Source organism: Dasypus novemcinctus, chromosome 2 (genome assembly GCF_030445035.2).
Source record: "Dasypus novemcinctus isolate mDasNov1 chromosome 2, mDasNov1.1.hap2, whole genome shotgun sequence".
Taxonomy (NCBI): Eukaryota; Metazoa; Chordata; class Mammalia; order Cingulata; family Dasypodidae; genus Dasypus; species Dasypus novemcinctus.
This window is the reverse complement of record NC_080674.1, coordinates 56,938,219-57,082,397: the sequence shown is the minus strand read 5'-3', so window position 1 is coordinate 57,082,397 and position 144,179 is coordinate 56,938,219. Positions and strand designations below refer to the sequence as shown.

The window sequence follows — 144,179 nt, the reverse complement described above, 5'->3', positions numbered from 1 at the left end:
GATCCTCCAAGGACTTTGACTTCCTTACAAGGAATCATTGCACAGACCTGAAGATTAGGTTAGTGAACTGATGCACAGCCCAGCATAAGGACTGGCTAGAGCAAGAAGGCTATCGGAGGATAAAGCCTAGGTTTTTGAAGGAATCCAGAACAGGGACAGTTTGGTGCCAAATAATTGCCCACCACACCCAGATTAGAGAAGGATCTAAGTCATTGAGGCCATGGGTGCTTCTGCTATTGGCAGGAAGTCATGTTTGTGACTGGAAACTCTTGATTCTTGCCTTGGGGGATCTCAGGTTCATCAGCTGTGGTAAGCTCTGGTAAACATGTGGTGAATGGTACTGAACATCTATGATTTGCAAAGAACTGTACTAGGTACAGAAGGTACAAAGAAATGCAAGGCATAGGTCTGCCAGCCAGAAGTTTATGATGTGGTTAGGGAGATATGCCATATTCTTGTGAAAAGATGACAAGCCAGGAGCAACAGGACACAGAGAGGGAATGCTCTAGAAGTGCCTGGGAAGGCATCAGGGCAGGGGGTCAGGGGTGGCTGGAAGGGAAAGACAGGCTTAGAGCTGGGCCGAAGGGTGGGGAGACTTCTGTTACTGGAAACGTGAAAGGGAGATGACTCCAGGTGGGAAGACGCCTATGCAGAGCCCTGGGGATGAGATGGCCCTGAGCTTGGGAGGAGAGAACAGAACGTCCTGGGAGGTAAGGCTGAAGGATAGCCTTCAGACGATGGAGAGTCCTGACGGTCCCGTAGATTTTGAGCACACCTTGCTGGGTGCTTCTGATCTGGGTAGGGAGAGGAGGAAAGCAGTATGTCAAGAAAATAAAGTCAGATGGGAGCGGCGGTCTAGTGTCAAAGTGACGGAGGCTTAGGGCGGCAGAGGTTACGAGACCGTGAGGCTGTGTCTTCCACGCTGCTCTGCCCATACGGAGCCCACCTTCATCCACTTCTTCCTGCCTCCCTCCCAGCTACTCTTGACCTGTGCTAGGGCAACACAAGCTCTGCTTACGGAGTTTCCCACAAACACGGAGCCAGAGAGAAACAAAGACATGTCCCTCCCGCCCCTCCCCCTTTTATTTTAACGTTCACGCCTGGATTCTTATTTGCTGTCACCCTGGTTTGTTTGAAGCCTTGCTGGGCGTTCGCACTATTGCTTATTTTCTTTTTTTCTTTTGTATTGTTTTTTTTTTAAAGATTTATTTATTTATTTTTCTCCCCTTTCCCCCCCAGTCTGGTTGTCTGTTCTGTGTCTATTTGCTGCGTCGTCTTCTTTGTCCGGTTCTGTGGTTGTCAGCAGCACAGGAATGTATGTTTCTTTTTGCTGCGTCTTCTTGTCGTGTCAGCTCTCCGTGTGTGCGGCGCCATTCCTGGGCAGGCTGCGCTTTCTTTCACGCTGGGCGGCTCTCCTTATGGGGCACACTCCTTGCACATGGGGCTCCCTACACAGGGTCACCCCTGCGTGGCAGGGCACTCCTTGCGCACATCAGCACTGCGCATGGGCCAGCTCCACACGGGTCAAGGAGGCCCGGGGTTTGAACCGCGGACCTCCCATGTGGTAGACGGACGCCCTAACCACTGGGCCAAGTCCGCTGCCTATTGCTTATTTTCATAGCTAACTCAGGTCATCTTTCAGCTCTTCAAGCATCTGTTCAGCTCAACAGATTTTAAAGGCAAAGACACAGATCGGGGGTGTGGGGTGTCCCAGTCAGGGTGGGCTTACCTTCTGGGTGTCAGAGGAGGAAGTGAGTGTGGAACCCGCTTTTCCATCCTCTAATACCTCAAAGAGTGGCCCCCAGAAAAATAGCTGGCATACCACCTGGGAGCTAGTTAAAAATGCAGAAACTTCGGCTTTACCCCAGAGCTACCAAATCAGAATCTGCAGTTTTATCTATAGATTCGTTTTTAAGAGTTTGAGTAGCACTGATCTCAAACAGTAGAGTCAGCTGTGGGCTTTTAAAACATACCCAGGCATATTGCCTCCCCCAGGCCAATGAAGTCAGAATCTCCAGAGGTGGTGCTCTGGCACTGTGCTTTTTTAAAGCTCTTCAGATGATTCTATGTGCCACCTGTGTTAAAGACCACTGGCCTGTGGTCTGGGTTAGCCACTCTGCTTTCAAGACACTGAAGTATCCTCCTCATGTTGTAAAACAAAGCACCACTATTCCACAGACCCAGGGGCAATGAAAATAATGCTAATTAAGCATTTACCCAGAAGCTGGTGATGAAGTGCTTCACCTAGAACAAGCATTTATGTGTAAATGCATATACTGAAAATGTAACAGCGGTGTTTGTGAGGTCAGCCCCAAGCCCAAAAATAAACGGGCTTGATCTCACTGAGGGGAAATGACTTCCTTGTGAGATTCTGGGGCTACCAGTCTTGGCGGCTCCTTCAGGAATACTAGAACTCTTACTAGTCTTTGGGAGCAGGTTGATGAGGAAGATCAGAGGGTTTTAGACCTTGTTGCTATCTGTAAAAGAACTTATAATTTGCACCCTGCTGTGCCCAACTTGCTCCCAGGCTCCCTCACTCAGTTGCTTGAAGTTGGTAGGCCTTCTGTCCAGGCAAGTAGCTTCTTAAGCTATTAATTATGTAATTAAAAGTCTAAACCTTCTTATTTAAAATGGTAGTAAAATGTTTAAAGGTATGTTGCTTGTAAACCTATTTTTTTCTGTCTTTTCATTTATTGCCATTCACTGCCTTTTATCTTGGGCTGATGTGTGGCCAAGCCACGCTAATTACTGCCCTATTGTTTTTGGAAGACTAGCTGACACCCACGCTCTTAACCATTGGCTAGGTTGGGATGATAGCAAAACCAGACTGCTTTCCTCTTGACACTTCCCTTCTTAGACATGTTGTTCTCTTTTGGCCAAATCTGAGAGGATGGGCACAGGGAAGTCAGCTGCTGATGTAGCTGAGAGCACGGGTTGATAAAGAAAATAGCAATTAGTGGGTGGACTCCAGGGACCAGGAGAGGGAGTGGGTCAGGGCAGGGGGTGGGGTGGGTGGTGTACAACAATGGGGAAAAAGAAAGAGGGAGAATTCCAAACCGAGAATTTCCCCTGTATTTGTTAGAAAAGTGCCCACCTTCTGCTCAAGGTCCATGGCTGACCTTATCCATGGCTTACTTCAACGTCAAGTTGTGTCATGTGAATAACTCACCTGAACTGGAATGAAACCCAGCAATTACATGGTGTCTCTGGAAAAGGTTAATGTTAGAGAGTCAGAGTAGGTGGCCGTGCATCTCCTTTTTCTATGTTATCATCAAATCTAAACTTGATATTACTCATTCTTTAAATGGAATAAAATCTAGCACAACCCTTTCTCCTGGACTCTTGGCTGTCTTTAAACTTTATAAAATAATGACTTGCAGTCTTTTTTAGAAGAATAATATAATTCCTATCACATAAGGTCACCCAATAAATTATAGAATGAATGAATTGTTGCTTACTTGAGAAAAGCTATGTTTTCCCTCAAAGTTTGATGGCATATATGTTTATTTTAATTTTAAATATATTTATTTTAAAAATAAAATATATTTTCTCACCACAAAAGAAATATAATAAACACAGAAGAGTAAAAAGAAAAAAAAAATCATCCCTGGTCTCAAAGATTGCTTCTGTTAATATATTTGTGTACTTTCTTGCAGACTTTTCTGCAAGAGGATTTTTTTTTTTTTTTTGGTGCGGGGGAAGGCTTGGGGAAGGATGGGAATGTGGGATAAAATATATATAGTTATTTTAAAGTTTGAGCTCAATTAAGATTAATTTGATATGGAGGTCTCTGCCACTTTTCAAGTCAATGAGGATCCTTGTATCTGCTCTAAGAACTTAGACTACTAGAGTTTAGAGCTAGAAAAGAATTTCTGGCTGACTTTGTTGAAGAAGCAGCTGAGGCTTAGAGTTTAAGCGACTTTCTCCAAGTCACCTGTGAGTTGCCATCAGCCCCTGGTCTTGATCTCCTAGCCTCTGGCCCCTGGGGTCCCTCCAATAAGGAGCCTCTTAGCATAGTCATAGCAGGCGAGGTAACCAGAGAAAATTAAACGGCCTGAAAATTTTGCAAAATATCTTGATGTGGAATAAGGCTTATCATATGTATCTTTTCTTAGAAAGAGAAAATGAATAGCCTAAGTGACCTCAAGTAACAGGCACATGATTAACAGTGTGTGCTGGGTCCAGATACCCTGTCTACCAATCCTGAGTTCTGTGGCCTTGGGCAGGTTTCTTTAATCATTTCTTTTATTTGGCAAATATCTATTGATGACCAGTTATGTACCAGGTACTCTCCTTGCTGGGAGTATAGCCGTGAACAAGGCAAAGTTCCTTCCCCTATGAAGCTTGCATGCTAAAAGGGTGAGATAGACAATTGAGAAGAAAATATATGTTGTATCAGATGGAAATAAGCGGCAGGGTGTAAAAATAAAGCTACTTGTATTTGCCAAGAAGTAATGGTTTGCAAATGAATATTCTAATCTGCAAATGTTTGTGCTGATGCTACTCCAACAACCTCGGATTACCACAAATAGGGGATTAATATACTATTTACCCTATGTTTATTTCTCACCTCTTGTAAGTTGGATATGGGTAAGGAAAGCTAGAAGCGCAAAAGTGTGAAAAGACTAGGACATCTAAATGAGAAGAGCAATGTTCAGATTTATACAATTCACCATCCTGAAAGGCAACGCAATCTTCAAGTTTAATTTACTGTAGGTATACCTGTCTGCAAATAAATAATAAAAGCACAAAATAATAATAGTAATAATAATAATAAAGCTACCTGAGAGTGAGTGGGAGTGCCAGGAAGGGGTGTTATTTTATAAAGGGAAGATCTCCCAGAAAAGGTGACATTTGAGCAGAGATCTGAAGGAAATTCTAACCTTTCCCAGCCTCCGTTTCATTTCTAAGCTTGGGATGATAGTACCACTTTTACAAAGTAGAATTAAAAATTCAATGAGAGAATACATTAAAGCAAAATGATCCATTGTTGTATCTATAGTTATTATCATTTCTTCTTCTGTCAAATGAAAAAGTTAAGTAGATTTGTAAGGATCTTTGCAGAAACAACACTCCTGGGATTCTTCATCTTTGACTTGTATGAGCTTTCTTAATGGGATCCTGGACCTAACTCTCTCTCCCTGTTTATACTTGGCCATACCTGCCCAAACGGCCAACCCATTTGCCATCAGGTGGGGATCTTAAGGCATGGCTCAGAACAACTAAACCTTACTGAAGAGATGAGAACTCACTGTTTTAATTCCTGTGCAAAGCAACTCTTCATTGCAGCCTTTAAACCAAGATTCTCTCTGGCCAGGGAAAGTAAATGAGATACTTCTGTGTGGTTTCCTAAGGGTGTTTGTGTGGCTATAAGACGCTCCCTTGCTTGAAGGGATAATATTAAAACTCATTACACTTTGACTAGACAGAGTGTACAATGGTACTTATTATGAAGAAACTACAGTGAAGGGTTCCGCCCAGTTGGCATTCTAAAGCATCTTATTTCAAAAACAGAGCTCCTACATTTCTATGGCTACTCAAGGTTCTGGAGTTTTGTGTTTTTCACCCCATGCCCAAGAAATGACTTTTGCTGCAATTGAATAAAAATATAGTGCTTAAATCTGTATGCAAATATTTTTGTATCAGGAAATGTGTTTTTTAGAAGGTGATGAGAAATTGTATTTTAAAGCAAGCTTTGGAGAATTCCTCTCATTGACTTAGGAACATTTTTTTCTTTCTTCTGAATAAGAACCATCTTAATCCTGTGTGTTGGGTTTATTTCAGCAATTGACCAGGCATTAATATACATGAGGGTTTTGACTTCCCCATTGACATTTGATAGATTTGCTTCATTTTGTTTTTTAAATGATTTGATTCAAAATGATCAGTGGTTCTCCATGGTGCCTGCTCAGACAGGCTAGACTTTTGCATGACCCTGTGGGCTCTTGATGCTCTGAAGAGGATGCCAGTTTGGGAAGTGTTGCTGAGGGCCAGGTTGAACTGTGACTGCATCGTCTCAGCATTGAAGAATGCTTTCTGGCAAATCTCAGAGTTGATGTGTAGATTTATATTTATGGAAGATTTTTGACTTTCCCTTTTTCAAGACCAGGTACCTGTTGGCTGGTGTTCCTTGTTCATTCCTGGCAGAGGTGCATTTATGGTGGTCTGAAAGAACTTACTGGATTGAAGGAGGAGGGGTTATCAGCAGTGTGTTTCGTCTTCTGCGTGATCTCACAGCCAATGTCTGCTTCATTTAGGCTGCCCATTTTCCCATCATCCTTTCTGAACCTGTTCACCACGAGCCCTCCTGGAACATTACAGGGCTTTAGGAGATAAAATTGACTTGAATCTAAAGGTCCTTCAGTGAGCATTCACAGAGATGCCTACCAGAAGGAGACATAGGTCTCAGTATGTTTGGGTTATCTTTTTTTGGTAAACAAAAGCTCAGAGAGTCTAAGGAGAAAACAAGGTAAGTGTAGTGTTTTAAGTGGTAATAGAAACCCCCTGCTTGTCACTCTGCAAGACTGTCCCACACGAAGTAGCAAGAAATAATATGTGGCAAAGACACCGGAAAGATTTATGGTGGCTTTCTGCATTTGACCCATTTTATAGTTTAATGTGCAACTAAAGGCAGCAGTCATAGTGAAAGCCTCTGATAACATTGTCTTTCTTACTTTTGTGGCAGCAGCAGGTCCATAAGATGCTTTCCTGTACAATGCATACCTCAATGTGATCTTCTAGCTTTGATCATGGACTTTATACATCCCAGATGGACAGATAAGAATAATGCTAGATTGCTTTTCTAGCCTCATCAGCATAGCCATTAATTACATAAAGAGGCATGTAGCTAAGGTAGAGGTCACCAGTCATGCGATTATGAGGCTTATGTGCCTTAACAATTTTTGTGAATTGACGTGTGTTAGTATCTTGATGAAGTTACATAGTGTAAAAGAAAAAAACCGATCAGGAATTCAGTTACATGGTCTCTCTTAAATATGCCTAAATATAACTGTTTCTTAATTTTTAACTATACAATGAATACATGTCTATATTCTTATTGTATAAATGAGATACAACCCAGAAAGCTCTAGCCTTCTTCTTTCCTTCTTGCCACTTGACCTTTCCTCGTCCAGGCACTCCCAGGTCTCTCCTCAGAGAGAACCACTATTAGTAGGATAGCAGCTGTCCTTCTCTCCTCTCCTATACCCATATATTCACCTGTAAAAAGGTTTGGTACTGATTTTATGAACAGTATGTGCATTTTTAACACAAACTATAACTCAACATTAAGTCTTGGAAGTCATTTCATGTCCATTCATAGATTCACATTTATTCTTTTTAACCCCTTTGTTACATGCCTAGCGTATTTAGCCACTCCCTACTGATGATTATCTATGTTTTTTCCCCATGTTATTGCTATTACAAAAAGCAATGCAAAATGCTTTTTTTTTGTATAACTGATCTTCCTTATGATGATGTGGGCAGTAGTTCTCTGGGATAATTACCAAGAAGTGGTCTGCTAGGAGTTTTGTTTTTGAATGAATTTATATTTTACTGATTATAAAATCGAGATAGATTTTGACACTTTACAATGTAAAGCATTATATACTCAGCCTGAAGACAATGCCCAGTGCCAAAAGGACTTAAGGACGCCCTGGTGTCCTGGAGCCCCAGTTTAGGAATCCCTAGCAGAGTGGGAAGAACACAGGACTGGACGTCATTGGCCTTGCTTCACCACTCACTAACTCTGTGATGACAGACAAGTCACTCAATATGTCTAAGCCGCTGTTTCCTCATCTGTAAAATTGGGGAGGGGGATTCAGTTTATCTCACAGTTCTGATGAACTCATGAAAAAAATTATATAAAAGTTCTTTGGATTTTGAATCCCTGCAACATGGCAAACTAAGCCACTGTGGAAGCTTCCCGCCTCCAAAAAAAAAAAAAAGACCACATAAAAATAATGAATTTTCTACTAAAAATACAGAAAATATTAAAAATATAATGTTGCACTCAAAAGGATTAAAGGGACACCTCCACATACCAGAAGTAAACAACTGGAACTCAGGACCAAAGTGATTAGCTAATGATCAGATGCCATAGTTGTCCAGGAGAGAATTAGACGTTTATATATGCCCCAAATGCCTGAGTAGAGGTGGAGGCTTTAAAGCCCCAAGACAAGTCCTTTAGTTCCTTGGGGCTGCTGAGATCCCAGTATAAAATCAAGGCCATGGATGCCTGCCTTTTTAGTAAAAGGAAGCTTCTGTTCAGGTAGAAAAAAATAACTCCCAAGAAAAATCCAAACTTACCCTATCTGCATGTTGGGGAATATCAAGGTGAGAAATTAGGAAGCTGGTTGTGGACTGATGAAAGCCCTGGGCTTCCAGTATAGGAAAACTTAAAATCACTCTCTGAATACATTACTTCAATTAACAACATACAAAATTCACACACACACACACACACACATATCCACAACGCCATGCACCAAAATGATAGGAGAACAAAAAATAAAATACTGCAAGAACTTGATAAAGCAATATGAAATATAGGGTATTATATAATATATATGTTTAAAATAAACTATTCATCCCTCCCTCTCCCCTTGGAACCCACGATAGCCACCATAATTACCTCACTGAAGGACCAGATTCAAAATTACTTGCAACAATGTTGAGGGCTTAACATATTGGCTGAGGGGAGAGGGAGGGAGGAAGAGAACAGATGGAACATGGGACATTTTTGTGGCAATAGAATCGATCTACATGATTCTGCAAGGATGGATACAGACTCCATCAAATTTCATCAAAATCTATGAAGGTGTACGGTCCAAAACATAAACCACAATGTAAATCATTGACCATGGTTAGTAGCAATGTTTCAATAGTTGTACACATTAATTGTAACAAATGTACCATCAACATGTAAAATCTTATTAATAGGGGAAAGGGGAAAAGGGAAAGAACATTGGGTATAAGGGAATCACCTATATTCTGTATACAACCGTTCTATAAACTAAAGCTTCTTTGAAGACAAAATGAAAAAAAATAAGACACTGTGTGAATAAATGGAAGCAAATGTCACTGTATGTACAAGACAACAGATCTAACAGTGATGAAAGACATAATAGGGAAATTTTTTTTATTTTATATTTTTTATTACTTCAAATTTTTAAAAAAATTTGTATTTTATTCATTATTTTTAAAACATCATCTTATCATTTTCCTATTAATTTTATTCAGTTATTTTGTTGGCTTCTTTTTTGAAAAAGTTTTGGATCACAGAAGGGTTACAACTGTGGCAGGAGAGGATCATTGGTGCAGGGTGTCAGAGATGGGGGATGGATGGGAAGTGGTTTACCTGGGCACACCTATCAGGTATATGAATGTATTCAAGTGTTCATGGGGCATTGTCACAGTGGGTGGAGAGACACACAATTACCAAAAGAATGTCAAATTCCCATCTTGGGGAGCTCTGCCACATTCTCTAATGGGACAACAAGAACCCCTTGAGTAGAGGGGCAGTGACTGGTGAAAGAGGATGGACCATTGATGGGCCCTTGATTGTGATGATTGTACTTATGAATCTTTACTTTTGAAATTGAAACTTAGCGTCGTATTATAGGGTGCTAAAGTGCTATCTTCTGAGAGCCCCCTTGTTGCTCAAAAGTGGCCTCCCTCTAAGCCAAAACTCAGCAAATAAATGCATTACCTTGCCCCCAGAGTGGGACATGACTCCCAGGGATGATTCTCCCTGGCACTGAGGGATTATTACCAAGCACTATCTAACAAAGTAACTGGAAAAAGACCTTGACCAAAAGGGGAAAGGAAAAAGACAAATGAGTTTATATGGCTAAGAGGCTTCAAAGTGAGTTGGGAGGTCATTTCAGAGGTTACGCTTATGCACATCTCAGCAGGAACTCATGACTGGCAAAGTAACTATTATTACAAATAACAGGGCTCTTGAGGGCTCTGGAGACATCTAGACACTATAGGTAGGGCAGACAGCTCAGGAGTTTGGCACCCTGCCAGTGGTCCCTACCTTGGAATTTATACTCCCCAGTGTGGTAGAGTTGGACTCAGTTGTGTTTCCCTACACATGGTTCTGCTGCCCCTCTATTTGAACCTATAGTTAGTACTAGAGTTGATAGTTGTATGTCCAAGAGACTTAAATCTTTGGGCTGTCCACATGCTAGTTGGGCCTTGAATCTCAACAGAGTTGCGACACCTATTCTCCAGTTCATTTTACTCACCCAGGAAAACTAACAAGGAGATAATGATGGACAACAACCATCTCAAGGAAAGGGAGAGTCTGCAATTGCCAGGAAGAAAGTCCCATCCAACTGCCCCATGGGATCTAAGCCCCCTCTCAATTAGAGGTAGAGTGGGCATCACCATCCCAGAATCCTCAGGATTGGGGAATGGACAATGAACTAGAGTAGACTTACAGGGAAAATGGACTTGGCCCAGTGGTTAGGGCGTCCGTCTACCACATGGGAGGTCCGCGGTTCAAACCCCGGGCCTCCTTGACCCGTGTGGGGCTGGCCGACGTGCAGTACTGATGCACGCAAAGGTGTGCCGTGCCACGCAGGGGTGTCCCCCGCATAGGGGAGCCCCACGCGCAAGGAGTGCGCCCCGTAAGGAGAGCCGCTCAGCGCGAGAGAAAGTGCAGCCTGCCCAGGAATGGCGCCACCCACACTTCCCACGCCGCTGACAACAACAGAAGTAGACAAAGAAACAAGACGCAGCAAATAGACACAGAGAACAGACACCGGGGGAGGGGGGGAATTAAATAAATAAATAAATCTTTAAAAAAAAAATAGAGTAGGCTTACAGTTGTTCTACTGTAGACTTGTGATCCTAGCAATGGAAGAACTTTCATCACTGATGTGGAGTCAGTGGCCACTGGAAATTCTGAGAGGAGGGAGAGGGAACAATAGGTGTAACTTGAGGGTATTTTTAGGACTTGGAATTGTCTTGAGTGACATTGCAATGACAGATACAGGCCATTGTCTATCTTGTAATAACATGCAAAAATGTGCAGGAGAGAGTGTAAACTACAATGTAAGGTATAATCATCACTTAGTGACAATACTCCAAGATGTGTTCATCAATTATGGCAAATTTACTACACTGATGAAGGATGTTGTTGATGTGGAAAAATGTGGGAGGGCTTGGGAGTGGGGCATATGGGAATCTCCTGTATTTTTTATTAACATTTATGTAATCTAAGTTTCTTTAAAAAATAAAAAACAGGTATTCTTTAAAATAATTAAAGAAATAAAATAATAAGGGAAAATTATAATAATGGGACAGAATACTGAAAAAAGAGAGCATGGCTTCTTTGAAAAAGATCACATAAATGTTTAGAAAGGAGAACTACTGTCCTTGAAATGAACTGTGCTTGCTGAATAAACACATGATGATATAGGGATTTACTATCTTAAGATGTAATTATTAGTGATTAAATAGTGAAAATAAAGCAATGGTGCATATTAGGCCCTACCAGTATATTATAAAAACATTGAATTACTGTTAAATTTCCCATTCATCTAATTTTAAGAACAAGTTCTGGGAAGCAGATGTGGCTCATGTGATAGAACTTCTGACTACCATATGGGAGGACCTGGGTTCAATCCCTGGGGCCTCCTGGCAAAAAGAAGAAGATAAAGTGTGCCCACATGGCAAGCCAGTGCCCATGTGAGTGCACACGTGGTGAGCCAGTGCCCACATGAGTACCTGCATGGTGAGCATGAGTGCCCATGTGGTGAGTGCAAATGCCCACACGGTAATCTAGTGCCCACATGAGTGAGTCACGCAGCAAGATGATGACGCAACAAAAGAGAGACAAGGGGAGGGTCAAGGTGAAGCGCAGCAGAAACCAGGAACTGAGGTGGTGCAATTGACAGGGGTCCTCTCTCCACATCAGAGGTCTCCAGGATTGAATCCTGGTGAATCCTAGAGGAGAGAAAATGAGAAGACAACATAGACAGCAAAAACAGCAGGGCAGGAGGAGGGGAAGGGGGAAAATAAATAAATAAACCTTTAAAAATTTTCTCTTCAGGAAGCAGACTTGCCCAGTGGTTAGGGAGTCTGTCTACCACATGGGAGGTCTGTGGTTCAAACCCCAGGCCTCCTTGACCCGTGTGGAGCTGGTCCATGCACAGTGCTGATGCGCACAAGGAGTGCCCTGCCACGCAGGGGTGTCCCCCGTGTAGGGGAGCCCCACACGCAAGGAGTGCACCCTGTAAGGAGAGCCGCCCAGCGCTAAAGAAAGTTCAGCCTGCCAAGGAATAGCACTGCACACACAGAGAGCTGACACAACAAGATAATGCAACAAAAAGAAACACAGATTCCTGTGCCACTGACAACAGAAGTGGACAAAGAAGAACACACAGCAAAATAGACACGGAGAACAGACAACTGGGGTGGAGGGGGAAGGGGAGAGAAATAAAATAAATAAATAAATCTTAAAAAAAATTTCTCTTCATCTACAACAGCCTAATAAATAGTAAACCCACATAAATAATAACCACAAAGCACAGAATATATGTCAAATCCAAGGTCTTAAGAAGTCTCTGGTCTGAAATCTTTGAGCCTTTTAGTCTTTTTTCCCATTTTGACTTCTTTGTTGGGGAATAAATTCACCTGTGGAAATTAAAAGACCATACAATCTAAGTATAAAATAATTCTGATGACCAAAGGGAAGCACTGTAAAAGCTGAAATTCTAAACCTCAAAAAACATTTTGCATCCCATCAGAGCGATGAAGAAAATTTTGTTTTGCCTCTGGGATTTGTTTGGCATGACTACAGCTTGCAGAGCTGGAGCCTGCTTTCCTTTAGCAATAAAGTTGTCCAATAAGTTTAGATTGCAAAGAACCTCTAAATGATGGTGGTGCTAATGAAAGAGTTGCTTATATTCCTGGCTGAGTGGACAGCTGGGCACAAGAGGAAGCCCAAAGAATTTTTGGTTCCTAAGTAGATAGAGTCCAAAAGATTCTTTTGAGATGACCCTTTTTTGTTGGTTTTGCTGCTGCTAAGAACTGTACTTGCCTCCATTCACAGCCTGAAGAGTCTGTACCTGCTCTGTACAATAGTCTAGTGTTCTCCAGCTTTTAATAAAATTAACTCTCCCATATCATGTTGAGTGAAATATACATGACACAAAAGGACAGATATTGCATGATCTCACTTATATGAAATAATTAGAATGCAAGTCCATAATGAGAAATTAGAATACAGGCTACCTGTAGCAGGGGTGGAGGTGGAAATGGGGAATTAATGCTTAATTGGTTCAGAGTTTCTGTTTGGGGTGATGGAAAATATTTGGTAACGGATGGTGGTCATGGTAGCACAACATTGTGAATGTATTTAACATTACTGAATCCTATACTTGAAAGTGGCTAAAATGATTAATTTAGGTTGTACATATGTTACCAGAATAGAACTGTACAGCACAAAGAGTGAACCCTACTGTAAAAATGGTCTGTAGTTAATAATATAATTGTAATATTGTTTCATCAATTGAAGCAAAAATACCACACTAATGCAAAATGTTTGTAATAGGGAAAATTGTGTGTGAGGGAGGGTTTGTGGGAACTCTACTTTATGCATGGTTTTTCTCTAAACCTATAACTGTTCTAATAAAAAAAAAGTTAATTGTTCCAGGAATATTCATGTTTATTTTCTACAACATTTGTAATGCCAAGTTGTAAAATGAGCAATAAAATAAAATTTGTTAAATATGAGAGAATATTTTAAGATACCAATTCTTGCCTGAATGTTAAAATCCATTGCCTTTACTTAGGAGTATTTTTTTGTAAACATCATCCATCAGTGAGAATATTTTTTTAATTTTTAATTTTATAAATTAAAATAAAACTGTAAAGCTCTGAATTAATTACCACAGAAAAAATAACTATTCTCGAGGTCATAGGAAGACAGTTTACAACCTGGATTTATTGGAAGACTTTAGAATGATTAAGCTTAAGACATTTTAAAGCTGATATAATCAGTTAAAGGAAAAAGAAAGAAGATATTAAACTAAGAATTAGGTGATCCTGACAAAAGAAAAAAAATCCTAACATTCATGTAAAAACAGTTGAAAGTAAGATACCACACAATCTGATTTTTTGAAAAAAAACAAAACTTATGGTTAAATCATGACTTCCAGCATTAAAGACTCTAGACTTGAATAGAATCCTTCTTTCTGCCTGGCTAGAACACCTCAACTTTAATAATTTCTTCATAGCCCCTTTCGTTGTGGTAGGTAGTGAACAGCCAATGGTGGGGTACACATGGTGCCGAAGTATCTGAATAAAAATGAGAACACAGGCCCTGATTACCATGACATATGAAGGGATGGTGTTTGGAATGACAGTCCCAGTCCAGGAGCAGAGGTTCTGTACTCCCCTCCCAGTTGACTTTGGGTTATCCTTTTGTCCTCCAATTTGCTATTGCTGGCTTTGGTTCCGCTAAGAACGGTACCTTCCTTCTGCTTCACTTTTGTCCGTTTCTCACTTAACCATCCTGAGTTTCAGTTTCTTTTCCACAAAATCCCAGTGCCTGGTTCATAGCGAAAACTTAGTAAATGCTAATTCCCTTCTTAATGTAGTACTCTAACTCCCATTCAGATAGGTGATAATAGCAAAAGGGAGGAAAAGAGGCAAGGAAACGGATTCTCCTATAGCTTTTTTCTCTTTGCCACATATAAGTTCTCCTATGGAGGAATCCCTAGCCTCTGTCTGCCTCTCACTCTCCCTTCTAGCTCTCCAGGGGCCTCCATGTTCCGGGGAGACGTTGGAACTGAACGTTCCTCTGAAATGGAGGTGAAGTGTTTTCTTTAGACCTTTGCTACCATGGGACCCGCCTCAATTGCCTCTGCCCACTTGTCTTCCATTATCAAATCTGAAATGATGGGTCGACTCAGGAGGGTGCTTTTACATTTCTTTCTCATTATTTCTAGCAATATAAAGTCTTAGAAAAACCTCAAAAGAGATTTTGGACTTGTTTTAGGAAAAGGAAGTTGCAGGAAGGCCTGAAGTGGGCCAGGGTATGAGGCCAAGCTTGTGATGCATCAAAGGTGACCGCAGTAGGAAGACCCACCCTGTGTCACTCCGAGCAGAGTGTCTGGAAGCTGACTCAGACTGAGGGAGCCCTGGGAGGACTGGAATTTCCCTGGAGTATCTGAATCTACTTCTCATGACTCTGAATTGAATTTCCCAAGATTGGTCTTCTATAATCCTTGCTCCCACTGCTGGGTAGCTAGGGCGAATGGCAAGAGAGAGTCATGCGTCTCACCAAAGTAGGGAAACTTTGAATTCATTTTCTCCCAGTAACTCGTTCTGTGGTCACTTGGTACTCCCAGTATGGCTTATTATGCTTCAGGGGCTTTGTTAGCTGGCTACCACATGGTTTGTTTCTTTGGGAGAATGTTTTCTGGGAGCTCCAAACAAGCAGTCTAGAAACAGACATTGGAGATCGTACCTGTTCAAAAGTTAAGTTCTATTGATAATGTCGTCAGTTATGCAGATTTTCCTAAATGACCAGATGGTTTGATGTCAACAAATACCATCTATTGGAATAAAAGGTTTCTGATGTTTTTTAGTGAATGTCCGAAGCTGAGGACACAATGACCTCACAGTTTACAACACAACTGAGCGGGCGAACCCTAACACCTAACGTGATATGACACAAGAGCGCACTCATAGGAGGCTGACTTGATTTGATTGTAGTCATACCTGATTGTTTTGAGAAATACAGCTGGCTTAGATTTCTTTAGTAGATTATATCCATCGATAAATCTTTCCCAATGTTCTTAGTCTTAGTGTTTTGTATTTAACTGCACTTAAAGTATCTGAGCTTTAAAAAAAACCCACAACAAAGTGCATTAAAATGACTGCAGTCAAACCCTAATGGCTCAAAGTTACATTAAAAGGGTAAGATATCCATATATTATTCTATTTAAATGTACTACACTCATGTCAAAGCCTGAAAAAGAATAGCAATTATGTAATCATTAAAAAATGTGTTTTCAAAGAATATTCAATGGCTTGAGAATACGCTCCCATTATAATAAGTGGGAAAAAAGCAGATCACAAAACTATACTTTTGAAATGATGCCAATTCTGTAAAACAAATGAATGTATGTAGATAGGTAGACAGATAGGATGGATATAGGTGCATGTACACACATATACACATGAACAAAGACAAATTAAAGGACTTGAAATTAATAAAGAAAAAAAGAACTGATAATCTGAGTGGTGGGATTAGGTGTGATTTAAATGTTCTTCTTTTGTATTTTTTTTGTATTTTTTAATAAAGGGCAAATAATTTATTTTGATAAAATTTTTTAAAAAGAGAAAAACATTATAGAAGCAAAGCAGAGTAAAGTGAATGTAATCTAACACTTAGATCAAAATCCTATTGCAAAGGACAAAAAAATATTTCAAGCAAAGAAAAGAGGTAGGCTCCTAAACAGGCAGGGAAAAAAGAGAAAGGCACATTGTAACTGGGTCAAGTACATGTACAACTTTCTCTCCCAAGCTTGAGCATTTTTCTTCCTGCGGCTGAAGTCCATTCTCTCCAGATCTGATTTCTTTTCTTTTCTGGAAGGCAAGTATCTGAATTAATTGCGAGAAAGCCCATGTTTGCTCCTGGTGAAGCTGCCCAACTGGCATTCTATCTGTGAGAAGTATTTGTTTCAGGACTGCTGACTGTACAAGCTGCTTTCTGGGCTGCTTTTTGGGCAGCTGTCCTGATCTGGTTTTGTGCGGGGTTGCCACTGGCTCTCCCGGTTTCCTGGTACACGGAAGGGAAAGCCCAAGCATGATTTTGTGGCGACAAAAAGTTGTCACACCGAGGCTCCTGCTGCCTCCAAACAGAATTGTCCTCCACAGTTGCCCTGATCATCGTGCCGCATGAACCTGCCGTCAGGTTCCCCCTTCTTCCTTCTCAGATATTCTGATTCAGAACCTCAGCCTCTGTCCTGACATCTGGGAACACTGGCCACAGGGTGGTTCTGCTCTGAGGTCGCCTCAAATGCTGATGCCCAAAAAGAAATGTGTCGTTTCCTGCCTGGGCCTGCCAGCCACACCCAGCGAGGTCGGCCTTTCATGTGAAGGCTGCGTTTGCAAACAAGAGCAAGGACAACTTCAAGGATGGGTTTAGAAGACTGTATTATGCTTTCTGGGCTTGTTTCTGAGCCAAGATAAAAAAAAAAAAAAAGTAAGCAGGGTTTACAAAGTAGCTGGTGAGGTGGCTATAATTATTTTGTTGAAATAATTTCTCTGAAAATAATAATCCCTCCCATGGATTTTGTGCTTTAGGCATGAAAGTAACAAATCTTTGTTCCAGTTATGATTTCCAAAAGAGATAATGCCAGTAAGTGCTCAGCCCAGATAGTAAGTCCTCAGCAAGTGTTAACTCTTTGTGGCTGTCCGAAGTAGTTGGGCTGTTAAGGTGGCAGCAGTAGCCCGTGTTTTCTCAGGATTAAAGGACAATTTTAATGACAGTTTTAGGTTTAGATTAGAAACCTATCTCAACTCCAAAGTTTTTATTTTGAAACCCTAACAAAGAACATTTTTCTCTTGGAGCAGGGGTTCTTAACAAGGGGCCCGTGAGCTTGAATTGAAATTCAAAAAAACCATTATTCTTGTGGGGATGTGTTGGTGCGGGTGTGATATATTTACTAAGTAATACACAGTGTAGTGTGGACTTAGTAAGGAGTCTGTGGTTTTCACCTGACTGGCAAAAGGGTTAGTGGAACAAAAAAGGTTAAGAACCCTTGTCTTGGAGGAATAGGGGTGGGGAAGTGTAGCATTTCAGTTTTTATAAGACATAATTTCTGGTATTGCTGCCTATTGTGTGTGTGTGTGAGACTCCATGGAATAATTCAATATACTATTACCTGGAGAAAATTTATCTTAAATGAAATGAGCTATACTTAGCTCCTCTTGGATGATCAGAGAGGTATGGCCAAAGATTTGGTGAGAGGGGTATTTTGTTTCAACAACAAACTTCTCACCTACTCTGTAGGTTCTTTAGTCAGCTCCCTCCCTCCCTCCCTCCCTCCCTCCCTCCCTCCCTCCCTCCCTCCCTCCCTTCCTTCCTTCCTTCCTTCCTTCCTTCCTTCCTTCCTTCCTTCCTTCCTTCCTTCCTTCCTTCCTTCCTTCTCTTCTCTCTCTCTCTTCTTTTTAAATCAGGAAACTTGGAGTCGATCCACTGCAGACAGAATCTGAGCATTGGATAGATTGGAGGATCCCTATCTCTCTTGGAAAGAAGATACTCATTCCATTCTGTATGGGGAGTGGGGGATTCATGCGATTAAGTTTGATAAATTTCTTTATTGATGTGGCTGTTATCTGGCAGTTAAAAGGCAAAATTCAAAGAACAACATACCCTTGGCAAAGCTGCTTTTTCTAGCCTCTCCTTCAAGGCTGCTCTCCAACCCATTAGAAGTAGAGAAATGAACAGATTCTTCCTCTCTTAACACTCTCCTAATATATCATATTCTTTCTTGAAATCCAACCTTTCCCTCAGTTATTTCTCTTTCACAATAACATCCTCAAATTAACAGGATTAGGGACTTCCTTCCTGTCTATCTCCATTCCTTCTTAGTTCCTTCCCTGTATACATTTTTTGTTCTTTCTGTCTGTTTTTTTGAAAGAAACATTTTGCCACTCATTCATTCATTCATTCTTTCACTCACTTTTTAAAAGCATTTACTCTGTAATAACACCTTTTTTCTAATCATACAGCTCAAAAAAATTCTACCTCCTTTAAATCTCTTTATATGCTTTATATGCAAATCTCAGATATGCTCACCCATCACTGGAGAAGGCGTGTACAGGAGACCACAGAGCATTCCACAGTGCGGGGTTTCCTCCAGGAAGATCTTCCCCTGAGACTTTTTCTCAATTCTCTACGACTACCTATGTTCTCCCTCATCAGAACAAGGATACTCTCCAGGGCAAGAATCCACCATACCTAAATGGCACCATTGTTGATTTAGGTATTTTCAAAATATTTTTGTTTTCACCTAAGGCTTACTTTTGCCAAACTAATAACTCGGTATTTTTATGGTCACTTAAAAATCCTTAAAAACACACAATTTTTTTTTCAGTAACAACAATGGAATGGCATTTCCATTTTCCAGTAAAATAAGTTTTTAAAAAATTACTTGTTTAGGGGAAGGCACCCCACCCTTGAGCAGATGTAACTGAGTTACATGGTTGTTATTGGACAACCTTTGAGGTATCTCCCCTCTTTCTAGGAAAGGCAAAGGTGCAACATTTGATAAAGTAGCAGGAGAATGAGGAAGGAAGTTGAGAGGTGAGGGAATGTTGTTTTCTAAGTATAAAATATATGTTAACCATTGTGGACGTTCAGTTTACAGAGAGAAGGCAAAGTGAAACCAGAAGGTTATATAATCACAAACTGTGATAGAACCAGGAGTCAGAGCATAGGTTAGAGTTTTCAGAAATCAAGGTGCTTCTCTTGGGTTCTGAGTTCAAAGTAATCTTGTAAACGAATGGGGCTTCAACCCACTTAATTGCTTCAACAGATTCCTCATGGTCTCATCGTATTTGACTTTCTATCTTAATTTGTGGACCCCGAGCAGTGGTTCTCACCCTTGAGTGTGCATCGGAATCACAGGCTGAGCTTGTTAAAAATGCAGCTTCCCAGGTTCCTCATCTGGAGAGTGTAATTCAACAGGATTGCCGACGAGCTCAGAAGCTGTATTTGTAAGCTCTCGAGGTGGTGCAGATTCAGGGCTCTGTGGAATGATCTATGAGAAACAATGACTTAGGGCTGCTTGGGATTTGTGTAGTTTTAATGGGGGAAGAAATATCAGGATAATACTGGGGATGGGTGTCCATAATCCCATAGAAGAATTACTTCACTTTCTAATCCAGTCATCTGACTAGACCAAGATTGTACACATCTTGTAAGTATAGTCACAAATGCTGGATGAGTGTACTGAGGTTCTTATCCCAAATATTATTAAAACACAGTTTTTAGTATTTGTGACAGATTACTTCCTAGGAGTTTCTAGAATTGGGATGATTTTGAAAACTTTTACAGCAATAGTGTTCTCAGTTGACTGAGACTTTCAAATGAATAAATTTGTAGATTCCATCTTGATTTAACAAACATTTACTATGTTTCAACTGTAAATCAAATACTGAGCCAGTACTGGCATTAATTTCTAATGAGAGCAGACAGAAAGAAAATACCTCTGCTCATTACAGACCAATGTGATGAAATCAGTGTCCTAATAGAAGCACCCATAAAGAGCATGTAATGTGAGGTAAAGAAGCAAGTGTGTTTTTGTTTTTTGTTTTTGTTTTTTACCTAAAAGGAGTCTTAGTCTATCAAAAACTTGTTTCAGAAGGAGAAAGTTGGGGCTCAGAATTAGGAAGACTTTGATATCTTCATTTGAGTGAAAAGCCTTAAAAAATCGACATCATGCCTTTTATCTCACACACATGAACTTTGTAAATAATACCGATCTTTGTTTCTTGTCTTTTTAGTTTGTTCACCTTGAGCATCCAAATGAAAGAAAACTGTAAACATTACCATATCATTTTCTTTAATTGTTTATTTTAACCAGTCATTGGTCCAGTTGAATATCTTGGTCACTGGGTTATCATCCCTCTTGTTTTACCTTGATGAGTTGTTTATACAGTTTGTGTTGATCAGTATACATATGCATCCCTAAAACATGATTTCCCAGTCAAGGGATCCAGGCCTGCAGCGCTATGGAGTTAGTACAACAGTTCAATATCTGTCTGGTTCTACTTTCTGAAACCTCACTCCTTGCATAAAAATGAATGCATCTGGGGAAAGGATTTTATAATATTTTGACCCAATGGCATGTTTAAAGTCTAGGTACTTAGCCAAAAATTAAATGAGCAATAAAAAGGAGAAAAACGATGCCTTTCTGTACCTGCTTTTATACCCCACTTCTTCTCAGCCTCCTGCAGTGCTGCACACAGGTAAGGGAAGATCCTCACACGACTTCCTTTGAAGTGCATATTCCCACAGATAGTGCCCCAGTTGATTTCTGAGTGGGAGGCTATAAGAGCAAGGCTGCACCAGAAAGATAAACAGGGATGGAAGGTTTCCTTTGGGGGTGAATTCAAAGCAGGTACCAATTTTTAAAGCTCTTTTCTTCCAAGCTCTGATATGGGGCTGACAGTGAATAAAATGTTTTAATGATTTATAGCAGAGCCCTTGGCAGTATTATTTCTAAAACACAGGCCAGCTAACAAAATGTAGCTGTTAACACAAATTGGCATAATCGATGTGTTAACATTTCATTTGTGACTTCAGGCAGAGTAGAAATATGATAAATGTTGATTATCTAGTTCCCCAGCAAGCCCCCCTTTTTAAAAGTTTGATAGTGATCAGCTAGCCTAGCTTCCCCAATCTCAAAAGGAAGAAGTAGAGTTGCTGATTTGCTAATATTATCTGATACATTTCCAACTTTGTTTTGGAGAGCAGGGCCAATCATCAACTATTTGGAGAATGCCTCACAGAACAAGTGGGATGGAATAAAATTTCAGAGTATTTGATCACTGATTAGGTATTGCGGAATGGGTCCAGGAATTAGAAGGCCAGAGTTCAAATCCCTGCAGTATAAAAGTGGGGCTACAGCACAGAGATTTTGGAATTAGACAGAACTAGATTAAATTAATACCTGTCACTTTCTAACTGGGTGAACCAGAAGTTACTTAGCATCTTTTAAAAGATGGCAGGCATGGGTACTTGGAATCTATTTGTTTTAAGTGAATACTTCCTTCACTGGGTGTTTAAGAGAATTAAATAAATTACTTCACATATAGCACTTAGGGCAGGGCTTGACTCATACGTAACAAATGCTCAATAAGGGGTCATTATTTTTCCTATTTTTACTTGGTGGTTTTGGACACTTCATTTGTTTTAATCTCCCTTTCCTTTATCTGAATCTTATAACTTATAAGATTTTTTTTTTGTGAGAATTAATGGAAAGTATTTTGTGAAAGTGCCTGGTTCACAGTAGTTGCTCAAGAGAGAAAAAAAAGTGACTTTTGGGATCTTCCCCTAGGTATATGTGGTGCACAGAGATTCTAAACATCGAGTTTCGGGTCACTAACTCTGTGCAATTCTTCAGTTATCACTACCTGAAGGTGGAGAAGCAGTGTAGAACAGGAAACACTTGTATTAGTCAGCCAAAGGGGTGCTGATGCAAAGTACCAGAAATCTGTTGCCTTTTATAAAGGTTATTTGTTTGGGGTAGAAGCTTAACAGTTTACAAGGCCCTAAAGAGTCTCAGCCTAAAGTCAGTTGCCATGGGTTGAAGCAAGATGATGGGCTATGCCCGTGAGGGTTCAGTTTTCCTCTTCCTCTTAAGACTTTGTGGGCCCAGCTTCTTCTGATCTCAGCTGTAGGCTGGAGGGCTTCTTTTCAGGCTCAGCTTCTGTTCTCTTCACAAGGTCAACTGTAAACCATCAGGTGAATGGCTCGTCTCTCTTTCTGGGCTGCAAGATCAAAGTGCTCTCCTCTTCTGTGTCTGCATAGCTTTCTCTTCACATATGTTATCTTATTCTGTGTTCTCCTTGCATGAATGTCCATTTATATAGCCCACCAAGGGGGTGAGGTCTCAACACTCCATGCCCTAGTGACGTGGATGAATCAAAGACCTAGTCTTAACATAATCAAGTAAACATAAAACCTTTGAATCTAATACAATCAAAGGGTATCATGCCCAGAGGAAGAGACCAGTTTACAAACATAAGAGCTCTTTCTGGAATTCATAAATAATATCAAACTGCCACCCATTTCAAGATGCAAGGCAAGGGTGTGACCAAGAAAAGGAAGCTCAAGCATATTTGGAAGATAAGACCCACTCATACAGGGTGAGTGGGTCAGGAAGGAAGACCTGAAGACTGTGGTTTAGTTACTTGGCAGCATGGGTTGGCAGAAGCAGACTTCAGTGTAAAGATGCCAAGTAAACAGAAGTCAAAGGCAAGGAAAATGTCATTTGTTCTTTTGGTGGTTTCTATAGTTTCATTAGGAATACAAGCTGAGCGCATAGTAGGCACCAACTGCTTGTTGATGGCACACACTATTGGTTGCATACTCAGTGCTATTCTGTTTTCTTAGTAATAGAAAAAACAACAAAAGGCCCAGTCACAGAAAAATGACTCATATTAGGTCTAAGCCAATCACGTCAATCCTATCTTCTTTCCTAGTGATTGGGCTGAAAGTGGCCATGTAACCTATTACTGGCCAATAAGCCATCAGAGGACATTAGATGGGCATTTCTGGGAAATATTTTCCCTCTGAGAAGATAAATATTCATCAGGAAAAAGCTTTTCCTTCCCTTTCAGTTTTATTCTCTCCCCTTACCTTACAGCTTGGAGTCTTGTTATCTGAACTTGGTATTAGGCAACCATCTTGTGACTGGGAGGAAACTTTGCCAACACATTGAGGATAGCAAGGCAGAAGGGTGGGGGGAGCATGGGTCCTTCATGATATCTTTGAGTGATGAACCAACCCTGCTTATTAAATAATGTATGTCCTTATGGTTTAAGCCACCATTAGTCAAGTTGTCTGTTAATTATAGGTTAACCCTGGTGTTTGAGTTTCCTAGCTGCTAAAACAAATACCATACAATGGGTTGCCCTAAACAACAGGAATTTTTTGTCTTATATTTTTTTGTCTAGCAGAAATCTAAATCTGAGGCATCAGCAAGTCTATGCTTTCTCTCCAAGGACTATGGCATTCTGGGGGTGGCTGCTGGCAATCCTTGGTCCTTGGCTTTTCTGTCACATGGCAATGCACATGGCAGCATCTTCTCCTTTCTCTTCTGAGTCCCTTTGACTTCCAGCTTCTGGATGCTTCCCTTGGCTTCTCCTTCGTATACAATTTCCTTTGTCTATAAGGACATCAGCGATATTGGATTAAGACCCCCTCATTCAGTTCGGACACACCTTAACTAAGAACATCTATAAGGTCCTGTTTGCAAATGGGTTCAAACCCATAGGACCAGGGGTTGAGACCTGAACGTATCTTTTGTGGGAGACATGATTCAATTTCAAATACCTGATTAATAATAATAATAATAATAATAATAATAGGTAGCGTTTAGAATTCTTACTATGTGCCAAAAACTTTCCAAGTGTTTTACATATACTGGTCATTCAATCCTCCCAACAATCCTAAAAGGTAAGTACTATTATTATTATCATCATCTCTATTTTACATTGGAAGAAACTGAAGCACAAAGGAGGTAATTTGCCCAACATTACAGTGATAATAAGTTATATCTGTTTCCACCATTGCTGCTTTTTATCACTATATTGAATTTCCTCAATAAAACTGAATTATTCATAATAGCATATAATAAATTGTTAGATTTGGTTGCCTTAATTTTGTCCAGAGAGCAACAATAAAACACCTGAAGACTAATTTAGTTATATGCTATCAAAAATATGATGGACAAGGGCCTATATTATGGCTATTTTACATAATAGCTACTAAAGGAATTAAACATAATATTTGTTTTTCAAAACGATATGTAGAAATATAACCAAATTACCAAGAAACATGCGATGAAAATGAAATATTATTTTATGATTGAGTCATGAACAATGACTTGAAATGTCTTAAAAAAGAAAATCATAACAATAAGCGTTATAATAGAACCGAAGACTGAGTTTCATTTGACAACTGTACAATCAGGGGTGCTGGAATGAGAAACTGAAGGACCTACCACTGCTTCTGCAAGTGATACTCCTGGGTGAAACAATACAGGCCTGGAAAAAGCTACTTTATCTTTCGGTAAGGCTTGTATTGACTGAGAAAACTTAATTTCATTAAATGCATTTATTTACAAGTTTGATTTTTTCTTCAGTAAAACAATAATAAAATGTGTTAATAATGCTTTGAATAGATGAGAATAAAGCCTTTTTTTCCCCTGTCTATTCTTTTTTAATCCTAATAAAGGATAAGAAAAAAAATTCTTACAGGAACTAAAAAGGAAAGAATTACAATAGTACTTAATGGTATTTATATACTCTTTTGATATCTTTGTGCTCATGTTTAAAGGGAATTCTGAAGAGAAAGAACACGTTAATTGAGATATTGGTTCAGATGTTTTCAGGAACAAATAATAGAAAACCCAATCCCAAATGTTTTAAATCGTGAAGAAAATGAATTATCTTACTTGCAAGAAGACGCAATGTAGAGTGGCTCCAGAGTTAGTAAATTTTGAGCCTCATTTATGTCCATGTTTTCCTACTTTCATCCTGAATGTGTTAGCTTGGACCTCAGGTTATTCCTGCATTGGTTGTGAGATGGCTGTTGCAGTTCTAAGTGTCACATGTAGGCTTGATGATAATCAGAAGGAGAAGAGGCTATCTCTTCCTCTTGGTCTATTATAAAGAACAAGAAAACCCTTCTCCGGAGGCCCCCAGCAGACTTTCCCGACATTATAGGCTCATAATGAGGACTCTGGAGAGAACTGTTCTGGGTTCAAGTCCTGCCTGCACCACTTACCAGCTATGTGACCTTGCTCAAGTTACTTAACCTCTCTGATCCTTACTTCCCTTATATAAAATTGGAACAAAGATAGCTGCTACCTTATTGAGTTGTGATAAAAGATTAGGTCACACAGCTTTTAAAAATTATTATTCTTTTAAGGAGATACCAGAGCTTGAACCCAGGACCTTGTACATGCAAAGCAGGTACTCAACCACTGAGCTATACCTGCTCTACTATGATGAAGATTAAAAGAATGAGTTTCATCTAGTCAATGAGATATTGATTCTTAACATTTATTGAATGTCAACTGCATTCAGAACAGTGCACACAGTTGACATTCAATAAATGTAAAGAACCAATATCTCATTGGCTAGATTTATGTCACATGTCCAAGCCCAAACCAACCATTGGTAAAGGAAATGGCATTGTCATGATTGCCTAAAAGTACTCTGGGTTTTCTTTTGGTCTGGGGAGGTAGAGATATGGTTATCCTCCCTGGGAGTTGGCTAATAAAGTTTTTTATCAAGAAGGAAGAAGTGGGAGAATGGCTGATAAATGGAAACAAATAATGCCAATGCAATTATGCTTAATGCTATCAACGGGGAGGAGATAAATCCAGGACCTCTGGGTGAGGGTATAATTCACTGAACTGCACAAGAGGGGTCTTTCAACATTTTTATAATGAAAACATAGTAAATATTCAATATTTATATTTTGCTAAATTGATAAGATCTTAAATATTAATATAATTATTTTTTGTATTTTCATATTTATTAAAATTCACTGTAACCAATTCAACAATACTTTGTGTGTTTGAAAGCTATTTTGAACATAGAAATAGTACTGGGAAATGCAGTTGTTATTAAAATAGGATTCAAATTGAAATGCTTACTGTACCATGTTCCGAATTCTCTACTCCTATAGTGGCATGGGATTAAGAAACAGATGGATGGAATTATGAGAGATTTAAAGCAGAGAAAACTGTTGTGTGTTTAATTTTAAGTGGAACATTTGAAGCTAGATAGGGTATCTCAAGAAGGGGTGATTACAAACCACATTTGTAATGGTCATGGTAGAGGGAATTGGAAATGCTTTGCTTGTGTTCAAATATTTGGGTATGGAGGAAGGAGAAGATGGCTGTTTTTCTTTCCAGTGGGAAAACCTAGATAAGGAAGCAGAAAGGGTAGTGGATAAGACTATGGACCCTAGAGCTAGATGTCATCTTAGGCACTTCACTGAATCTTTTTGTGCCTTTGTCTTCATTAGATCCCTCCAGAAGTAGATCCAGAGACCAGGATACAAGTGCAAATATTGAGAGATGATTCCAGGAAACACAGGTAGGGTATTGGGAAATGAAATGGTGATGGGGAAAGCAACCAATGAAGAGTGAATCATCAAGCAAGTTACCACTATAGGCTACTGGAACCTTGCCACACTGGGAAACTCTGAGAGCCAGTGTAGAAAACACACTGTAGAGTCAACTCACTTCAGGGGCGAACCTCAGTCATTGACTAAAGGATGCTTCTAGGGAGTGTTAATTTTTTGGCACTTCTGATCAACCTTACTGGAGGAAAGTGGGTTCTGGTGCCAGAATAAGGTCACTGGCCAACTGCAGACATTGTGGAGTCCTGCCAGCACACATAAAATGGTGAGATCTACTGGGACATGGTCAGGGCACTGGCGGACCTGCTACCCTCCTTATCTAGAAAAACAGAGATGATAATGATTTGCCTCAAGGTTACTTATGAAGATTAAATGGTACATGTGGAGCTCTTAGTAGGGTACTGGGCACATAATCAACAATCAATAATGTTATTATTATTATCATCATCATATTTGCAAAGAAAATCAGATCAATTTAGTTTAGGCAGAAATGCCAAACATTGAGTTGTCTGGTGATATCATTTGTCCATGTCAAAGGAGGTAGAGCAGCAGAAGCTGCCCATCTGTCAGTGATCCCTGTACTGGGTGGGAGACTGAGCCAAAGGGCTGCTGAAGGTCTTCCTTCTCTGAGTTTTCCATGGTTGTTCAAGTCCATGTGACTGTAGCAGACATGTTTTGTGCCTAGAGCAACATGCCCTTGGCCCACCTGATTTCCACTGCAGCTGTGGTGGACAGTTCCCATGATTGCTGCCAGGGCCCTACCCAAGCACCTGCTGCAACATCTCCTGGCTTCCTTCCTAAGGGGTTTTCCATAGAAGGGCAGCCTGGATGCACAAGGGTGTTAAGTGTTCCCAGGGGCGAATGGGAGAATAAGGAAGACCCAGTATCTACTTCTTAGAGCTCGTGGAGACTGGATAGCAGTGGTAGGAAAAAGAATTAAAATATACATGGTAAATTAGAGACGTGCTGGTGGTGTTATGCTCTGAAGAGCTGGGAAACGTTCCAGAGACAAGGAGAGGTTTAAGTTGAATCCTGATGATGAGAAGTCAAACATCTGAGAAAAGAGAAAGGTTTTTCATTCTGAGAGGCCAGCAGGTTCACAGGTGTGGAAGAGGGAGAGCAGGCAGAGTAATCTAGTGGATGAGGAGCACAGAGGGCATGGGGCAGTGAAGAGTTAGAGAAAGGAGAGAAAGGTCAGCTGGGTGGGACCTTACATGACATGTTAATGCCCATGGACTTTATCATGGGGGAGCCTCAGAGACGTTCAGTCAGGAGGGGGGCACGACCAGGTCTGGACTTTGCAAAGCTTGTTCTAGTGACAGTAGAAAGGGAGGGTGGACTGGAGTGGAGACTCCAGAGGTAAGCAGATGAATTAGGGCTATTCCAGCAATGGTGGAGAGAGATAATGACTAGGGCAAGTGGTACTATAGTGATTTGCTTTATTAATACTTTTCGAGGACATGAAGGAGGAGATGGAAGAAAAGGGAGGGAAACAGCAGCTTTTCTCTTGTTAGAGGCCACAACAAAATACTTGAAGAGGCCTTGCCGGTCAGTTGCCTCTTCATCAAATGGCAGAAAAAGTCTTTTCCTTCCCCCTTAAAATGGGCCTTCAGGAAGACAGTTCACTATCTCCTTTCCACAACAATTTCCAACTCATATCCAGATTCATTTCTAGAAGCCTTTGTTTCAAGTGAGCCACCATTAGCCTTCACAAGTCTTAGGACAGAATATTAGATTCCTGAGCTGCTTTTTGTTTCTTGATGTGTGGCGCTCTTCCCTAAATAATACATGAAAAGATGCCTGGGAACATGGTGCTTTGGAATGTGAGGGAAATAATGTGAACTCGTGCTAGCCATTTTGCAAGAGTGATGAATGATTTGAGGAAAGACATTGGCTGAGTTTAGCCTTCTATTTGGAGGTTGGGTAAAATATCAGGAGCAGTATAAATAAATTCCTGTAGGGAAAATCAGAGAACAGTGTCTCATCATGGTAGATGAGCCTCAAACTGATAAAAACCCCCTGCATTCATGCCAAGAATGAAAGGCAAGGCAAGGGAGACTTATTTTCATCATGTAATCTACGGTTCCCTAGAGTCTATCTGTAACAGCTTATGAGTAGAAGATCTGCGGAGACACCAACCCAATATGTACACGATACTTTCCAGAATAGTAACCATTATACTTTACTCTTAATGAAATAATGGATTATTATGCAATAAACGAAAACTTGTCTGAGTAAACCACTGATCTGTGCTCAATGACAGTAACTTGTATATTCGTTGTATATTCATCACCCCCAATTTTCTTGGACTGCGCTATTTTATCTCCAGATGTGTACAATGTCTTGCAAATTACACTAAAGTAAATTAAATGAAGGGTGACACTTGAATACCATTTTATAATGCATACTTGCTTCTATTTTTGATATAAGGGTGTTTTAATCAGTTTCTTAACAATTGTACTAGACATACACATATATATTATTGTCTGTAACACCGCTGAGTCCACCATTCCCTGGTAGCTCTTGTTCTGCTGGTCTGCTAGTGAAATTCTGCAAGGCCCCTGGCTCCATTTTCAAAACTGGACTATTCGGTGCATTTTGAGGGATGGCAAGCAAAGTTGGTGGGTAAACAGAGTGTATCTTCCACAATTATTTTTAAAAATTTGATTGAAATTGAACAAATGCAGATATATTATGGAATAGATACAAAATGTGCATGCATTTCAAAGATAAAATATGAAATCATGAAAAAATATCTTATCTAGATCTGGTTGCCCTGAAACATTTCCTAGCTCTCTACACCTCTGTAACCCCTTAATTCCTCCCTGCAGGCTTGCAGTAGAGGCTTTTGCTCTATGTTTGTTATGTGCTTAGGAGGGAATTAATGAAGCACAGGTCTTGGAAAGATTGGAGTGAGGATAGTCTTGTCTCTACTATGTATGAACTGTGTTATCACCAGCAAGGATGTTAATCATTCTGAGTCTTATCTATGTATGGAATGGGGCTATTTTTACCTATCTTACAAGACTGCTAAGAAAGAAATGTAATCAGGGTGCCAATATTAAAGTGCACTTCTGTTTCCTAGCTAGTAAAAGGAAAAGAAAAATTTAAAATACATGTCTTTTAAAAAGATTATTTATAAAGCAGATTCTTGAAGACAGAACCTCAATTTTTCTGGGCACTATGTCATAGTTTTTACCTGGGTTTATTTCAAAATGGTGTCTGAAATTACATTCTTGTGACACAAATGCCTTTTGCATATTAAATTCTTTGGAATATTTTTCTCTTCCTCAAAGAAATATATATTCTTAATGCTTACTCCTCCAGTTCATTTAGATTTCTGATCAAATGTCATCTCATGAGAAATGCCTTCCCTGGCCAGAATGTCAGCCCCCTCTATCCCATCTCGACCAACACTTACTCCTGCTTTTTTATTCATGGTACATACCACACCCTGATGGTATAGTGTAGACTTATTTGTTTATTGTCCGTCTCACAAATAGAAAGTAGCCCCACAGGGGTAAGAAATTGTCTTTTTTTTTTTTTTTTTACTACTGCTGCAGCCCCAGTGCATAAAATAGTACCTGGCTTATAGTAGGGCCTCAATAAATATTTATAGAAAGAAGAATTATTTTTTTCTTAAAAGACACATAGACTCAGGTCTTTCATTTTCTCATATTTGATCGTGACATGGGAAGAAAATATTTCTTTACTATCAAGTCCCAACATTGTAGGTGTCATGACAAAAGGCAACTGATGGATGACCTTAGAGTGGAGGTAGCTGTTGGGAGCGATGGGGACTCTGGGTGCATGGCCCATATACCTGAGCAGGTGGGATGAAAGTTGGAAACTTATCCAACCTCTTGTTACATTTCAGCAATGTGGGCCCAGTGTTACTCTATCTTCTGATTTCTTTTAAAGACATTTGGAAATATGTATTAGAACAAAATCTTTTCATATTTATATGTTGCTTTCCCCACCCTGATGTGTTTTTTTTTCCCTCGAATAATTTGTAGACCACTCAGTTGCATTGACCTCTGGGATACATACTTTTCAGTCCCTGAGAAGCCTCGAAGATAGTGTGGGATTTATACACATATTTAAAATGAGCTGGTAGCCTTGCACTTGGGCTGCAGATTGATGAATGGCCCAACTGGGTCCAGCAGGAATTTAAAGCTTATGACAGGGATGTGGGCTAACAACCCTAAACTTCAGATTTAAAATTAGCCTTGTCCAAAAACACCTTGCATAGATTAATCCCGTTTTACCACCTCCCTTCTGCAACTCCTCAACACTTTTCAATTTGTGCTGGTTTGGTTTTGCTCTTGCAAGGTTATTAGCCTCAACCACTGTACATATTCACTCTACATTGAGCCCTGACAATTTCCTGCTTAAGGTCCCACCATGGCACTGATGTCTCCCTCAGTAGAGTTCAGAAGACCTGAAGATTATGAGTGTGAATTATTTCTCTTCATACCCCAGCAGTGTTTAGTGCGGGGACCTGACCATATGTCCTGCATAAGCAGAAATATTTGTTGGACGTGAACTCTACAAGGGCAGACATCTGGACTGTTTAGCATGTAGTATTTGCATCACAGTATTTGGTACACAGGTGGCACATAGTAAATATTTGTTGAATGAATACTTGACTGCTTTCCTGACTACACATTCTCTATGACTGCTATTGACTGAGCAGCCTTTACTGGCACTGAATTTCCACCATCCATTTATCTCCTGCAAACAGTTCCAATCCCTCCAAGCGGATATGGAGAGAGCCAATTGACATTGGTATGTGGGACCCATGCCCTTGAAATCCTTCCACTAGCAGAAGCTCAGCTTGAAGGACAATTTTCTATTGAGATGTTATTTTTAATATTGGTGTTTATTGGATAGAGTATCATTGTATACAAGGCATTATGTTTCATGAGCTAAGTTAAAAGAAATTCTTCAGACCTAAAAACAGTTCCCAATTTAATAGCTTCCTTTCTCATCGTAGCAAAGCACAGGTGATGGTGACCTGTAGTTTCCAAACGTGGTTAAGACAGAGACTTGATCAGGCAGTAAACCACGGAGTTACTGTCTACTTGAACAAGTCACATGCAGCACCCAAAGGAATCACAGAACACTTTTGCCCCTGAGGCAAATGTACTGAAGCTGCTGGTGCCTGTCCTGCTCCTTATAAGATTTCCTCCTTCACTGTCCCTGCCCCCATGACTTTCCACACAAATCCACTTAGCAGTGACTTTCAATATCAATTGAATGGGGGGATATCGTCACTGAAAAAAAAAAAACAAAAATCAGCTTTGCACAGGTGCAATGACCTGCTTGAAGAAGAAAGGCTACCTGTATACTACAACAGAACCCAGTTTCGCACAATGACGTCCTGCAGCAACTGAGGCTCCAGGTAACATGATCTGTTTTCACACTGCCTTGTGTTAGGGTGCTGCCGCCACTAACTGTAAAGGTTACTATCTTTCCTTTATTGTAGTTACAAAAGCTACCTGCAAAACCCGAAACCTTTCTGGGAAATCTCCTACCTACACAAAGAATACTGAGACCCTATCGTTTCAGAGTTCAGTTCTTTCCGAGCTTCCTTATAAAGGACTTTTTGTCTGCCTTCCAGGACTCGAACCACAGAGAAGCTTCAGATCCAGGTTAGCTGATGGGTTGGGGTATTTCAGTGGAGAAGCATTCTTTGGAAGTATGCATATAAGTGCTTTAAAATTTAGCTTTTCAAAGGTTAGTTAAAACTGTAGCTGTGATATAGTGTAGATGGGACCGGGGAGGGGAGGGTGAGGAGAGAGAGAGAGATTCCTACTGAATGATGTCTCATGCTTTTTTCCCATCTGAGAACTCTCCAGCACAGCCCAGTCCCACCAGTTTTGCTTGAAGGAGGTGTTACAATTTGTTAGTTCTCCCACTGTTTGCTTTCAGCACCCTCATGCTCAAGGTTTGAATATTATAATCACAATGCAGAGGTGTTAGGAGGTATTTATTTTTATCCCAACTGCCAGCACTGTCACTGTGTGTGTTGTGTGTGATCCAAATTTACATTCTGCACATATGCACAGCATGTGACCCTGCTGCGCACCAGCTGCTTTCCCCAAGAAAATGAATCTGCTTAAGTTTGGTGTTTTGCCTCATCAAAAATGTGTTTGCAAAAATGTGTGGGTGAAACCTACAACAGTTCATTCAACAAATACTGAAACATGTTCTAAATGTGTGATGTGTCCTTCAGTGGGAGCCAAGAACAAAGATTGTGTGCATGTATGTCTGATTGTGTGTGTACTAGCAGTTGCAGACACCTCTTAAATCAAAACCTGTCTCCCCCTATCCTGACTAGTATGGGAGCAGCAATATGCTCCGCTCAACACAGACTGAGCCAGAGTACTACTCTGCAGGACTTCCAGGAAAGCTTCTTACCAGGGCTGGAGGACATTTTTGCCCTTAGTGTAGAAAAGGGTTAAGTTTAATTTTCACAAAGGAGAAGCCAAAGCCACCTCTGCCATTTGAGGAGGAAGGGAAAGGGGTTCTAAAGGCTTTGGTGCACCAGGAATTTGAAGAGTGGCATCAAAACGAGGGGGGCCATGGTGAGAAGCGGGGATGGGGCCAATAGTGAAAGTAGTGCCAAATTTGAAAAGCGTGCCAAGAGTGACAGCGATGCTGAGCCTGCCTGCCTGCCAGAGTGTAGAGAGGCAGGAGCAGCAACTGAGGGCAGGAACCAAAACTTAGTTAGACCTCTCAGATAGGCTGTAACTCCTGAAATGTGCAATCAGTGGGGAACAGAGGAAGGACCTGCGTGTTAGGTTTAGGTTATAAATATCATTGTCTCTTGCTGTTTGGCTGCAGGCCATTTTATCCAGGTCGGGGGCCCATTCTTGCAAGATCCTTAATAAAATTCTATTATCCTCCACAATTGGGTAAGCTTTTGTTCTCTTACAGGTACAGCTTTCTTTTTAATATTCTTGGGGGCTCATCCAGGTCCCAAAGCTTTGGAGGGGGACCCCCGGCAGACAAGGGGAAGGTGCGCCTCACTGATTGAGCAGTCTCAGTTTCCGCCATTGGGGGCCCTCCTCTGACAGCTGGAAGGACCTGAGACCAGAAACTTGGGTCTGCTGATTGTGGATGAGAAAAGAGAAAGGGAAAACCTGCCTCTCGCTGACCAGGTAACCTTGCACACAGGCCAAGGTAAGAAAATTGACTATTAAGTATTGCCTTGGTGGTGGGGAAATTCTGTTGAGTCTGGGCTTGAAAGAAACCCAGACAAGACTCAGAATGGGTTGTAGAGGCAGTTGGTTGACCTGGGAGGAGGCATCTGTAAGATCCCCTGGGGACATTTCTCCAGATAGTCCATTAGGGAGGATGTTGGAACATTGGACCGATAATGATCGAACCAAGGGAAAGGAAATGACTGCCTGATGTATTCTGGCCAAAATATGGGGCAGATGAGGACTGGCCCTGTGCCAACCTTGCTTTTATAATTCTTTTTGTGTTTTTTTGTTTGTTCAGGGTATCTTTTAATACCTCTGGATGGTAGTATTAAATTGACAATGAAAATTCTTAAAAGACCTCTATTCAAATGACTAAAAATAAAAAAAAAAGAACTTACATTAATAAACAAAGTATGGAAATCTTTGAAATGCCTAAATTGAGATGAATAGTTTATTCTTTTTTCACAGAACAGAATGAGGGATATGAGACTTAAGTGGATATAGAAAGGTATAAAAGGTTTGTGGGAGTGCTGACTAAAATTCGATGTTTGTTTAAAAGAATGTGCTTTTTTCCTAATATAAGATGGCTGATTTTCATAAAATCAGGATGGAAGTATGGTGGACAAAATTTGAATGCATATGGCAAGTTGTAGAAAGTATTGTAGAAGGTAGCATTAAGGAAGGGAATGTGTTTTGTGAAGGCAGAATTTGTCTTGAGATGAAACAACTACTGTTGTTTATTTGGTTATGGATAGTTATAAGAAGTTTGGAGAAGCAATGTTTAAACCAAAATATTTGAATGGCTAATTTCAGTAAGTTATTAAACAGAAACTGAATTGATTTTAATAACAAAAAGTAGCTTCATAACAGGAAAAACTGTCAGAGGCCACCTCAATCTGCATATTAAAGTGATGGTAAAGGAAGATAATCTTGATTCCATTGGGCATCTGTATTGTTGAAGTAAAATACTTGTTAATTAATGTCATCATGGTAAAAATTTCCTTGATGCTAAAGGATGCTATGCACCAGGCTGGTGGAATACTGGAGCCTATCATCCTAGCTTCTCTCTAGGGTTAACGGTGCTGCAGCATGCTGGCTGTGTGAAGGACATATTAAGTGGAATGATTACCAGAGTGCTGTGAGTAGAACTTAAGCATAATTGGCATTATGGCCTGATCCCATGTAGAGACAACTTGTATGGTGTTGCAAATGTGGACCTTAGGTCTATTAGTTACAACTCAAAAAGAAACTTATGCATTCATTAGTGCATTAATTGGTATTAAGTTCTGTACCTCTATCTCCTATTCTAGATATATGCTTGATGATTACGGTGATATCTTTTTTAGATCATAGGCAGAGGGATATTGAACATTTTAAAAGGTCCTGGTAAATTTCATTTTCTAAGTAGTTAATGAACATATTTAATCCAAGTCTCCCTCCTAGCCCTTATTCTAAAACCTGCCCCACTCATCCTGGGGAGAACTGGCAAACCCACAGGCCATCTTGCCAAGGCTAAGCATTTTCCCACAGGAAGGAAACAGTAAATGAGGTGGCTGGGATTAACTTCAGCTTAACCCCTTCAGGATAGTCTATGGGTAACCTTTCCTCACCTAGGACCTGGAAACCAATCTCTGATGAAAACCTGCAAAATAAAGCCCATCAACTTTGAGAAGTCGCAGCCTTTAGGCACCTGGCCTTTTCTATTTTTGTGGCCCAGTATCCTTTCAATGATACCCTATATCCTCAAAATTCTAATTAAAAATATTTCTTTCATCTTGTTAGCCATGCAGGAATTTCAGCCAGTTTCACCCAGAGTGCCATAGTCGTCTTCCTTCAACCATGATAGAATAGCAGGAGAGTTTTACACCTTGTCAGGTAAGGCCTACTGCCCCTAACCAGCAGGAAGCAGTTACAAAAGGGTGACCATCATCCTTCAGCACTCCTTTAAGAATGAAGGTGTCAGCTCTCAGGGGGAGATAGAGGCTTTAGAGGAGCTCAAACAGGCACTGGTGCAGGCCCCTGTTCTAGCCTTCCCTTCCCTTGAGAAACATTTCCACCTGTTTGTTCAGTAGATGAAGGAACAGCCTTGGGGGTTCTGACCCAAATCTGGGGAGGTCAAAGGAGACCTGTAGCCTTCCTTTCCAAGATTTTGGATCCTGTCTCCAGGGGATGGCCTGGATGCATTTGAGCTGTGGCAGTGACCACTCTCCTGGTAGAAGAGAGCAGGAAGCTAACTTTCAGAGGAGCCTTAGTCATTAGCACCCCTCATCAGGTCAGATGTTCAGTCTCAGAAAGCAGGAAGGTGGTTGACTGATTCCCAAATTCTGAAGTATGGGGCTATCCTAATGGAAAAAATGACTTGGATTGAAGTCATTTGACCCCAATGGGTCAAAGACCATAGCCTAAACCTGGCCTCCTTCCTTTGGAAGGGATCTGATCAAATGGAGGCTCCTGGCATGATTGTTTAGATCTGATTGAGTATCAGACCCAAGTGCGGTCTAATCTAAGGGACCTACCCCTGCACATGGGGGAAAATTATTCATAGACAGGTCCTCCAGGGTCCTGGAAGGAAGGGGGCACAATGCCTATGCAATTGTGGATGGATTAACATGTGAGGTGAAAGAAGCTGGTCAATTGCCTAATGACTGGTCAGCTCAAACTTGTGAATTGTGTGCATTAAATCAAGCCCTCAAATTATTGGAGGAAGAAGATGGTACCATCTACACCGACTCTATGCATGCCTTTGGGGTAGTCCACACCTTTGGAAAATTTGGGAAAAGAGGGGACTGATTAACAGCAAAGAAAAAGGGCTAGTCCATAGGGAGTTAATAAAACAAGTATTGGCCAATCTACTTTTACCCAGGGAAATATCAGTGGTGCATGTAAATGGACACCAGAGAGGTCATAAGTTTCAGGCAAAGGGCAATAGGTTAGCAGATGAAGAGGCTAGGAAACCTCCCTTAGTTCCCCTTTGAAGTTGATAATTCTGATTACTCTCCCATTCCTGAAGAGTTTGGGGTCCCCACATTCTCTGGAAAGGAGGTGAAAGAGCTGGAGCAGTTAGGAGCAGCCCTAAATGATCAAGGGAGGTGGCTTCTCCTGGATGACAGGCAAATGTTGAATAAACAAGTGATGAGAGAGGTATTAGCAGTCTTACACCAAAGAATTATTGGGGAGTACAGGTCATGTGTGATCTTGTTCTTAAGTATTTTGGATACATGGGTCTTTATACTGTAGCTGAACAAAGAAGTTAACGATGTATAATTTGCCAAAAGGTTAATAGGAAACTCTTAAGGAGGCAAGAACAAGAGGGATGGGAGCAAGTCCTCGGGCTATTACAGAGCATTCAGGCTGATTACACTGAAAGCCCCCAATGGGTCAGCTAAAGTATGTTTTGGTTATTGCAGATCATTTGACAGGATGAGTGGAGGCATATTCCCTGGCCTTAGCTACAGCATCAGGAACTTCTAAAATTATTCTCAAACAAATCATTCCTCATGGGTTAGTGGAAAAGATAGACCCAGACAATAGTAGCCATTTTACCTCCCATGTACTCCAGAATATTACGCAAAGCCTGGGTGTCACATGGAACTTCCATACACCTTGGCACCTGCTGTCTTCAGGAAGAGTAAAGAGAATGAACTAACCTTTAAAGAAGCATCTTTCTAAATTGGTTTTAGAAACAAAGTTAACCTGGACTAAGTGCTTACCCAGAGCTCTACTGAGGATTAGAACTGCCCCTAGGAAAGAACTGAGAATTTTTACGAAATGCCTTTTGGCTTGCCTTTTCCTAGGAAAACTGGAGACTTGTCTCCCTTAGAGTCGAAGGATCTCTTCCTTAAGAATTATATACTGACTTTGTCCTCTACTTTGTCATCCCTCAGGCATCGTGGTTTTCTGGCCCAGACCCTGCCTCTTGAATTCACTGTCCATCAACACCAATCTGGCAGTTGGGTCCTAATCAAGTCATGGAAAGAGTCCAAACCTTAGCCTACTTGGGAAGGACCCTATCAAGTTTTGTTGACAACTGAAACTGCAGTCTGGACAGCAGAAAAAGACTGGACCCACTACTCTCGAGTGAAAGGACCAGTACCCAAACCAGGTGATAAGTACCCAAAAACACCATCCGAGTCCTGGGAAATAACTCCAAGTTCAGATCCCTTAAGGATCACTCTGAGAAGGCAATAGTTGGGAGGGCATATCAGGAAAGGGGGAGGGACAGGGTGGACTCTGTATCAGTGAGCTTTGTGGGAAGATATCCCTCCACTTAGAGGGAAGGCTATTATCTGTATCCACCTTGTCTAGTGCCTTAAGATACCTAGCAGATGAAGGATTTAAAGTTTCTGAAAATGGAGTAATTATACTGATTATGATGTTTCAGATTCAGGTCATGACAAGCCCCATTAAATTGATAGTAAACAGAACTGAAGGTCTGGAGTTCCAGACTGTGAAGTTTGATGCCTGCCAAGTAATAGACTGTGGGAATTTGGAGCACCAGCGATGGCTGAATGGGGAAAATAAACACCTGTGCCCAGACCCAGTGGGGAACAGTTACAGTCAAGCCCCGCCCCCCCCTTTCCCCTCTTGGGCAATGTATGGTGGAATACCCAGTATAAAAGATGGATCATGAATATGGGATGGGTCTCACCAAGTTCAAGGCCATTAAAGGGTAAAAATAGCCTTTTATAAAGGTAATAACCTACCAGACTACAAAAGTCTTCAGTGCAATTTAGTAGTAATAACTATTAAGAAGGCAGACAAATTAGAAACTGGAAGCAGCACCAGGGACTAAGTAGTCAATAGAGTATATGGAATGGGGGTGGACATTACAGGTAAAGATCTTCTGGGGAGGTTCTGTATTCAAGTCTTCCCTCCCCCTGTGGATATGATATCAACAACATCCCCTCCAATTAACCCTTCAGAGATACCAAGGGAAAACCCACCAAAGGACAGTTCCCTGATGCAGAATGATCCCAAAGTAGTCAGGATACTTAAGGCAGAGGATTTAAAGCAAATCATAGAAATAGGGACAGGATATCAGGACACAAATGCCTGGGTAGAATGGGTCAAATATACAGTCCAGACTCTGAACAAAAGCAACTGTTAGGCTTGTGCAACAGGCACACCTACAGCTCATATTTTACCCTTTCCACAAGGAATGGAAAAGCATAAAAGGGAATTTAAATGCATTATATTCCTCTTCCAGATGGCTAATCCTGGTGAAAATTGTAGTACGTTGTCCTCTCTCTTCTGTCAAAAACAGAAACACCAAAGCCATACCGGCTTTCCACCTTGGTCCAGGAAGTCTCTCTGTCCGTCTCTCTAGATGGGGAAAAGGGCTCCAGGATCTTGGGACCATGGCCTTGTGTACATGAGTATGGAATGTGAGTAGGGACAGTACTGGCAATTTCTCCTGTTTGGCCATATCCTGAGCAGAGCTTTCGTGGTACTGCAGAAAGGCCATTCTTCATCCAGTGTTACCTAAGAAGTGGGGAGGAACCTGTGCTCTGGTTCAATTGGCTATCCCATTTACCCTGGCATTTGAAAAAGAGGAAGAAATACAAAACCAGGGAAAGAGACCAAAAAGAAGTTTACTTGGTTACTTTGATGACTGAATTTATCTAGATAGTATAGGAGTTCCCCAGGGAGTCCCTAACGAATTTAAAGCTAGAAATCAGATAGCTGCAGGATTTGAGTTGTTCTTGTTCTGGTGGGTCACTGTTAACAAAAATGTGGATTGGATTAACTATATATATTATAATCAACAAAGATTTATCAATTACACTAGGGATGCAGTTAAAGGAATAGGAGAACAATTGGATGTTACTAGCCAAATGGCATGGGAAAATAGGATAGCCCTAGACACGATGCTAGCAGAAAAAGGAGGCGTCTGTATTATGGTTGGAGGTAGTTGCTGTACCTTCATCCCCAATAATATGGCCCCAGACAGGACTATTACTAAGGCCTTGCAGGACTTAAGAGTCTTATCTAAAGAGTTAGCAGAAAACTCTTGCATTGACAACCCCCTCATGGGATGGTCAGAGAGTTGGTTTGGAAAATGGAAAGGGTGGCACTGTCTGTTCTGACTTCCCTTATCATTGCAGCTGGGGTACTCACAGCAGCTGGATGTTGCATCATCTCATGCTCAAAAACTCATTGAAGTGGCCCTAACCAAACAGATGCCCATACAGTACAAGCAAACAACTCATACCCTCTTAAAGAGGAAGATCTCTATGATGAAGAATGCAAGGAGGCTCTTAGCAGATTTGAGAAACTAAATTGTGAAAACTAAAAGAGTCTAAAAGAAAGGGGGGGAGGGATTTGTAAGAAAGGGTTACGTTTAATTTTCACAAAGAGGAAACCAGAACTGGCTCTGCCTTTTGAGGAGGAAGGGAACGGGGTTCTAACGGCTGTGGTGCTGCAGGAATTTGAAAAGTGGCGCCAAAATGAGAGGGGCCCAATGGTGAGAAGTGGGGACGGGGCCAATAGTGAAAGAGGCGGCAATTTTGAAAAGCAGCCAGGAGTGAAAGCGGAGCTGAACTTGCCCTGCCTGCCAGGGTGTATAGAGAGTGCAGGAGCGGACGACTGAGAGTGGAAACTCCGAAACTTAGCTAGACCTCTGGGATAGGCTGTAACCCCTGAAGCACCCAATCAATGGGGAACAGGGGAGGGACCTCTGTGATAGGTTTAGGCTATAAATATCATCGTTTCTTGCTGTTTGGCACAGGGACCATTTTATCCAGCTCGGGCGCCTGTTTTTGTAAGATTGTTAATACAATTCTTTTCTCCTCCACAATCGGGTCAATCGGGTGGGCTTTTGTTCTCTTACAAGTACAACTTTCTTTCTAACATTAGTGTTTCCCTTTTCCCTGCTGGCTGGAAAGCTGGTATATGGCTAGTGCCCTCATTAGCCATCCTGGACTCTGAGGTGCCGCTGGCAATAGAAGTGCATTTTGAGATGGTGGAGCAGAAAGACAGAAGGCTGCCTGGCTCTTGAAGACTTTGTTGAGTCACCACACCAGCCCTGACCTGTCTACCTCCAGAAAAATTTTTTAATATGAAATAAAATGTACCTGTATATTTGGCTACTCTGTCATGATTAGCCAAATGAAATTTCTACCTGATGCATCAGCTTGAGGTTGACCATTAACTGAAGTCTAATCGATGGGCTGACAGATGCAGAATGCAGAGAACCATGACAGGCACGGAATGAGTTTGTGTAAAGGCTAAATGTTCACACCCCTTTGAGGAATTATTAAAATGACCAATTATCTCTGCATTTACACTTATTTTAGAAATATTCATTTTAATTTGACTTTCTGCTGTAATGAGAAAGTCTCTATAAAAGTGTGGACTCAACTTGTTTTTCTTATATGGCATCTTAGACCTATGAAATTGGAATGTGTGTGGGTGTTTTTCATTTATTTACTCAGGAAATATTTGTTCAGGACCTGCTAGGCTTAAGGCATAGCATTAGATGTTGGTGGAAGTCCTTGGGGATGGTCACACACAGAAAAAGAGAGGAAGACTGACTTTAAACTTACAGACAAATAGAGGAGTTAATTATTTAATAAAAATGATGGTGAATGTTTTCTGAGCACTGACTATATCAGATACAGTACCTTACATATATTATCTCCTTTAATATTTAATATTTAATATTGGTAACAACCCTTGGTAAGACACAGGTTCCATTGTTTGCTTCATCATATAAGCAAGGCTGTAGAGGTATAATAAGATTAAGTAACTTGTACAAGGCCATACAAAGAGTAGGCAAAAGGTATTTGTACATTTTTAATTTGCAAAAGATATTTGTGTAGTTTTAATCTCTATGTAATAACTATAATAATTCAACAATTTACTGAGCCTATTTTAAATTCAAGGCATTTATTGCATCATGTTGCAAGGCACTGGTTCTCAAAGTGTGGTCCTGGGACCTGCAGCTATAGCATCACCTGGGAAATAATTAGAAATGCAAAGTGTTGGTTTCACCCAGCTCTACTGCATTAGAATCTCTGGGAGGGGCCCAGCAACCTGTGTTTTCACAAGCTCTGGAGGTGATGCTGATATAGCCTGATGTTTGAGGATCATCTTTTTAGGGGTTGAAATACATAAGTGATACTTATTTAACTTAGTAAGAAAGAAAATCAGTTATAAAAACAAGTATAACTCAAGGCAGATAAGAAGCTTGGAATTATGCCGAGTTTGGTGCCATTTTTTCGACTTTTCAAGAGATGCTGGAGAATAAACAAACAAACAAACAAACAAACATGCTGGGAATCCAGTTTTTAATGGGAAACTTCCCAACTTTAAATGTGGAGATGAAATCAAAGTTTTAAAAAACGCTCAACAGGGAAAATAAAACCTGCCTGCTAGGTCAATGCTGTCTGTGAGCCCTCTGCTGAGGGCAATGGAGAGGCAGAGGAGGTTTTTAGTGTCATGCCCACAACCAGACATAAGTTAATTTACTAAAAGTCATGTAGACTTGATTAGAGGAGCAAGAGACTAGTTCACTTTTGCTTAATGGTTAAGGTCTTTGTTTTCATTGTTAAGTGGCGGTTAATTCATTTTTCATTGTTCCATTCCTTGCGAATAGTTTGAGGATATGATACATGCTACTGAAATGTGACAGACAATGTGTAGATATCTGAGGTCTTTAAAATTGAAGGAAGCAGATTTGGCTCAACTGATAGAGCATCTGCCTACCACATGGTAGGTCCAAGTTTCAAACCCTGGGCCTACTGACCTGTGTGGTGAGCTGACCCATGTGCAGTGCTGATGTGCGCAAGGAGTGCCGTGCCACGCAGGGGTGTCCCCCATGTAGGGGAGCCCCACGTACAAGGAGTGCGCCCTATAAGGAGAGCCACCCTGCGTGAAAAAAAGCACAGCCTGCCCAGGAGTGGTGCCGCACACACGGAACGCTGACACAGCAAGATGATGCAACAAAAAGAGACACAGATTCCCAGTGCTGCTGACAAGAATACAAGCAGACACAGAAGAACACACAGTGAATGGACAGACATTGGGGGGAGGAAGGGAAAGGGAGATAAATAAATAAATAAATCTTAAAAAAAATAAAATAAAATGAATTGAAATGCCAATAAACTAAGAAACAGAGCCAATGGGAAAGCAAATGTCAAGGTACCCTTGTCCTATGCTAAGGAGAACACACAAAACAGAGCTCTTTTCAAAGATACTTGAGAGACTTGTTATTTTTGAGAACTTGGGTTCAACAGAAATCCAAATATCCTGCTTAGTTTTAGATAGAGCCAAGAGCCCAAAAGCTTTTGAGAGACCCTAGAAACATCTTCAGCATTTAATAAAAATCTGTCTAGCCATTGGAATAGGACACATCTGTACATGCAGGTAAGATTCTATTGCTTTCTGTATGTAACAGTACCAAAAACCAATAGGAAAATTAGTCACAAAAGTTAAAAGATAGGCTCATATATTCTGTGGAAGTTCCTACTCTTAGAAGCTTAGAGAAAAATTAAGATGTTTCTAATTTTACCTCACTTTTTTTTCATATAATAAACTTTATCTTTAAAGAGGCTTTAAATTACAGAAAAGTTACATTGAAAGTGTAAGGGATTCCAGTATACTGTGCCTGCTCCCCCTCTCCCCAATTCCCCTATTAATAACATCCTACAATAGTGTGGTATGTTTGTTAAAATTGATGAATAAATATTGAAGCATTACTATTAACTTACCTCACTGATAAGACAATCTTCCTTGCATGCTTCTAGATTTTTGCACGTGTTTTTTCCTATCTTTTCTATCTTGTATGTTTGTTTTGTATAATTGTATTAGAGCTTAAAGCCAATGTCTGAACTGACATGAAAGTTTCACAGCATCTGGCTTCCCTGAGGCTTTCTATCTCTCTTTTAAATCTAGAGACAGAAACTTTGTTTAACACTATCCACACTTCCATTTTTTGTGTTTTAATTCAAAACAAAACTAAAATACAATAAGGGTTTTTGTGTTTTAATATAAAACAAAACATAAAATACAATAAGGGTTTTTGTGTTTTAATACAAAACAAAACAAAATACAACAAGGGTGAGTTTCAAGTCTCACCCCACTCCCTTTTAAAATTTTCTTTTCCTTTTTTTTAAAGAATTATTTTTATTTATTTATCCCCCTCCCCCATTGTCATTGTTTGTGCTCACTGTCTGCTCTTCTTCTTTTTTTCAGGAGGTACCAGGAACCAAACCTGGGACATCCCATGTGGGAGGGAGACACCCAATGGCTTGAACCACTTCCACTCCCATTTGTCGTGTCTCTCATTGTGTTTCCTCATTGTGTCTCTTCATTGTGCCATCTTGTGGCACCATCTTGTCGTGCCATCTTTTTGCTTCAACTCACCATGCCAGCCCATCATGTCAGCTTGCTGTCTTGCTCTTCTTCTTTTAGGAGGCACTGGGAACTGAACCTGGGACCTCCCATGTGGTAGGTGGGCACCCAGCTGCTTGAGCCACATCTGCTTCCCTTGATTTTCAAAGGAAGCCAAACATGGAAAAATTGTGTCAGAGGAGTTGCTCTGGTTGAACCAAGAAGGGAAGAAGGGGTGAAGTGGTACTTTCTGTACCTCCTCCCACCCCTTGGAGTACCTCGGAATATCATTTGAAAACCACTCCAATAAAATATTCAAATAATTGCAGAAAGAAATGCTGAAGTTCTAATAAAATGGTCATGCATCCAATTGTTGGCTGGAAGATAGCAGCATAGCACAATAGCTCGAAGTGTTCACTTCTCAACTCATTCATTCAATGAATATTTATTGAATGCCTTAGGAACTATGGCTAGTGAAAGCCAATAATGGTATATGAAATCTAAATTGGAGGTCAATGTATGGCAGATATTATTAGCTGCCTTCTATGGTAGCCAGTTTCCAAGATGGCATCCAATGATCTCTTCCTCTTGGGATTCACACCCTTATGTAATTCCCAGCTATAGTGTACCAGGGTGGTCTGTGTAACCAGATTAAATACATCAGAAATGATGGTACATCACTTCCAAGATTAGGTTGTAGAAGTCTGCAGCTTGAGCTCCTCCTCCTCCTCCTCCTCCTCCTCGCCCTCTCCTCATCTCTCTTTCAGGTCATTTGCTCTGGGGGAAAACAGCCGTGTGTGTGCAACAGCTTTAAGGAGAGACCGATATGGCAAAGAAATGAAGTCTCCAGCATACAGCCAATGAAGAACTGAGACCTCTAAACAGCCTTGTAAGTGTTCTTGTGAGGTCATAAAACTTATTGATAGTGGTCTCAGGTAGGGGTGGGGGAGAAATAGGAGGAACGTTCTTCTCTTGTACTGTCTATTTTTCTCAAAACAAGCAAACTAATAAAAAAAAGAAGAAACACTGATACAGAAGCATAAAACCTTTCTTCAATCATTGCTGTTGGTACCCCATCCATTTTCACATAGTTTACTAATACCTTATTTTCTTTATAGTCTGCTGACTTTTTGGTGGTTTTGATATTCTTACATCTGTTGGATAAAGGATATAAATTTTAGCCTAAACTTTTTCAATTCAGCAAATACTTGAGTCCTTACATAATAATGATAATAATCACAATCATATTCATCTTTTATGCTATACTTTACTGACCTTATACATTTTACCTTAATAACCCTCACAATGACTCTATGAAATGGATTGACATGATTGTCCTTATTTGCAGATCGTTAGGGAGAGGACTAGAGCAACTAAGGGACTTCCCCAAACCAGTAAGAGGGAGAGCAGGACCTGAACTCTAAGCAGTCTATTTCTAAGCCTGTGCCTTTAGGGACTTGAGGGTGATAACTATATCAGCTCCTTTCCCCTTCATTTTTGAACCAATTAGAAATAGACCAGAAGTCAGACAAGGACCAAACTATCTGATTTTTTTGTCTCTTTCTCCAGTGGAATGAAACTTCTTGCCTATTTGTAGACAGATATGCCAGATGACAGCAACTCCTTGCTGTTCCCATCCCTACTAGTCAGGGCCTGCACAGGTGAACTTTAGTGCACAGAGGAGGCAGGGGACAGGTGGGGACGTTAGTTGTAGTTGTTTGTGAGCAGACACCTCTGAGAAAGAGACCCCCAAAGAAGCCCAAGCACTAGCCCTTGTCCTCAGTTTCCCTAGTCAGTTTAGGCCTCTCTTCCTATGAGGAAGAGTGAATGAGGGGAAGACATGGTAGTACTGGTTGGGGTTGGGACTGGAATGGGAACTCAGAGAGAGGGAGAGGTGGTTGGCTCCCATTAATTCTTAAGTTACCCTGCTCCTTATAACACTGGACAATGAGGCAAGAAACTTGGGTTTAACTCTCATTCTCCCATAAATAGCTGAATGTCTTCTAGAAAGTCGCCCATGCTCTCTGGGTCTCCAGTTTCCCATCTGAAAATGAATTTGGTCTAGCTGAACTCTGAGCTTCTGTTTTACTTATTCAAGTCTATGGCGCTATGGAAAATGAGGATGAGAATGAAGCTTTTCCTTGATGGTTTTCCATTTGCTGTATTGAAATGTGTAGGGACTCGTTCAGTGTCACTGAATTCAGAGCTAGAAAGACCTGCCTAGTTTAGTTAGACCCAGAGAAGTTTGGGGATCAAGGTCCTGGTCTGAGGCACAGCCAACTGCTGGCCACCCTAGGTTTACTACTGATATTTCTCACTTTTGGGGTTGTAAAGACTTATGTTCTCATGGATGGTAAATGAGAGAGTAGAGTGAGAGAGAGGATGAGAAAATCAATAGGCAATTAACTAGAAGTGAGTGTTTATAGAAGTGTGTCATATTATAAAGTCCTGTCCTCTCCATGGCCATCTGATATTTTCCCAGTTCAGGAAAACCCTCATTGTTTATGTGTCTGTCTCTCCATACCTCTACTTTGTTCCTGCTCTACCTCTAAACTGTGTGCTTTTGGGAGGCAGGGGTCATATTTTGTTTTATTTTATAAATTTTAAAACCTCCAGTTCTTTCAGCTTAGGTTTTCTCAAACAGATACATGTTTTAAATTTAATTTTAATGGTTTATGTTTCCTTTATTTAATTTAGTTATAAAAAGAGACATTGGCTTCTACCTAGAGTACTGACAAATTTTCCTTTAAAAAGATATATATATATTTTATTTTTAGAAAGAGAAGCAACTTAAATGAAAATATTGAGTAGCTTGTAGCACAGATAATTGGTAGAATCACAGATGTTGTGAAGATGGTACTAGAGAAGCCAAACATTGACATAGGTGCTCAATAAATGCCTTTAGGATTGAATTGTGGGATAAAACACAAGTCTGGGTTTTTTTGTGGGGGGAAGTAGGAGGAAGAAGGAGGGTGAAGATCAGCGCAGAAAGGTGAGAGCAATAAAAATAGAGAGAAGAGAATCTGGGTAAAGCAGATTTGGCTCAACTGATAGAGCATCCACCCACCATATAGGAGGTCCAGGGTTCAAATCTAGGACCTCCTGACTCATGTGATGAGCTGGCCCATGCACAGTGCTGATGTGGGCAAGGAGTGCCATGCCATGCAGGGGTGTCCCCCATGTAGGGGAGCCCCATGTGCAAGGAGTACGCCCTGCAAGGAGAGCCATCCCTTGCAAAAAAAGCGCAGCCTGCCCAGGATTGGCACCACACACATGGAGAGCTGATGTGGCAAGATGATGCAACAAAAAGAGACACAGATTCCAGGTGCCACTGACAAGAATGCAAGCAGACACAGAAGAACACACAGCAAATGGACACAGAGAGCAGACGATGGGGTGGAGAAGAGGGGAGAAATAAAAAAAGAAGGGTTGACCCGAGTTTTCAGAACTGGGAGGTTGATAAATCAGAGTCATGTGAAAAGCAAGGGAACAGACTAACTTTTATTGTGTATCCACAGGATGTGAAACACTATGCTAGGCATTTTATACACATTATTCACTATTGACTTGATTGAGGGTGATGTGAGTACAGGTCCTACAGGGAGTGTTAGAAGAAATGGACCCTAAAACAGGAGATTGAGGAGGGAAGACAAACTTGGGCAGATAGCCTGTATTTGTCTAGAGAGGATCTTACCCTGGGCAAGGGCAGAGGTGTATAGCAGGTATCCAAATTTGTTGTGCAGCTGTAGGCAGGCACTTTGCCCCATGGTTAATGAAGAACTTTGTGTTTTGTTGACCCACAATGCATGATTCATAAAGGAGTTTCTTTCTAGAGGATTTGTAAGCAGAGGTAAGACTATTAACAATTGAGGCACCAAGTTCCAATCGTGTGACTGCACCGTTGGGTGCGAAGGGAAAGATCTCTCAGTCTTTTTTATATACTTTAGATTTCATCTCTGATAATTTTTCACCTGCGGCCTGGGGACTGGTGGGTGGGTGATGGGGGTGGCAGTGTGACTCATCCAGGAATCAACCTGAAGATCTCCAAATGGTTCTTTTATTTGTAGTCTGATAAAGTCAAATAAAGTTCATATATATGAAAGAGTATCATGAAGAGAGCCCCAAAATATTAATGAACCTCCAAATGTTTGTGCAGTACAGAAGTCATGGTCTGGCCTTTGTAATTTTTTAAATGTCTTGATTCCAGATGGGAATGAACACATTTCTTTAAAATCACTGTGGGAAAGGCACTTGACAACAATAAGTTACTCACGAAGAAAGGTGGGCTCTTTCTGTAGAGAGCCAGAACATCCTGGACCTTAGCTATTAAAAAACAAAACAAAATTTCCTTTTCTGTTATGTTTTAGGCCCACTCTTTTTTAAAAAAAATGTTTTTAACTCTTTCTCTAAGGAGTTTGAGTTATGGGGAAATCATTAGAAACTATTTCAACAGTTTGACCACCCCACACTCCCACCCCATGACCAGACTGCAGGGCTTGACCAAGAGTAAATGGAACTTGAGTCTGAAACTTCACTGGATAGGAAGTTTTTGAAACTCAATTTCCATTGTTCTTTTTGTCTGAGAAGACAGGAAATGTGGAAAACTGCACTGAACATCTACCAATGATTGGGTGAAGAATACTCTTGTCGTTTTGGGCAAGAAACTATTCACAGCCACGATGGTAAGAATCATCCTTTTTATTCTTCTTAGTAACTGGGGCTGAACAGTCTCTGAAGTTCTCTTATCTGCCTAGGCATTCTTTGATCCACCCACCTTAACCAGAACAGGAAAAAGATTTTGTTTGGCTTTGTTTTTAAACATTGCCACACCCTAAATGGAAACCTTTTAGGTTGTTTATTAGACTGGCGAATTGAAAACATCTAAAAATAACACTGCAAAATGTGTTGTTTACAATTTAATGTGGAAATCAATAAAAAGTGAATTTCAGTCTTGGGCTAAGAAAAAAGTTTGTTTAGCAAAGGATTTCTTGCTTAGGAAACTCCTTTATGGAAATTTGATGTTCTTGGCTTCTCCACTCTACCCCAATCCCCCTTTCTCTGTTGCTTGAATTCATAACGCTCTATTTTATCAATTAAGTCTATTAAATATTTTAAAATTTATTAAAAATCCATTTAAATCACCTTCTAGTAACTATCTAGTACTGGTAAAATTCTTGGGAACCTGGTATAGCTCAGTGATTGAGCACCTGCTTCCCATTTACTAGGTTTTGGGTTCAATCCCCAGTAGGGTTAACCAGTGGTTCTGGGTTCTGGGCTTCCAGGTTCTTGACTTATGTTACATAAAAGAATTTAAGGACATGCCATAGGGTAGGCAAGGGAGTAAAGAGTTTATTAAGAAACCAGAAAATGAGAAAAGTACACAGTCGATGCCAAGGCATGGACTGCCATGTACTGTAGGGTGAGCTGTGCATGTGGGACCCAGGTCAGAGCTTTTTAAAGTCTGTTTGCTGTTCTGATTGGTTGCCCTACCTGTCATTTCTCAGGAGGCCTTTTGAGGATATCCAGGGCTTTCCCTGACCCCAAACAGGATTCTTATTTCAAATGGGGTCCTCAGGGGTAGGATCTTGTGGGGTCCTTCCAGGAGCCTTCTTATTAGGAGGTTTCCAGGCAGGGTCTCATGGCCATGTGCTCTGTCTGCCATGCTGTCCGCCGGGCCAACAGCCTTCCCCCTTTTCACTATACTAACCTGCCTCAGTACCTTCTTTTTTTTTTTTTTTTTTAAAGTTCTTTTGTTATGTTAGGACATTGTAATAGCTATCAGTTCAATTATTTTGTTATTACAGTGTTTGGGGAATAAGGAGATGATCTGTAGAAAAAAAAAAGAAAAATTACACAGGAGATGGTAAAAATTATTTCCAGTTGTGTTGTAATCACAAGAGAAAGCAAGAGGTACCTCTTAAGGGAGCTATTATCATATGTCCAATCAATTTCTTGAGAATGGAATAAATTAGCAAACGGATCTGAACTTTTAGTTAATTCTTTGACTGTTCCCAACATGTGGGTACTTTACTATTATTAATGGAATTTTTAGGGCTAAATTATACTGAAACTATGATCAAACTTTAATATGTACATAAGAATGAAAGAATTGAAGTTGAATCTACTTACTAGGATTTCTGAAACCTAATCTGAATTGAAAATAAAAAATTGCAAATTAAAAGACTTCCCACCTCAATCACTCTTTGACCCAAAACTCAAATCCAAGTAGCTATATTATTTGGAGGTCACTTCTTCTGTCTGAAAGGAAAACTTAGTGGAAAAATTTTCAGGTTGTTATGTTAGATGCATTGATGTCAAATGCCAATATTGTTTTTTATTTTTTTATTTTTTTATTTTATTTATATATTTTTTTAAAGATTTATTTATTTATTTAATTTCCCCCCCTCCCCTGGTTGTCTGTTCTTGGTGTCTATTTGCTGCGTCTTGTTTCTTTGTCCGCTTCTGTTGTCGTCAGCGGCACGGGAAGTGTGGGCGGCGCCATTCCTGGGCAGGCTGCTCTTTCTTTTCACGCTGGGCGGCTCTCCTCACGGGCGCACTCCTTGCGCGTGGGGCTCCCCCACGCGGGGGACACCCCTGCGTGGCACGGCACTCCTTGCGCGCATCAGCACTGCCCATGGCCAGCTCCACAGGGGTCAAGGAGGCCCGGGGTTTGAACCGCAGACCTCCCATATGGTAGACGGACGCCCTAACCACTGGGCCAAAGTCCGTTTCCCCAATTGTTTTTTAAATGTAGCTATAAGAAAAGATTTTACTTCTGCACTGTAAGTTATGCTACTGTTCTCAATGAAAAGAAAGCCATGACATGAATATGTAGATGGGTTTTGGTGCCAGCCCTGAATCAGAATCTTGGCTTTATTACATTTTAGTTTTGTGATTATTGCCAAGTTACCTTCTCTGAGATATAATTTCTCATCTCTCATCTGGGTGTAATAATTACCCATATCATGGAGTTTTTGTGAAGATTACATGAAAAATGAGTAAATCATCTGTCTGCTTAACAGAGGTCATCTCTCCTATTCTCTTTTTCTAGTTTTCATAGTATTTTCAATTTCTAACATTGAGAATTCTCATACTTTGCCATTCAAAGTACTTTTTCAAGGTTTCTCTGTGGTTCTTCTTCTCTCCTGAGTTCTAGTATCCTTCTTTCATGTGTCCCTTTTCAGCCCATCCATTCATCCTTAACCTGGTATTCAATCCCAATACTTACATAAGCCTCCCTTCTTGGTTTCCTCTATTCCATCTTATTTTCTTCTTTCCTGCAATCAAATAATATCTTCTTTGATCCTTAGTGCTTTCTCATGCTTTAATTTCATGTCAGAGAACAATTCAGGTATTCATTTTACTAGTAAAAATATTGTGACATTACAAATATTTTTCAAGGAAAAAAAAATCAACTCATATGTTCATTTTCAGTCTCTGATCATATGTTTACATTTAAAAACTTTATTTTGTAAATAGCCAAGATGAAAATGTTCATGGAGTAGTGTGGCGAAATGGAAAGAATTCAGAGAGAAGCCTGTTCCTGTCCTGGCTCTGGTGACCTCTGATGGGTCTGTGGACTTCTCTAGATTTCAGTTTCTCCATCTGTAAAATGATTCAGTTGAGAAGATTATTCCTAAGGTCTGTAAGTTGGTAGCTCTATAAAATGAGGATATTCTTCCAACATTGACTAGCTCAGGAATGCATTGGACTACAACTTCATTGTTCCATTTTTTAACTGCAGTTCTTCTGCATATGTGCAGAGAGTAAGCAGAAAATAGCATTCTGGAGACAGGGATAGGAATAATTCCTGCCTGATAGGATAATTACCGTTTTGGCCTCCTTCAATCACTTGGCATGTTGGTCTTTCAGCTGCACTGATGCTCTTGAATTGAATGGCTTCTTCATCCCACTCTTGCATGATCCCCTTGTGAAAGATCTCTCTCTGAGTTTGTGAAATGGTTGGACAGGGTTAAAGGTGCAAGGAGGCCCTAGAGAGAGAACAGACCCATTGGTCTATACTGGGAACAGTCCCCAGATCTCTTTTTGTTGCAGTGAGAGGCAGCAGCAGAATTTCACCGGGAGTGAAACTCCCATCCAAGGGGTATATCAGCCCCAAGAGTGCAGAGGGAGAAAAGATCAGAAACAAACACATTTTAACAAATGTCCCCATTTATTCACTTCCTGATTTGCTTTTCAGAGTATGATGAAAATGCTTCCCTTCCCTTTAAGTGACAGTGCACTCAGGATCCAGCAGGACAGAGGTTTCTCTGTTAAAATAATGTGAGTTTCACTGTATTTTAAGTGCTTAAGGAAAAACTAATAGTTTTATAGTAGAATATCAGTAAGTCCACTCTAGCCCATATTTTATTCCTCCATTCTGTGGACCCTGGGATGGTGATGTCCTCTCTACCTCTAGATCAAGAGGGGGCTTAGATCCCACATGGATGATGGATGCAATTCCTCTGCTTGAAGTTGTAGGTACTCTTGATTCCCTGGTGTGGTGGTTGATCATCTTCACTTCCCTGTTAGCTGATCTGGGTAAAACCAATGAACCAGAGTGTAGGACTCACCACTCTGCTGAGGCTCAGGGCCCAGCTGGGACATGGTCAGTTCAGAGATTCAAGTCTCCTGAGTATGTATCATCCCTAGTGCCAACAACAGGTTCAGTAAAAGTGACAGAAGAGGCATGTGTAGAAAAGTCACATCTGAGTCCAGCTCCATCACACTCAGGAGCACAAATTCCAAAGTAGGGCCCTCTGACATGGCATAGAGCTCCAAATCCATCTGCCATGACTATATACCCTGTGGATCTCGGTAGTCTTCAGAAGAACCAGTACCTAGGATTGTATCTACTTTGGCTTTTTCTAGGGTCCTGCTGAGGTGTGCGTTAAGTGCAACCTGATGAATAATAGAAGAAATTTTAGCATTGAGGTGGAGAAAGTGGCCACAGTAGTTGCTGAGGGCAGGGAGAGGGTAGAAGAGATGTGATGTGGGGGCATTTTTGGGATTCTGAGTTGTCCTTAATGATATTGCAGGGTCAGATGCTGGACTTTATATATCCTCCTATAACCCACTCAATGTACTGGGGGAGAGTGAGAACTACAGGGTAAACTATTATCTGTGCATGTAGCAGTGCCCCAAAATGTGTTCACTGAGTGCAATGAGTGTGCCACAATGATGAGGAAGCTTGTTGGTGTGGGAGGAATGGTGGGGACATGGAGGGTATACGGGAACTTCTTGTATTTTTTAATGTAACTTTTTTTTGTGATGTATATATCTTCAAAAAAATACAATTTACAAAACTGATGTGGTGGGGGGTGGGGAGTATATATGGGAACCTCTTAGGTTTTTTGTTTTTTTTATGTTTTTTAAAGTAATACTCCTTGTGATCTATTAATTTTAATTTTTAAAAAAGTGTACAGTAAATGGTATTTGGTATTAAAAAAAAAAAAAAAGAAAAACTAATGAGAACTTTCCAGGGAAGATGGTGGGTGTTATTAACGTGCAAATATGTATGAGAATTACTAAATGAAGTTTTACAGGGTGGAGCTGGAGGACCCAGGTTGGCGGGGGGTGTCAGGATGTGGGATTGGGGGAGGGTGGGAGCGAGCCGGTGGGGAACTGGGGAACCAAGCCTTCTTTCCGCCTCTGTGGGCTGGGGAACCACCTGATAGAAGGGCCTGAGCAGGACCGAGGAGGGAGTGGGGAATGATTGGAAGCAGGGTAAATGCCAGAGAAACTCAAACGACTGAGGGCTTGAGGACAGGAGGGAGACACTGCCCAGGACAAGATTAAGAGCCTGGAACTAGAGGTGGAAAATATTAGGAGTTAGTAAAAAGGAAGAAAAAAATAGTAACCCTGAAGGGAAGGGCCAAACTGGGATGCGCCTGTGGATTGAAAGGGAAATGGACTCAGGGAGTCCCCGGGGTGATCTCAGGCTCCAAACCTGGCCAAACCAATCAAACTAATGGGCTGCTGTAGGCCTCTGACCTTTCAGCTATGCTCACAGCTGCCCAGTCTGCCCAGGACTCTGGAGCCAGCCCTGATTTTACAAAGAAGCTGGAACAAAGAGTCCTGATCGACTGCCATCATGGCGGCTTGGCATTGCCAGCTCTACTGCAGGTCCTGCTCAGTCTCAGAGATAGACTTTTGCCTTATTTCCTTTTGACTGAACCTCCATCTTGTGCCCTAGGAACTACCTCTTTGTCTTATAATAATATTGCTAATGTTTGATTGAGTAACAGATATTGTGCTGGTACTCCCATTCACTATTTCATTTAATCCTCTAATAACCCTCTGAGTAGAGCGATATTATATCCATTTGACAGATGAGACATTGGAGGCTTAATTTTTTTTTTTTTGCTTGTCCCAAATCACGGAGGAGAGCCCTGGATCTCTGTCAGCTTCTCTGATTCTACAGGAATGGGCCCCCTGTGTGTTCTTTCTGTCCAGCTGCTGAATACCCCCAGCATTGTCTGCCTCCTTGATCATCTGTTGAAGATGCTCCAGCTCAGAGGTCTTCCAGTCTCTGGGTCTTGGCCATCTCTGGTTCACTGGTTCTGCTGCTGCTGGAGAACTCTGCTTGCTGGTGATCACTGGTGCCTACAACTTTGTTTACTCTGCAGTAAAGTTGAGCTGTGCAGGTGCTGTCACTGCCATGAGCTGGAAGCCGCATTCAGTCAGATCATACCAGCGCTCAGGGAGTGATACTGTTTGGAGTGTTGGAGTTAGGTAAGAACCCCAGGTAGACAGGAGTCCTGCAGGTTTGATTCTAGGTGAGTTGAGGGGTGCCTTCCTTTAGTAGTGAATTAGGATCACTTCTCACAGGAATTCTCAATGTGACTTGGATTTGCTGCTCTTCCTCTTGAAATGTGGCCTGCACAAGGAGCCTACAGCCAGTGCTGCACTTTGATTTCCTGTTTTGATTAGGGCAGAGGGACTCAATCCTTGTTGCCCATCATGATCACCAGGAGAAGGCCTGGAAAATTCAGAACCCTGTATTCCAACTGCATAGATTCTGTCTCAGATGGTCTGGGGTGATGTTCAAGCATCCATAGTTTTGATAAAAGTGCTTCAGGTGATTCTAATGTATAGCCAGGGTGGCAAAGCCTCAACATGCTGGATGGTTCTTAGGCTGAGGGTGCAGTGAACAAGACTAAATCAGGGTGGTCTGAGAAAGAAAGAAATCTTCAGTGTTGCTTTGCATTGTGAACTCTGACTATTGTGGACTGTAAATTTGATCATAGAAAGAGAGTCACAAAGGTTCCCTGAATTGTCCAAGAACTTTAGAGGAAGCATACCATGTACTTCAAAGGTATTATGGTCTAGGGGCTTAGAGAAACCAGAACTAGTCAGCTCCTCTATGGGGCTGGTAGTTGCTCAGCAGCAGCAGGACTGAGGACAAAGTGCTTGGTTGGCAGGCTGAAGGCTCTGAATTTTAGCCTAATTTGGACCTTTAGTTGCCTTGTAGCTAGTGTCCAGTGAACTGCCCCAGCTTGTTAAATTCTGAGTAAATCAGTATTACAAAGGCAGAATTACTAAGGTGAGAGAAGCCTGGTACAGCCTAGGGAAAGACCAAGTAGAAACAAGGATCCTTATTAAACATGCGGTGGTCTTTAGCTGGTAGATGTGATGATTCACATTTGATACAAAAATAAAGGAAAACTAACTTTTTAAAAGAATTTGACCCACTTACAAGGTCAAGGATTTTCTTAGCCAACAGGTGTATGTTTACTTGGATTTGCTCAAATTCTTTTAAAAAACTTTTACTCTAGTAATATATAACATATATAAGCACTTCACAAATTTGTGTATCATCCTTGCACAGGGGCCTTGCTAATCTTCTCTGTATTGTTCCAATTTTAGTGTATGTTCTGCTGATGTGAACACCAGTTTCGTTTTGTTTTTTTAAACATTTTCAGTTCCTGTTTCTTAGCTTTTCTTTCTAAGCCTGTGAGCTCTGAGGTCAAATTTAGGTTAAGTGAAGAGTTTCTATCAACACTTTGAGATAAACCAGACTTTCGTAGTTAAAAAGACAGCAAAGCCCTGATCACAATGATTTTCTTGTGAGCTAAGGAGTTCCTGCCCATGCCTAGCTCAGTGACTAGGAAGGCAGGAGTGTGTGGTCCTTCATCTTATTGGGTGTCATAGTATATTCCAAGGGTTGGAACTGGTCACCCCCGAAAAAGCAAACGATAGTTGAGCACAATGCTACTGAATTCTTCATGTGAATGATTTCATTTATTCCTCACCATGACCCTAGGATGTAGTTACTATTACTATCACTCCCTATATTTTAGAGATTAGGAATTGAGGTTTACAGAGGTTAAGTAACTTTCTCAAGGTCACGCAGCTGCTAGGTGGTAGAGCTGGGATTGTGATCCCAGACTCCACACTGTAATCATTGAGCTTTTATTACCTCGCGAAAGAACTTTGTCACCACACATAAGATTAGTTTTGCAAGGCCGGCCCTTGATGAGTCTGTTTGTTTCTAAGCAGATTGCCTTTTCATCTCTGCTAGGAGACATGTGGGTATACCTAGCCATGACTGTTTGGTCAACAGTCTAAGCTTATTCCTAGTATGGGTAACTGAATAAGAGGGACTGAGGTGGGTTTTTCTTGAGAACAGGAATGCAAGACTCTGAGTAGAAAGGAACACTATAGAATGTAACCAATTTATTTTAATTAAAAGCAAATTGCCAGTTCTTAAAGAGTTTCTCCAAATTCAGGACACCTAACAGTGAATGACCACGGACCAGACCGTTTTCAGACCCAAAATTCCATGCATTTATGATTATTTATTATGCAACTATTGTGTCCACTACTGACCGCCTGGCATATTTTTGAGGAACTCTGACTTTTTCAGGATTATTCACATAGGTTAGGTGGGAGCCTTTCCGATATTTGCAATAAGTGTTATACCGTATTGATTTTAGAGCAACTGAAGAAAGAGGCTATGAGGAATGCATTAAGCTGGGTTTTGTTGGCAATTAGCTTTCTATGGAGGAGGCAGTACAGTGTGGGGGAGAAGAAAGCCCTGGGCTGAGACCTGGACCCCCTTTCCAGTTTTTATTGGCTGGGGGAGCCTGGCACATGATATGCCAACTTGCTGAACAACCCACTTTTCTCACCTGTGGAAAGACAGGCTTGGGCTAGATAGACCTTAAGGTCAGCGACTACATGTCCCCTCTCTTCCTGCCCCTACACTTCTCTTTAGATACACCCCATGGGTTCCTGAATGCCATTCGGGTTATGCCAGCAGGAAAGGGGCCGACCCTAGAAAATTTTACCTGGGCGAAGAGAACCTGCCATTTGTGCTTTAAGAGCCTTTTAGGTTAGATACAACACATATTTGAATGATAATAGAATCAGAATTGTCTTCTCAGATAATTAAATACAGGATTATACTAAGCTTTCTGCACAGACTGGTGGATTGAATGAGCCTCCTTAGATAACAGCCACCTCTTACAGATCTAGGCAGAAATGTAGATCTAGCTGCTCATGCTTCATAGCACAGTAAACTGTCCCACATTTTTGTCTCCACATACCTACATGGCAGTAGTCCCTTCTGGAATGTAACTTTTGATGGACTCCATTCAGGGCTAACTGGAAGATCTTTGGAATTCTGTGTGTGATTTAAAAGCCTTAAAGGAGCCTTAAGACGCTCTCCAGTTTATCAGGCTGCATAGGCATGAATTTTGGTTTCCCCAAAAGCAAGCCTGAGAGAACAGAGAAAATCTAAAGATCTAAGTTTCAAATAAGGGTATATTTTTGTTTGTTTGTTTGTTTGTTGTTTTTTAGATGATCTTAAGATACCTCTGAGGGAGTGGGGAGAGTATAGCAGGAAAGGAGAAAAAACCCATGTGAGGATAGGCCATCAAGACTGTTTTGTGGACAATGGAATTCAATTTGAAGTATCTCCAGAATTGTCCACTGGTTCTCATGCCCCTCCGGCTGTGAACTTCCAAGCTAGTTTGAATGCAAACTGAGGGGGCAACTGCACCTACAGAAAGGGTCTAGAGACAGAAAAGCAGAAAATTACCCTGCGCTTACATGGACCTATCCGCCAAAGCTGTGGCTGAGATCAGAAGTGGGCTGAGGGGATGTGAGATGGGCACCAGAAGCATCCTTTACATAATGTTGGCTGAGTAATCACCAGTCGTTCTTTCTACCTCTTGTCCTCATGCCTTTATGGGAGAGTCAGAGTGCTGGTAGTGGTTAAGCCCAGTTATCAGAGTACCTGGGCTTGAATCCTGATTCCACTAAGTTTCCCAGGCCACACACTCTTGAGCAAGATAGTCAACTTCCCTAAGCCTCAGTTTCCTCATCTGTAAAATGGGCCTACTCCTCACAATGTTGTTGTAGGGATAAACTGTATCATCCATGTAAAACACTTGAGTCATGGTCATGATGATAGTAATAAGCAAGTTTGACTTTCCCAAAGCCTCGGTATAACTTAGAATGAGTCAATCAGAAAACTTGTGTGAACTTTCTAGTCAAAATCCCTGATAAGCTCACAACTGGTGACATGGAAGTAAGTCTTTTTCACCCACTCAGTTAGGATGCATTTGGTGGGTTCTGTAGAAGATGAAAAAGATTCCTTGATTTTTTTACTGGATTTTTGTTCTTACCATCCTCAGGATCATTATTGTTGACATTCATTTAAGAATCTATATCCAAATGAGCCACATGACCAGGCAGAGCTTTCCTGAAGGTATGGAGGAAGAGATTCTCCCCTCTGGTTTCATTCCTACAGTGGAGGCATGGTTGTACCTTGAGGAGTCATATCAGGTCTTTCCTACTGGGTTTTTTGGTTTTGTTAATTGTCATTTTCCTGCATTGGGGGGAATTGAAACTGCAGGCCAAGGGTGGAGTGGAGAAGGCTAATGTTTCCATAGTCACATACCTCTCATTATCACTTAAAATGCAGGTATGGCCCAGGAAGTTAGTGATTGATGTGAAAAGTCCAAATTTAATTTTGAGCCTAGAGTTCAGCCATTTCTCCAACAGTGGGATTTTCATAATGGAAGTTAGATTGAGGTGTTCTGTTAATTAAGGAGCATTTTGCATTAGGCAACTGCTTTTGCTTGTGGTGGGTGAGCAGAGGACAAGGACCCCAAGGAGGAAGAGAAATGCTCTGGGCCTGCCAAACTGAGGAAGATGCTTCTGGTTTGTCTGCTTGGTGAGCTGCTCTGCCCTTATATTCCTTTGCTGTTTGGTTTGAGATTGGGGGTTCAACAAACAAAGTCACAAAATAAAAGCAAAAGGTGATGGAGGAGACTGCAAGATTGCTGGGTGTGTGGACTGGAGCATTTGGGTTTGTTTTGCAAACTTTGATTCGCAGATAAATACATTTTAGCATGAAGCAACATGGCTTAACTGATAGAGTGTCTGCCTATCATATGGGAGGGCCAGGGTTCGATACCCATGTGGTGAGCTGGCCCACATGCAGAACTGCTGTACTCAAGGAGTGCCATGCCATACAGGGGCACCCTTGAGTGGGGGTGCCCCACGTGCAAGGAATGTGCCCTGCAAGGAGAGCTGCCCCACGTGAAAAAAGTGCAGCCCGCCCAGGAGTGGCACCGCACACACGAAGAGCTGATGCAGCAAGATGATGCAATGAAAAAGAGACACAGTTTCCCAGTGCCACCAAGGGTGCAAGTGGACACAGAGAACAGACAACAGGGAGCGGAGGGAAGGGGAGAGAAACAAATAAAATAGATCTTTAAAAAAAAAACCATTCTAGCAAACAACAAAAACAAAAAACAAAAAACACTAAAAGGGGAACAGATGTAGCTCAGTGGTTGAGTGCCAGCTTCTCATGTATGAGGTCCTAAATTCAATCCATAGTACCTATTAAAAAAAGGCAACATACATACATTTTAGGTTATGATAATGTTTACATATAACTATAAAACTCCTCTAATATTGGTTATTATGCCTGAAAACTCTTTAATTTTAACCCCAATCACCTTCTCCCTTCACTAAAATGACTGACCATCACAAATTTTTATTATACAGGTTAGTTTTAGGAATCTAAACATCTCATTGTAGCAGAACACACGATACTGTTGGAAGATTTGAGAGCCTAGTTCCAAATTGCTGTGAAAGCTTCAATCTGTTATGAATATTGTTATTCATAGCAGTCTTGCCCTTGTCTATCACCCAGGATGACATGAAGTTTGTTACCATCATGATGGGTTAAAGTTTAGTGGTCACTTGACCTGCATTCTAGCACTGAGAGCCACGTTTCCATAAAATGCATACTCACTGACCTGGAGGTGACTTTAATTTCTCCACTCTTTGCCTAAAGCAAAACAGAGAATGAGAAGCTCCTGAAGCAACAGAGAGAGGGGAAGCTGTGGCTGTGTGATGAATGGTGCCTTAACAACGTGAAGGAATTTTTGTCTGGGTGATGATCCTGAGCTATGGAGGGGAAGATAACTTGGAGTGAATGAATCCCTGGCAAGGTTTGTGCACATACAGCACTCTGGTAGAGGATGGATAACAAAGTCCAGGAAAGTTACTCACTGTCTTCCAAGACCTTAGAATCTGGTTGGGGAAACAAGTCAGGGAAACAAGTTGGGGAAACAAGTCTGGTTGGGGAGCCGTGAAACCGCACTCCAGTGCTCTGTGGAATTGGGTCACAGCTAGTGATGCACGCAGCAAATAGGAGACACTCAGTGTGGGCTGCTGTGGTTGGAGAGCTGGGCTCCCATGGCACCACGAGGCATGGAGAGGATACAGCGAAGAAACAGAGTAGAGGACGAGAGAGCCCATTCCTTGGGAATGCTATCTAAAGAAGTGATACGTTCTGGAATTTCAACAAAATGAATTCATACTGTGGAAGGTGCAGAGCAGGAGGCAAATCAAATCCTGCTGCATGGGGTCATTTTGAAGAGAAAAGTAATTAAGTGCCCCTTTTGTTTTGCTCTATCTGGTACTGGCATAGGGCCAACATGGCACATAGAGGGTTTGACTTGAGATGTTTTCGGTTACACTGGCCTTCTACAGATAAGGTGGGAGATTGAAAATATTGCTGTTCTTTTGACAAATGCTCCCTGTCCCCCACCACCATGGCCAGTCCTTCATGAAATGACTCCTCCTTCTTGTTTATCCAGTTCTGGAAAACTCCTACCTATCTATGGGCTTCTTTGAGAGTGATAGCAAGTTCATTTGGAGAGAAGTTGTTCAGGGAGTGAAGGATTCTGTCCCTTTATCTGGATTTTCATAAATAAAATTTTTTCTTAAGCTGCCCACATTTTTACTTGTACTTTTTCTCTGCTTAGTGTTGTGAGCCACCCTGGGGTTTTGGCCCTTCTGTAATTACATTTTTAGGAGAATTATCTTAGAATTCCTCACTGCACCAGAACATAGTTTCACTTTTCTACCCTTGCTTTGTCAAGTTTGAAATTTCTGGTCCTGGTATGAAGATACCTTAATGGGTATTTGTAACTAAGCCGTCGTGTTTCAGGGAAGTGATGTGAATGCTGAACAGGCAGTTTAAATTCCCTCACGCTGAACAGTCAGGAGCTATCCAGGCTCTTTTATTGTCCTGCAAAGTTGTTGTAATGGATATTGCTCTGACAGGTAGAACGGATGCTGGGTTTGGCAATCTTTGTAGTAGCTGAGATTCCTGTTGTAAGGTCAGGGTCTGTCTTTCAGTTTTCTTATTTGTGCAACTGCCAAGAACAACCAAACTAAAAATGATAAGCACTTTTTTATTTTTTCTTTTACCCTTTCATTCACTTCTCTGGATTCTGTCTTCTGGATTCTGGATTTCTTTTTCTTCAATTTCTTTTCAATTTTTAAAATCCAAGAATGACACTGACTTGGAGAAATCTAGTAAAAATACAGACTCCTGTAAACCCTTGAAAATCATGTCTTTACATACATCTGTATGTGATGCCTTCCACAGATGTCTCGTGTGGAAGTCCCTAACACATAACTTTACTTTCTAAACAGTTTAGCTAGATGTTTTCCCAGCAACTGTTTGTTTTAACAAATCAATTTTTTGGTTACATATTAATAAAGAATAAATCCATCCAAAGAGTATAATCAATGGTATTTGGTGCAATCACATATTTGTGTATTCATCACCCCAATCAAACCCAGAGCACTTTCATTATTCCAATAATAATAATAAACAAAAAATAAACATACAAAACTCATCACCTCTCAATCTCTCTATGCCTTACCTGCCATACATAACTACTATACTTTTTCCTTCTGTCTAATATATTTGGATTTATATTTTGTTAAGTAGTCATATATGCAATATATCCCATATTCATGTTTTACATGAGGTTTTACTATCTTGTACAGTCCCATGTTACAGTTTTCAGCTGTCCTTCAAGTAATACACATGACCTTAGACTTTCCCTTTTAACCACTGTCATTCCCATACAATAGCAATGCTAGTTACAAACATCAGGACATACTTTCACCATTTCTATTCATTTCCAAAGATTTACAAATAACCTTTTTACCAGTTCTGCACAGATTAACCCTCACTTTTCCATTCTCTACCCTCAGTCTATTTTCTGGTGACCTGTATTCTAATTATTTATTCCCAGAGTTTATACAATATATTTAGTTCATAGTAGCGCAATCATACATTATTTGTCTTTTTGTATCTGGCTTGCTTCACTCAATACAGTGTCCTCCAGGGCCATCCATGTCGTCATATGCATCATGACTTTATTTCTTCTTACTGCTGCATAATATCCTATTGTGTAAATACACCACAATTTGTTTATCCATTCATCAGTTGATAGACCCCTGTGTTGTTTCCAACTTTTGACAATCGTGAATAATGCCTCTATGAACATTGGTGCAGCAACTTAAAGGAAGGGGATAAAAACATTTTTAAAAACCTCTGTGGTGGACTGAATTGTCCTCCCAAAAAGATACGTTGAGGTCCTAACTGGGTGCCTATGACTGTGAGCTTATTTGGAAATAGGGTCTTTGCAGATGTAATCAAGTTAAGATGAGGTCAGACTGGATCAGGCTGGGCCTTAATCCACAACAGGTGTCCTTTTTAAAACATTTAAACAGGACAATGGTATATTTATTTACAATTGGACCAAAAAAAGGCATTTTTAATGAAAAATAATAATGATGATTTAAAAAGTCAGAAAAAATCAATGATGCTTGAACCCTTTGTGAGGAGTCCAGTTCTCTACTCCCTTCCAAAAGAGAATCTTTTAGGGAAAAAACAAATCCAAGATTTGAGTGAACAAAAGACTGCAATATCATCCTCTTCTGCTCAGGTTCCTCTTCCTCCAACCTGATTCTTGGTGGACACCGTTTGGCGCTGCAAGATTGAGAAGTTCACTGGTTTGATTTGTGGAGCTGGCGGGGACTGCTGGGAGAATCCAGGATGTGTATGTGGGGATGGAGGGATGCCCCTAGATTAGCCATCCTCCTGAGCTTTGTCCTAGGGTGGGAGTCCCAAAGGGTCTGGAGCCAGGGTGAGTGGCTGTTGCTTAAACCCTAATCCCAGGTGCATTTGGTCTCTTGTAATGTAAAAGCAAATATTTGTGACAAGCATTGGGGCAGGCAGGGGGTCTGGAAGAATGGGGGATTGTGGAGAAGCCAGATCAGCCACATTAGCTCCTTCTTTCTAACCTGGGAAGGTTGGGCTCCTTGCCTACTCCTGGGAATTGAGGAAGGAATGCCGGAACTTACTTTCCGTCTCCCTCCACACAAGCAGTTTTCTGGGGGTCTCAAAAAGGAGGAGGCAAGAAGTCAGACGGGAGGTAGAGGGGATGGGTCTATCCAAAAAAGCCAGGTGTGGACCCCGAGGCTGGGGATGTCAGGGAGAGAAGGGCTCCTCCCAGCCCCTTAACGGGAGGGATCTGAGTTCTCGAGGTCCCCTTGTTCTGCCCCAGAAGTGGGGAAGGAGAGAGTCTGTCACTAGCACACTGGCAAGTACAGCCACCCCTGGCAGAAGGGTTGGGGAGCAGTCCTAGAGGTATGTGTGTGTGTGTGGGGGGGCCCTAGTGGCCTTAGCTACCCTTCCCAGACACAGACACGTGGGTGCTTGGCCCTGAAATACTTGGCTCCAGGTCCAGGGTTTCTTGGCACAAAAACAATGCCATGGCCAGTTCATTCCAAGTCTCTTTTCTTCACCCCTGCTGGTCTAGCAACCCCCTGCTGCTCTGCACAGGGGTGGTTTTTCAGTCCTAGGGAACACGGTGCTCAGTATATCCAAGGGATTCCCTTGTAGACTTGCACTTGCTCTTCTTGTGAAGATGACCCGGAGGTCTGGCTGGAGCCCCTGCCTTGGTCGACTCTGGGAGGAGGCTGGGGAGGAGAGAAGAAGCAGTGAAAGGGGCTGGCAGAGGCTGGCTGGCCCTGAGGATGCAAGTCTGGGCGAGCACTGTGCTTTGTCCTGGTGCCAATGGTGAAGACAGGTAGTGAGAGCCTCAGAAACCTCACTGCAGCCCCAGAAGGCCCAGTGTTTCCTCTTGCAGGTTGTCACGGGATGGCCAACAGCACTGAGGTACTGAGGAAGACAGTGACCAAAACCCGGTATCTCGGTGGATTTATCCAGCCTGGATCCATTTGTCAAGAAAATTAAAGAAAGTAACTCCAAACCAAAAATAAACCTGAACAAATAGGTCAGAGAGTTCCTGCTGGAGGGAACTTTCTTAGCACTTAAAAGAAAACAAAACAAACAAAAAAAGACCCACACAAAAAACTCATCCCTCTCAAAACTGGAATGAGATGATGAAGAAAATTGTGAGATTTATCTATAGGCCCTCCCAATCCCACCATGCAGCCTGGGATCCAGGAACACTGTGCCAGGAGTTACTTTCCAAACAAGTGGGAGTTTTTTAATTTTTTGTGCCTGTAGCTCTGCACGCAGGTGGCTTTCCTGTCCAAGGGTGGAACGGGCCCTGGCCATGGTCCATCCCAATTAGTCTGTCTTCACAGCAGCATAGCTCTTGCAGACATATATGTAGGCTGCATAAAAGTGCACTGTCGGCTGAGCTGCCATGAAAAGCCAGAAGGACAAAATCATCAAGGCTGTGTAGCCAAAGTAGAGAAGAGAGGGGATGAATTCAGCGATGCCCATCTTGTTAACAAAAGAAAAGATGGCAAAGACTAGGACATAGAATGCAGATCCCCTGGAGACTAGGGAATTCCACCACCAGTGGTAATCCTTCGCACACAGCTGGAAGTACACCATGATGATGCTGATTTGAGGACAGGACACCACCAGGATGATGAGGACAAGGAGCAGGAAGCCAAAGAGGTAATAGAACTGAAGATGAAGAAAAGTTCAATGAACATGGTGCTGAAGGATAGGATCCCAGCCATGAGAATGGTCACAAATCAGTTCACGCACCACTGCTGGTGCATGAACTGCCAGGGAATCTGCTTGGTGTGCACGGGGTTGCACGGGGTTGCACGGGGTGGCTGCTTGCAGAAGGTAATGTAGTAGCCCAAGTAGACAAGGGGCAGGAGACTCCAAATCCCATGCACAGCAGAGCCACCACAGTGGGGAAAGGGACTGCTCCCGATGAGTGCCTTCCTCAGATGAAGCAATTCAACAGGGAGCAGATCCAAAAAACCACACCAGATAGAGTGTTGTCATGCAGAATACTCCTTTCTTCCATCAATGGCCTTTTAGAGTGTGGTACAGACAGCCAGCAGAGAATCCACCAAATACCCCCATGAACATGGAAAGGAAGCAGGCCGTGGTCATGAGAGTACCCTGGCTGGAGGGTGAGAGCATCCCAAGCATGGCCACAAAGATGACAATGAGGATAATACAGAAGAGCTGAATGCCTGAGCCCAGCAGGGAGCTGAGGATCATGGAGTACTGGGGTGGCCTGAAGATATCACCAGTTTCCACCCAGCCTCTTCCTTGGTGTCTTCAATGTCATCCTTCTTGTTTCAGTTGGCTATGTCCTTCTGGAGGGTCCAAATGATAATAATGCTCAGGATGCCCAGCAGGAAAAAGACCACCAAGACAGAAAACCAATGGATCCATACATCACTTGTGGTCAGGTTAGTATCCCAGGAGAGGCCCATTTGATGTCACTTTCCTCCCAGTGTACAAATAAGTAAAGTACAGCTGATTCTCCTTGTCGGGGTCAGTTTCTCAGGCCATGGAATTAGTATCCTCAGGAAGGATATAGGAACTTTTCTCTTCTGCTTTGTGGTCCATCAGCCTGATGCTCTGGGAATCACCTTGAAGCAGACATGATATGTGTGCTCTTGATCCTCGTCCATGTCCTCCTGGTGGTAGTAAAGAATGAATGAGAGGTGACTGTGTAGGTAGATCTTGCTGACATGCATGAAGCAAGCTAATAGCCAAGGTCAAACAGTACATTTTTTTTCCTTCTTGTTGTCACTGTGTGGTTGGAGTACAGCTCTAGCAGGATGGCCACAGGCAGGTTGTCAGTGATGAAGTGGGCATGTAATCCTCTGTGATCTGCTCAGCTACGAGGTAGTTCTGTTCCACTGTCAGGGTCACAGTTCTTTTTGCTGTTCATCAGAACCTGGAGAGGGGTGTTGACAATCTGGTCCCCTCTCAGCGCCTCTCCCAGATTTTCTGCTTTCTAGATTTATCTTGTTGGGCTTGCAGAAGGGCAGTATTTGTAAGGGAGCTGGATTCGAGAGCTGATGAGCTTTACCACCTTAATTTCTACAGGATCATTCTGGTGGAAATTGATTGGTGTAACCCCAGGGAAGTAGAAGGTGCTTGTTTCATGTGTAGAGAGAAGCAGTAAGGACCATGGCAACCAATTCTCATGGCAGGGTGGTAGAGTGGTGGTGGTGGTGAGGATTAAATCAAGTACTTAAAGCACGTGGCACGTAGTAACTGTTTGATAAAATAGGGTGGCCTTGTTCTGGATTGCACTGGAAGGCAGAACCAATGAGAACCCATTACTACCACCATCTTGGATCCACCTAGGAATCCTTTTTTTTCAAAGATTTATTTATTTACTTATTCCCCCTCCCCTTCCCCTCCTCCAGCCCTGCCTTTTTTGCTGTCTGTCCTCTCTTCTCATTTTCTCTCCTCTAGGATTCACTGGGATTTGATCCTGGAGACCCCTGATGTGGAGAGAGGTTCCCTGTCAATTGCACCATCTCAGTTCCTGGTTTCTGCTGCACTTCACCTTGACTCTCCCCTTGTCTCTTTTTTATTGCATCATCATCTTGCTACATGGCTTACTTGCTCAGGGCACTGGATCACCGCACAGGACTTGCGCTCACCACGTAGCTACTAACGTGGGTGCTGGCTCATCATGTAGGCATTTGTGTAGGCACTGGTGCGGGCACTGGCTTGCCATGTGGGCATACTTTCTCTTCTTCCTTTTCACCAGGAGGTCCTGATTGAACCCAGGTCCTCCCATATGGTAGGCGGAAGCTCTATTACTTGATCCACATCTGCTTGTCCTTTTAAGAGGGGAAAATTTGGACACAGAGATGCGTAAGAGAAGTTCATGTGAAGAGGTAGAAGGTAGAGTGATGCATCTACAACCCAAGGAATCCCAAGGATTACCAGCAACTGCCAGTAGCTAGGAGAAAGACATGGAATAGATTCTTCCCTAAAACTTTAGAGGGAGCATGATCCTGCTGACACCTTTTTGGACTTCTAGCCTCACCCTTGGAATTGTGGGCAAATAAATTTCTGTTGTTTGAAGCCACTCAATTTAGAATAATTTGTTTCAGAAACCACAGGACATTAATACAATCACTACATACTGGGCAGCTTGAAGCAGTAGGTATTCAGGAAGATACCCCTCCAGTGACCAAACTACAAGCCTATAATCTCATCCTGCCACTTCCATTATTTATGGAAGGAGGGTGGAAAAGTGTTTACAGAAGCAGAGGATTTAACAGTTGTAGTTAATAAATTTTATTTTCATTTTAACCATCCATAATATGTAAAGTATAGTAAGTTTAGGCTATAGATTAGATATTAGATATAGTCTGTGTAGAGTTGGCAAGTCAGATAGATATGTGTGGTGTTTTGAAACCATATGTACCCCAGAAAAACATGTTCTTATTTAATCCAATCCTGTGGGTATGAACTCATTGTAAGTAGGACCTTTTGATTATGCTACTTCAGTTAAGCTGTGACCTACCTCATTCAGTATGGGTCATGATGGTATTATTCAAGTCCTTTATAAATGGAATGAATACAGAGAGAGGGAGAGAAAGCCATGGAAACAAGAAACTGAAAGCAATAAAACCCAAAAGAGAAGGGAGAGACCAGCATACGCTGCCTGTGCCTTGCCATATGGCTGATGAGCCAATGATCACTAGCAGCTGGTCTTTGGGAAAAAAGCATATTGCCTTGATGATGCCTTGACTTGGACATTTTCTTGGCCTCAAAACTGTAAGCTAATAAATTCCCATTGTTCAAGCGGAACCATATTATGGTATTTGCTTTAAGGAGTCTAGGAAACGAAAACAACATGTAATTAAGAGAGGCTTACAGGGAAGCGGACTTGGCCCAATGGATAGGGCGTCTGCCTACCACACGGGAGGTCTGTGGTTCAAACCCTGGGCCTCCTTGACCTGTGTGGAGCTGGCCCATGTGCAGTGCTGATGCACGTAAAGAGTGCATGCCACGCAGGGGTGTCCCCCGTGAAGGGGAGCCCCACGCACAAGGAGTGCACCCTGTAAAGAGAGCCATCCAGTGCGAAAGAAAGTGCAGCCTGCCCAGGAATGGTGCTGCACACATGGAGAGCTGACACAACAAGATGATGCAACAAAAAGAAACACAGATTCCTGGTGCTGCTGATAAACATAGAAGTGGTCCCAGAAGAACACACAGTGAAAGGACACAGAGACCAGACAACTGGGGGCGGGGGAGACAGAGAATAAATACAAAATAAATCTTTAAAAAAAAAGAGAGGCTTACAAGTAGGCATATGTGTCTACATATGGATGCATGTATAGTACATATATCTTTCCTATGGACCTCAGAGTGAGGACCTCACCTGTGATCCTCAGTGAGTTCAGAGATGCTGAGGGCTGGCCATGAGGGAGTTGGGGGCTGGGAAGGGGAGAGGAATGGGTCAGGTGCAAGCCAGTCTGAAGACCCTCAAGGGACACTGACAGGCCTTCTAAACCTCCAGATCATTGCCCCTCTAAACCACTGAAGAAGAGAGGCTACCTCTTATCTTCCCCTCCCCAGGTAGAAAATTCCTTTCCTTGAAGGGAGAGAGGACAAGTGTAGAAGCTTGGGCTGAGCATGGTGTTTGGGGAACTAGGAGAGTGAAGTATTGGAGCCCAAGACCCAGGAGCCACGTATTAAGCAAAAGGAAAATGGGCAATTTACTTAATCTTCTTGACCTCCAGTTTCCCTATCTTTACAGTTAAGAAGTTGAATTGAAGCAACAACTTTTCAAAATTTTAAGTTTTAGGAATAATGCTTTTTCAAAAAACTGTGAACCCAAATTGTGAACTATTCATGTATTAGTCAATGTTCTCCAGGGAAACAGAACCAACAGGGTATATGGATATATATATATATATATATATATATATATATATATATATATATATGTATAAATAATATGAGATATACTGACTTGATATAGCAATTTGCCCATGCAGGCATTGGCAAGTTCAAATTCCATAGGACAAGCCACAAATTGGGAGCTCCAATGAGGTTTTCATGAATTCTCCAGGAGAAGCTGGCTGGCTGAAGTAGAGATGAAAATTCTCCCTTTTGATGACTAAAATCATCAGTTTTCTCTTTAAGACCTTCAACTGATTGGATGAGAATCCAATGGATGAAAAAGCAATCTCCTCTGTTTATTGTGGATGTAATCAGTCATAGATGCAATCAACTTACTGATGATTTAAATCCATGAAATACCCTTACTGTAACAATCAGGACAGTGCTTGCTTGACCAAACAACTGGAACACCATAACCTAGGCTAGTTGACACAATGAATTAACCATCAGAATTATAAGAGGAAAAAAGATTAAAGATTAAACAAAACATTTCCAGCACCCTAGAAGTATCCCCTGCTTCCAGTCCGGAGATCTGATTATAGCCTTCTCTTCTTCTCCCGAAGAAAACATTCTTAAGACTTTTTGTAGTAATCATTTCCGTGCTTTTCTTGGTAGTTTTATTGCCTGTCTATGCATCTTTAAACAATATAGATTAGTATTGCCTGTTTTTTAACTCTATAGAAATGGAATAATTCTATATTTTCTTTTATGTCTTGCTTTTTTCTTTTGATATTGTGTTTGCAAGATTTTCCATATTGTAGAAAGACTTTTGGTTTATTAATTCTTGCTGGTTTATTAATTCCCTTGTATGAATTCACCACGATGTGTTGATCCATTGTACTAATTATGGGCATTTGGTTACTTCTAGTTTGGAGCCCTTAGGGACAGTGGAGCTGTGACCATTCATATTCATGCATCTTGAGGGACATATGTACTCCAGGACCTACCTAGGAGTGGAATTGCTGGTCATAGAGTGTACTCACTTCAAACTGCTTTCTAGAGTGGTTGTAGTGGCTCTTTTTCTCCCTAAATAAATAAAGCCTGATGTGTAAGACCAGGACATAAAATAGGTTACAGCAGAGCTGCTCTGTCTGAAGCAGGGATTGCATTTACAGGCCTTAGCTTTCTCTATTGTGCAGTGTTGGTGCCTTTCTTGTGAAGCTAACATACCTTGTTCTCAAACATTCAGTGTTGCTTTGGAGGACAATGGATATAAGATATTTCCCATTCCCAGGAGATATTTCCCATTTCCCAGAGATCCCAACCTCTGACCCCCAAATAGCATCTCTACTTAGGATTATTTTAATTTGGAAACCCAAGATTTGCTTTATAATTGGTATTTCCTTAGACCTTCATTAAGGAAGCTTCTATTCCATAGAGAACCAAAAGATTTTAAAAAATGGACAATATGCTTTCTCTTGGGCCAATTTATCCAATTTATGATCCTGAATTAGTCTGACTTGGGTCTTGGTTGGAAGCAGAAAAGTTATATCTAAGTTATGTAAAAGAATAGCTGTGGTGGTTTCTATTTAAACTCAGAGAAAATAAATAAAACTACTGATTACTGCTTGAGGTGTAAAGAGAATATTTTACAGCATTTGTGGTCAATGAAGTATGGTGGTGGTATAAAGTTTAGAGGGAACTTACTCTTTCAGAAGTTATTATCCCACCAAAATGGCAAAGCATCAAAATGGAGACTTTTCGCGTTGCTGTCCTTTGCCAAAAGCATAATACTAAAGCAGGATTGATGCTGGAACAGTCTGGGCACTAGACAGGCCAATGCATGTAATGCATATCATTAAAAATGGTTAGCACAAAGAAATGGTTGTTATTGTGCTTCATCCAAGTTGGACTTAGTAGCTAATTAAGTATAAGCTCCTTCTTTTTTTTTTTCCATGACCATATGCAGTTTTTGAATTTTTACAACACAAACTGTTTTAAAGAAGAAGTTAAATACAGAATGCATTGAGTTTGGTAGAGAAAGTTTAAAGGTCTGCATTTTCCCACCAAAGCTATTTAATATCAGCTGCAGAGTGGGTGTGTATGTGTGTGGGGAAGGGTTGTGACCTCCCTTATTTTTACAACCATTGCCATGATTTCATAATGCTGGCAGCGTGAAGAAGTAGACTTTATTACAGTAATTATATGCCAGAATGTGGGTATTAAAACAGAAAAACTTTTCTACTGATAATAAATGTCAAGGGAAAAATGACTTTACTCAACAAATGTCCCTTCATCAGTGTTTTTAATATATTAGTGACCTAGATGAAAATGGAGATGTGTCCATAGGGTAGATGTTCAGATTCCATCTAGCCTCTGAGCTTTATTTGCAGGATAGTAAGGAGGGCAACTGAAGGACAGAGGCTTGTCTTAGCAAGCTAGGCTTATTTTTCTCCATGGTATATAGTCAAATACATTTTCTCTTGAGGAGATATGGCTATTGTTTCTGCAGATGGATTAATTACGTAAGTTCCAGGATGTGTAACATTTTGATGATAGCCATATTCTAAACTATAGGCTTGTGGCTATTGAGTTATATTCATGAAACATTAATTGTGGGGTGGGCCAATACATCACAGAAATAATAAATATAGTTTTACCGCAGAAAGTCTATACCAAGAAAATATTTTTTTCACTCTGCAATTGAGGTTAGTGAAAGTTTGACTAATCCCAAGAAATGCTAAAATTATGGTACTTTTTATCTTTGATTGCAATGTATTTTGAAGTGAGTAGCTGTATGCTTCTCCACGTGCCCTGTTAACTTGGATAGAAAAACAGAATATACTCAGAAAGTTAGTAGCAAAAATCAGAGATCAGAGCAGGAGTTGGTTTCCCCATCTCCATCATATAAGAGTGTAGAGATCACACTTTTCTTTGACTTTTGGCCAGTTGTTCTTGCCATCCAGTATATTTGCAGTGGCCTCAGATTTTTCTTTGAATACCAAGATGATATTTTTAATCCTGCATACAGTTGGTGCTTGACACATGCTTGAAGATGCTCGAAGGTACTTCACAAATAAGGAAGGCAAGTTTTAGTTTGGGACCTGCTCTATCCTCGTGTGTGGTTACATGGAGGGAACTGGATTCAGAATCTCTTGCGGTGAGTAGTTTGTTGATCGTGAACTGGGCAGCATCTTAGCGGAAGCCCTGGTCTGGGAGGCAAGGATCACTGACTCACAACAGCCTTAGGTGATTGCCACTCCCACTCAGTCTCATTGCTCAGAATCCAGACAAATCTTCAGATCATGACACTGATTCCTCTTCTGTATTTTCTCTGTTCTCTGCATTGGGTTCCTCTTTAACAATGAGCCATTCATGGGCACCCAGGGAACTACCCAGGACCAGGGAGACCGCTGCAAGCCCTGCAGGCATCTGGCCACGCTCCAATCGAGATATTCTTGGGAATGTGGAATTATTTGAATCAAAGGGAAATAAATCTTTTGCAAATGTTAATACAAGTGACTGCGGGAAGGGCTTGGTGCTAAAGGAGAAGCTAAGAATTCCTGGTGCCTACTGAGTTATTTCTTGGCAGGGAATAATACAAGGTTGCTATGGGAATGATGAAGGCAAAATAATTGCCATATTTTTAATGGTTGCTCTTACTGTGTCTTACTGTGTCACCTTCCACTGCCCAAGGTTGAAAAAACTTGCTCTTGAAAGAATTTTGACTATTCTTTTCTCAAGTTTTATTTCTTTTTCTCTTGATTTTAAGCCTGCAAACATACCTCTTGACATCAGTTCACAAATCCAGCTGTACCTTATTTTCTTTAAGCATAAAGGAATCAACCCATTTGAAGTGTATACTGCTATTTATATGCTTTCAAAGTCATATGTTTAATTTAGAGGACTCATATCCCGGGGAACTGGAATTCTGTGCACTCTTTGGGTTGGAAGGAAAAAGGAGAGAGAAGCTGTGCAGTGTGCACAAAGGTCGGCTGACCAAACCCAAGTTTCCCCTTTGCCACATCTAGCTGTGCCATTTTGGGGAGGTTAGTGGACCTCCCTGAGGTAGGTGTTTGCATCTGTAAGATGGGGCTAATTATACCACCACTGTGGTGTTGTAAGCCCAAGGTAATGTATTGTGATGCCACTTTCTTATTCTATGTCCATAGCAAATATCATAACTCACAGTTTTAAGTTAAGAGGCAGCCTGGAATCCTTCTCAACACAATGCTCCATGTAGCCACTGCCAATCCGTCAGAGTTGGCAGGTGAACTTTGTCATACCTGGCACAATCTTTGGGACATGATAGATACTCTATAGATCCTAGTTCTTAATATTACTATTTGGAGGCTGTAGATATGATCATAGGAGGTACAGGCAGCTATCATTTGGCTTTCCCATTATTATTCAGCTTGCATCCAGAATCAGCAGCATTGAACACAGCTGGTCACTCACTTAACCCTGGCATCCTGATCTCTGATCTTGTGCATCTCTCTAGACCCTTCCTCCACCTTCTATACTGGTTTCTCCAGGTCTCACCAAACCCCAATGTTAGAGTGCCCCAGGTCATTCTTTTCTTTGCTCTCACTAGGTGATCACATCTGTTCTCCTGGCTTTCACTCTCTTTCATATGCTGATGATACCAACATTTCTATCTCCAGGCTGTATGTCTTCCCTAAACCCCATTGTAGTTAGATGTAGCAGTTAGATAATGCTCTCTTGACTCACATCTCTAATAGGATGTGTTTTTTAATTGTTTCACTTAACCCTATTAACTGGATATCTAATAGAGTCTATAGAGTCTAGGGTTGAACTCCTGATTCATAACCCCCTCCCCTGCAACTGAAACCTACTCCTCCCAGTGTCTTCAATTTTTGTCTAGCGCATAAATGAATGAAAAAAAAATGGTTCTAGGGCTTGAGTTTTTCTGATTATTAATGGCATAGTTCTCTATAGGAACACAGAACTTGGACTACTCCTTTGTCTGATTAATCCTGCTCAATCTTATCTCGCTCTATTTACCATTGAGAGCAAGGGAATAGACATAGCTGCTCATAACCAGGAGTAAAAATATCTTTGTTTATTGTAGTTTTGCCACGCACTGATTTGTTTATTTTGGTAAACACAGATTTCAACAAGGGAAAATGCTGAATTCTCCCAGTTGATGTCTTTGATGCTGACCTGCTTTGGGTGCCTTATAAAACAAGAACAGGCATTAAGAGTGGGCTGGATGCGGCCTGGCAGTGTTTACAGCTGGTTGGGTGCAGCTGGTGGCTTCAGAATTTCTAAAGAGTGTCGATCTGGTAGGAAAGGAAATGGTGACCTTATTTATATAATAACATTGAAAACATCACTTACCCATATCAGAGAATAAGAGGGTGGAGAAGGGTGCTGATGGAAAGGTTAGGGGAGGAGGATACCAAAGTCTCTCAGAAGCATAAACAGAGATGGAATTTAGTCTTACTAAGTAATGGTGTGGTTTCAAAGTAGTCATTTAATTTCTTTGGGCCTCAGTTTCCTTATCAATGAAGTGAGAGGCAGATTGCATTATTTATAAGGTCACTTCCGGCTCTATGCTTGGGTGGTGCTATGAAAGGTTGCACATTCAGAATCACAAATGCAACTTCCATTTACAGTTGGAAATGTCTCTGAGATCCAGTTTCTTTTTCTGCAGAATGAAAAGGTTCTCTAAGGTGTTTTCCAAGTCTAACATTCTTTGCTGCCATTGTACTTTTGGGTTTCTTTTCTTGCACAGGTGGATCTGGTGAAATTAAAACTTTTTGTTTCTTTTTTTGGTTGCAGGCTTTCTTTGAAGCTGGGGCCAGTCACACACAAACTGTGATGATCTGGCACATACACTTGTAGATGGAGTGTGTGCTATTTCACAGTTGGTGAACACTAGCTTTACCTTAAGACAGTGTGGGACACACAGAAATATGACCTTGAGGTTTATTTTTGTGTTCTAAACTTTACAGAAAGAGGACAGGAGATGGTCTGTTGAGAAACTGGTGACAAAAAAATGCTGAACTCCCTCTATCACCTCATGTCTGATTAATTCATATTGGAAAGGGTAGTGTCTAAACTGTGCATTTGCCCTCTTCTGAATTCCCATTCCTTTGGTGAATGACTCTGGCTCTCTAGCAGTTCAGTTAGCTGAACTAGTCAAGGAGTATGGTCACTTGTGTCTTACAGGGGACAAAACAGAAAACACTACCTCCTTTTAGCACTGTTTGATATTTCCTGATAAAAAGCCTTCACAAAGGGACTGAATGTTAATTTTTCACAAGTGTGTATGTGGAGTTGGTAGGGGGACTCTTGAAAGATGTTTATCAAATCTGCAATCCTTTCTAGTAGACTTTTACACTTGGAAACTTTTTTGGAGAAGAATTATTGGAATGGAAAGACAATAGCCTAGCTGGTTAATCATAGATTCTCATCTGATTTTTGAACAATTTAACATGATTCTCATCTCACAAAACAAGTTAACAAAATCTCTGGAGCATCTGCTATGGATGTACATCCTCCCCTAAGGCCTGTCACACCCACTGTTTATTTCATTCTCATGTCAACCTTTTGAGGTAGCTATTTATATTTTCAAACTTATATTTGAAGAAATAGAAGCTCAGAAATGTCTTGAACTGGTCCAAAAGCACACAGACAAAAGGTGGGATTTAAACCCAGATAAATATTCTGCCTCCAGGTCCTTCATTCATCCCACAATATTATAGCTGTACAGTATAATGAGTATGTGGAGGAAGGGAAGTGAATAAAACAAGTCCAACAACTATAGTTATTTGGATATATATTGAGTCTACCTATGCAGATCCAGTATGACTTTTTATACAGAGTATAAGTTATCTGCTGGCTCACCTAAAACTGTGACAAATCAAAATAGTGGCATCTTTCTGTTTGTTTAGAATGGTTTTATAACTTTTCCTTTTCGTGGAGTGGCTTGTGGAAATCTAGAATCCTCCAGTTTGATGGTGCGATCTTACTGATAGTCTTCTAGTTCACTTTGAAGTATTAGGCTATAATGATGTTTTTTTTTTTTTTAAAGATTTATTTATTTATTTAATTTCCCCCCCTCCCCTGGTTGTCTGTTCTTGGTGTCTTTTTGCTGCGTCTTGTTTCTTTGTCCGCTTCTGTTGTCGTCAGCGGCACGGGAAGTGTGGGCGGCGCCATTCCTCGGCAGGCTGCACTTTCTTTTCACGCTGGGCGGCTCTCCTCACGGGCGCACTCCTTGCGCGTGGGGCTCCCCCACGCGGGGGACACCCTTGCGTGGCACGGCACTCCTTGCGCACATCAGCGCTGCACATGGCCAGCTCCACACGGGTCAAGGAGGCCCGGAGTTTGAACCGCGGACCTCCCATATGATAGACGGACGCCCTAACCACTGGGCCAAAGTCCGTTTCCCAATGATGTTTATTTTTGAAGAAGCAGATTTTATTTCAGAATTTCCTCCCAAAGTGGGTGGGTGTGGGGAGAATTTTGCTATCAGTTCCTTTGAGGAACTAAAAGTCAGAAAGACCTTTTGCATATGGAATGACGCTTCTCTGGTGTAGTCCTTTAGTCACCCTATTTTACCTGCCTGGGATGGTCTCTCCCTTCTTGCATTCCTCCTGTTCTACCTAATTTTCTGGGCCTAGCTCAAATTCTACCTGTGAGGCCTCTGTCCCTTACTCCAGTCAGAGGTGATATGTCCTTTCTTAAGTTCCTAGAGTACCCACCACTCAGTGAATCATTCCTGGTTTAGAGAGCTTGGACGCCTCTTCCACTGATGTATCCAACAATTTTCCAAATATTTTATTGTTCAAACTCCTATAGACAGATATTTGATCTCCCTCACTAGATTAGATTATATGCTGGTGTGGGGCAAAGAAACATCCACTATTCCTTGAATGACCACAGGCCTTGACCATGGCCAGTGCTCCGTAAATGTGTATGCTTGTATTAGATTTGATTGACTGGTCTAGGAGGAAAATGGAGAAGAGTCATGAATTCTAGCCCTAACAAATAGACTTACTCTGTCTTCTTATAAGTGCTTCTTTTAATTCTTTGCTCCCAAAAGGAGTTATCTGTGAATTAGTTCACAGCTGGTCCCAATGCAGATCATAGTAGCGTATGTTCCTTTAGATGTGTGATTTTCATGGTGAAGACATCAAGTTGGGGAGCATTTTAGTTTATCAAAGGGCTGCTGATGCAAAGTACTAGAGATAGGTTGACTTTTATAAAGGAGATTTATTTGGGGTTAAAGCTTACAGTTCTATTTGGATTTGAAAAGTCCAAATCAAGGCACCATAAGTGATGCTTTCTCACCAAAGCCAGCTACTGTTGATCCTATTGTCTGGCCAGTTGGCAAAGCAAGATGGCTCCCGATCTCTGCCGAGGTCTCAGCCTTCCCCTCTGGGTTCACTGCCTCTTGGAGCCCAGCTCCTGGAGCTCAGCTGTGAGCAAGCAGATATAGGTCTTGTCTCTTTCCAGGCCTCTTCTCTCTCAATCTTGGCTGCTCCATTTTCTTCTTGAGTTCAGTTGTAAGCTATCAGTCATATAGCAAGGCTCTTCTCCCCTTGAACTTTTCTGTGGGCCCAGCCTCTTGGGGGCTTCATGCTTAAGTGATCCTCTAGTCCTCTAACACTGCAGGATAAAAAATGGCACCTCCTTTCTCCTGTGTGTGTCTCTCTCTGGTCTCTGTTTATATCAGCTTCAGTAGGAGAGTGGTGACAACCTGAGGCACGCTTCACTGACACGGTCCAATCAAATGGTTCTCACACCCATAGGAATGGACTAGTTGAGAAATAAAACCTTTCTATTTTGGAGATTTATGAAAGAACTTTAAACGGTCACAGGGAAGAATAAAGAAGGGTGTGCTTAGGGGTCTTTAAGGGAAGTGTCCAATAAGACAACATTTCAGGGAGATGTATTTATGATATTTCTATTTATGACTGGGTAAAAGTAGTGAGTCTGGGAAAAGACACCACGGTAATCTGTTCCTTGGTAATTGATTTATTAACCCCCAGAGTAATTTTAAAAATATATATCCCATTACATTTGGGATTGGATTAAAATGGTTTAATTGGAATGCATTAACTGCAAGTATGCTAAGGATGCTGGTAATCCAAAAGCAGAAGAGTGCCCTGTGGTTTGAAGACTGGTCCCTGCTGGGGGCAGGCGGTCAGCCTCACAGGGAACCCTGTTTCAGACAACTGTGCCAAGGAGGGTAAGGCCAAGGGGTGGGTTCTGGATTCACGGAACTTGTCCTCTTCTCTTGAAGGCCATGGACGGTGATAAAAACATTTAGTCATCAAAGAGCACCAGGGAGTTATCTTCTCAAATCAATGAATATTCCCATTTCCACTGACTCATTCAGTGGGGGGGAAAGGTCACATGTCAAGAAGGAGGGAGCGCTGGAGGAAAGGAGGGAATGAGTAGGAGAAGCACTTTGTAAGTTATTAGTGTGTGGTAGAATCCTGTAATATTTCTGAATATTTTATAATGAAGATTATCAAACATACAGAAGAGCTAAAGGGATTGCACTGTGATCACCTGTATATCCACCACTTAGATTCTACAATTAATATTTTGCTTTACTTGCTTCTCTTTCAAAGTTACAGATATAGTACATTCACCCCATAAATACTCCAATGTGCATACCACTGAGTTCAACATTTGCTTATGGCTCTTTGGGTGAGAGAGAGAAAATATATGTAACATGAAATGCACACATCTTAAGAGTAGCAGTTGATGAGTTTTGACAAATGCTTTCATCTGGGTCACCCTACCCAGATACAAAACATAGCCGTCACCTCAGAAAGTTGGGCCCCTTCCTGGGTAATTCCTTCCCTACTCCACCATTGTCCTAACCTTTTCCCTGTAAATTAGTTTTGCCAGTTGTAGAACTTTGTACTAATGAAATTATACAGCATGCTTTAAAGTTCATCCACATTTTTGCATGTAGCCATTTATTTTTTAAAACCAAAATAGTCTCTATTAGTCTCCAGAGCTTCTCAGATTAGCAGCTTCTTTAGAAAGCAGCAGGAAAAATAAGGGTTTGGGAAAAAGGAGAGTTGAAAGGGACTCTAGTGCCAATTGCTTTGGCTTGTTTATTTTTCAGATGAAGAGACTGAGGACCAGTGATGGCTGAGGGTCAAGGAGACTGAGCTGAAACTGAACCCAGACCTCCTGACTCCCTGCTCAAAACAGTTAGGAAGGTGGCTGAGCGGGTGGTTGTTTTGAGCTGGAGCCATGGGAGACGTGAGAGTTTCGACAGAGCTTTCTTTAGAGGATGTGAAACTACACGAACCTCATGTGACAAGAAATCCTCGGAGGCCTTGGTGTGGAGCCAGCAGAGGAAGTTTGACACGGCTTCTGGTTACAAGCTCCACCCCTGAACCTATTGGCCCAGGGTGACTTGTGGTGAGCTTTCTGATTTGAAATGAAACAAGTGGTGAATGGGAAAGGCTATCTTATACCAGCGTGCACATGGCGAGGCAATGCTAAAGAAAACACACACACACACACACACACAAAAGGCACCTTCAGGCCCGTGGCCCTCTCTTAGGAAGGGGCCTGGAGCTGAAAATAAAACACAGAGGTGGGGCGGGATGCTGTGATTACAGACAGAGTCTTTGTCTCCCGCAAGCGTTCCAGTTCAGCCCAGGATGACAATGGCCTGCAGGTTCCTGCCTGCCAGCTGTTGGCCGGCCTTTGTGAAAGTCCCCGATCTCTGGACCCAATGCTTAGCGGCAGGTATCCATGTCATGAAGCCAACTTGGCACTGCTGGCACCTTTGTTGATGAAATGAGCACAGCGGCAGGGAACTGAGGCCGCTGGTCTGCTCTTGCTACCAGCTGGCAGGTGCAAACCTGGTGGGCAGGTACCCTGGAGAGAAAGCTTAGGTTGCCATGGTAACTGATCTAAAGGGAGAAAAGGCATTTTCTTCTTCAAGGTCAGTTTGACCTCTTTTCTAGCAGGGTATATTGTGGGAAAGAAATGAATTTGTGGCAGCTCTGATTTTTGTGTGACTGAGGGCCTCATCTGTCTTGAATGCTTTCCTTCTCTGAGTTGCTACATCGAGTAGCATCTTATTGGTGTCACTCATTGGGCAAATCTGGGGTTGGTAGATCTTTTGGGTGATGTCGTGGACAGAGATCAGCTCATCAGAGAAGCCCCAGAAGAGATGTTCCTGTGTAAACCAATCAAGGCTGCACAAAGAATTCCAAGTCGTTTCTGAAAAGGCTGACAGTCAGGTTCGACAGGTTCCTTGGGCTATTCCGGGAGAAGAGATTAGTGCTGACTGCTTGAGGCATGTCCTTAGATGTCCTTTGGCCAAACTGTTCTGGGCACAGGGGTGGAGAGACACTTGTCAGTTTGCTGGGTGCCTCACAAATTTGCCACGGTGAATGCTCTGTAAAGAAGTGTGTTTTCCTTATCAGGTTGTCCTTCTGTCTGTAAAGCTTTCACTCATGCATCTACCTTGAGAAAATACATTTTCTGTCTTTAATTTAGAAGTCTAACTTCTCTTAGATATTAGTATTTCTGTCTCCCACTCTGTAACAGTTGTTCTTGCTCAGGTCATTGGGATGGGTGTCAGTATTTTTCCAAATAAGCATCTCTTGTATGTTCATATCGTGCACCTCCTTTTCCATGCCCTAAGATTTCTGTTGGGAGAAATATACCATTGTATTAATGTGAGACTTACTGAACCCCATGGAGAATTTTTCTGTTCTGCTAACTCTCTGTAATGCTACAAAAATTATTTATATGGAATAGTACTCTGTCAGTGAGAAATATTAAATATTCTAGATAAATCCTAAGCAGCTTCCTTGTAAGTGTAACCATGGACATATATCAGCTTTGGTTTCCTAATCTATAAAATGAAAAGATTGGAATCCATGATCTGTTCAGGTCCCTGCTAGCTAAAGTTTTCTAAGACTTTAGATTTTAACATGAAAAATAAAAGCTCTAAATAGATTTGACAATTCACGGCCTGGACCTACTTAGTCACAGAGCTTTCCACTAGATTACTGAATTCAGTAAACATTTATAATTCACCAACTAAGCCTGGACACCAGGGATACAGAGACAGATTGGCATCATTTGCTATCCTGAAAGATCTCATAGTCCAGCCAAGGAGGGACAACTAAAATAAAATAAAATAAAACAAAATAAAATAAAGTACAGTACAGTAAAATAAAATAAATAAAATAAGATTCTCAAAATTGGCAGGAGTTTGAAGGCAATTTTCTACTTGGAAAGAGAACTTATCTTTTAGTATGGAAAAGCACTTCAATGGGTATATTTAGTGTAGAGAGATAAGCCTTTTTCCTCTCCCCACCAGAGCCAGCCCTGGAGTGATGTGAGTGAGCCATTTGCTTTGGGTACAAAAACAAGGGGATGCCAAAAACTTAGTAATAAATATATTTTAACACCATAGTAAAAAATCAAAATTAATGAAAAAAATCCATGATGAACAAAGTGAAAATTTTCAATAAAGAGAGGATCTAATCCTGTACTTGCCTGATTGTCCTCACTTGCCTCACTCTAATCCTGGCCCTGGCTATTTTATCTTATTTTTTAACTATTTGTCTATTTTATTTTTTAAACGATTGCACTTGAATATTAACATATCTAAAGGTTTAGACAAAGAAGAGTGTAACAGAATTTAGAGTTTCGAAGGGTGGTCAGTAAAGAGAAAAGGGAAGGCTCTTGAAGGGGGAGGGGGTCCCTAGAAGATGGTAGTGGATACAATTTAGAAATTCTTTGTGGTGTAGAATGGTCGATGAATATTTAGGTAAGAGATAACTAATAAAAGCTTCGAAGTTGTTCCTTACCTTGTGTTGCAGTCACCTCCCTAGATGTTTGATATATACAATAACATTGACTTCATGCTTATTTGAGAAAACAGAAGGAAGAAGGGTGGTGTCCAGCATAAGAGGAAGTGAGTGAGAGAGAAGGACAGTTGTAGGAACTAGATAGGATGTAGCAAGAACCAACTCAGGAGAAGCCTGACCCCTGAAACCCTTCAGAAGGAAGGGGAAAGGGGAACATGCCTGGACTTTGTGCAGTGTGTGGGAAGCAGCCTTGAGCTCTATGGGCTTTGTAATATTAAAGGAAAGACAGATCCTCAGGAAACAGACACCTGGGCCATGCCTGCAAATCAATAATTACAGTTTATTATTGTGTTAGATCCTTAGTTTGCCCCTCTGGGTCCATTCACTACCTTTCTCTAAGCTTTCTTCCCTTTGAATGGACAACATCAAATGGCTCCCTCATCCCTGGTATGCAGCCGTATTTGGCCAATGAGGAGCACCAACAGGGAATTGGAAAGAGCGAGGAGAATGAAGTTTGGGGCTCTTTTCCTGAGGGTTTACAATAATAGGCTGACTGCATCCCTCTACAGAAAGCCACAGCTCCTGTCCAGCAGCCCTCTCCACATAATTCATTCTTTTTCCAGGTTCTAGGACCCACTTCGTTCTATTCTAGCAGCTTGGATACTATGAAATGGGTCAGCTTTTAACAATGGGGATATATTAACTTACAAGCTCACACTTTTGTGCCTGAGAAAAATATTCAAATCAAGACATCATTAGGCACTGCTTTCTCCATGACGGCTGGCAATCCTGCCCTCCTCTGTCACATGGTAAGGCACAAGGTGGCATCTGCTGCTTTCTCCCTTCTCTTCTGGGTTTTGGTGCTTTTAGATTCTTGCTTCTGTAGCTTTCTTTCCCTTTGAATTTTATTCTCTTATAAAGGACTCCAGTTTGAGGATTAAGACCTACCCTAGGTTATGCCCTAATTGAAGTAACCTAATCAAACGATCCTGTGCCCTATAGGTTGAAACCCATAGGAATGGGTTAGCTTAAGAACACACATTTCTGGGTCCGTACAGCTTGAAACCATTGCACACTTTCTCCTTCTACCTTTTCAGGACTCGGAGTGGTAACACAGCCCCCTACTATTTGTTCTGTGGCATGCACTAACTTCTGTGGTTTTACTACATCCTGCTTCTTTATAAAGTCTCTTTATTAAACTCTCTTCCATATGACAGTGCTGTCTGTGTCTTAAACCACTCACTGATACAGAGGTGAGAAGTACTATAAAAGGTTGTACAGAGTATTATAGGTTGGAGGGGGAGGAAGCAACCAACTGTCCAGTGGAGAAGGAAGATGAGTGGGCAGAGAAGGCTTCATGGGTTATGTTTGAGCTGAATCTTAGGGAGTGAGTGTTTCCCTGCAATTAGGGAAAGCCCTAGCCTGAAAACTGTCTTATATCTGACAGTCAGGTGCCTGCCCAAATAAATCTCACTGGTCTGCCTGGTTGTAGAAGACAGTTATTTTAGTCATTTTTTTTTCCCTTGAAAAAGCATAGAACAGCTTAAATAATAAAACAGCAGTTACCCATACTCCTGTAATCCCTGTAGATAATTCAGCATGCTTTCCTCCAGACATTTTACAGAATTGAAATCATACTCAAATACAGGTTTGGATTCTGATTTTCTTTAATGTTGCATAATAAGCAATTTTCCCACAACTGGAAAAAGGTGTAAATTTCCACTTGGAGCTACTCTTTTTAGAGGTGTCAGAATAACTTTTAAGAACTGAATGTTATTACATCATATAGATAGAACATGATTTTTTAAAAAGTCCAGTAATTTTGCTCATTTATGTCATTAAAAATTTTTTTTTTGCTTGTTAAAATTGCTACTTATGAAACCTGACTAAAGAATATAGGCATTTCAGTATTGCCAAGTTATGGTAGTGTTTTAGTGTGCAAACCTATTCAAAGTAGATACCATGAAATGTATTGACTTTAACAATGGGAATTTATTAGCTTACAACCTTAGAGTTTTGAGGCTGAGAAAAATCCAAATCGAGGCATCATCAGGTGATGCTTTCTCCCTGAAGGCAAGCTGCTGGTAATCCTGGACTCCTCTGTCAAATAGCAAGATACATGGCACTGTCTGCTGCACTCTCCCTTCTCTTTTGGGTTTCATTACTTTCAGTTTTTCGCTTCCAAGATTTTCTCTCTCTCTATTCATCCCATTTATAAAGGACTCCAGTAAGAAGATTAAGACCCATCCTGTGCCATTCCTTTACAGAAGTAACTTAATCAAAATGTCCTATTTACAATAGGTTTATATCCACAGAAATGGACTAGTTTTAAGAACATGATTTTCTGAGGTACATAGTTTCAAGCCATCACACGTAGATTTTTGGTTGTTTATTTGCTTTCTCTTTTTTAATGTTATGGAAAGTTGAGTTTTCCATTTGTGATTGAGGAAGAGTGGAAATGGTGCCAGGAACTCAAGTCTAGGGTAGACCCAGTCACTTGGCCAGGATGGGGAACTCTTTATGGGTGGTCTTTAGCAAGTGTTGCTGGAGTTAAATGTTACATTGTTTGCATCTCTGCTATAATTCCTTTCCAAAATATCCATGCTTTCAGTATAAATCTTGTACAACAACTGTGTTGGTGGTGCAAAACAGTGTATATACAAAGGACAAAGAGGTGTATGGAGCGGAAGAGTTGAGCAGAGGAAACTTGGAACTGAAGTTTAGAGGGAGAGATAACTGGCAGCTGAAAGAAGCCATTCCTCTGAAATATTGAGATGGGAACAAGACTTCCGGAGGTACAAATAATTATATTTGGATATCACAGGAAAGTGTGGCCCCTGACATTGAAAGACTTAGACTATATGTCATTCTGCCTAGAAGTAATAACAGAAGAAAAAGGAGGGGATGGATAGGAGAGCTATTATGAGAGAAGGATTTGGTAACTTACTGTATAGGGAGGGGATGGGTATTAGAACTAGCTGAGGGCAGTGATAGTTTATCAGAGCAGTTCCTGCAAAATGAGATGAACACATGAGAATTTGAACAGGGTTTTTGGCAAAAGAGCTAGTCTTTCTTGAGGGCCTCTTTTGTAAGGCTGAAATGTGGCTGTATGAATTATCATTCAACTTATTATTTGTAAGAACCTTCTAGGAAAGGGAAAAATGTTTTGATGGACTTGAGCTCCACAAGGAATGGAATTATTTGGGTTTCCCTTCTGTTTGTCTATTCCATGATTAAGTGAGTTTAAAACCTGAATTTTAGTGAATTTTTTCAAAAGAAACCCCAAATTAATGACTTATTTATTTTTGTGTTATTATCCAATTCATTTTTCAGCTCACACTCAACCTCTATTAGACAAGAAGCTGGTGAATGGTTTAGAAAAAACATCTGATTGAGACTTGCTTGCATTTTTCACATGACTTTGCCAAAAGAAGTTTTTGTATTCATACTGTGAAGCTTCAACCGGAGAGCTGCCAGAGCTCAAAATTCAAATCTGCTCTGTAAGAACTTGGACATCGAACTTGAACTAGTTTCTGCAAATATTTTGTAGTGTGGTTTTATTTTCCCTGGGAAAGGAAAGCACAGAACATCTTCTGGCAGGGTTTAGAGAACTCCAGGAAATTTCAATCAATCAAATGGACATGACTGGCTTATCAGAAGTCCATGTGAAAAGTTTTATGAGTTTTATTGCCAGGGAAGTTCAGTAGGAGTCCACAGTGTCACATGATGAACATCCAGTCTTGGACCATCTTCATGGAAGTAGCATCCTTCTAGTAAGGATGCTAACGTTCTGTCTGTATGTTAACCCTGGTCAAACCTCAGCTGATTTCCATGTCTTTAAAAGGTCCAAGACAAATCACTTCAACCATGGTAGTAAAATTCAAGCAACCGTGTTATGTGTGGGACTGTTGCAGGAATGTCATTTAGTTCAAAGAGGAAAGGCTCAGGAGGAGGCATGCCATGTTGAAATATTTATCTGTAGAACTGAAGATTTCCAAGGAGTTAGCTTATATAGCAATGGGACAAGACCAGGATCAACATCTGGCCATTTTAGGGAAATAGTTTGGAGGTTGATGTAAGGAAGAATTCTCTGATGAATAATATTTGTTCAAATGTAGAATGGGCTGGTATGGGAGGGGAGCCCTGGTCCTGAAGAATGAGGCTGGATACCCATATTCTGGCAAGGAGGTTGTGGAGGGAATGAAGTGTGAAGTTGGAGCTCATTCTCAGATTCTTTTTGTTGCTGTTTTAGTTTGCCACAGGCTGCCAATGCAATATACCAGAAATGGGTTGGCTTTTATGATGAGGATTTATTAGAGCAAAATCTTACAGTTCTGAGGCAGTGGAAATGTCCAAATCAATGCATCATCAGAGATCTTGTCTTACTAAAGGGCTGCTGCTGGCAATTCTGGATTCCTGCCATGTGCCAAGGCAAAATGGTGGCCAATCTCTGCCTTCTCCTCCTGGTTATGTTGCTTCAATTTTGACTGCCGTGCTCATTCCAGCCTCTGGCCTCTCTTTCTCTCAGCATCTCTGGTTGCAAGCGATCCTGGAGTCCTTTCTTACATGGCAGGGTGAAATGGAAGCTTTTCCTCTCCCCTCTCCTCCATTTATATAGGACTCCAGTAAAGGATTAAGACCTACCTGGGTTCCTGCAATCTAATCAAAAGCCCTTAGCTGGAGTGATCTAATCAAAAGCTCCCTTAACTGATTCTAATCTAAGGTCTCATCCATAATGGGTTTATAGGCACAGAAATAGGTTTGCTTGAAGAAATAGATTTGCTTGAAGAACAGAATTTGTTGGGGTCTGCAAAAAAAACTCAAATCAGGAGAGTTGGGAAGCAGGAAAGTTTGTCTCTGAAGCTACCCTTTCTCCCTTTTATCCCAGCTGTCACTCTGAGAAAGATAGTGTCTTAGTTTGCCAGGCTGCTGTAACAGAACACCACAGATGCATTGGCTTAACAGGAATTTACTGTCTCATGGTTTTGGAGACTAGAAGTCCGAAATCGAGGATTTGGCAAGATTCTGCTTTCTCTGAAATTCATAGAGTTCTGGTTGTGGCTTGCTAGTAATGCATAGCTCAGTTCTGCCTCTGTCCCCTAGTCATTTCTCTCCACATCTGTTTCCCACTACACCGTCCAAATTCCCTTTGCTTAAAACAACTTCAGTCATATTGGATTAATGTCCACCCTGCTTCAGTTTGGCCTCACCTTAACTAATAGCATCTTCAAAGATCTTATTTATAAATGGTTTTACATCCATGGGATTGGGAGTGATGATCTGAGCATATCTTTGTGGGGGACACAATTCAATTGTTTGTATCTCGCTACACTGTTAATTACTTATAAGGCTTGATGTCTAGAGTCTGGAGGTATTTATATGTCAACAAATTTTCTCCAAGTAGGCATATTTCTATATGTGTATATAGATCTCAGAGACAGCCAAAGTAGATACAAGCCCAGGTGGGGGTGCTCCTGAGAGCTATGGAGACACCCAGGCCCTATAGTCATGTATATGGCTCTGGAGTTCAGTGCCTTGTCAGTGGGCCCTACTTTGGAATTTGTGCTCCTGAGTGTGATGGAGCTGGGCTCAGATGTGACCTCCTCTCTACACATGCTTCTTCTGTCACTTTTACTGAAACTATGCTCAGGTTGGTGTATGCTCAGGTTGGTGTATGCTCAGGAGACTTGAATCTCTGGACTGTCCAAGTGCCAGCTGGGCCCCGAGCCTCAGCAGACTTGCAACACGTACACTCTGGGTCATTGGACTTACTCAGGTCAGCTGTCGGGGAGATGAGAATGGTCAACCACCACACCAGGAAACTGAGAGAGTCTACATCTGCAAGCAGGAGAACTCCATTCATCAGCCATGTGGGATCTAAGCCCCTTCTTGATTTAGAGGTGGAGTGGACATTGACATCCCAGGGTCCTCAGGATGGAGGAATAAAATAAGTAGAGTGGACTTCCTGGTATTCTACTATAGAATTATTGTGACTCTAGCAATGGAAGAAATTGTATCACTGATGTGGAAACAGTGGCCACGGGAGTTGCTGAAGGCCAGGAGAAGGAAAAAGAAGTGTGATATTGGGGCATTTTTGAGACTTGGAGCTGTCTTCAATGATATTGCAGGGATAGATGTAGGATATTATATATCCTGCCATAACCCACTGAATGTACTGCAAGAGAGTGTAAACTACAACATAAACTATAATCCATGCTGTGTAGTAATGTTCCAAAATGTACTCATCAAATACATGAATGTGCCACACTGGTGGGAAAGGTTGTTGATGTGGGAGCGGTATGGGGTGTGGGGACTGGGGTATATGGGAACCTCTTATATTTTTTTGTATAAGACCCACCTATGTATCTTTTAAAAAAAGAATGTAATTCACACAGATTACATTTTCTCCAGTCTCCTTACAAAGGGAATACAATGAGAATAGAAGATTTTAATGTGTGGTAACAGCATCTGGAAGGAGAGATTTCGAGTAGGTAGTCAACTTGCATCTCTTAAAAATTAAAACATATAAGCAAGACTCTATATCCTATGGAAGGAGAAAGTCAGAAGATTTGTCCTCACCTCTTTGTTCTGGATAGTATGCCGGTCATTTCCCCAGGACAGTAGCAGTTGTTACTTAATGGGCGCAGGAGAATTTAAGTATTACTGTACACTGTTCCTTTGCATTGTTGTGGGATTTAAAGATCAATGATAAGTATAGCAGTTATGATCTTGGGAGAATTTTTCAGCTGCCATCTCCCACTCTAGATCACTTTATCTCAGCAGAGGAAGTAAGCAATAAAGATAGAGTATTTGAATATGGCTGGAATCACAAACTCTCAGCTTTACAGGAAAAAAAATTATTCTTCCTTTCTCTTCTCTCCCAGCCAGCAAGGAGGGTGGAATAGGGAAGGCAACCGAGCACAAGGAAGGCAGGATACCAAATATTTTGGGGTGAAGAGCTACCAGGAGATGGGAGAAAGGCACGGAGGGAGGCAAGAACTGAGGACTGTTTGTCTTTCCCATCTAAGAGGCTCTTGGGGGACCCCTTTCTGACTCCAGCATCTCTCCTGTTGGTCTCTTTGCAAGGGTGTGCAGGAAGGGGCCATGTGGCACTCCTGAGGACTCTTGCAGCTGTTGCGGCCTCGTAGGAGATGAGCGGCGGGTCTCCCAGCCCTTGTAAGTACCACAAATAGGCCATTGAGGGTAGTAGGAGAAGGGAGAGGCATCGAGGGCTGCCCCTGGGGCCCCTCAATGGGGACACTGTTCAGGCTTGGGTGGGAGCCAGCCCTGACACCATGCTGGTTGTTAAAGCTTCATTCTTCCCAAGGAAGCGGCTGGAAAGGCAGCGAAGCAGCTGAGGCTCCAGAAAAGGTAGTTCTCTTGTTCCTCACAAGGCCCCACTGACAAATGAGAGGAAGCCACTTCCTTTTAAATCCTTTTCTGTTGTTCACTACATTTACATCCCAAGCGTTTTTCCTCTTCCCTCTCACTCCCATTTTACTACTCAAGACCTGAAACTGATGGCTTTTACCTTTCTCTTCCACATCTCCACTGAAATTTAGAAATGATGTTGAATTTTTCTGTTTTGTACCAGTCGCCTTGGGCAGCCCATGAAAGAAACACCCTGAGAATGGCTGCAGTTTTGCTGTTGCTCTGGAGTAGTTCAAAGTTTTTTCAAAGTGAAGATTGGGGTTTCAGAGATAGAAAGTACTAGATGCTCACTGTACTAAACATCTGTGAGTTGTCCTATACACCAAAGGTGCCCTGTCTTTCTGGTAATAGCACCTCCATTTTCCTTTGAGGGGCACCCCTCCCATGGTCAACTCCTTGGTTTTTGGTGGGTTAATCTGACCCATGCGGGCCCCTGATTTTGGAGGAGGCAGGGTGGCTGGGAATCAGGTAGGCCAAGTCAGAGTCAGTCCTGAAACATTTTGTTGGAAGTGTTGGGAAAGAGTATTTCCTCTAAGATTGCTGAATGGGTGGAGTATGAGCTGGGAACTGTAGTAATCACCTTTGCCATCATACAGAGAGAACTAGTGTGATTAAAGGCCACAGAGGAAAACTGAGCCAGTGTGACAGACCCCAGATGACATTGGGTGTGGACTAGATCCAGCTATGCCTGAAGCCAGCACTCTGACCTTTCAGTCAAGCTGGTTAGTAATTTCTTTTTCCCCTCCCCCTTCATCTAATCTGAACTGTTTCTGTAGTTGAAAATGAAAGATCCCTGATGGAGATACTCAATTTTTTTCCAGCTTCTTACTTCCTGCTTAGGCTACTCTTGCTCACTTGTTTGCTTCATCATCTTTCAATTGCCCAAAATGGTGCCAGAACTCAGATGCAGTGACACTGCCCAAGAGCTCACCCTTGATGAAAACAGGAAGACTCACTCAGTTATTGTCTGTCTGGACTAGTTATAACAGGCTCTACTGGAATCCTCATCAGTATTGCAGGTCTGTAGTAAGTGCCCCAGCCTTATCTGTTCTTTCAGCAATCATTATTCTGTGACTACCACATGCCATGCATGGCCTCAAGCAGCTGACAGTCAAGCGGAGAAAGACTTGTATAAATGCAAGGAAGTATGGTGGGTACCATGGTGAGACTACCTCTGCTTCCATGAGGAGTCCAAAGATGGAATGGCCAGTTCCTATCTTAGCAGGATAAAGAAAGCCCTCATGGACAAGGTGATGCTTGAGCTGTTTCTTCAAAGATGAATAGAGAGTTTTCAGCAAAAAATGGGGGACATAATATAGCAATGGCAGTATCTTCCTTACTTCTGAGCCAGTTAGAATTGCATGCCCTAGAAATAATTTGTCCAGTGCTAGTCTCTTAGCTTCTGCCTTATCCCTTCCAATAATTTTGTAAGCACTCCATTCCCTATACTAAATTCCTTTCTGTTTGAAATACCTAGAGTAGTTTCTGTTGTCTGAACCGAATCCTACTGAGAGATTTGTAAGAGCCTGGACCATGCTTATCTTGCTTCCCACTGTAGCACTTGTCCCAAGTGTAGGGTTCAATAGCAGTAGGTTCTCAGAAAACAGTTTTTGAATAAGTGTATGAAAAGTATAAGTAGTAAAGACTAGATATGTATGTATGTATATAGTAGTAGAGAGAAGATATGTACATGGTATATAGATATGTATATTGTAGAGATAAGATGTGTGTATATGAATGATATGACTTAAAAATCAAAAGATGACACAGTGCTGCACATGGTCATAACCCACCTTACTAGAAATAAGTGTTATGCTGTCAAAGGCTAGTGGTTATTGTGGACTAGAGTATTTATGGAAGACTTGATGGAGAAGACTTGGTAGAAATGAATTGTTTCTGATAGTAGGTAGAAACTGGATAGGAAAAGAGGGCAGGACAGTTTAGGTATCAGTATCCAGTTCTAATATCACTGCACATTGATGACTAATGACTACTTGTTCCTGAAATAAGGACTACGTTCCTTTTGAAATGCATGTGGGCTTAAAAGTGAAGGGAACAAGTCTTGGCATGATGTTCTTGGGTTCTGCCCAGAGTCCTCCTCAAACCCCTGGGCCACAGGGATTCTCCTGTCTCCACCCCATACCCACAACAAGCATGTTTCAAAATCTTCTGGGAAGCCACACAGACAGCGGTCAGATCTCTGATCCTACTTCAGAAGAAGTAACGCAAGATCTGAGTTCAGTCAGCAGACATTTCCATAGGTAGCATTAGTCCAGAAAGCTGACTGTCAGCTTCTGGTCCTCTTGAACTCCAAGTGTGGGTGATAAAGCTTACTTCATTAGGTTTGGTGGACAAAGCTTTCTTCATTATACAGTTGTTACAAGGAAGGTGATTTGATTAGGATTTCTCTACCTGTCAGTAGAGCTTATGAACTTTTCTTTTAGTGGGAAACAACCCACCCAGTACCAGTTTCTCATTTCATGGTTTAGCTACAAAAAGAAGTCACGGTTGCCTTTTTTTTGCTCCCCCCTCCCCCTGCCCTACTGTTTTTGCTGTCTGTGTCCATTTGCTGTGTGATCTTCTGTACCTATTTCTCTTTTAGTCTTCTCTTCTAGTCTTTCTCCTCTAGGATTCACCAGGATTCGATCCTGGGGACCTCTGATGTGGAGAGAGGTTCCCTGTCAATTGTGCCACCTCAGTTCCTGGTCTCTGCTGCGCTTTACCTTGACTCTCCCCATCGCCTTTCCTTTGTTGTGTATTGCTGCGTGATTCACTTGGGTAGGCACTGGCTCACCACATGGGCACACACATGGGCACTCGGCTCACCATGTGGGCAAGCGACTTGCCCACATTAATCATGTAGACACTCAGCTTACTGCGTGGGCACTGGCTCGCCATGCAGGCACTAGCTCACCATGCAGGCACTTGTGTGGGCACTCGGTTCACTGTGTGGGTGCTTGGCAGATGCACAGGCACTTGGTCTGCCACGTGGGCACTGGCTTAACACGCAGGCACACTTTCTCTTCCTTTTCAACAGGAGGCCCCAGGGATCAAACCGGGTCCTCCCATATGGTATGCGGAGGCCCTATCACTTAAGCCACATCTGCTTCCCATTATTGCCTTTTTAAAATAGAATCTAAGGAAATCTTGGGTAATATAAAGGATGAAGTAATATAAAGGATGAAGATTTTAATACATTTTGCAGCCCTGACAGCAGATTGACTGGAAATCACCAAATATAATATAAAGGATGTAGATTATATAATATATATAATATAAAGGATGAATATTTTATAATATAAATATAAATATAAAGGATGAAGATTTTAATACATTTTGCAGCCCTGACAGCAGATTGACTGGAAATCACCAAATGAATCAATTAGAAGTGTAGCCTTGTTACGTAAAGTAAGAGAACCAGCAAATGTCTATGCATACTTTGCAAGGCTATGAAGTCTGTTCTCCCTTCCCATTCAGGGTTTTAAAAAAACTGTGTGTGATGGGGAGGAGGAAGAAAAGCAAAAGCACAAAGGCTCCAACACATCTTCAGCGTGTCTTAGACCTAAGAGGATGCCTGAGAAGACTGAGCTCTGAGAGCTGGGCTGTTACTTTGTACCCTCAGGCTTCACTTGCTTGACGCAAGTCCTTTCTCTTATGTTTAAATGAAATCAAGTTTTGTCCCTGGGAATTTAAAATTAAAAATTCCTAATTTTAGGAGAGAAATATGGTGATCCACAGCTGTCATATTTGATATGCTCTGAGACATTGCTTTGTTGTCTAGCTTAATTCTCCATTCTGTTGAGCTATGATTAAATTCCTTAATCTCTCTAAACATCATTTTATCATTTGTGAAGTCCTTAAGGACTCGTAAAGGTTAAATGAGAGAAGTATGTCTATTGCTTAGCCCAGAGCCTGGCACAGAATAGACTCTCTGTGTTAGCCACATTTAGAGTTATTACCAATATCTAGAAGGCCATTACTTCAAAGAGTTGTGGACACATGAATTGCTGAGTTGCGCTGGCCTAGAGATCATAAATCTTTAGATGTTTCCTGGTCTCTGCTCTTGGCTTGTTGTGTAACTTCAGTCCTTGCATAATTCTGGGGGTGGGGAGAGATGGGACTTGGCATGATAGCAAGTTATATGATAAGCTTTGGAAAGGGTGTGGTTGACCAGAAGCTCCATAGGACCTAGATAAGTGGCTCCTTTGGGTGAAAAAAACACTCAGGGTGAGGCTGCCTAAGTCTACAGAACCCCTAATAAGGAAGGTGATGGTTAGACTCATACTTGAAATCTAGGCATTTTGAATAGTGGCACACCGGAGGATGTTACAGGATAATGAATGACCACATCTTCTGAGGACCACAACTCTTGAGTATTCGGAGGGTTGTTCCCAGTGTAAAACTTAAGATGCATGGATAGGCTTTCTGGGGAGACACTTTCAGTTCTATTGTGGGAGTTAGGATGGAGGTAGGAGAACTCTCTAACAATTAGCAAGGGAACAGGCTGCCTTGAAATGCAGTCTCTTCAACTGCAGGAGCAGGGCTGGCTGCTTCACAGGAGGTTTAGAAGGAAGGACTCGGTACAGACTTGAAAGTGGTGCAAGTGGTGGGCAAGGGAGATTTTTCCTAAGGAAAAAGTCACCAAGGCGTAGACATTAGGCAGACAGGTCGGTTGTCAGTGGGGAGAAGAGGAACAGGGAAGGAGAGAGAGCATGAAGAATGCTAGGTATGGCAAGTAGTTTGATATGGGGCATAGGTGTGATGGGGAGCAAATAGAGAAAGAGCAGAGATCTTTAAGGGCTTCTTATATTATCTTGAGATCATATTTTTCCCTGAGGGTTATGGAGAGTCACAAAAGAGTTTTAAACAAAGGAGTGACATGGCCAGAGGGTATTGTAGAAAGATCTCTCCAGCTGCATCAAGGGTTTAAACAGAGGAAGAGCCCACACTCACTACCAGGGGTGATCATCTCCATTCCATAGATGAGGAAATTAAGGACCAAAGAGGTTAAGTGACTTTCTCAACATTGTCCAGTAATTGGTTCAGCAAAGGCCTAAAACCAAATGGGCCTGATTTCAAAGCCTGTACTTTGTTTCACCTGAGAGAAAACAAAACAAATGCACTTTTTAAAAGTATACTCGTATCTCAGATCATCAGAGGAATAACACTTCTTCATTTGGCAAGATTAAGATGAACCCAAGGGTGTGTAGTTACTAGCCATTACCCTTCATATGACCTGCTACTCTAAGACCCGCTCCATTCGGCTGGACATACTTAAACAAAGGTAGACATTTGACCCAACCTAGACAGATCTGATATTCCCTCCTAGAAACCTGGGATTAGTGTTCTGAGGCAACTAGCCAGTCATTCCATGGACATTCTGGTGTGAAGGGGCAGTCACATCCTTCTGTGTGGAGGAAGAAGCAGAGAGAGGGGACTGCAGAGAGAGGGACTGCAGCAACCATAGAAGCAGGGAAGAGACACAGTTTTGCTCAGGACTTTCCGGTTCTTTTTATGTCTGGCAATATTTCCTGAGATCCCTATATCCTAATAGCATGTCTTCCCTTTTGGTTTAAGTTAGCCAGATTTAATTTCTGACACTTGTGGAACAAGATGGAAGGTAATAGATTCATGAGTGTCCCTGAGGGGATAGGAGTGTTAGAAAGAAAGCTGCACCTGTAACAAAACAAAAGCTCACCTGATTGTGGAGGAGAAAAGAATTTTATTAACGATTTTGCAAGAACTGGCACTGGACATGGATAAGATGGCCGGTGCACCAATCAACAAGAAACAGTGATATTTATAACCTAAATCTAACACACAGGTCCCTCCCCTATTCCCCACTGATTGGGTACTTCAGGGGTTACAGCCTATCAGAAAGATCTAAGTAATTTACACTGTTTCCGCTCTGATTCTCCCCTCCCGGTTCCCTACACTCCCACCGGCTGTGCGGGCTCTGCACTGCTTTCACCCCTGGTGCGCTTTTCAGATTTGGTGCCACTCTCACTACTGGCCCCGCCCCCACTCCTCACCATTGGCCCTCTTGCTTTGGCCCCGCCCCCAGCACTCACCACTGGCTCTCCCTTGTTTTGGCACCACTTTTCAAATTCTTGGCACGCCAAAGCCACTAGAACCCTTACCCTACCTGCTCAAACAGCAGAGCCCGCTCCAGCTGGCCCTTTGTGAAAATTAAACTGAACCCTTTCCCACAGGAGGCAGCAGGCAGTGGGAGAATGGGGAGGCTCCTCCCCAAGGGGCTGGCAATGGTGGGAGGGCCCACGTGTTAGGAAGCAGGTGCTGGGGGGTCAGGTCCTGTTATACCTTCTCATAAGTCCCCCTGGAGTTACTAAACTCATGAAATATGGAAAAAGATTGGGTTTCTTGTAGAAACAGAGAAGGGCACCAAGTCTGGGGACATACATGGGGCTTCTCTGAGGCATGGCAATGGAAGGCAGCAAGCCAGAGGCAGAGAGGAAGGTGTGGAAAACCATCAGGAGGGGGCTGACCCATCTCAGGCCTTGATGTGGGGGCCAGGCCAAGTGTAACAAATGCAGGGGAGGGGAAATTTGAGCAGACATCTGTTTTTTAATTGAAACCAGAGGCTTAACTAATATAATATTGCAAAGTTCCAGTGTTTAAAACTTATTTTTTTAATAGAAATAATGCTTGAATGTATTCTTGTAAAATCCAAATTATAGATATAGGTGGAATTAAAGTGAAAGCAGTGAAAGCCCCAAATGTTGAAGAGTGAAATTTTGGGTGGAACCTGGCCCGGTCCTGAAGAATCCAGTTCAGGGTGAAAAGTGTCTTGGACTGTAGGTAGCAGGTGAGAGGTGAAACCACAGGAATGTCCTTCCTCTTGGTGCACAAGGTCCCGATGCCTGGGGCAGGGTTTCGAAGCTTCCTTGACCCTTGCCCACAGTTGGTCAGTTTGTGTCAAAGCAGCAGGTACCTTTTGAATCCCAGTTCACTCCCTGGTCAGTGCCTCTAGGGAGGAGCATGAATCAGTGGCCACTTACTCCCAATTCCCCACTTACTTCCCGAAAAACAGCCTGTTTCAACCTTTCATGACTAAGACCGCAAGAAAGGCAGCTTCAAGAGCTGAAATTCGGCCTTTGGTCAACTATTCTGGTGTACAACTTTTCCATTTATCGACAGTTCTGCTCAGTTTGAAGGATTGGTTAAAAAGACCAGTTAGGTGAATCTCATGTTTGTCTTGGGGAAAGACTACATTCTTGGACACCAGAAATGACTTGGCAATCAATTTACTGATTGACATAAAAATCAAATTAAAAAAAAAAAACACCTGGTAAAAAAATTCATACAAACAGAAAAATGTTAAATAAAAAATAAAAGCCTCTTTCTTTTTTCATCTCCAATTCTACCTTGATCAATTTCTTTAGTTTCCTCCCAGAATTTAAAAATCAGTATAAGTCTGTAGATATATATTCCTTTTTAAAAATTTCAAGTCAAGATTCATTGATCATCTTCGTATCTGTATTTTGCTGCAATTTATAGACAGAATACGTTTCTAGCAGTGGAATTTTGGGGTCAAAAGGTATATGCATTTTTTTTTAACTTTGCTGGGTGCTGGCAAATTTCCTTCCACAAAACCACACCTATTGAGACCTCCATCAATAATGTGCCATGGCTTCACATCCTCAACAACACTGGGGATTACCAAACCTTAAGTATTTTCTAACCTGATAGAAAAAGCAGTCGACTTGTTCTAATTTTCACCTTTTAAATGTTGAGTGAGGTTGTACACCATAATAGTTTGAAACTATTGAACAGAAAATCCTGTTCTTAAAGCTAATCCATTCCTGTGCAGGTAAACCTATAGTATTGGACCTTTTGATTAGATCCAGTTAAGGGGAACTTCCTTTTCATTAGATCACTTCCACAGGGCTTGGTACAGGGTGGGTCTTATTCCTCTTAATGGAGTTCTTTATAAAGGGAGGAATAAAAAGCCACAGAAAGAAGGCAGCAGAGACAGAGAGAAGCCTCTAGCAATAGACTAACCTGGGAGAGAGAAAAGCCACAGACAGGGCAGCATAAAGCTAGAGTCCTGGAGGAAAGGAGAGGGATGAGCAGGCCTGCACTGTGCCCTGCTGGGTGCCTGATCGCCCACAGCTGCTCCTTAGGGAGAAAGCATTTCTGATGATGCCTTGATTTGGACACTTTTATGGCCTCAGAACTTTAAGCTTTTAACCTAGTAAATTCCCTTTGGAAAGCCAACTCATTTCTGGTATATTTACCTTGGCAGCATTTAGCAAACTAAAACATGCACTTATTGTATCTATTTTTTTATGAAGAGATAGTTAATTTCCTTTGCTCTTTTTTCTTATTGTTTTATAAAGACTCTTTGCTTATTAAGAAAGCAGATCTTTGTCAATCATATATATGGTGCAAAGACTTTTCTCCAATTTTTAACTTGTCTTTTGACTTTGTTTATGATGCACACCACAGGTGCCATGCAGAAATTATTCTATTTTTGTAGACATATTTGTCAGTCTCTTCTTTTTTGATGGTCAGAATATCATGCCCCATGCTGGAGGAAAGAACACACAGAAGTCCTTCAAAGAGAGGACTTCTCCATAATCATAAGAAAGAGTATTGCACAGAAATATTTTGTTTTCTACGTTGGGGTATAGCAGGGAGGGAGGCAAAAGAGGGAGATGTTTAAAAAAGGGAGAGCAAAGAGTTGAGAGGAACAAACATCCCCAAATGCAGTCCACCAAGGGGTAGGGTATTAGAAAGGCTAAGTAGGAGATGAAGGAGGCAGTCTCCTCTCATATTCCCACCTTGTATTTGGGGTGTTTTGGTGAGTTTGGGTGGGCATAATAAGCAGGTTACTGCATATCTGGGGTGACTGTCTCCTTGGATTCCACTGCCTGCCTACGTTGGCCTGCCCACTCATTTCCCTCCATCTCTACCCCCTTTTCTCTGTACCTCAGCCATTCCCTATGCAATGAAAGAAAATTACATCCCATGAAGAGTGCTCTGCCCTTGACCCAGGGTGAGTCCAACATTGAGGACCTATATCCTTAAAGATTGTCCTCGGGGATGAGGATGATACTGCCTGTGACCCTCCCATGCCGCAGTCTTGCTGAATGATCTGTCTCACTAAAATGCACCAGAAAAGTAAGGGGAAAGTTGCAAGATACAGGTGCTATCGGAATGCACCATTTAGAGTCCTGGTGAAATTCTGCATTTGTCCTTTACTCTTCAGAGATTGACTTCACACTTTGGATATCACTCAGGCCCTTTGCTTCTCTTTCCCAGATATCTGAGTCTTGGATATTTTGCAGCTCAGACTCACTTATACTAGAGGGAAAGGAGAGGGTATATCACAAACTAAGCCAGTTTGCCAGTAGGTAACCATTTTGGCTAAAGATTTTGTATGACAACAAATTAATGCTTATGTCATAATTCAGGGTTTGGGATTAGGTGTAAATTTGGGTCAAAATAACAAGTGAGCTGTTCTCATAGGTGGGAGGGGAGGTGTCTTAATATCCCTACCTCCAAATACGAGACAATGGGCTGGTTTAACAACAGGAATCCGTTGGCTCACGGTTTCAGAGGCTGCTAGGTGGGCTAGGTATCTTCTGGCTGGCCAGCTATCTTTTTGGGTTCTTTAGCTTTTCCTTGCTCTTCTGTTAACTTCTGGCTTCTTGCTGCTCCCTGTGGCTTCTCCTTCTGTGTCCCATTTCCTTTGCTTATAAGGACTTCTGCCATATTGGGTTAAGGCCCACCCACCTTTGCTTGGCTGCACCTGAACTAATAGCCTCTTCAAAGGTCCTAGGTACGAACAGGTTCACACCCACAGGACTAGGGGTTGGGACTAGAGCATGGTGCCATGATTCACTCCTCAACTGGAGGGAAAGGGTAGAGAGGGGAAATGGTGGGCAGTGGCGGAAGGGAAAGTGAAGAGAGGAAGCTGGGAGGTGGCAGCCTGCCCTTTCCCAAGCTGCCCAAATCACATCTACAGTAGAAACAGTGAGTGTCCTCGGGGAGGGAAGAGGAGCATTTGTTCCTAAGGATCTAGCATGCAGACCTTGTGGGGCAGCTGGTTATCCATTTGGAAATAGGAGTTTAAAAGTATGGGAGAACAGAACGGGAGAAAATCCTGCCCTGCTGAAGGGGGCGGGAGGGTTCAGTGAATCCCAGGGATTTGTTGTGAGTGCTGAGTTTCTCCAAGCTGATTAAGTGGAATTAACTTCACGGGCTGGCATTTTACAAGCTCCTGTTGCTCTCATCTCTCCAAACTCTGGTTTTACCTCTTCATAGCCTCCTGGAACTCTGAGGAATTTATTAATGAGGTCCAATTACTGAAAATTTCAGGTTTTTAGCCCTGCATTCCCTGCATGCAGGGCTGAAGGGTTCAGAGGAATCCCTCCCCAGCCCTCCACATAAGCAAGGTTTAAGGTTAACTGCATACTTTATTTCCCTGCTGTTTCCCCACTTCCAGCCCTCTAGCCCTTTCACATCATCTATATCATCTCCAACCTCCCTTCCCCATTATCTTCCCACCCTCGGCTTCATGGAAAGTAACTGTACTTAAATTGCCCCTTTATTTTAAAAAGTGCAGGACAAGGAAGAGGATGTGGCTTAAGTGGCTGAGTACTTGCTTCCCACACGGGAGGTCCCAGGTTCTATCCCTGGTGCCTTCACAAAACAAAACAGCAAGCAAACAAACGAATAAAACCAACTCAGGGGAGCCGATGTGACTCAGTGGTTGTGTGCTGGCTTCCCACATAAGGAGGTCCTGGGTTCAATCCCAGGCCCTGGTACTTCAAAAAAAAAGAAAAGAAAAAAAAGTGCAGGATAAACCGATAGCTGCAGACTGGTAGATTTGGCTGGCTTCTGACCAGACCTTCCCCACCCTAATTTGTGGCTTTCATCTAGGTGACCTGGGAAGGCTTTTCCTAGCATACATTTCCACCCTTGCCTGCTGCTAGCAAACAATATTTGTTTCCTCCTCAAAGATATTTTTGAAGACAGATTAGAGGCTTGAAAAAACACTTGGAATAACTCCTTAAGCAGGTTTTCCAAACACTGGTGGAAGGAAACCGAGGAGGTGGGTGGGAGAATCAGACCTGAATAATGCTCTGTTTATCACCCTGCCTTGCCTCAGGCTCCATGCAGTTTGGGTACTCCCTGGTCTCTGGAAACTTTGCAAACTTCCTGGGCTTGGTTCCTGTGGGGGCTGCTGTTCAGCCTGGGAGAGACGTGCCCCTCCAACGAGTGCGTGGCATTCCCGCAGCCACTTCCTCTCCTGGGAAAAGCCTGGGCTCCACCCTGTGCAATTTCACAAAATGCTGCGGGGGCTCCTGGGAACTGGCAGGAGCGGGTGTGAGCTCCTAACATCCTCTTGAGGTCCTGTGGGGCCTGCAGGCTCTGCTCAGCTGATTAAACATTCTTCATCTGGGGAAGACATTTAAAGAGACCACTGCATGGCATGAGCAGGTTTTCCATAGCTGAAAATTCCATATAAGGTGGAAGGCACAGTTTAAAAAACAAATAAACAACGGAACTAGTTGAGCTGGAAGATTGGCCTTCAGGGCCAGGGGAGAGGATTTCAACAATGTCGTCCTGTCCACTCTAGCTGTCAGGGACTCCTTTAATAGCCAAGATTCTTTTGGTTGCAAGTGACTGATAGGCACCCTGATCTAAAGAGTGTTTGTTGGCTCCTAAGGTCAGAGTGGGAATGTAGCTGGGTCTCAGGAATGAATGGATCCCATGGTGTGCTAGATCTGGCTCCTACTGGTTGAGAGCTGACGGCTAAATTTTCAGGAATTTTGTGAACCAGTCTTAAATAGAGCCATTATTAAAAATTAAATTATATAAATGCATGAGTAAATAAATTATATTAAATACAAAAGTAATAAATTCTAAAAACTCATCCTTTCCTAATTAGTTTACCACATTTTACTGTTGTCTGTGCTCTTGAGTTTATTTCTATCATATCTGAATGGTGGAAACACTATTATGATGTACAAATACACATTTCTTCATAGAGTCTGTGTTCAGTGATATTTTGTTGGATGCTTAAAATTGGTCAGAGCAGGAGTATTTATACCACAGAAATTTGCAAATGGTACAAGTTGGGGCGCGATCTATTATATTGTTGTTGATGGAGAAAATGTTGATAATACAAATTTAACTTAAAAGTGTGTCATATCTGCAGTTGTTATATTGTGACCAGCATAAAAAAATGAGAAAATATCTCCATTTTTCAAAACTGCTGATTTAGCAAAGTCACTCAAGTCATTGACAAATCCTAAAGTATGTCTTTGTTGGTTCACTTTATCTTAGTTATTCACCTAAAGGAAATTATCAACCAACATTCATACCCAAATTACACTTGGAGAGTTGGTTGTTAAATATTTATCAGCACTTGCCTGAATGGAATCAGGGTCTTTTTTTGTCACTGGGACTTTCTGATATACTTCATCTCTGGTTATTTCTCTGTATTGACTTTATTTCCTCTGATCAGCATCTTCCAAGAGGCTAAAATACGTACTCTGGTAGCCCCAAGACTCATGTCCCCTTGCTTCCATCTTCTGCACATAGTGTGAGTATGTGAGTGTGTTTGTGTATGTTTCCTGGGGGTGGGGATATACTGAAGACCAGATCCTCCAAAGAAAGGGGTTGGTGTTGCTGAAAAGAGAGAGGTGTTCTGGATAGATGAAACAGTAAATGTTTCTTTGCTTTCACTATATGAACTCAGGTAAGTTACTTTATCTTTCTGAGCCTTAGTGAAATGGGGATAATTTAATCTATTTCAAAGGGTTATTATGAGGACTAAGTAAGATAAAGTGCTTAAAGCATTTTGCACATGGAAAAATCCTCAAATTATAGTTAATGTTGTTGTTACAGAGTTATTAAAATACATGTCATCTTTCCAATTAGAATGTAAGCTCTGAAAGGGTAGATGTTCTGCCAATATTTTATACTACTGTTAGCAGCAGGTATATAAATGACTATTTTTAGAAAATGTTAAATATTTACAGCAATAGCATCTCTACTTGAGCTGTAATGTAAATCAACTATGTTTACTCCCTACTTGCTGTTTAATAGATAATGGTTACCACATCCTTGGCCTCACTTGTAGCCAAAAAGTTTTAATGAATTGTAAGTTTCTTTGCATCAAATAAGTATGTGTGACTGGGGTTCCCCTTACCCCACCCCCAATAAAAACCCTAAAATTATTGCGTTCCCTATTATCGTTTATCTAGGATAGACTTATGAATAGCCACTTGCTAGAACACATACATTAGTTTGTCTGGCTAGTAGGAACTTTATTGTTTTTATTACCTGTGTTCTGCTTGTGGGAGAAACTGTCCCTAATAAGTTGCATATTGTTTTGTATTTATGTTCAACAAAGGGGCTAGAGAAAGACAGAAGAGACTCCAAGTCCTGGGGACTAGCATAAGCTATTATTTCTAGTTAGTTCTATCTAAGTCAATTAAGCTCTGGGCGAGCCAGCCTGGGTCTTGGGTTCTGGGGCTTGGTTTGCCTGTTTTTACTTCTAAACCTTGGAAAAGTATCATTCTCTGTTCTTAGACTCCTCCTCTGTCTTCACTCTTGTCAAATCAGGGCAGTTTCCACACCCAGTTTTCAAAACTCATTCTTTATAAATTTTTTTCCTGATTTGCCCTACCTAGATCTTATCAGTTTCACTAACTCCCATCTCAATCCTAGCCTCCATCGTTTACATTTCTGGGCAGCAGCATGCAGTTAACTATTTTATTTGTTTATTTTGGTTTGTGTTCATGCTCTCCATTGGAGCGACACCAGCTCGCTGTAAGGGCAGAGCAGTGCCAGTCCTATGACCACCCCATAGCACCACAGGGTCCTTCTCAGCCAGGCTTTCTTCACAATGGCTCCATCCATATCCAGTGGTCTGAGTTCTTCCACCAAGTGGCTACTGACTGAGCAGCTTCAGCTATGGCAAGGAAAACTGAAGAATACTGTTGGCAACAGGCCTCCTCAGAGTGAGGTGTCATTTGGAATTTCCCTTTCTTGTGTCTTTTTTGCCAGGATGGATTCAAATTTCCTTTGATATTGTGTCCAAATGTGTCTGCATGAACAATCATTTTTCTTAAAATAATCTTTGGTATATATGCAGTACCTTCATACTCTGACATATTGAGCAATGGAGATGCCCATTATTTCCCTGTGGCCACAAATCCTGCTGAAGGGATTTAGTTTTTATTCTAAATCACTTCTCCCACCCCTATGTTTCCCTGGGTAACTCCTTCCCTAGGTTGACAAAGCAAGCTGGGGTTTGCCTACTAAGATGCTTAGCTATAGGCAGTAGCTATCTGTATGCATACTCATGGATAACCATGGATTAGTAGTTAGATTAACCCATGTCAGTAGTTCAGAGCAACTACTGCTGTACTTTCACTTATAAAATGACAATAGTGATGCATTGTTAGGCCAAAAGGCAGGCCCCTGCAGGAAAATAGTAGCAGTAGTCATCATTGTCATGGTAGTAAGAATAGAAGCCACCTTTTATTGAGCCTGTACTATGTGGCAGTTAATATATGATCTTTGTAGTCCTGAGAGCACCTGATATAGTGTGGTGATATTATCTCCATTTTACAGATGAGAAAACTGAGTTCCAGTGAGCCTAAGCCACTAACTCAAGGGTATAATAAACGGCACAACCAGGATTTGGACTTGCGGGAGTCCCCTCTGACCTCACCTTGTTCTCTCTTCACTTTACTCCATTGCCTTTCTGGTTGATAGGAGAGAGATCTGGGAAATGATTTGTGCCCCTCAGATCACACCGAGTCGGAGTCTGCCTGTCTTCAGGGAACCAGGGAGCCAGTTTGAGTGTATGCATCTATTCTCCTTCAGAATCTTTCCATAAAACCCTTGGGCCCAGAGACTTATTGTCATGGTTTTTCCCTGATTCTAGCAAACTTGGCTCTCTTTCCCAACTTGGGGCACAAGCAAAACAGTTCATGAAGTTCTTGGTCAGAATCCTAACTACAGAACATGATCTTTGACAGACTCCTTGAAGGAGACCCACTTCTCCTTGGGAGGAATCAGTGCTTCTTTGGCTTGGCATGGCTAGTGGGGTGGGGCTAAAGGGGAGGGAAGGGCCCTAAAAAGGTCATTCAACTGTTGAATTAAACTATCAGCATATAAAAGGGAGACTTTAAAAAACACGAGTGTAAACTACAATATAATCCATAATCCATGCTGGTGTACCAGTGCTCCAAAATGTATTCATCAAATGCAAAGAATGTGTCACACTGATGAAAGAACTTAGCGAATGTAGGAGGAATGGTGTGGGGTGGGGAGTGGAGGTATATGGGATCCTTTTATATATTTAAGGTAACATTTTGTATGATCTAAGTATCTTTAAAATTTTTTTAAAAATCTGTTAAAAAATAATACGTTCTAATGCCTTGTTATATAAATCTTTTCTTTTGTTGGTTGCCCTAGGTTGATTTTTCCCTTATTCCATTATCCAGTTAGACAGAGAAATCATCTCTGTGTTTTGGATAATTTAAAGCTTCCTAAAACCTTCTGTTCACCTTCTCTACTGAGCAAACCTTTTTTCAACAATCTTTTAGATATTTCCTAGCTCATTTGGGCCTTTAACCAGTTTTGACAGTTTCTTCTACATCTTACCCAAGTTTACCACTTCTTAGGTTTTAATGTGATAATTAATGGGGTATATTAGTAATTGTTTGATTTGCAAATTTAATTTGACAAGCATTTATTGAGAAATTACTCTGCGCATAGTACAGTTTTGTTCTCTGTGGGATGAAGGAATGGATGCTAATAGACCCCCATTATTGCTACCTTATCTGGTAAGATAAAAAAATCTCATTTCCTCAAAATTGGTCTTTGGACCACATAGAAATATCTCCCAACAGAGATTTCAAGACATCATTTTTAGACTTTTTTTTTTTGTCTTTAGAACTTGCTCTAATTTATAATTTTTCAAAAGATTTGGCCTCAATAAGTTTTTTCTATTCTTTCCCATGCTGATCTCTCTTCACTGGGTACTTTTAAATGCTTATGGTAAGTACTACACAATTTAATTTTTCTCTAATTATTTCCTGTGTGTATCTCTTTTCTATCCCTGACCAAAGTGTAAGCTGCTGGAAGGCAAGGTTAATAAATTTTACTTTTCTGTTCCTTAACATCTACTGAAAGGCCAGGTAAATAGTTATTATACAAAAAGAACTTGGTTTGTTCAATGATTGGTTAACAGCTATTAGAAATTTTCTTTCCTCTAATGCCTACACACTTCTGATGTACTGCTCTTCATCTTTTGACAATGGGAGAAATCAAATGAAACAGCTTCTTAGAATCGTGAACATAATAAAGGTAGCCCTGAGTGATATTCATGGTCATTAGACATAAATGTTTATTATTTTAATACCATCAGAAACTTTTCCCCCATCCTTATTTTTTGGTTATTACCATGCTTTGAATTTGTTCAGGTTGTTAGACAAGCTAAATTATGAATAAATGCAATGCCACTATCAAGGCATTCCAGGTAAATTTATAAATTTATTTTTATTTTCAAACCCAGAAAATGGATGTACTTTATGACCTTATAACTCTTTTTTTTCTTTTTTCTTTTCTTTCTTTCTTTTTTTTTAGGTGGTACTGGGGATGGAACCTGGGACTTCATACATGGAAAGCAGGCACTCAACCACTTGAGCTACATCCAGTCCCCAATAACTCTTAACTGATGAATAGCTTGGCTGGATTGCTAGTAAAGAAATGGAAAATCTAAAGAAAATGTGATAGTCACAATCCAAGGTTTACTATTTTATCTTCCAACACTGAAAGGACTAAAGCATCTGTTTTCTAAAAATAATCCAAATTGTTTGGTATAAGTAATACAGTTACATTTATATAGGACAATTCCATATGAGGACAACCCAGTAGCTTATAGCTTATTGTTTGACATTTATCAAAGTGATAAAACCCACAAATATAAATAAATCCACTATTTCCTTTGGTTATGACTGCAGGACATGAGGTGGGGTTGGAAAACCAACTCAGATGATTTGATTTTCCTGGGATGAAAGGTGGTGGGGGTTAAAATTGCCCTTAAGTAAATCTTTCACACCTATGGATTAGCATTTATTTGAGATAACAGTGGATCTGTTCCTATGGAAATCCAACTTGATTTATGTAGCATGGACACCTCTTCCAAAGTAAGGCAACTCCACCAACGTTTATTGAGTACTTACCACAGGCAGTATTCCAGTGCTGACTCTCAATCAAGTATTAACCAGACACAGCATGGTTTTGTTTCAAGGATCCACTGAAATTGGACTTATGGAGTTATGGCCTTATACCTCCAAGCACGTATTTACTGACTGCCTATTGCCTGTCAAGAACCATAATATTATCTTCCAGTTCTGATTACGGATGAGTAAGTTGAAGCTCAGGGAAGTTGAACAATTTGCTTAAATGTGGGAGCCAGGGTTTATAATCAGGGCTAACTCTTACAGCTGAGCTTTCTTTCCATCTCATAGTCTCTCATGTGGCTGAAACCAGAATTTCCTGCCCAGATCTTTCTGGTACAGATAGGATCCCTTATCCCCTTCACTGGGCTGGGGGTTGGCAAGTGATTTGGGGAAGGAATGCCATCAAAGCTAAATGGGATGTACAGGATGGGAGTTCTAGTTCCCTGAGTTACAGGAATATTGAGAGAATTAGCACTGGAATTAGCATGAAGTGCTTTGCGTTCTAGGTAAGAATAAAGTGTGGAAATTAGGGGCTGGCATGGAGTTTTATTTAAGATAGCTACTCATTTGTAGATTCTTTTTCTACCCTAATCTTTCATTGGTACTACTATAAGGACAAGAAAAGTACTCAAAGGTTTATGATCAAGACTCAAAAGCTAAGTTTGTATGTCCTAGATAGAACTATCTGCTTAAAATAATAAAAATGATAATTGTCATTATAATAAATCTGGTTTATACCTTGTTTTTGCGCAAATGGCTTCAGAGGGTTTGCAAACTTTAGCTTTAGTATGTACTTTGGTTTGTTGCTCTGTGATTTGTCTGAGCATCTGAGAACATTTTAGCAATAATAGGAACTGATGATCCCTATCACAGAATTATTTGGGTGTCATCTCCAATTGGAACATAATTATTGGGGAAGAAGCGGGGGGAAAGCTGAATATTTTTCTTTTAGCTGGATGACCCAAAATCTTTCAAGCCCTTTTATCTTCATAGCCAATCTCAGATCAGCACTGGAAGTTTTTATTATAAGGTGCCCCAAGTTAACATTTCCCTTTGTCTATTGTTTATTTTTAAGTGACCTAGGCAATAACTTGGAAGGAATGTGATTTCCATAAAACATTTTCCCACATTAAACAATTAAAAATTATTTGGGGAGTGAGGGAGGAAAGAGAGATAAAACAAGAGAAGGAATTTGGAGTCTTAGAAAATCTTTTCTAGAAATTTGGTTGGTATTTTTCTTTTGTGGCTATTAATAGATGCCCAAAGCAAAGTTAAGTGTTGTGGCCAAGGTTATGGAGTAGATGGTAGCCACTAAACAGAGATGGATATGAACCTACTAGGTCATCATGTGCAAGAGTGCATGCATTGTGTAAAAGCCCATTTTGATATTCTTTATTCTTGGGCCCTGGCTTCAAAGACCATCCACTGATACCGTCTGCCAGCCTCTTTTCTCTCCCAGCTATTGCCACTTCCTCTCTCATAATTCTCACTTTAATTATTCACAAATGCAGCCACTGATCTCCTCAGTCACCTCCCCAGGCTCATCCATGCTGTGTTAATTAAAGTAATGATAGCTGCTATAATAAACTCACCCCCAATTGTATATTGGCTTGAACACAGTAGCCTTATTTTTCCTTGTTGATGAGAAGTCTAAAATGGGTATCCTGATTAGTAGGTTTCTATCCTCTAAGCAGTGATCCAGGACTATGTCCTCCTTTGTCTTGTGGCTCCACCATCTTCTATATGTGGCTTCCAAGTCACCCTGGCGCGGAACAACAAGCCTCCAGATGGGAAAACAGCATGGAGTAACACAAGTAGGTGCTTTGTATGTGTCTGGTCTGAAAGTGGCCTACAGTATTCCCTTCTCATTACTTTGGCTAAAACTTGGTCACATGGCCACACTTAACTGCAAGTGCGTGTGGGAAATGTAATTAGCTGTGTGTCCAGGGAGAAAAAATATGATGGTTATCTTACCAGATGGCCTGGCTTGGGCATTTTCTGGAGCTTTGGTTTCTGTAGTTCTTTTTTGTGGCATCACCACTTCAGGGATATGTTTATTACTCCTCTTTGTCTTCGGTCCGTCCTCTCAGTGGAAAGGACAATTGATTCTCCTTAGAGAGACCTTGCCTTACTTCTTCATCTTTTCTCCTCAAAGCCTATTCTGTGGAAGCCCTAAGGCACCCAGGCTTCTCCTGGTCCCTGAATGCTGCTTCTACGGGGCTCAGGAGTACTCTTCTTTTACTCTTCTGGTATGTACCTTGTACCTCACAGAAGAGCAACAAAGGTCTCTATCTTCTCCTACAACCTCAGTGCCCAGTTTCCTCTTTCCTTGGGGCATCCTTCTCTTACCTTCTTCTAAACCAGAAGCTTTGGGTGTGGCCTGAATACTCTGTACTTTACGCCTCATTCATACCCGATTTGGTTGTTCCTTCTACCTGTCATCCTCAAAATCCTTTCTTTAAATCCCCAACTATCCTGGAGCTTTAGGCTGATGCTTTCAGGTGAAACAAAACCTTTGGTTTATGGCCTTCCAATCCCACTTTGGAATGTCCCACTTTAGCTCTCTGTCTTCAAACATAATTCAGGTAATGCCATTTGTATAGCTCTTTGGGGTTATATATATATTATATATATATAATACATTATCATTTAATCCCGATACACAACCTAAAGAGAGAGAGTTATTGCCATTTTACCCATAAGGAAACAGATCCAGGAGGAAAAGTGATTTTCCCAAGGATACAATATATACAGGGTTTAGTCTTAAGCTCAAATTTATATAAAATGAAGGCTAGCCAAAAGTTCACCACACCCTTGAGTTTCCTAGAGCTTTCAGTTTTTCTGCCTAAGCCGTCTGTTGCAGGTACTTGTTCCTGCTACCTCCATTTTCCTACTGCTTCAGCCTCTTATTTCCTGTCTTGTCCCTGGCCAAAGGCTTGGAAGAACTCCTTCGTGTCCTGCTTTCCAGTATTAAGTTGCTATGCTTGGAAGAAGCATATACTCCATGACTGAACCTCTGAAATGGTGAAAAGGCCTATAGACTGACAACTTATTAATTGTTTTTACTCCTAATGTGGAAAAAGTAATGGTTGTACAGAATGTGGAACTGCAGATGTCAAAAGAGAGAGGGATGGGGAGGGAGATTAGTCCACCACTCAGCAACAGAGTCAGAATCCCAACTGGTTAGAAGTTTGTATTTGGAGTTGTGAATGACGAAAAAAAACAACGAATTAGAATTCCTGTTCTTTAGGAGCCTTAGTGTAGCAGGAAAGATTAAGAGGACATCCCAAATAATATTGATAAAATGTGAAAAATGATTAGTGCCAACAGGAAGCATAAAGTTCACTTATTATTTAAGATGATGACAAGATCATGCCCAGCTGGAGAGGATGAAGGTCGAGTTCGTGAGTCAAATGAAAATTGAACTATTCTTTTCATTCATTAATATAGATATTAACTTGCTAATTAATTCAAATAGCTAGATGGGCCCATTGTTAAATACATGTCAAAGAACACAATACAGTCAGTCCCTGCCTTCAAGGAACTCATTCTAGCAAGGGAGGAAGTCACCCAACTAATGATTAAAATGATTATTTAATAACAGTAGGGATGAATGTTATGAAGTAAAAGTACAGGGTATACGAGAATGTGTAATAGGGAGACACAACAGGGTTTGCACTAGAGGAAAAGGATGTGAATGCTCTCAAGGAAGAGTGGGTAGAGGGAAGGAAGAAATCATGGAGCAACACAGTGAGTTGAGATGGAAGAAAAGATAGGAAAGGTAGAGTTATACCAGTTTCAAGAGGTCCTCTTGGGATGTCAGGAAAATGAACTCAATTTGTTAGGAAATGAGGAAACCAATGAAGGTTGAAGCAATCAAGGAAAAAAATTGTGACCCAGACCAGAACAAGGCCACGTGAGAATAAATTACATACCCCTTGTTTTTGTACATAAAATCGTTTTAGTCCATGTGAGAAGCAAGATGAGACAAGATCAGCAGTAAAACTATGAAAATCCTCTCTGTGATCATAGCTGAAAGTCTGTGGCCTGTTTGCTCATCTCACAGTGGGCGAGGCAAGAGGTGAGAGCTTACAAAGTAGGTCAGGAAAGAGTGGTGAGGAAGGTATTTTCACATCCCGGCAAGTCCGCAGGTAAAGGTGGGTGCTTCCCAGCACTTCTAGGGCACTGCTTGGTTAGGATAGGAATGAAACCTTTCTCTGGATCCTGAGAGTTTCCCTTTCTTTGTCCTCTGCAGGTAAAGTGGTTATGCCAAGCCCAGCCTGGCTATGATCTGCCACAACTCACCCATCAGTTTCGACACAGAACAATTTACACAGCCCAGAGGAGGCACACACCCCACCAGAGCAAACATCACCACTTCTCCTTGTACACTTCACCTTGAGCATCTTTAGCAAGGTTACTTACACCTGGAAGCCCAGATCCTGTCAACCATTCACTGCATTCCTTACAAACCCTAACCCATTGGCAGGCCAAGCGGAGAGGTGGCTGGCCCCCTTCCAGATGCTAAACAATAGGGCCAATTATTATGCAGCCATTCATCTTGTCAAGTACATATTAACCCAGACAGTTTGTAAACGGGAGCACTCTCATATTTTTTTTCCTTCTCTTTCTCTGCCTTTTGCCCCTAGAAGGTAAAAGGGGACTGCATTCTACCACTTCCTCAATACCTTCTATATTTCCACTTTTCCATTTATGGAAACAATTATATCAACATGGAAACACCTTTAACATGAGGCATTGATTTTCCAGAGTATTGATTATATCTTTCTTTTTATTTTTGGATTCCTAACACACAACACTCTACTGGATGTTTGGGAAGCTGATTTTTCTGTTTGTTGTAAATCTGTGACTCATTTTCTCTTTTGAGGCCCCCAGTTGAAAGGCCTATATTAATACAAAAATATTATTCTGTTTAATATTATGGTCAATATCACAAATGTGCTACATGTTCAGAAATTTCCTCCGAGTATGTCTATTTATAAGGACCTATTTCTCATTGCATCTTCATCTGGGTAGTTGCCACCCAAAGATATCTTTGTCCATTTGAGAACCTAAGCATTTGACTTTGTGGTAAGTTGATTTTTTAAAAAAGTGAGGCACAGTTCTGGAAGCCATTAAACATAGCATAGCTCAAGGCAAATGGTGAAGTGGGCAGTTTCTTATTAATTCCTCCAACCTTACTTTGTTTCACTCTCCCTTTAGTGCCCTCAATCTCTCCATTCCTTTCTCCCCTTCTAAAATCAGCTCTAGGAAATGATCCATGTCAGTCATTTATCACTTAATATGCATTTGTGAGTCCAGAGAATTCTTATTTCTGGTATGTTTACCCTGAAAGCCTTATCTTTAATTGTGGAATGAAAGGAATTTCAGGTATCAGATCACTACTCAAAGTTCAAGTTTTCTGCTTCTATTCACATGATAGAAAAGAAAGCACTGTTTATTTATTTATTTATTTTTTATTGAAAGGGGGCAGTTTTTAGCAGGACCCCTTCCCAGACTCTGGGGGGTCAGCTGCCTCTACTCTCCCTGCTCTGTGGCACCATCGCTGGAGGAGAGGTTATGAGATTGGGGTGGATAAGACAAACAGCACAGGGAGATCTCTAAACTGTCACTTAATGAGGTGCTTGAGTCCTGCTTCAGGAAAAACTCTTAATAAATATCAGGAATAAGCATTGTTGGGAGGTTTCAGATGTGAGAAAGATTTGTGCAAATGGGGCATTATCTCCTGCCTTAATTTGCCAGGGCTGCTATGACAAACACCACAAACTGGTTGATTTAAACAATTGGAATTTGTCTCACAAGTTTGGAGGCTAGAAATGTGACAGTTTGAAGTTTTGTGAATCCCATAAAAGATCATGTTCTTTGAACTAATCCATTCCTGTGAGTGTGAGACCCTTTGATTGCCTACTTGCTGGAGGCTTATATAAGTTAAGAACTGAAAGCACAATGTGAGAAAGAACTCCAGGGTCATCCACAGCTGCAGAAAGACAGAGAAACCACAAGAGGCTGAGAGAGAAGCCAGAGGCTAGAATCAACAAGAAGCTGAAGAAGAGGTCCCCAAGAGGTTAGGCCCATGGAGCAGCTCCAAGCTGAAGGAGAAGGTGAGCCTGGAGGAGAAAAGAGAGACTGGCAGACCCACCATTTTGCCTTGCCTCGTGGCAGGAGTCCAGAATTCAGCAGCTGACCTTTGGTGAGACCGTCTCTGATGATGCCTTGATTTGGATATTTTCACAGCCTCAGGACTGTGGGATTTTACCCCAAATAAATACCATTATAAAAGTCAACTTATTTCTGGTATTTTGCTCCCAGCAGCTTTAGCAAACTAAAACAGTCAGGCCCTGATTTTTTTTTTTTCCCTGGAGTCTGTAGCCTTTAAGTGATGATTTATCAGCAATCTTGGGCATTCCTTGATTTGTAGATGCATATCTGCCTCCTTCACATGGCACTCTTTCTTTCTCTGGCTTCTCCTAACTGACTGTGTCTGAATTTACTCTTCTTATAATAACTTCGGCCATACTGGATTAAGATCCACCCAGATTAAATTTGGTCTCATCCAAATAGAATCTTCAAGGATCCTATTTACAAATGAGTTCACATGCATAGGAAGAGGGGTTAGGACTTGATCATGTCTTTGTGGGAACATTATTCAATTGACCTCAACTCCCCTTTACCTTGGGATATATCAGAAAATTTCCCAGGTAGCTTCAGTGTTCAGGGCAGACCAGCTGCCCCATTCTCTGAGGGGAACCTGGACTGGGTTTTCCTTGCTTAAATTAAACTACCACATTGTTCCTGGGGAGTTGGGAACATTTTCATGTTGCTGAGCATGAACCTACAAGCTTATTTTCTCAAATTTGGTTCATGCATATAGGGTGGGGACAGTGCTTTCTGTAGTGTTTTACTTTGCTAAAGCTGCCAAAGCAATATATAAGAAATGAGTTGATTTTTACAGTGGGGACTTATTATAACCTTACAGTTCTGAGGCCATGAATGTGTCCAAATCAAGGCATCATCAGGAGAAGCTTTCTCCCTGAGCTACAGCTGTGGAGGAGCAGACACATGGGGTATCTGCTCTCTTTTCCTCCAGGCCTCATTTCTTTCAGCTTCTGAGTTTAGTGACCTCCTCTCAGGTTCCATATTCTGTTGATTTCAGTTTCTGGCACCTGGGGTATTCTTTCTTAGCTTCTAGGGATCTCTCTCTCTCTCTCTTTCTCTAGTGATTCCAATTTATAAAAGAATCCAGCAAGAGGATTAAGACCCATCCTGGGCTATGCCTTATTGTAGTAAACTAATCAAATGACCCTTAACCGAGCCTAATTTAATCAAAGGTTCACACCCATAGGAATGGACCAGTTTTAGAGCATAATTTTCTGAGGTTCACAAAAGATTCAAACTACTGCAACTAGGAAAAAGTCGAGTTGATGTTTCATCTGGGTTCTGTCGCTATCTCTAGACTAAGGCATTTATTTTGTAGTTCAGTTTTGGTGATATGAAGAAGTTGACTAGCCAATCACTGAGGTTCCTTCCAGCTCCAGATATCTCATGATGTCTGAGATCTAAGAAGTAAAATTAACTGGGGAAACATGATGATGTGACACCAAGTCAAAATACTTAGGGTAAAAGGTAAGAACCAGGAAGGGAAGGGATAGTGACCATTTTTTTGTGGATTGTTTCATCCCAGATTGGAACAATGCTAGGGTCATGGGAAGAAGCAGAAGCTGCTGGTGGCAAATTAATTTCAACTGTGTCGCCAATAAGATTGTTCAGGGAAATACATTTATAAAGGATGGGAAAGACAGTACTAAGTATGGAAGAGTTTAGAGAGAGGCTGTTTCCTCCTGATGACAGTGGTTTGATCTAACAAACTGTATGACCTCTCATTTGGTGAAATGATTAAAATGAGCCATGGGAGAGTTCCCTGAAAAAAACAAGTCACAAGTCAGCAACTATCAGATAATCAGGGAATGTTTATTTCACAAATGATCAGCTGCTTCAAAAGTACCCTTAGCACCCCAGATTTTCATTACAGGCCCTCAGTAGGTCTGACCCTCATAGATCAATGAAAGGACAATTGAGAGAAATTTAAAGAAGACTGATGATTTCATAGTTTTTTAGGATTTCTATTTTGCAAAGTGTTTTCAGCACCATCATTGCTCCTTTCTATAGTAGCACATTCGGTTACAAAATGGTTAGTAGGCCCAAGGCCAGGAGTTTCATCTTCATGGGCCAGTACTCTTTAATAATTGACCACATCTCTTGTGCTCTTAGTACTTCACAAGGAAATGCAGAACAAAGAACAGGAAGACACCTATACAGCTTTGGAGGAATTTAGAATATAGCAGGGGGTATCCCCCATGTAGGGGAGCCCCACGCACAAGGAATGCACCCGTAAGGAGAGCCGCCCAGTGCGAAAGAAAGTGCAGCCTGCCCAGGAATGGCACTGCACACACGGAGAGCTGATAGAAGTGGTCACAGAAGAACACACAGCAAATGGACACAGAGAGTAGACAATTGGGGGGAAGGAAGGGGAGAGAAATAAAAAAATAAATAAATAAATCTTTAAAAAAAATACAGCAGGGAATACAAAAACACACTCACAAGGTATTTTGATCGTCTAGGCTATTTCAAAGCAAATACCATGAAATTACTTAGCTTAAACAAGGGGAATTTATTTGTTTATGGTTAGAGTCTGAGAAAAGCCCAAATCAAGGAATCATCAAGGCAATGCTTTCTTCCCAAAGTTTGACTGTCAGAGATCCTTTCGTTCTTTGCCATAAGGCAAGGTACGTGGTGGCTTCTGCCAGTCTCTCCCTTCCCTTCCAGGTTTCATTGCTTTCAGCTTCTTGCTTCCATGGCTTTCTCTTTCTCTCTCTGTGTTCATTCTGTTTATAAAATAATCTAGTAATAGTATTAAGACTCATCCTGAATGAGATGGGTCACACTTTAACTGAAGTAGCCTCATCAGAAGGTCCTACTTCCAATGGGTCTACACTCACAGGAATGGATTAGATTTAAGAACATGTTTTTCTGGGGGTACATACAGCTTCAAACTGCCACACAGGCACTAATAAACTTGGAAATCTTTTAACCTTGCAGCTAAAATCTGTGTTACCAGCCCTGATGCCCCATCTCAGGAATGGGGGCCAGAAGAGAGTCTGGAATAATTAGTTTTGACCAGGGTAAACTCATCATCACTCTGGGTGGGTGGGTAGGGAGGGTGTTTGTTTGGGGACTTTTGTGGCATCATTCCATAAATGAAGATGTAGGTAGTTTTTAGTTAGAATGTCAAAGGTTATTTCTCTTCTCATTAATAAATATAAAGATTAGTGATGAAATGATCTGGCATTATGGTTTAAATTCCTCCAATTTATAAAATGAACAGAGTAAGAATGCTGAGAGTATTCTATGATGCATAGGTGGTAAAAATCAGCTCCTCTGCCAATATTTATTGAAAATTGATTCTGTAAATGGCCCTGTGCCAGTATGACGAGGACATTTACGTTCTGTACTCTCATAATCCTATGGGATGGATTAGCCACATGTTTTGATCCTCAGAAGAGCTCTGCCCAGAGGCTGAGAAATAAAATGTTATTGGTTTTATTGGTCTTCAAACAAAAGCTGTTTTTAGAAGCCAAATAATTGATGGGAACTTGCAGACCCTCTCATTCCACCCTTGCCTGTGGGCAGGTTTGTTCTCATGGCTGGCCTGGCACAGTGTAAACTCATTGAATATGAAATGTGCCAGTGTCTATTCTTGTGGTTAGCAGTTCTGGAAGGTTTAAGTGTATTGGGATTCCTCCTGCTGTTCCTTGCTTAGTCCCAATGAGGTTTCCTTCCTTTAGTCTTTGTAGAAGGACCTTTGTAAAAAGAAATAAAAGAGGAAACCATGCTTTGCATGCTCAATTTGAAAGTATTAAATGAATACAAATCAACAAATTCTTTTTTAAAAATTATGAACAAAGTGCATTTATGCCAACAATTCAAAGCTGATTTTCCATGAAGATTCTGTCACCACCTTAACCAAATAAAGGAGAAAATTCATATGATTGTATGAACAGATATGAAAAAACTTTTACAGGAGTATCATCCGTTCTTGATATAAATTACTAGGAAACTAAGAATAGAAGGGAAATCCTTAATTTGATAAATGGCATGTGTAACAAACGATGGTAAACATCACACTTTGTGGTGAAATGCTGAGTGTCTTAGGTCAGGCTGCTTGGAAACTGAGCTTGAGAATGGAAAGTTTGAGGGAAAACTCTCAGATAAAACTTGTAAGAAAGAGAAGGCTGCAGGATAGGGCAGACAGAAAGGCAATGGTGTGGATCCACCTGAAGCTAACCTCAGCCTCATCTCAGTGAACTCTGAAATATGAATGATACCATGGAGTTATCCCACCTTGAAGCCATTTTTTAATATCACATATCAGTTAGTCATTGCCTTTGGGTCACCTTTCAGGAGCAAGACATAATCTCCCGCACATTCCCCATCCGTGTGGCTGCCATTGGCCAAGAGCAATTCTCAGGAGAATGCAGCTGGAAACAGATTGCAGACCCTCCCTATTGCAGCAAATGGGAGAAAGGTACACATGACAATAAAGGGGATCTAGGTGAGCCAACCACAGGTCTCCTAAGTTGACTTATTTATATTAAAAAACAGTTTTATGCACTTAGGACTAGGGAACTCTTCATTTTAACCATTTTGCAGTTTCATATTCCAAGTTTTGATCTGGTATCTCCTTCCTTCTATCTTTAGAATTTCTTTTAACTTTTTTTTTACTTTTTTTTTAGGAGGTACTGGAGATTGAGCCCAGGGCCTTGTACATGGGAAGCAGGTGCTCAACCACTTGAGCTACATCTGCTCCCCTTTCAACATGTTTTTTGTAGTGGAAGATTCCTGGTAGTGAATTTTATACATTTTTCCCTAAAACTTTTAATTTTGTGGTAATTTCAAACTCACTGGACAGTTGCAAAAATTATAGAAAACCCATACTCTCAGTTTTTGTTCATCTGAAAAGTATTTCTATTTCATTTTTGGTAGATATTTTCACTGGGCATAGATTCTGGAATAACTGTTTTTTTTCTTTCAGCATTTTAAAAGTGTCATCCAATTGTTTCCTGGCTTGCATAGTTTCAGATGAGAAATCAACTGTAACTCTTAACTTTGTTTCTCTATATGTAATCTTTTTTTTTCCTGACCATCTTCAAGATTTTTCTCTTTTTTTTAGTTTAAATCCCTTGAATATGATGTCTTGGTTTATGTGCAATTCTTTTTCCTCTCTTCTCTTCCTTCTCCTCCTTCTCTTCTTCCCCCCTCCTCTCTTTCTCTTTCTTTTTCCTCTACTTCTCCTCCTCCTTCTATTATTTATCTTGAATGGGATTCTCCAGTTTCTTGGAAATGTAGCTTTATATATTACATTTTTAAAGAAAAACTCTCTGCCCTTATCTTTTGTTTTGTTTTGTTTTTTTCTTGTCACATTTTTCTCTTTGTGTTTCAGTTGGAAATGTACACACTTCTTTTTTTTTAGGAGGTACCAGGAATTGAACCTGAGACCTGTACATGGGAAGCAGGTGTTCAACCTCTGAGTTACACCTGCTCCCCTGGTAATGTCAATCAGCCTATTTTTAAGTTCACTGATTTTTCTTTATCTTGTTGAATGTCTTGATTAGCTAGTTAAAGACATTTTTTAAATCTCTGTTACCATGATTTTTACTTTTAGCAATTCCATTTCACTTTTTCCTATAGTATCCATCACTCCCTTGTCATTTCACCTCCCATTTGTTTGTATATACTATTCCCCTTTTTGCATAGAGTCTTTACGATATTTACCAGCTATTTTAATAATTAAAAGTTCCAACTTCTGGATCAACTGAGTCTGGTTCTATTGCCTGCTCTGTCTTTTAAAGTTTTAAATCTTTTAAAATGTGTCTTCTAATTTTCGATTGATTGCCTGATTGAATGTGTAGAACAATAGAGACCAAGGTAAATAAAATTTATGCCTGGAAATGGCCATGCCTCTTCTGCTATGCCATTAGTGGTGGTGGTAGAAGGATTGAGTCAATCTAGTCAGGACTTGAACTGTGCTTGGATTTTCTTTTTGCTGCAGTTAGCCTCAGGAATCACTGCGTTCAAATATATTTGTCTTGCTTAGAGTAAGATTGGATTACTGGAGGGATTTTTCAGTATTCTTTCTTTATCTTCCATTTTAGTCCTTTCCTGTGTCCTTTGCCTCAGAGAGGGTTCCTCTTCATGCTCCTGGCCCGCATTCAGCAATAGACTCCTGCTTTTTGTCACTTAATTAATGCTTGCTAGTTTAGTGGTGGGGGTAGGGAGTTCTCTGTTGCTTGAGTGTTTGTATTAAGGAGGCCCTGTTCCCTGTATATTGGTAATCTTTTAAAAACCCTTTCTGAGGTGGGGGTAGGGACTAGGGAGTTAAGTCTTAAAATGCACAGAGTTTCTTTGGAACAACAGAAAGGTTTTGATAATGGATGATGGTGATGGTAGCACAACATTGTGGACATAATTAACAGTACTGAGTTATATATTTGAATGTGGCTAAGTTGTAAATATGGTACTAGAATAAAAAAATCCATGGAACTGCACAACACAAATAGTGAACCTTAATGAAGTTAAACCATGGATTATAGTTACTAACTGTAGTAACTATAGATAGTACAATTATTAAAATGTGCTTTCATAAATTGTAACAAATGTTCCACACCATTGCAAGATGATAATAATAGGGTGGTTTATGGGAAACTTGTATTTTATGCATGATTGTTCTGTAACCCACAACTTCTCTAATAAAAAATAATTTAAAAAGTTAAAAAGACTTTCTGTATGAAAAAAATATGTCCAAACTGATTAAACAAATGAAACATTAGAAACTAGAGCCAAAGGATACTCCAGCATTATCACTGAGGTATAGATCAACAAAAGAACTTCTTAGATAGCCAGAGAGTGCTTCTGTTCTTTTTTTTTTTCATTTTTCTCTGGTATAAATGTGAGGAAACAGATTGGGACAATGCTGTGCAACTCCAGGGGGAACTTCACATAGAATGTAATATAAAATATAAGTGGTACTCCTTGTATTACAAGGTACAACCCAGTGGTCCTAGGGGAGGGCATATCCTAGACCCATATTGGGACTTTTGGAAATTTGGATGTCATAGTACACAGGGTCATTCCTGGATGTCCAATAGATCTCCAGCCAATAAACTTCTCCTTTTCTGGGAAGGTTGGGAAATAGTAGCTGATAATAAAACAGGGGAAAAAAGTGATGTATGACTTTAATATTTCTGCCCTGTTAACAAATACACTTTACCTTGAAAGAACCCTCTATTGTATCTTTCATGCAATTACTTTATGACTCAGATTGAAGGAGGAAAGTGGAGGTGAAAATACAACCTCCCTTTGCATATGCATGGGATAGGAAAGATTTTCAGAGCTCTGCTGTGATGTCATCAATTTTTTTTATAATAGAAAAACATTAGAAGCAGCCTAAATGCTGGAAAAATAGAGGCTCAGTTAAGGATGTAATGTTTTGCAGTTATTAAAATGATATTTATGACAAATTTGTATTAATGATATGGGGAAATGCTCATAGTATAAAGCTAAGTGAAAAAAGTAAGTTTAAAAAAGTGTGCATACCTGGGACATGCCTCTGTGGCATGTGAATATGTGCAAGTTGTCATGGGGTGTTGTCTCAGTGGGTGGAGACCCAACAATAACCAAAAGCATATTGAATTCCCATCCTGGAAAGTCTTTCTACATTCTCTAATAGAGAAGCAAGAATCCTCCAAGTGCATGGGCAGACCCTAGCAAAGGAGGACAGACCATTATGCCAGGCCCTTGATATTAATGATTGTATTTATGAACCTTGTTCTTGTGAAATTGAAATTTAGCCTAGTATTATATATTACCTATAACATACCTGCTGAAAGCCATCTTGTGGCTCAAATATGGTCTCTCTCTAAGCCAAACTCAGCATATAAACACACTACCTCCCCTGGCCCCCCCATTTGTTATTGGACATGACTCCCAGGGATAAGCCTCCCTGGCACTGAGGGATTATTACCAAGTGCCAACTAGAGATGCATTTGGAAAAAGACCTTGACCCAAAGGGGAAAATATTAAATGCAAATGTGTTTTAATGGCTAAGAGATTTCAAAGTGAGTCAGAAGGTAATTCCAGAGGTTATGCTTAGGCAAATCTCAGCAGGGTCTTGTTGACTGCCACAGTAAATAGTGCCTTAAACAGTAGGTCTCCTGTGGACTTTGGAGACATTTAGACACCATAGGCAGGGCAGACAATTCAGGAAATCAGCACCCTGTCAGTGGGCCTTAATTTGGAATATATACTCCCCAATGTAACAGAGTTACAATGTAACAGAATTATAATTTCCCTACATATGACTCTTCTGCCCCTTTAATTGGAACCTATACTTAGAACTATGCCCATTAAATATATGTCCCAGAAACTTAAATCTTTGGTCTGCTCATATGCCAATTGAGCCCTCAATCTCAGTATAGTTGCAACACCTACTCTCTAGTTCATTAGATTCACTCAGGACAACTAACAAATCCTTAAGATTAAGGAATGAACAAACATAAGGGGCTAAGGCAACTATGGACTAAAGTAGACTTATTATTATTCTAGCAATGGAAGAACTTGTATCATTGATATAAAGGCAGTGGCCACCAAAGGTTCTGAGGGGAAGGAGAGGGAAGAATAGGTGTAATGTGGGGCATTTAGGGGACATGGGAATTGTCCTGCATGACATTGCAATGACAGATACCGGCCATTACACATTTCGTCAAAACCTATAATACAGTGTGGTGCAAAGTGTAAACTATAATGTAAACTACAGACCATTGTTGGGAGAGTTGGAATATATGGTGATCCCCTATATTTTTGAGGTAACATTTATGTAATCTAAAACTTCTTTAAAAATAAAAAAATAATAACAATTTAAAAAGTGTTGCACATCGTTATTTTTAAAATGATACAAAAATATAACATTTACATAATAAAAAAGGCTGCAGTGAAATGTACCAAAAATATTAAGATAATTAATTCTGGGAATGGGGTAATAGGTGATTTTCCTTTAAGTCTTCTTGGGAATTTTCCTGATTTTCTTTAATGAGCAAATACTACTTTTAAAATCAGAAAAAGTGAAAAGTAGCAATGTGGATGTGACATTTAATATTTACAAAGGGCAGGAACAAAGGGTATTATTTCTGACTTAGTGATTACCTACATATGAAAGCCTTTGATTTTTGTACAGATAGTGAGAGGAAACATCAGAACTGTTTTTGCTTTTTTTTCATGGCTATCTTACATAACAACATTAACCATGATCCATTGATTCTGGGTCATTGTTGTTATTTTCAAACAGTCCATGTACATATATACCGAAGGAATTAAATGTGTTAAAATTTTTCCCCTCTGTGTAATTTAAATGATGTATGTGGGATTTTTTTGTTGTTGCTCTTTAAACATTTTCAGGGTTAGGAAGTTCTTCTTTCCATCCAGACTAAATCCCTTCAGCTCTTTTTTGGGGGGAAGGAAAAGAACACCAAGTACCTCTTTGTTTAACAAGCTTCTCTAATATTTGATTGAGTACCTAAGAGTATTGTTACAGAGATTTCTCTCAAGTTTGTACCACCAGTAGATCTAGAAGCATGTGATACAGTGCCCACCCTATAGGAGGTCCTCAATAAATGTTATCTCTTGGAAAGCGGACTTGGCCCAATGGATAGGGCGTCTGCCTACCACATGGGAGGTCTGCGGTTCAAACCCGGGGCTTTTTTGACCCATGTGGAGCTGGCCCATGCACAGTACTGATGCGCGCAAGGAGTTCCCTGCCACGCAGGGGTGACCCTGTGTAGGGGAGCCCCATGCTCAAGGAGTGCGCCCTGTAAGGAGAGCCACCCAGCGCAAAAGAAAGTGCAGCCTGCCCAAGAATGGTGCCACACACACGGAGAGCTAACGCAGCAAGATGACGCAACAAAAAGAAACACAGATTCCTGGTGCTGCTAATAAGGATAGAAGTGTGCACAGAAGAACACACAGCAAATGGACACAGAGAGCAGACAACTGAGGGGGGAGGGGAAGGGGAGAGAAATAAATAAAAAATAAACCTTTAAAATATTATCTCATTATTATTGATGTTTTATTATTTTTACTAAATCATTGTCCTATAGTGGATGTGATTTGGGCAGCCTATTTGTGCCAAAAACAAAAAACAAAAACAGTCTAAAGGTTTCTATTTTACTTTTACTGTTTTGGTTTTTAAAAAATCATTGAAGTTCAAGGCTTTATTTACTTTTATTTTACCAATATTTGTTTCATCTATTGGACACAGACACTGGACATCACTTATTTGTCTTGAGAATACAGTAGAATACAGTAGAGGGTGAAGATGCATTTCGATGGTTGTATTAATATTACAGGCCCACCAGTGATCACAATTCTTCTGATCGTCTTCAGATCTTGTATACCTTATTATTAATTCTTCCTTACAAAACAAAGTTTGAGGAACCATGTCCTCAATATCTTTTTTTTCTTTTAATCCCTTTGGCAGGCTGAGTTTCCCCACTGCCATGAGAGTGTTCCTCAAGAATTTCTGTATATTGATTCTTCTGGGACCCACTGTTAGAAAGACATGAAAAAAACTTTCTGTGTAGAGTCCGTCTCCCATTACAGAAAGTCAGGTGCATTGCATTCCCAGGCATTTTCACGTGACTAAAGACAGGGCAAAGGTGAGACATTTTCACTATATTTGTTTTTTTATGGCAGGAATTAGGATATGTTGGCAGGTTGGTTAACTGCTGTCAAGACTTAGAATTCTTAAAAAATGAGATGCGCAATTTATCACCAGGGTAGTTTATAGAAGATTAACACTCTAACTGGCCCTGTCCGACCACTGTGGAAAGGAAGAATTTAATATGCTCTATCTGTGACTGAATTCTAGAACAGGTGAGTAACTGGGTGTATTTCCCTGGGGGAAGCCTCCTCCATGCTCTCTTCCACTCTTGTCTTCCTACAAACCATTCTCCTCAAAGAAGCTGAAATAATGTTTAAGAAAGATATATTTGACTACTTCACTCCCCTGTTTAAAACTCTCCTGGAATTTCACATCACACTTAGAATAAAATCCAGAGTCTTTAACTTAACCCCCATGAAGCCTCATTACCTATTCCTTGCCTGCCTGTCAGTCTTCATTTTGAGCCATTTCCCCTTGCCTACCATGCTCTAATCGCAGTGGGCTGCTTTTGGTTAAATTTGTTCCTGTCTTAGGGCCCTGCATTCACCTATTCTGTCTGCCAGCAATGCTCTTGCACTTTCCTTTTCTCAGTCTTCTTGCCAGTTAGATTTTACCTGCTTATGGATACTTTCTCTTATGCCCAGTGTACCCAGTGACTATCTTATTCCCTTATTTTTCTTCTCTGCAGAAAACTTTTTACTCTTGGTTAATTTTCTTGTTTATTTCTTTGCTTATTGCCAATCTTCTCCACTAGAATTTAAGATTCATGAGTACAGGGACTTTGTCTACTCTTGTGAATCTCTAATCCTACCCACCTATCAAAAATAATCATTAAATGGATAAATACATGTAAAATGGAGGCTACAATACTGAACACAGAAAATTATCAGGCTTGAATGAGATAATGTCTGTAAAGTGCTTAAAATAGAGACAGGCATACAATAAACTCAATAAATGATACCTAGTATTGTTGTTGTCATTATTTCGTAATTTCTTTTGTGATTTTCCTTCCCAGTCTTTATAATTGGGAAGTTCTTTCTCTGATGTAATCCAACTCCTTCTGCCACAATTATCTAATTTTCCTCTTTGTGGGTCACACAGAGTCACACTTCTTCTGAGCAATTAAAAAATATCAAGTTTAGCCCTTGGCATTTTTTTCTTCCAAGCTAAATAATTCTAATTCTGTTCATCTTTTCTTGTAGGTATTATACTTAGAGAAGTAACTACTTGAGTTATCCCAATCTAAGCCCTGAGGCAGGGCAACCAAACTGAACTATCACCACATACTAATTAGCAAATTCCTGCACAGCTCTAATTTGTCCAGATATAAAGGAAGCTGCCCACACAATTTTCCCTTGAAAATGACAAGTTTGCAATAGTAGTTCCACCTACTCTTAAGGGGCAAGAGTATCTCTGTACAAGCATTCTCAAATGCACTTAAAAAAAAAAATGCGTTGACAATATGGTGTTCTGTTCTTTATTCAACTCTTAAGTCACCAGGTAGTTTTAGATAGTTCTCTCTACTGCATCTTAGGTTCCCTATTCATAAAAAGGACATAATAATTGAAAAGATAATTTGTGAAATCTTTTCATGTTTGAAGTAAGTACTACTATATTCAAAAAATGTGATGGGAGAAGTGATTTGGTCTGGGTCTTGCAACATACATAGAGGATATTTATTTTCTGTGAATCTTTGTGTTTCACTTGGATCCTAAGGATGGAAAACTCTGTGTTTGCTACATCTTTCTTTTGACATTTTGGATAGAATTCTTTTGGTGTCTCTTGACTTTGATAGAGAACAATGGCATTTCATTAAAAAAGAAAAAAAATAATGTACAAATATCCTTATGTTACAAAAATATATGAAACTTCTTAATTTGAAAAACAATTATAGTTGTAGACTGTAGGATGGGAGGGGAATTTATCAGTTTACTCATTGGGTGTGGCTAAACTTGCTTATGTCTGGCTATTTTGCTAGTTCCTTCTCAAAATGGAATGTACATTTGGAGAAAAAAGACAACATCAGATATATAAAGAAATTACAAATGCCAATTTATTCCTTTATATTTATACTTCTTTTTTCTTCACAAGATAACCTATTAAACTTTTTTCTTTATTCATTATAGGTGTTTTCAAATATTGTGAGGTTTTCAAATATTGTGCCATTTTAAATCTGATATGCTGTAGAATATTCATGACTGTAGCCTAACTAGCAGTGCCATTTTGTTACGGAAATTTAAATTCAACAAGAAGTAAAAGAACAACATCAATATTATTGTGGCAGTTTGATATTGTTTGTGAATTCCAGAGAGCGATATTGGTTTTTTATTTTTGTAAACTGGTCTGTTCCTCTGGGCATATTAGATTGTATTATATTCAGATGTTTTACTTTCACTTTATTAACCCAAGATTAGGGCTTTTATTTGACCACAACATTAGGGCAACTCAGTTTGAGTCCCTGCCCACATTGTGGACTATATAAATAGATGCTCAGTCAAAGACAGGGAAGTAAATACATGGAGAAGGAGAACACAGAGAGTTTAGTTTTGGCCACTGGAGATCTGGGGAGAGAGCCAAGCCATTTGCCTGATAGTTTGCAGCCGACGAGACCAGAGCCACAACAGCTGAGAAAGTCTGGCAAGAAATGAGCCCTGGGGAGGCAGACAAGTCCTATGCTAGCTTACAGCTGAGGTCAGAAGATGCTGGGACCACAGAGCCTTAGGAAGAAGAGGAAGGCTGAAACCTTGCAGAGACTGGCAGCCATCTTGCTCCAACATGTGGCAACAGACTTTGGTGAGGGAATTAACTTACTCTTTATGGTCTTGTGACTATAAGCTTCTACCCCCAAATAAATACCCTTTATAAAAGCTAAAAGATTTGTGGTATTTTGCATCAGCACCCCATGACTGACTATGAACCATCAAAATCAGTGAGATAAAGGATATGATTGAGAAAAATTGCAAAAATGGCTGAGGAAAAGGACAACTCACAAAAGATTCGAAAGAAAAGTATAAATATGAAGAACAGTCAATGATGATCCAATACATAGAAAAATAGCAATTCACGGACCAGAAAAAACATCAAACATTCAAAGATACAATAGAAGAAAACTTTCCTAAAATGAAATAAGAGCTGAATCTGTAGATCAAAAGGGCTTACTCTGTCTTGGAAATGTAATAAATAGCAACCTACATCAAGATCCATGCTGGTTATTTAATTTATTTAATACCAATGAAAAGGAGACAAGGGAAATTCCTATAGTAATCCAAAAATAGAATCAGAAACAAGTCACTATTAGCCCGTTTCACTTCCTATCTCCATAAACCTCCATCCACAAAAGCAAAACAAGCAAACTCTTTAGATTGATCTTACTTTTTTTAGGAGTTTCTCTGATGGAAGACAGTAGAATACCATTTTTAGATTACTAAGGGCAAAAGAGTGGTTCTCAGCCAAGTTGTTTTTCTGATGTGAAAGCAATACTAAGATATTCTCAGGAGTGGAATTATTCATGTACCCTCCCTGGAAAAATTCTTGAAAAATAAACCAGAATGAAAAAAATTTTAAGTAATAATTAAAAGAAAGAAAGAAGCCAAATTTAGAATCAAAATTATAAAGAATTGGGTAAAAGCATAGAATTGATTTAGATTTGAAATTAAGGGCAATAATTTAAATGTAAATTGTATAGAAATCGCTTCTTAAACTGACACCTAAATTGTGTATTTATAAAGGCATGGCTGAGCTGGGGGTAAAGTAAAGAAAACAACTGGAGGCCAGAAGCAGAAGAAAGTGTCATTCCACAGGGAATGTAAATTCTGAGAAGTGTGTACCTTGCTCAATACACCCAGGAAAGACATCTGCTTATCTCTTTGGATTTTGCCTGGACTTTAAAAGGTGAAATATACTCAAGAGACAAGATCAAAATCTGGAGCTTGATCAAGGTAAGATTGGATTGAATACCTTCACATAAACATAGGGCTCCTAAAAGATATCACCTTCTATGAGTACAAGATGAATAAGGAAAGGAAGGATTATCCAATTAAAAGTGGTGGGAGAATTGGTTGTCCTTACGAAGAATAAAAAATTGAAAATATTTCCCTCATTATGTCTAATACAAAACCAATTCCAGACAGATTAATGACTTTAAAATGGAAAGGCTAAATTAGAAAGCTTTTAGAAAAATAGAGAGTGTCTTTATGATTTCAGGATGGGGAAAGATTTCCTCTACAAAACAAACAAAAAGAACCCTACAAAAAACAAAAACCAAAATCCAAAACTAACCATAAAGGCAAAGCTTAATATATTTGACTATATTAAAAATCAGGAACTGTGTCTCATCAGAAGACACCATAAAGAGAGAGAAAATAAAATCCATAAACAGGGAGGAGGTATTTCCATGTATATAACCAAAGTGTATCTAGAATATGAAAAGAACTTCTTCGAATCAATAAGAAAAAGATCAATAACCCAATAGAAAAATGTTCAATTGTCATGAACAGGAATTTCCTAGAAGAGGAAGCACAAATGGCCAATAATCATGTGAAAATGTTATTAACCTCATATGTGCCAAGACAATGTAAATAAAAAGCACAATGGCATTCCTTTTCATATCTATCAAATCAACAAAAATCCAAAAGTAGTTAATATAAAGTATTGGCAAGTATATGGAGCAGCAGTAACTTTTTAAAAAAAATTTCTTTCCCCTTCCCCGTCCCCCCAGTTGTCTGCTCTCTCTGTCCATTTGCAGTGTGTTCTTCTGTGTTCACTTGTGTCAGTGGCACCCAGAATCTGTGTCTTGTTTTTTTGCAACATCTTGCTGTGTCAGCTCTCTGTGTGCAGTGCCACTCCTGGACAGAATGCACTTTCTTTCGCGCTGGGCGGCTCTTCTTATGGGGTGCACTCCTTGCACATGGGGCTCCCCTACACCGGGGACACCCCTGCATTGCACGGCACTTCTTGCACGCATCAGCACTGCGTGTGGGCCAGCTCATCACACAATTCAAGAGGCCCTGGGTTTGAACCTTGGACCTCCCATGTGGTAGGCAGACGCCATATCCATTGGTCCAAATCCACTTCCCAGCAGGAACTTTTAAAGCCTGCTTACAGAAGTGTAATTTGGTAGAATAATTTCTCATTGACCCCTAAGGGTGAATATGTGTATATCCTATGATCTAGCAATTTGTCTTCTAGGTATATATATAATAGAGAAACTTTTCAACATGGGCCAAGACATGTTCAGAGAAGCACTATTCCTATTAGCAAGAACATGAAGTTATCCAAATATCTATAGACAAAACAATAGAACAAAAAATTAGGAATAGGGTGGTGGACTTGGCCCAGTGGTTAGGGCGTCTGTCTACCACATGGTTCAAACCCCGGGCCTCCTTGACCCGCGTGGAGCTGGCCCATGCACAGTGCTGGCAAGGAGTGCCGTGCCACGCAGGGGTGCTCCCTGTGTAGGGGAGCCCCATGCGCAAGGAGTGCGCCCTGTGAGGAGAGCTGCCCAGTGCGAAAGAAAGTGCAGCCTGCCCAGGAATGGGCCGCACACACGGAGAGCTGACACAACAAGATGATGCAACAAAAAGAAACACAGATTCCCGTGCCACCGACAACAACAGAAGCGGACAAAGAAGACTCAGCAAATAGACACAGAGAACAGACAACCGGGGTGGGGGGGAAGGGGAGAGAAATAAATAAAATAAACCTTTAAAAAAAATTAGGAATATACATATAATAGGATACTATAAAGGAGTAAAAATAAGTTAAAAAGATACACACACACAATGTTGAACAACAAAAGTAACTTGCAGAAGAATAAAAATAGAATGATTCCACTTAGAAAAAATTAGAACCCAGGCAAAGCTACAAGATGTGTTGTTTAAGGCAAGACATGTGTGGTAAAAGCATACAAAGAGAAGCAAGGAAATGCATAATACTGTTCAGTATAGGATTAACTTTGAGGGCATGGAAAAGAAAAGGATGAGGAAGGAGCATAAAGGGCTTCAAAATTATTGGACAGAGCATGGGGGAGAGTTCATGGGTGTCATTTTATTATTCTGCATTCAATGGTAAATACACGTAACATACACTTTTAGCTTAAATGATTTAAAAATAATAAACATTAAAACAAAGTTAAAACTAAAATCTCCAACAAACATGATTACAAAACAATTTTATAGTAAGTTGACAAAAATACAAATACATAACAAAGAAGATAATTTAGAGGAAAAAGTAATGGTAGGAACAAAGTGAATGATTTTACTTCTTGGCTCAAATACAGAATTAAAACAGCAATTGTAAGAATGTCTATGAGACAAATATAGGAAGATTTTTAAAACCAGATACAGGGCCCAGAAACAGACTCAAATACGTATAGAAATCCAGTATATTAAAAAAACAATAACTCATAGTTGTATCATATTTACTATGTATATCACTACTTGACCTTAAATAAATTCCTGATGGATCAAGGATTATGTAAATTGAAGCCATAAATATATAACTCATCATTCAGGTATTAGCTTAAATGTCACTTTCTGTAAATGTCTGATTTTCCTGGAAGCCCAGAAGTGCCCCTGCTATGGGCTTCCATAGCAACATATATTTTCCCATAAATGGAACATTCCTTATAGCAGTTCTGAGTTCAAATTCTTTTTTTTCTTTTCCTGAGAAAACTGTGAGCTCAGTGAAGGCATGATTCTATTCTATCTTATTCACAATTTTATACCTAGCAATGCAAGAATGCCTGGCACAGAGTAGTTATTCAGTGAATATTTGCTAAATTAATACTAAAATAGTGAATATAATTTTTATGAGTGGCAGGCCTTTGAAAATGAGATATGAAAGCAGAAGCCATAAAGCAAATGACAGAAGTAGACATCAAATATTTCAAAATAAATATTGGATGCCAAATGTATCAACACAACAATAGCAACAATAAACTCTCTCTAAAGCAGAGCAAAGACAACTGTCAAAATGAGAAAAAAATAAATGGTATTAAAATGTCGGACAAAGAGTTACTATGCCTAATTTACAAAAAATGTTATAAATTGATAAGGAAAATATGAACTTTCTTATAGCAAAAAAATACCACAAAGGACTTCCACATCGAATTCTCTCTCTCTCTCTCTCTCTCACACACACACAAACACACACACACACACAATTATTGTCTCTCATGGTTCTGTGGGTTGACTGGGCTCGCTTTAGTTTGCAAAAGGACTGGCAATGGAAAGTACCAGAAATTTGTTGACTTTTATCTGGGGTAAGTGCTTACAGTTCCAAGGCTGTGAAATGTCCAGATTAAGGCATCAGCAGAGACACATTCTCACCAAAGTCAGCTGGCTGCCACATGGTGAAGCACGATGGCCACCGATTTCTGCCAAGGTCTCTGCCTTCTCGTAGCAGTTTGATATTATTTATGAATTCTGAAAAAAGATATTGATTATGTTTGTAAACGGGTCTGTTCCTCTAGGCAAGATACCCTTTGTATTAAACGCAAAGGTTTATGTTCACTTGATTAAATTAAGATTAGGGCTTGGATTCAACCACATCAGTAGGGCATGACTCGGGGTTGAGCCCCTGGCGGGCATAAATGTACACACTCAGAAGAGGAGATAACATGGTCATTTCAGTCCTGCCATGTGACAGAAAGGAGAAGGTTCAAATAGCTAAAGCCCTGGGAAGGAAGATGAGCCCTAGGCCAGCCTACAGCTGAGATCAGAAGAAGCTGGGCCCATGGAGCCTCAAGAGGAAGAAGGAAGAGAGAGACCAGGCAGATATCGCCCTCCATCTTGCTTCAGCATGTGGCAACTGACTTTGGTGAGAAAGCAGCCTTGAGTTGGACCCTTTAAGGCCTTGTAACTGTAAGCTTTTACCCCAAATAAATACCCTTTATGAAAACTGACAGGTTTCTGATCTTTTGCATCAGCATCTCTTTGGCTGACTAATATACTTCCCCTCCAGAATCTACCACAGGTATCCTTAACAAGGGGTCTGTGAGTGTGAATTGAAATTCAAAAAAACTTAATTTTTGTGGGGACATGTTGGTGCAGGTATGATATAGTTATTAAATAATACACAGTATAGTGTGAACTTAGTAAGGAGCCCATGGTTTTTAGCTAACAGGCAAAGGGGTCCATGGAATAAAAAAGGTTAAGGAACATCTCATCTCCCATCTCCCAGATCTCAGCTGTGGATAACCAAGCCTAGGGCTGGTCTCTTTCTAGGCCCCCTCTATCAGTCTCACCTGCTCTTCTTTCTTCTTGCGTTCAGCAGCAAGCTTATCAGGAATATCTCATCTCTCCCTGGGCCTCAGCTCTTTGAGCCTCTTGAGGGCTTTTCTCCTGCAGCTCAGCTGTGGGCCAAACTGGACTCCTTTCTTTTACATTGCAAGATCAAATATGGCAGCTCCCTTTTTCTGTGTCTGTCTCTGTGTCTCCATTTATATCAGATCCAGCAAGAGGGTGGAGACTCAACCTGGGTCACACTTCACTGAGGTAGTCCAATCAAAAGCCCTAAAGGGATCTTATCAAGTAATCTAATCAAAGTCCCCTCAACTGAATTTCATGCAGTCAAAGGATACCAGACCCACAGGAACAGATTAGTTTAAGAACTGTAATCTTATTCTTTAGGGAATTCATAAAATAACTTCAAACTGTCCCAGGCCTCTACTTTTTTCTTTTTAATTAATAGATTATTTTTAAGAACAGTTTTAGATTTACAGAAAATTGAGCATACAATACAGAGGGTTCCTCTGTATCATCTCTCACCTGTCACATTTTCCACTATTATTAACATCTTGTATTGTATAGTACATTTGTTACAGTTGATGAACCAATATAGATACATTATTACTAACTAAAGGCCAAAGTTTATATTAGGGTCCACCCTTTGTGTTATACAGATCTATGGGTTTTGACAAATGCATGTCATGTATCCAGCATTTTAGCATCATACAAAATAGTTTTACTGCCCTAAAAATCCTCTGTGCTCTTCATTTCTGCCATGTTAATTGTCTAGCAAGTGACTACAGCCAGCTCAGATTCAAAGAGAGGGAATTAGATTCCACATCCTGGTGCATGTTTAGGAAGCAAAGGCACTGATGGCAGCCTGCATATGGAGCAGCTCAGGACAGCAGGGCTCAGATATGCTGTCTCGAAGAAAGGTGTACATCTCTTCTACTGGGACAGACATTCAAAACCACTTAATGTTCAGTGCTTCTGTCCGTGATTTTTAAAAACCATAATTTCTTTTTCAAAACCATTTTACTTCTGATAAGCTGTAATGATTTGCCTTTTGCAAGTGACTAGCCTCTATATTCATCTGGATAGTGGAGGTGTCATTTGAGAAGTGATAGCCACTGCCTGCTTCCCTCTTCTCCCTCCACCCTTTTGAATTGCCCCTTAGAGTTCTCAACTTACAGGAAATTGCATTATGTTCATTTTCAGGGTGTGTTTGTGAGTGTGTGTGTGTGTGGGGGGGAGGTGTGCTGTCACTGCAGTGGGAAAACTCTTCAGATTTGAAAGACAGTTTTACATTTATTTGAAAGCTTTTATTTGTGAGCTTGAGTGCTCCAAAGTGTCCTTGTGTAAAAGCCCTTCCGCTGCTAACTCCTGTGATTATCTTGCTACCCAATGTCATGCCAACTGCTTAATTACATGGAAAGTTATGAAACAGCAAGGGCACCAGAATTTTGTTCAATTGTAGGTTCCTAAAAGAAAATAAACTCTTCTTCTTGGACTGAGGACAGCTGCCAATAAACCAGGCAGGTTGGTCTGTTTGTGGCCACATATAGCTCCCTTGTATAAAGAGATTCTATGGCTGGGCAAAACTCCTGGATTCACCTTCCCTCCCAGCACCAGCAAACACAGTACAATAGATCCATTTCAATTTAGGGGGAGATTAAATCTGAGTACTTCAAGTCAGACTTTTCCTTTCATTGAATGTAAACAATAAAACCTCTCTATGAAGGTTTTCCTGCTTCACTCAGAAATAGGCTAATACCTTTCATGGTACATCCCTAACCAAACATCAGGCTCAATAAAAATGTGCATTTATTAAAGAGATGATTATGTAGCTTAAGGTTCCCATAATCCACTTGCCCCTCCATGATCCACTTTCAGAAAGAAAGTGCTAGGAAAATCCATGTTCAGGGGGGTGGGGCATTTCTTTTTTTTTTTTTTTAAAGATTTATTTATTTCTCTCCCCTTCCCTCCCACCCCCCTGCCCCAGTTGTCTGTTCTCTGTGTCTTTGTCCGCTTCTGTTGTCAGCAGCACGGGAATCTGTGTTTCTTTTTGTTGCGTCATCTTGTTGTGTTAGCTCTCCCTGTGTGTGGCGCCATTCCTGGGCAGGCTGCACTTTCTTTCGCGCTGGGCGGCTCTCCTTACGGGCGCACTCCTTGCGCGGGGGGCTCCCCTAAGCGGGGGACACCCCTGCATGGCATGGCACTCCTTGCGTGCATCAGCACTTCGCATGGGCCAGCTCCACACGGGTCAAGGAGGCCCCGGGGTTTGAACCGCAGACCTCTCATGTGGTGGATGGTCACCTTAACCACTGGGCCAAGTCTGTTTCCCTGGGGGGCATTTCCTTCGATTGTGTTTTGGTCTAACTCTCACCTTGAAAATACATGCATTGCTTCTGCTCTATCTGCCTTTATGCAGAAGAAAGTGCTCATTCTAAACGAGCTCTTTGGAAAATCAGATGCTGAAAGAGTAACAGAAACAGATCCCTTGAGAGAGGGCTGCTCTCCTGATTTTTCGCCTGTCTAGGATAGTCACTAACTCTTGTTTCTACAGGAAACAGCTTGCCTGCTGCAGAGGGCGGAGCCCTCTCTTATTTCTCTAAACACTTTTGGAGAAAAAAATAGGGCTCAAATGCCAAAAGACAACTTTAACCCTCGGATCCCAGAACCCAAGGTCAGGCAAAGGTCACACACGCACAATGCTTAAGCCAGACCATTGGCAATCTCTCATCAGGCAGTATCTGTTCCTTTCACAATCTAAGGCTAAAACTGAAGCCACGGACTGCGTGAATGTTCTAAGTCAGAGGTACCTGTGATTTATTAACTGGTATGAAGTCCTGGTCAGAGCATCACGTCAGATATTGGAAAAGTCTTCTGCTCCCACGCTGCCCCTCCTTCCTGAAACCTAATTTAGACCTTATCAAAGTTTTTATAAAGACATTCCTAATACTATTGTGCTGTAAATCCTGTCTGATCCAACCTTCAAATATTTATGTAAACTGCAATCTGTCTGGAAAGAAGTCAAAACAAAACGAATATGCTGCACAATCTCATTCCAGCAGGTCCATCATCCCTCATTTACATTAAAGCATAAACCTCTCCAACTGGACCCCAACTGTTAGGGCTGGTTAATTAGTGATAACTGAAGAGACTATTTCATTGAATGCTGTGTTGGCCTTATGTCTTGCAACAAATTTAGCCTGGCGTTTTCAGCACATGTGAAATGCATTGGTAGCATTTTGTTAAAAAATCATTACAGATAAGTACAGCTGGTTTACTCTCCATCTGACCTGTGGCAGTAATAATTAGTGCTCTCAAAACAGCACAGGTTGGTCACGATGTGTTCCTTAAGCTGTGAACTCAGCCTCTGCCTTTACTCTGTCATTAGAGTGGGTCGTTCCTCCTGGGGATCATTTTGGGTGAAGTGCTCTAACTCTGTTTCAGATGCAGTTTGCTAATGATAATTTGCGTTATTTGCTAGTTGTAGCAACATCAGGATATCATGGTCTATCTTTTGGCCCGTGATACCATGTAATTAGAGCGGAAAATAGGAAAGAATTTTAAAGTGACTGTGCATTCATATTACAGTTCTAAAACTCATGGGAAGAAAAAAGAGCAGCCATTTGTGTTAATAATGGATAATCTTTGGAAAGCACTTTGTTGCCTTTTGACACTAGAGTTATGAATTGAAGTAAATGGTCTTTGCCCTACAAAGTTTACTCGTTTAATGTTATAGTGACATTTTGGTTTTTATTCAATCATCAAACATTTATCGAACACTTCTATTGTGCTATGTTTAGAGAGACGAGAATGAGTAGGGGTGGATGAGAGAGGTCCTGATGGAGGAGTTCACTTTCCCACACCATGTCTTCTTTGAGATTTATTACAATTCTGTGAGGTAGGCATTAATTATTCCATTTTAACAGAGGAGGAAATTGAGGCTTCGAAAGATTAAGTGACCTGCCCTTGGTCATTCAGTTATAGTGAGAGCCAAGACCAGGAACCACTGCTTCTGCTTCCAAACCTCTTCTTTCTCCCTGATATCTTGAGGCTACAAGGAATGGGAAATGGGACACATAGAGATAGACTAGTAAAAACAAAATGGCAGCTTCACACTTCACTGACCTGTTCAGGCCTGTAGCCACTAGGATTAAATCTTCTGGGCTGTGATATATTTAAATAATATGGAGAAGACTCGAGTGAAGGGAGTCACTAAAGCAGGGATTCTTAGCCAGGGGTCCATAGACCAAAAGGTCTGTGGAAATGGGGTCCATGGGCTTGAATTGAAAAAAAAATCAACTTATTATCTTTATTTTCTTTGACCTCTAACTGAAATCTAGCATTTCCTTCACTTATGAATGTATGCAATAAATTACAGTAGTATTCATTTCACCTGTCTGTCAAAGGGGTCATGGAACAAAAAGTTTTTGAACCCCTGCCCTAGAGAGAAAGACCCTTCGGCTTCACACAGGAGCATCTTCCAGGTCTTTGCTCAGTCTGTATTTCCCATAAGCCCTCGAATATCCCGAAACTGGTCAGAGGAGTAGCCTGTTCAGTCTTTACCACACTCTATCTAAACTGCAGCCACCCAGGGTTGGCCTACAAAATGTTATAGTGTGGAGGTTGCAAACCTTGAGCAGAGCTTTAAAAAGGAAGGGGTTTGGGTAGGACACTGTAGACTAAGTGAATGGCCAAGAGACTGGGAGGCTGATGGTAAAACGATTTTCTTGGCTTGAACAGAGAGCTGGAGTGAAGCAAGAGATATGGGTAGCTGCAAGGGTGATGGGCCAGAATGGTGGTGATGGTGGTCCTGTGGCCATATCAGGACTGGCTCCATGGGTATTCAACCTGTGCTCATACAGGGCCTCCACTTAGAAGGGCCTAGTGAAGTCAACTAGTAAGATAGGGAATCAACAGATAGATCTGGAACCTGGCAAGAAGTCCATGTGGACATCAGTAACCCCAAGATGGCTGCTGGAAGACTCTCACGAGAAATCCAATTCAGAACAAAATTTCCTCCAGAAGCCAGAAGAAGCCCCGGACATTCTCCAGGGGCCTTATTATTGAGCCCTCTTGGGGGATTAATGGGTGGGGTAATCAATCAAAACTGCAAACAGCTGGGACTCCTCCCCTGCCATTAGCAAAGGGGTGGAATAATTAATGGTTTAAAAGGCAAGTGGGAAAGCAAAGCGGCCCTGTGCCCCCTGCTCTCACTGTTTTTCCTCTGCCATCATGGCCATGCAAGTAAAACCTGGGCATTTATAATCTATAATGGGAAACTGTAGTCTGTAAATCAGCCTGCTTCATCACTTTACAGCCCCTTCCTCTTCATCTGGCACCCATGATCTATTATTTTCTCCCATTTCTCATCCTTCCCTACCTTAATGAATTACTGGCCTAACTCACTCAATGTGTTCTTGAAATTCATTTCTGCAGCACAGCCAAGAACCTAGACAAAATCCAGTTGCTCTAGCACTTAATGTAATACCTGTTGTCTTCATCTTGAAATTCTTAGTCACATTTTAACAAGGGGTCTCACTTTTTCATTTTACATTGGGGCTTGAAAGCTATGGAGCCATCCTGACCAGGCAATCACAATTTTTCACATGGACTCTCTTCTCCCAGGATAAAGTTGCCTAAGATACTGGGGTCACACTGTCCCTTGTACAAAGTGAGAAGAAAATCTTGGTTTACTTGCCCCAAATGGTCAAGGAGGGAATCTGTTGGATTCTTTGTGCCTCACCAGGTCTTCCTCCAAATGGGGAATCAGAGCATAGCAGTGGCACCCAAATTGGTGTGAACCACCCAGGAGTTACAAGGTCGGGCTCCTCTTCTAGATTGCTAAGGAGCTGCCCTCTCCCCACATTTCAGAACCAGGAGCTCTGCATAGTTCTTTAAATGGGAGCACAATGTATCATTATTGATTTTCCTGTTGACTATTGCTTTATCATCCAATCAATCAATTTAGTTTTGCACCACTATGTATAAAGAAACAGGTATTGAATTTCACTAAGAGTTTCATTTTCGGCTTATCTTGACTCTTATCTGTATGCTCTCTTAACTTTCAAAAGGTATTCAGCATTTAAAATGCATGCTTTTAAGTGGAATGTTTATTTAATCTCTACAGGTACTAAAGGAGATTGGCAGTAAAAATAGATTAATAAACAAAGAGGAAAAGTAAAAGCAAATTCGGATAAAAGTTTGTGACTGATGTCTTTGAGTGTAGGAGCAGTAAAGTGTGCTGAAGAAGTCCCTCTGACATTAGAGGGTTGTTTGGGATTGAGGCGCTTGATGTGTTCCAGCTCACAAGCTGCTTCATTCCTGAGCCCTGCATTCTTGCCTCACCCAGGGCTGTTTAGAGATCAGTTAATTTTACAGGATAAATGATAAGATGAGTCAGATAGTAAAAACTGACTGGGTCTAACAGTTTTTCTTACGTCAAGTCCTGAGAAGTGGATTCGTGTGGAAGTGATTTAGTAATGAAGTGCTCTCAGGAGAAAGTGGTAAGAGGGAGGTGAAGCAGGCAGGTAAGAGGAAAAGCCAAGCCAGGGTATGATTTCAGGGAAAGTCCTGAGGGAGCTCCACGGAGTTTGCCTGAGCTCCAGGCAGGTGAGCTGGGCTTTTACCCTCCTGCACGAGTCAGCTCTTGGCTCTAGGCTACCTGGCTGGTGAGGAATGTCAATTCCCAGGCACTTCCAGCCCGGGCTAAGCTATCTGGTAACTCAGGGTAGGTGTCTGGAGAAGATTGCAGATGGAAGCAGTTAAGAGCAAACATGCAGAAGCTGGAGGATAAGCACGCAGATATGGGTAGAACCTGGTAGCATTTGCTACACACCTTATTCTTCTAAGTGCAGACCCTAAAAGAAGAGGCCAGGTGTGTTCCCAAGGGTTCATAGAGGGGAGATCTTGTAGGGCAGTTCTAGAAGGGGGGAAATACAAACCTGTGCTCAGAGGCATGCATGGAGATGGCTCTGACAGGAATGTGGAGATTCCCTCCAACTATAAAGGGGGCAGGGTTTGGGGTGCAACCCCAAAGTATGGAGACTGATGATCTACTCTTTCCTGGCAGCCCAGAGAGGTGGCATTAACGCTCACAGTCTTGGTATGGAAGCAGGGCAGCAACTTGTTTTCAATAACAATGAACATTTTGGGGCTGACCACGATGCAGAAAATCTAGAAGCTCTTCCAACATTTTCTGGGCACATATCAAGCCCCTGTTTGATCTGATTGAGACTCTGGATGGAGAGGGAATGATCCCAAAATAGTGCTCCTGATCCCATTTAGGGTTTTCTTGCTAGTGGCTTAAAGTTTCTCACCTTGGGAGTCTGGTGGCCCACCTTCCTGTGGTATCACGTTGCCCCACCAGACTGTCCTCTTATTTAGGATCTAAGAGGATCTGAGGCCAGTTTTCTCTTATGTGGGCTGATATCTGATCCTTGGGAAACACTCAAACAGCCTCTACTTTGACAAAATCTGGGAGACTGCCAGCCCTCACTACTCGCCCTTTCAGCTATGAGACAGATACCAGCCTGCTGTGACCTCCCTACCCATTCTCTTAGAAAAGGATGGACCATTTCCACCCCTTTCCCATGACTTCAGGTAAGGGAAAAGCACCCACAACTCCTACCCCACGGGGCAGGGATGGGACTCACAGCTCACCAACAGTTCTCTCCAAAAATCTTCCTGTCTTAAATGCCCATTGACATTTTGATACTTTTAATGTGATGAGGGGTTAATAGTTTTTTTAAAACTGGTTTGGAGATGCTGGCTACTGCCTTTGCAAATCTTACTGTGTAGTCTCATATCCATTTTGTCTGCTTGCTCAGCCCAAATGAGAATAAAAGAACACGCTATTACTGCATACCAGCCTGTAATTTGTACCAGTGATTAAAGAAGAGATACCGTGTTATTGATTCTTTTGTTCATTATTCAACAAACAAAATGGATTACTTTCAATATGCTGGTACATTTTTGAATATAGGTATGGGTACATATACCTATTATAGAACTATGTGAATCCCTTGTATACATAAATGTAAGTTTTTGTCAGTGATATTGTTCTCATACTGAGTGGTAGTTTTATGGGTATTTAGTATAAAACAAATAAATTTACTAATAAGGAGGAACATTCATACACCAATGGTGAGACTAGGTCACAAACCAAAGATTCTCATTCATCTAATTCTGTGCACCTAAGTTTAAAAAAATAAATTAGAAAGCCCTTTTGGGGCGCATGGAGACTAGGCACTAAAAACAATAACCACCAACATTTGTCAAGCGTGGCTCCATGCCAGGGACTAAGCTAAGTATTTTGTAAACAATATTATTTAGTCTTTTTCACAACACGATGAGGAAAGTAGTAACATTTTCTTTCCCGTTTTTTGTATGAGGAAATGGCATCTCAGAGGAGCTAGCCATTTGCCCAAATTCACATGGCAAAGTGTGGAACCAGATTCGGGTCTGCCCGACACCCAGAGTTTCCACCGCTTCCCAGGCAGAAATGTCCAGGTATTCAGGAGGCTGTGCCCCAAGCCAGGGAGGAACAACGCGTTCGAGTGGAAAGAGCACAGACTCCTCAGTCAGACGGACCTCCATCGCAGCTGGCTCTACCATTTATCAGCTGCACTATTTGGGACAAGTGCCTTAGCCTTGCTGATCTTTTCAGCACTCATCAATAAACTGGAGGATCATAATTCCTACCTTTCAAGGTTGTGATTGGAGGTAATGCCTTTAAAGCACTTGGCACATTATAGGTCCTCAGTAAATGACACCTCTTATTATTTTTACTTCTATTCACAAAGTGCTTTAAAAGCACAGAAAAGAAACAGGCCACACTTGGATTGCAAACTCCAGTAATCTAGAACTTTCTTCTTTTGGGGATCAAGTTCCCGATGACTAGGACTTGTCTCTGCTAGGGATCATTTTGTTGTGGCTGTTAAGCAACTCTGGGCAGCCCAAGGACAGAGCAATTTTGTGTGAAATGCTCGAGATCCCGAAATTTCTCCCTGACTTGGACTTTAGATACTGCATTCTTCTTCACTGGAAAAGAATGCCCCTCCAGAAAACTCACAATCCTTCCCAGGACCTCAGCACCTCTGGCCAGTATTTTATTGGTATTTGGCAAAACCCCACTTTTAGCAGTAGAGCAACCAGATTATGGCTGTTTTCAGCCTGATAATGCTGTCGAATAACTCTGCCGGGGCCTGAAGGAGAGAAGCCCAAGAAGTATCCTCCCCAACCCTGCCACCTGGTTCTCAGCTGGTGGCTGAAGGAGTAACAGCAAGAGGGATCAGTCTGAGTGGTTCAATTTCCCATAGACTCACACAGCACTGTCCTCCCCAGCAAGGCCCATGGGTGTCTCCTTTCTGAGGGGGTAACAGGGAGATGGCCATATATGAACTTGAGTTGTGCCTTGGGGGTACAGTTGTTGCTGCTAAATCTGTTCCCAAATTTTTGTCTGCATATCCAAATGTCTGCATTGGAGCAGGGAGGCTGGAAACCTCAGGAAAGCAAGATCTGCATGAAAAGAACAAGAAGGCACTAACCCACACCTCTATTTCTACTCTTCACCATCTATAATCCTCTGGTATCACAAGTCAGGTGCAGAATTCCCAGCACTTCTACAGATGGCAGCTTCCTGAAGCCCAAGAAGCTCATCTCTCCTCCAGGTCTTTCTCCACACACTCTCCTCCCCCTTTCCTCCCTCCCCATTTAAAATTGACTCAGAGAACCTCTTCCAGGTCTAAGGAACTAATTGTGAAATATCTTTATGATTACAATTTATACATTTAATTAGAAGCTGGGAATTAAGCTCCTAAACTCCACAAAACGAAAACCTGAGATTCTCCCAATGAAACCCCAGCTTCCCATGACTACACGAATGTGGGCTGACTCATCCTTCTTTCTTCTACTCTCCTCCCCTTCTCCCCAGCCCTTGTCTTTCATGCTGAAGTCATCTACTTTTCTTCACCTGGATTTGGAAAACTGCTGAGGTCTCCTTAGGCCTCATCCCAAAGTCATCCAGTTAAAAGCAGGGACATGGAAGGAAAGCAGGCACAGCTGGAAAAGGTTACACTCCACGAATTTGGGAGCCTCTTTTCTACAAATGCAAATGGACTACAAATGCCTCCTTAAATGTGGAGAAGAAATATCTTGCTCTTGTTGATTTGATTTTAAGTAATACCTCTCTAGAAGACTGGGTGACACTGGAATATGTGACTGACTTGAGATAAAATGGTTCTAATTTTCTTGCTCTGTTTTCTGGCTTTAGCACCCTGTGAAAGAATGTTCCTTCTCTTGCTTTTGGTGGGAATTGGACGTTGGTTGATTTAGCATGTGTTTAAAATATTTTGGCTTTGGAAAACTGTACTGATAGCCTTTCCCTCTAGTCAAAAATAATTTTCTCTTTCTCTAGCTCCCATAGTATGTGATTCACAGCTCTAATAAAGCACTTCTCATATTCTGCTTTATTCTATGTGACTTTTATTTCTGTTTGTCTCCTACATCAGACCTAAAATTCTGTGGGGGGAAGAACTATGTCTTAGTCTGAGTCTAGTCTCGTACATTATTTTAATAGAAGGAAGGGACTCGATATATGTAAAATTAAACTGAATTCTGGAAGATCACACAGGGAAGGGGGACTCTGAGTGATAGCAACAACCAGTTTTGAACAGATGTTGGTGTCCCACCCAAGAGCAGGCAGCTGTTGGACAGACAACTTCCTGCCTCTGTCTACCTAAGGACATTCTTGGGCCAAGGGCATGAGCTGGGAAGTGCACAGGTGAGGCAGCAAGTGCCAAGGAGCTAATTTTCTAGGGGCAAACCTTGACCCTAGAGGGACAGGGCTGGATGGATAAATAATCCAGCTTCCTGGGAAATGGACTTGGCTCAGTGGTTAGGGCGTCCGTCTGCCATCTGGGAGGTCCGTGGTTCAAACCCTGGGCCTCCTTGACAGGTGCGGAGCTGGCCCATGCGCAGTGCTGATGCACTCAAGGAGTGCCGTGCCACGCAGGGGTGTCCCCTGCATAGGGGAGCCCCATGCGCAAGGAGTGTGCCCCATAAGGAGAGCTGCCCAGTGTGAAAGAAAGTGCAACTTGTCCAAGAATGGCGCCACACACATAGAGAGCTGACACAATGAGATGACTCAACAAAAAGAGACACAGATTCCCATGCAGCTGACAACAGAAGCGGACAAAGAAACAAGATGCAGCAAATAGACACAGAGAACAGACAACTGGGGTTGGGGGGTGGGGAGGGGAGAGAAATAAATAAATAAATAAATCTTAAAAAAAATAATCCAACTTCCTTTCTTTTGTGGAGAAATTCTGAGGAATGTTCCATAGGATTTCTTTTTATTTTTCTTTCATTTTATTTATTTATTTATTTATTTATTTATTTATTTATTTATTTTTAATGTTACATTAAAAAAACATGAGGTCCCCATATAGCCCCCACCCTCCTTACCCCACTCCTCCCACATCAACAACCTCTTTCATCATTGTGGCACATTCATTGCATTTGGTCAATACATTTTGGAGCACTGCTGCACCACATGGATAGTGTCCACCCAATGAGCCAAGGCAGGACCTATGATGTCCAGCATCTGTCCCAGCAGTACCACCCAGGACAACTCCAAGTCCTGAAAATGCCCCCACATCATATCTCTTCTTCCCTCTCCCTACTCTCAGCAGCTACCATGGCCACTTTCTCCACATTAATGCTACATTTTCTTCCATTACTAATCACAATAGTTCCAGA

The 144,179-nt window shown here is 41.1% G+C and overlaps 1 long non-coding RNA gene, 1 other non-coding gene and 1 pseudogene across 3 annotated transcripts; 1 reads left to right on the top strand and 2 right to left on the bottom strand.

Annotated features, from left to right (window-relative positions):
• Window positions 1-33,450: 33,450 nt before the first annotated feature.
• On the top strand, window positions 33,451-108,119 carry LOC111764228 (uncharacterized). 2 transcript variants are annotated; one of them, XR_011645771.1, is made up of 7 exons: window positions 33,451-33,504; window positions 33,857-34,102; window positions 35,908-36,000; window positions 38,010-38,227; window positions 45,225-45,346; window positions 80,007-80,308; window positions 106,795-108,119. It is a non-coding gene; the product is annotated as an uncharacterized lncRNA (long non-coding RNA). The 2 variants fall into 2 exon arrangements; XR_011645772.1 differs by lacking the exons at window positions 33,451-33,504; window positions 45,225-45,346; window positions 80,007-80,308; window positions 106,795-108,119 and adding an exon at window positions 40,230-41,201 and having other exon boundaries at window positions 34,001-34,102.
• Window positions 56,243-56,347, bottom strand: LOC111764242 (U6 spliceosomal RNA). Its single transcript, XR_002796904.1, has one exon. It is a non-coding gene; the product is annotated as a U6 spliceosomal RNA (small nuclear RNA).
• LOC101446518 (transmembrane 9 superfamily member 4 pseudogene) lies at window positions 65,384-67,777 on the bottom strand (annotated as a pseudogene).
• Window positions 108,120-144,179: the final 36,060 nt, after the last annotated feature.